This window comes from Lissotriton vulgaris, chromosome 7, assembly GCF_964263255.1.
Source record: "Lissotriton vulgaris chromosome 7, aLisVul1.2, whole genome shotgun sequence".
In the NCBI taxonomy this organism is placed as follows: Eukaryota; Metazoa; Chordata; class Amphibia; order Caudata; family Salamandridae; genus Lissotriton; species Lissotriton vulgaris.
This window is the reverse complement of record NC_141695.1, coordinates 1,065,021,997-1,065,166,175: the sequence shown is the minus strand read 5'-3', so window position 1 is coordinate 1,065,166,175 and position 144,179 is coordinate 1,065,021,997. Positions and strand designations below refer to the sequence as shown.

Below are 144,179 nucleotides of genomic sequence, written 5' to 3'. Positions count from 1 at the left end.
GGAATGCTGACAATGGAAACATTCTCCACCAGTCAAAAGATCCGGGTTAAATCCATTGTTCTTTTGCCCACTACGCCTCCCCAGTGTGGACCCAGCCAAATGCAAATCAGTCCTGACCCTGTGCCCCATGGAATCAGTCCTGACCGAACTGCCAGGCCAGGACCGGTTTCAGGGTATGTCACCCTTCATCAGCCAAGCTAGCTTGAATCCAGTGGCACAGTGAGCAAAATACCCACGTCGGGTCATACCCATCCCACTTATGGCAAAAGTGCTACAGCAAACAAATGATGGACGGAATGCTGACAATGCAAACATTCTCCACCAGTCAAAAGATCTGGGAGGGGTATGTCCAGATGTGGGTCCCGTGCTCACTACACCACTGGATTCAAGCTAGACTGGCTGATGAAGGGTGATGTATCAACAACAAGCAAGAGTCCCTGATTACAGCAATACTAGGAAGAGGAAGCAGGGAGCAAATTCGGACAAAAATACAAAACCTCTCCTAGATAGCACACTTAATCTAAAGGTAATACCTCCATAGAATAATATATATCAACATTGTCCCACACAAGAACATTTATTTAAAAAACATATTTCTTATTTATTTCCTATAAACATAAAAACAATTTCATAGAAATATTCAAAATAAGTTACCAATATAAATATACAGCACAACCCCCAATCAACCTGAAGCAACCAAACATCCTCACAATCAACCAAGCAATCATACACAATGACACAACAATACACAAAATTACAACATGGCAAAAACAATACAAAAGAAGAAGAAAAAACAACCATACAGAGATAATCAATTAATCACAAACAACCAAGCAAAAAGCGCCGACACGCATTTCGGAAAGGACAACTATCCACAGTTCCTTTGTCAGGGCACAAACACTTGATATACAATTTCTTCTGAAGTGTAGATTTCTTCACATTTGATATAGTTGATCAACAATTCAGGAAGTAACCAAACAAGGGGGCTCAATCTTGAAATCAATCTATACAGTTTGCATAATCTCTGTAGGGACAAAGGAAGAAAAATTAGCGTATATATACATAATTCAAAAAATGATCAATAGATTCAGCTGCTGGAGAGACCTCTACCAGAGTATAGAACCAGAGAAACCTCTGTGTATAAAAAATAGGAAAAAGTGCCAGCAATAAACAGAAAAAGATAAGATCATAAGATGCAAGGACCAAGAGATGGAAGAGAGAATTATAGTCAGTAATATCACCACCCGTGCAGGAATAAAGAGAAGAAAGCAACGTGTATAGAAATTAGACCCGTATCCAGGGAATCAAATTAGAACCTACCTGATGTCCAAAGCAGGCACTAAGTCCACAAAAGGCTCACAAATCCTTTAAGAAGGTGGCCCACCACACTTTCCGGGGCTCAAGAGTCTAATATAAAGAAGCAAATACAGATACACACTGCATAAAAGGACCCTAGATAAGCAGAAGACACATCCATGTCAAAATCGCGGTCGCTGTATTTCTGGGGCTAACTCCTAGACCAGATGGCCAAGTGGGCACATAGAGTGCAAGAGACAAGGGATACACATCCAAAGTCGGGGCCAAAGTAAATGGTAAACCCATCCGACTAAATATTACCTCCACTATATCAAATGCCACCTAAACTAGGCTTCACACTATGGAGGTGGTAGATACAATAAACTGTAGGAGTTTTAGTAGTAGAATGAATCCAAAGGTGACTTACCCTCCAAGAATATATCCCACGAGTCCGCTAGATACTTGGGGTGATAACTTCACTTTAGTGAAATTCAAATGTACTGCACAAAAATTAAAACAAACAAAGGAAAAAAATAACATAATCCCATATAATAATGGGGAATAGAAATGAAAAAATAAACAAAAAGCAAAATAGACATACCTATAAAAGATATTTGTAAAAATGGTATCCATCGCAGCAAAGTTCAAGATAGACAATCAAGGGAGTCCAGGAAATGCCAAAATATATAAGGACTCTCCCGCACGAAACGGGGATTGGAAAGAAATACAAAAAAAGCATGGAACCGACAGGGTCAGTACATAGAGCTAGACTAGCACGCTATCACCCATATAGTCAAGACCTCCCACCAAACAGCCGGGACTCCGGCTAAGGATTACAAGCTCCGGCTTTCATACCTGGGGCCAAGTAAACACGTCCTCTATGTAAACGGTTTCTCCCAAAGAACGCCAGAGGGATCAAAAGACGACTCCAGTTGGCCTCCATATAAATTCCCGCCGGTAACAGGCGAATGAGTGACACCTGTATAAGTCAAGGAATCACTAACATAGAGGGGGGACTGGTGGGACTGTGTCAGCAATGCCCAGACGCCATATTAGAAGAGGATCACTCGAATAGAATGGAGACTGATCCAAATAAGTCTGTCATCCATAGGCGCCATGAGAACGAATCACTAACATAGAAAGGGGACTGGCGGAATTTTGTCAGCATTACCCAGGCGCCATCTTAAAAGAGGATCACTCGACTGGAAAGAAAACTGATCACACTAAGTCAATACTACATGGGCGCCATGAGAAGGAAGGCAGTCAAGTAAAATATTACCTGGTGGCAAAAGGCATAAGAACAAGACACTTGCTGCCAAAAGATGATTCTATGCTCCAACACAAACAAAATATAAACAAATAGGAAAACATAAAGCTACACGGTAGTCGCATCTAAATGTAATACAAGCCGTAATTAAGCATACACCAATGCAAGAATAACCAGCCGAAGCCCGAAATACAAATTATCGAAGGGTGATGCCCTGAAACCGGTCCCAGGATGCTTGTTTCTGGTCCAGGGAGGACTTGGCTTGGCAGTTTGGGCTGGACTGTTCCCACAAGGAAGAGGGTCAATACTGATTTGCATATGGCAGGGTCCAAACTGGGGTGGTGTAGTGAGCAAAAGAATGATGGAATAAACCCAGATCCGTGTGACTGGGGGTGAATGTTTGCATTGTGCAGCATTCTGTCCATCAATTGTTTCTTTTGTTTATTCTGTTGCAGCACAAACAAGACAGTTCCCAGTGCTGGTAGCAAATAAAGATACAAGCTGCTGCCACACTCACCTAAGCTTGCTTCTGTGTGTACACTGTGCTCTGTTAAACAATACCGTTACAGATAAAGGGTTAACCCAATGGCACTGGGACCTGGGTAGATCAGTGTTACAAGGAGAGGGGGTCCCAGACACAAAACATACAATGCTAAAATGACAGATTGTTGAATCAGACCACAACAAATGAAAATGATCTCACAGAGGAATGTTATTTAATCACACCCTCTTCATATATTGGTTATGCATACAATTTCACATATTCTTATCACATTTTTTGCCAAAAAATAGGGGGCGTGGGTGAAAGGAAATGGGTGAAAAAGAAGGGGTAAGTGGTTTGTGAGGTTCAAGATAGTGAAAGGAAAGGTTTACCATGAATCACATGTGAACATCATGATATTTTAACAGTTGGACAACACATGGGCATGGTAACAATACCAAGTAGCAATTCTATACAAATGATCTTCTATCCCAAATGATGAGTTCACAGTCACAAATGTTCTGTTGAGCTTGGGTAGGATGTGCAAGGGAAAATAAGTCGACGTTTCGACCCCTGATGGTGTAGGTCCACTTGCACCTTACTGTGGGGTCTTCCTCAGGACAGGTGCTGGGGGTGGGTGTGGACCAGGGTAGGGCACCTATAATTGGAAACATTCAGTAAGCTAGTGTGGGGAAACCTAGAAACAATCTAATTGCAAAAGGGAAAAACGTGTTTACCAGAATCGCCACTACACTGGGTGTGGCAACGTGTAGGAGAAGAATCTAAGGAAGGGCCCAAGGGCTCAAGTCAGGCGAGCGAGCAATAGCCTAACGGTTGGTAAAAGAACAGGAATGGACTAGTAAGGTATGGTCACATCATAACTAGTTCAAAATATACAACATTTACATAATCCACTAATACCCAGCCGGGTTAAAAACAATCCTGCTATCATACAAATGAAACAACAGAGAGAACTGAATAAACCAGTCATACTGGGGAACAACCGGCACAAAGAGGTCCGTAAATCGATGTCACCCACCAAGGTTTGCCAAAAGTCAGGTAAATGAATGCTCATCGTTCATATACAGTGTGTACCATTACTTTTATAAACAAAAGTACTAAGGAATAAGTGTCCGGTTGTAGTCGTACCTGGGAGACAATATCAGACATACAGTGTATTACTCAAATCTCTTTCAATGCGGAAACTAAACCTATGACATGCTTCGGGAATGGCAGAGGTGCCTCAGGATTATGTTGCAGCCTCCCCGGACAGAGCTAAAAAAACAATAGGAGCCTAATTGTCTGGCTACAGTGTATCGTATTTGTATCTAGATGAAGTTAACTAGGGGCCCAAGCGGATCATATGTTAATCTCCAGAACAAATGGGCGAGCGCTCGAAAGCTCAACATATCTGCATTAATAAAACATTCTAAAGACGCTGGTACCAATCGCAGTCTGGTCTACGGAAAAACAATCAGCAATTGGGTACTTACAGCCTGATTCATGAAGCAAAATTGCGCTCGCAATAGCTGCGAAAATGCTATTGAGAGCGCAATTTTCTAAATCGGTATTCACCACGAAAATTGCGAAATCGCGAACACAGAATAGCGAAATCGCTAAAAGATTTGCAGAATGCCGGCAGTAGACCATTAGCGAATCGGAATTTGTGATAAACCACGGATTCTGCAAATAAAATAGCGATTTCGCAATACAATCGCAATCGGTAATCATGAAAAATTGCAAATAGCGAAAAAACCCAAAATCGCTGTTTGCGAGGCGCAATTTAAGGACAACCCAAAGCAGGTGGTAACCATCAAAGCCATTGTAAAAAAAAAATTGAAAATCCGTTTCCCAATCAGTAACAGGTGCAGGCCTGACCAAACACACTTAAGGAGATGCAGCATCAGCATAAGGAGTCGCAGAATGCCAGGACTCTACATGGTGGTCAGGCGGCGAAGGCTACAGCGAGCAGCACGAAGGAGACGCAGAATCCAGGACAGGATATTCCGCCAGCGGGTCACCCTGCTGGGCCAAACCAGAGAGCAAATATACACAAAGTACCGCCTGAATGGGCCAATGATCATCAAGCTAATTCAGGACCTTGACCCCCTGATGCAGCACCCAACAAGGCGGACCAATGCCATTCCCACACATGTCCAGGTATTGTGTAGCCTGCACCTCCTGGCCTCCGGGAGCTTCCAGGGGATAGTTGCGGATGCTGGGAGGATATCCCAGCCCACCATGTCCCGCTGCCTAGGGAGTTTCCTTGACGCAATGCTGACCCAGCTACACCACCACATTAAATTTCCCACCAGCCAACAGGATTTGGATGAGACCAAGCATCAATTCTACAATGTTGCGCATTTCCCACATGTGATAGGATGCATTGACTGTACCCACATCCACATCTGCCCACCAGCTGCAACGGAGTACATGTACTGCAATCGCAAGTCCTACCACTCCCTCAACATCCATATGGTCTGCAATGCTAAGACATACATCACGGACATAGTGGCACAGTACCCGGGGAGTACACATGACTCCTTCGTATTCCGGCACTGCGGCCTCCACACACGACTGGCCAGGGGAGACTTTGGTGAAGGACACCTACTTGGTAAGTACACTTTGCCCACAATGTTACACTGCGATGAAGTAGCTGCACTGCACAGGCACTCACCCTCTGCTCCTCTCATTCAGGTGACAGTGGCTACGCCCTCCGTGAATACCTCCTCACCCCATACCTCAACCCTGCTAACCCACAGCAACGGTGTTACAATGTAGCACACATACACACAAGGAATTGCATTGAGAGGACATTTGGGCTACTGAAGAGCAGATTCCGCATACTGCACAAGACTGGTGGGGCCATGTACTACAGTCCTGATGAGTGCTGCCGCATTGTGGCTGTGTGTGCAATACTACACAACATTGCTACCAAGCGCCGGATACCTGTTGAGATCTCTGGCAGTGAGTCGGAAGGGGACGACCGGCCACCTGCACATGTGCGTCATGCACGCGGGGAGAACCCAGCTGAAGGACACAGACGCCGCAACCACATCACAATGAACAGTTTCTAGTGCACCCACTCCCCTCACCAAACAAATCACAATTGCATGCCAATGTAAATATTGACAGGAGGCCGATGTATGATGCTAGAATAAATATTATTGTTCAAGGCACAATAATAATGTTATGTTTCTATTCTTTAAATGCAAGCAGTATTGCGCCATACTGCTCCAAACAAAACACAGGACATGCTTGTATCATCAGCATGTCCCAGCCAATGTACATGAAACTCAAGTGCGCCTCCGGCGCGAAGCACCCAATCGCCTCTCTGGCTCTTCCTCTGGGACGGCACGTGACCCTGCAGTGGGCCTGGTGCTGCGGCATAACACGCCAACCTGTGAGGCAGACAGGCTGCTGACACTGGAGGTGGCCTCACTGGTGTCGTCCCCCCCGACATTGCCTGGCCCAGTAGGATGGAGTGCGAGTACGGCAGTGGTGACCCTCTCCAACACTCGTGCCACATCCTCGCAGCATTGGACCATCTGCTGCTGCTGCGCCAGGGACCGTCGTGAAAGCTGAGAGGTGGCATTCCCAATTACATAGTTTGAGCGGGTGTAGGCTGACAGCTGCGTAAGTAGCTGCCGGTGGCGGCGGCGGGCGGTGTTGCGCTGCGATATGAGCGCAGCAGTGTTGGCCTCCATGGCTGTCGTCATGCGCTCTATCCTGTCGGCCACATTTGCCACATTGCGGCCACTGTTGTGGAGCTGCAGTTGGATCGCCCCTTGCCATCGTGCCTGTAGTTGGTGGATGCGTAGCATCCGGCGCTCTATGCTCAGGCCTGGCACGCGCACAGCCATCCCCCTCCTGCCGCTGCGTGCTGTGTTCTGCTGGCGAGCCCTGCCATGCCTGCTGTGCTGGCTGGCCACAGTGGGTGTGCGCACTGTCACCGCAGTAGCTGCACCAGATGTAGAGGTACAGCTGGTGGTGGAGTTGTGGTTGTCATAGGTGCAGCGCCTGATGGTGCTGGCGCAGATGGTGTTGCCCTGGCTACGGGGATAGGTGCTGCGCCTGATGGTGCTGGCGCAGATGGTGTTGCCCTGGCTGCGGGGATAGGTGCTGCGCCTGATGGTGCTGGCGCAGATGGTGTTGCCTTGGCTGCAGGGATAGGTGCAGCACCTGATGGTGCAGGATGTGTCGCTGTTGGCACCTCCTCTGCATCCTCTGGTGCCTCGTCAATGAGCAGCCTGTCGCTGTCGCTGCTGTTGTCAGCGCCACCTGTGAGGGGAAGTGGACGTACATTAATTGCATGTATCTGTCACACGTGCAGTTGCTACATGCATGCTGGATGACATTCCCTGACTGGCTGTAGCATTGCGTACTTTGGGACATGTCTGGCTGCATTGGGGTTCTTGTACATTGTGGGCAGACTACATGTCCCACAATGCTTTTGAGCATGACCTAATGTGCATGGATTGCATGACTTGGGATGATTATGGGAGGCTATAGGGTCATGGCCATTGTTAGGGGACAGGGTCGCAGTCGCATGCCACTTACCTTGGCTGTCTTGGGTGGGGCGGGATGAGTCCAGATTGATGACCCCTATGCACGTCTCTGGCTCAAGAGTGTCCTCCACGCGGTCCTCCAAGGGGGTGTTGGGAGCGACTGTAGGATGTACGCCTCCAGTAGCCAGGGTCTCACCCAGCCTCTCTGCCGCCCTCTCCTTGGCACGACCTCGGAGGTCGTACCACCTCTTTTTCAGCTCCTCCAGCGACCAGTGTGCCACGCCCACAGAGTTGACTTTTGCGGCTATCCCAAGCCAGATTCGGCATTTCTCAGCCTCAGGCACCCTCCTGGAGTCCTTTCCAAAAAGTTTTGGGTGGTTATCAACCACTCCGTCAATCAGGTGCTCCAACTCCTGCTCAGAGAATTTGAGCTTCCGCTTGCGCCCGGTGTCGCTGGGCCCTGGTGCAGCATCCTCTGCCATTGCTGCAGTAACAAAAGTAAAGGATTTTCAAGTTTGGAGGTGTCCTGGAAGGAGCTCAGTGAGATGCAGCCTCGAGATCAGCCTCACTGTTCTGAATGGGGGGGGGAACTGGCTGCTTCCTGGTTGTGATGTCATCACTGTGCTCGAAATGCGACTTCCCGTTTTTGCGATCTCGCGATTGAATTAGCGATATCGCAATTAGCGATATTGCAATTCCTACACGGATGTTGACGGAAATAGCGATTTTTTTGCGATTTTTGAAAATCGCAAACGCTTTTTGCAGCCGCGTGCGAATTGCTTTATTTTCTCGCTAATTTTGATGAATGCCGATCTGCGATTTCTACATTGCGATTCGCTGTGAATCGCAATTTAAAAATCGCAGAATTCGGTTTTCATGAATCAGGCTGCAAGTCTGAATAACATGTGGCTAAAAATGCGTGCGTACCTGCGGGCCAGACGTGATCTCCCAGATTGGGAATATTAGTTTTTCAAAGCAGTCTGCGTGGTTGAGGCATTACGTGCTTCAATCTAAAATAAAGTATTAAAAATGAAAATCTGAGCGGACACGCCTAAAGCGGCAATCTGAATACCAAAAGCGCGCTAGGGCTCTTACCTCCGGACGCGACTCTTCCTCCGCAGTTTGTCGGGGAATGAGCGCAGTCAAACTAGAACACTGAAAACAGACTGAGTTAACGCACACCTACTCTAGTGTAAGAGTCTGATGGAAAATGTAGAACAGGGATCATGTATGCCTATATAGCAAAGGGCTGGGTGTCGAAATAATAACCTTTCAGGCCACCAATATTATCCCACTATATTATTTCGACACCCAGCCCTTTGCTATATAGGCATACATGATCCCTGTTCTACATTTTCCAGCAGACTTCACCTATTACCATGTTCTTACACTTGAGCAGGTGTGCGTTAACTCAGTCTGTTTTCAGTTTCCATTTTTTTTCCTGCCGGTTTCTACCGGAAAGGCATGATACAGGCATTTAGCCATTTAGCTGATGCCCTGACACGCGTCACTTTAGAAATACTTCTAGTTTGACTGCGCTCATTCCCCGACAAACTGCGGAGGAAGAGAGTCGCTGATTGTTTTTCCGTAGACCAGACTGTGATTGGTACCAGCGTCTTTAGAACGTTTTATTAATGCAAATATGTTGAGCTTTCGAGCGCTCGCCCATTTGTTCTTGAGATTAACGTATGATCCCTTGGGCCCCTAGTTAACTTCATCTAGATACAAACACGGTACACTGTAGCCAGACAATTAAGATCCTATTGTTTTTTCAGCTCTGTCCGGGGAGGCTGCAACATAATCCTGAGGCACCTCTGCCATTCCCGAAGCATGTCATAGGTTTAGTTTCCGCATTGAAAGAGATTTGAGTAATACACTGTATGTCTGATATTGTCTCCCAGGTACGACTACAACCGGACACTTATTCCTTAGTACTTTTGTTTATTAAAGTAATGGTACACACTGTATATGAACAATGACCATTCACTTACCTGACTTTTGGACAAACCTTGGTGGGTGACATTGATTTACGGACCTCTTTGTGCAGGTTGTTCCCCAGTATGACTGGTTTTTTCAGGTCTCTCAGTTGTTTCATCTGTACGATAGCAGAATTGTTTTTAACCCGGATGGATATTAGTGGATTATATAAATGTTGTATATTTTTAACTAGTTATGATGTGACCATACCTTACTAGTCCATTCCTGTTATTTTATCCACCGATATGCTATTGCTCACTTGCCTGACTGGAGCTCTTGGGCCCTTCCTTAGATTCTTCTCCCTCACGTTGCCACACCCAGTGTAGTGGCGATTCTGGTAAACACGTTTTTCACTTTTGCAATGAGATTGTTGCTAGGTTTCCCCACACTAGCTTACTTGATGTTTCCAATTCTAGGTGCTCTACCCTGGTCCCCACCCACCCCCACCACCTGTCCTGAGGAAGACCCCACAGTAAGTTGCAAATGGACCTACACCATCAGGTCGACTTACTTTCCCTTGCACATCCTACCCAAGCTCAACAGAACATTTGTGACTGTGAACTCATCATTTGGGATAGGAGATCATTTGTATAGAACTGCTACCTGGTATTGTTACCATGCCCATGCGTTGTCCAACTTTTAAAATATCATGGTGACCACATGTGATTCACGTTAAACCTTTCCTTTCACTATCTTGAACCTCACAAACCACTTACCCCTTCTTTTTCCTCCATTTCCTTTCACCCACACCCCCTATTCTTGGGCAAAAAAATGTGATAAGAATATGTGAAATTGTATGCATAACCAATCTATGTAGAGGTTGTGATTAAATAACATTCCTCTGTGAGATCCTTTTCATTTGTTGTGGTCTGATTCAACAATCTGTCATTTTAGCATTGTATGTCTTGTGTCTGGGACCCCTTCTACATGTAACACTGTTAAACACTAAAGCGCATGTACAGTAATCTCCGTTATTCATTTCATACATTTGTCGGGCTGATGCTTCACACTGCCCTGAGACCTGTGATGTCATCAGCAGGGCACATCCATTGATTTGTGGGTTGAATTTCACCCCCTAAATACGATGTAATACTGTTAGCCCTGGGCATATAAGCCTGAAGCCCTGCATCTCCAGGGGCTTCACATCAATCAGAGGGTGGAGTCTCAGCCACACCCAGACTACCCTTTCACAGGGTGGGGTTAATGCAGTGAGGCTAGCTGACCACACCCTATGACAAATTGTGAAAGGGTGGGGTTTGCGGATGCAAATAGGACGGTGAGCACTGGACAACGGGTAGCATGCCAGTGCATGCTTTGATTTACTCACTGTGCTGAGATTCCTATTCGTGAGCATGCTGCCATTGCCAGAATGGATATATGCTGCAGGAGTGCAAACAGTGGAGTAAAGCAGAGCAGGTGAGATATGTTTACTGTGATGTCAGACACTCAAGTATTCTACTTTTTTGTTATGGGGAATTCAAGCTCTGAATTCAAAGTGCTCTGTTTTCTTTTCCACAGCTTCTGTCTTTTACAGCATGGGAGTGCACCTGCTGTCACGCTGTGTCGTGTGAAAATGCACGTTTTGGTATAGGCACAGTTTATATTAAAAAGGGGAAAAATGTGGGCACCAGAATAAATAACGTTCATATTTAACTAAGAAATGATTGATATAATGGCCCATAGGAATGAATTGGAAGCCATTCCCTATTTGCAACTCGCAATTTGCGAGTCGCAAATAAGGAATGGGTAGGAATCACAATTTATTTTGTGAAACCTATGATCCAGGGCCGTTAACAAATATTGATCAGGGATCAATGCCCAATAATCATCATACTACAATGGCCCATACCCATACAACCAGAATCCCTGATGCGCTGGGGTCAATTTATATGTACATTCAATTCTTTTATTATCATAGGTTAAATTAGACATCATAAATAACTTTACATCAACTTTCCTTCCCCTTGGTCAATGGACCAATTAGTTGAATAGTTGATGGCAATAATAACTACTAACTTACCAACCATTTAGTCAATTTAAATAATCACAGACTCTCGGTAAAGTTAATAATGATTTTATCTAAAATGTTATGGATTATGCCCAACTGCATTAGGTCACAAAATACAAACACTGAATCTCACGAAATGAGAAATTATTTATGAAAATTTAAATGGATACATACTCATCCAACAAAACATTTACTTTATGTAATGAAGGCATAGATAGAGTAAGAGACAAAAGTTTCAGAAAAAATATATGTGAAGCATTATACACCTAACGGAGGGGATAGATGAAGAGACAATAGTTTCATGTAAATAATACATATCAATGATATCATTGACACAGTGGATAGGTGGAGAGACAAAAGTTTCAGAGACAAAATACATCAATAGTTAAATTCTGGGAACAAATTAGGCTAAAAAAACAAACCTATCGGTCGGTAGGAAAACCACACCCTCAGACTGGGAGATGGTGGGGGTTCCCCAAAATAGGATCAGGGAACAAAAGATAAAAAGGGACAGGAATAGCTAGGCCTCTCTGCAAACCGACCGACAGCAACGCATCTTACCTCTTTCTCTCCTGCCAGCCAACGGTCCACCACACTCCTAACGGCGCCCCAATTATACCCTAAATTTGACATGTCCATCCCACAATTGTTGCAAACTATCCAAACTCGCAAAGGGATGGTTGGACTTGTGAGGTGGCGTTGTCACACCACTGTGACTTCACCTTTAATTCAACAATTCATTGTTTTATAATGGTTCCCAGGGTTTTGGGTTTTAGTTTGTTCTCATGGCCCTTTCATGTGATACAAATGTTAACATTTTCTATTCATTCTTTAGCTTCATCCTCAGAATGCGTCTCCGGTCTCATGACTTGGACATCATTTGACAGTCATTCATCATTCTGGCCTTCAACCTTTTCAAGTTATCTGCGGTGCACAGCACATTCTGTCTCGCTTCTGACATATCGGACTCACCCCTCGAAACTTCCCCCTCCAACAGTAGTCAATTTAGTGAAGATGACGGATTCATCCAGCACACTAAAGTAAATGAAAATGAACATTTATTAATTATGTGACAATGAAACCCTTACTGTTTACCACCCACCTTCCACTATTCCCCATTAATGTTATCTTGCATAAGCTTAGTACAAAAGCAGCAATAATTATTACTTTAAAGCAAGATGCAACATGCAAAATACCAATGCACATGCAGCCTATTCATGCAACTTCTTCGTTTTTCTTTCAAAGCACAAATTTTATTACAATATTTTTTTATTTACGAGTCAGTTCAGGCATGCGCAAAGCAATTTCCCTTGTTTTCATGTTGGGTGTGCGTTAGTTTTACTACAACTACTTACTGTTAGTACGTATTATGGTGGTATCAATTTAGCAGGTTTCATTTTTGCGAAACCCTGCTCTATCAATTCCCCCCTATGATGGCTTTTAGGAGCCATCATAAAAAATACCTACCTTACCAATTGCCATCTTCATTCATTTTAAAATTCTGTATTCTTCTCTCTTTTTATGGCACCCATATCTAAGTCTTTCATCAAGTCATAGCACTCTCCCTTCAGTTCCTCTAATTCTATCTCTTCTCTTTTTCTCTTTCTTGCTCCTTGTTGATTTTGTAGTTCGGTCACTTCTTTTCTTTCACTTTTACACTTACAACACTTATATGTTGTTATTATTACTAAGACCACTATGGCTACTTGAAACTATTGGCATTATTATTTTTTCTAATAAACTACTTCCAAAGGTAGAAAACAATTTACCTATAGAGGAGAAACTGTTACCAAGTCTCTCCCAAACACTGTCAACCTCCAGTTGGGTCAAATCTTTATGTAATTTCATAATATTCTTTATATATCTCTCAATACTATTACTCTTATCAGGGAAATATGTACAGCAGTGTTTGACTTTCAACATACCACAGACTCTACCCTCTTTTGCTTATAGAATATCAAGGGCAAGTCGATTTTGCAAAACCATTGATCTGATTGCAACCATTTCCCGGTTAATCATCAAGAACCCACCAGCAGTATTTGTGGATAAACTATCAACCAATGAGACATTACAAATTTTGTGTGAATTCAGAAGGGCTCCAACAGAGATTATCAGTGCACCAAAAATATCATCTACTATTTCTGGGAAAGTTGTCTTTTGTTATGTGTTAGTCATGGCTTTACTTCATTCAGTTTGTGGCTGCTTCTATCCATGGGTATACTTTCGGAAAGACAATGGCAAAATCAGTCAGTCAGTCAAAATATCTTTATTCGATTTAGTTAAAAATCATACAAAGAGATAAAAACATTTCGGACATTATAAAATATATACAATACAATTATTTACAAATCATTTACAACAGACAAATCAGAGTATGTGTGGGGTTAATAAAACATAATTCATTTAGTAAAACACCGGGGACTCACATCTTAATTTACACTTTTTACAAGGGTCATTAATCTAATGAATATGTTTCTTAATTCTAGTTGCAGCCACCAAGAAATTGGCCATGCAGAAGGTGGTACGTGGGTTGGTCAATAATTGTAAGTAGAGTAGGGCTGGTCTCACTTGAGTGAAACCGGCCTCCTTCAATACCGGTACCAGGTATTTTTTTCTCGGCTCTAAATAAAAACCACAAAACATAACAAAGTGCATGGTGTCTTGGGTAGAGAAGTGATCACAATTACAAGGAGGGGCTAGTTCAGGTTTTTCCCATGTTTTAAAATTCCCCAAATAAAAATGTAACAAATTAAACCTGAACTTAGTTAAAAGGAACCTGTGGAAAGGGATGGTGACGAAACCAAGGTAAGGTGCCAATACAGGTGAATTAACAAGTAGGTAGTGTCTCCTCACAGCTGGCTTCGCTAGTTCCCTTTCCTCACGACATGCTCTTGCCCTCCCCATAAATTGCTTTTTAACAATGTCGATATCTTGAGTCCTAATATCTTCAGGAGAGGTGAAGAGCTCTGGTCGTCCTATGTCTGCGAATACCTTCATCAGATAGGCCAGCCATGGAATCCTTTTAAAGTGATCAAGGGCCAGAACGTCAGCCATGATCTTGTGGTTGAGTGGCAGATCTTCGTTAAGCCAAGTCTTCAAGCAGAAGATCAGGGGTGCCATGTTCAGCCCATCGGTGATGAAGTCTAAACCCACCTCCATATGAATGGAATAAGTCGGTGTGGACTGGGGAACAAATAGTAGTGTCCGTATAAATCTGTTCTCTGCTTCCTGGATTGGCTCCAGATTTACATAACCCCAAAAGGGTGAGCCATATGAGGCCAGGGCAACTGGTTTACTTTTATAGATTTTCAGGAGTGCTTCCATGGGCCTAGCGCCTTACCGGCCCACAAAGCCCATAAAAGCTGCCGATGACCTAGTCACCGCCAACCTTTTTGCCCTCACTTGGGGTCCCCAGGAACCCTTCTGATCAAAAATAACCCCCAGGTAGGGAAAAGTGGAGACTCTAGAAACAATCTCACCCTTGCATTCAAATGTGTTGGATTTTCTCTTGCTACTTTGTCGACCCACGACCATAGTGTGTGATTTGTTGGTATTAATTTTTAAGTCTAACTGGTCCATAAATGTCCCAAAAGCGTTAAGTAAACATTGAAGGCAGACGCCAGTGCGTGCTATCAGCACAGCATCATCCGCGTACAGGAGCGCAGGTATCTTGACCGCTCCTGCACGCGGGACGTCTCCCTCAACCTCCTCCAGGTAAGCACCCAGTCCATTGATGTAGATGGTAAAAAGCAGGGGGGCTAATATACAGCCCTGCCTAACCCCCCGCAAGGACTTGAAGAGGGATGTGCACCTTCCTTCGTTGGTGACCCGTACCGCGGCAAAAAGCTCTTGGTGCAAAGACGCTATGAATTTGACCAGTGCTTCGTCTATCCCCATCTTTAGCAGGGTCAGCCATAACTTAGACCTGTTGACCAGGTCGAAGGCCGAGGAGAGGTCCATAAATGTCAAAAACAAGGACCCCTCCTTGGCCACCGTATATTTGGCGATCAACAGGTGTAAGTTAGAGCATTGCTCAATTGTTCCTTTTTCCTGTCTGAACCCATACTGAACCTCCGCCAACCCTCCGCAGCTCTCTACATTATCCCTTAATTAAGACAAAAGGACTCTACCCAGGATTTTTACTGTAGAGTCCAGAAGGGATATGGGCCTATAACACCCAGGGTCGTCCCGCTGGCCCTTCTTGAAAATGGGGGCGATGTTAGAGATGGCCCAAGAGGAGGGTGTGGGGTTGCCATTGACGGCAGAGAATACATTGGCCAGAACCCCCGCCCATAGCTTGGGGGAATGTATGAAGAAATCGGCCGGCACCCCATCAAGTCCCGGGGCCTTGTGTTTGGTTGTAGCATGGATAGCTTTCTCCACCTCTGAGCTATGAAAAAAGATTTGGGTAGCGTCCAGGGTCGCCAAAGGTACTAAGGGGCCTGCATCATCATTGTCCCCATACACATTTTTGAAATGGTCCAGCCATTTATTGTCTGGGATGACACAGTCCATGGCCTCATTTCTTTAGTCATAGAAAAAAGGTTGTTTAACAATTTCCCAGAATTTCCGGCTATCCTTCAGGACGGCCACGGAAAGGAGGCTCTCCCAGGCTTCCCGTTTGATGTTTTCCTGTCTGGTTTTTATAGCTAATTTATAATCTTTCCTCAGTCTGACTATTTCATCCCTAATCCTGGGTTTTCTTCAGGGCAGACATCAGAGACCTGTGTGCATTTGAGCAGGCAGCATCAAACCAACGATGCTTGATTGCTGCTCCCTTCTTAGGTTTAACTAGAAGATCCTGTGATATCTGCCCACAAATTGACTCGAAAGCCCCAATGATTTCACAGTCCTGGGCATGTATATCTAAACACACTGCCACCTGTGCCTCCATTTTCGGTAGAACTTCCGCATGGAAGTTCTCCCGGATCACCTTGGCCCATTTGAGTTTTCTGCCCTGATCAGAGGTGCGCAAAGTGCACTTCGGCCTGGCTGGTCCAGGGGTTGGCCCCATAAAGTCTCCCCAGGCTACCTCAAGTAATACAGGGTTGTGGTCGCTATAATGAGATGAAACTGTGCAATAAGCAATGACTAACCCTGGGCGTAGTGGGCATAGTGGGGCTTCGCGGAGCTACGCGAAGTGGGCGAGAAACTACGCCCACCTCCGCACTCCACGTAGCCCCACTACGCAAACACCACTGGCCGCCACCCGCCTCCCTCCCGCCCTCCCTAAATACTTTAAATGAAAAGAGTAAAATAACTAAAACGCACTTACCTTGCCCGCCGCTGCCCGCCGCGTCCCCGGGGCTCGCTATCTTCATTCTTCCGTCTTCTTTACTAATGCGCATGCGCGGGCGGCCGCGCATGCGCATTTTCTCGTGAGAAATGCGCATGCGCGGCCGCCCGCGCATGCGCATTAGTAAAGAAGAAGGAAGAATGCAGATAGCGAGCCCCGGGGACGCGGCGGGCAGCGGCGGGCAAGGTAAGTGCGTTTTAATTATTTTACTCTTTTCATTTAAAGTATTTAGGGAGGGCGGGAGGGAGGCGGGTGGCGGCCAGCTACGCTCCGTCTGCGGAGCGTGCGTAGTGCCGCCTGGCTCCGCCCGCTCCGCAAAATGCGGAGTAGGCTGCACTACGCACACTCCGTGCACGGAGCGTAGCTGGCCGCCCACCCTTAGAAATGACCCTGTTTTGGATACCAAAAATATAATCAATTATGGTTCCGGGGTTGGTGCCTGTGAAGGTAGCTGTTCTTAGGCCTCCCTCCGGTTCATATAAATTAAAATTTGCAAGAATGTCTTCCAGTTCTTCTCCTCGTGTGGTGTGTTCAAAGTGTGGACCTTCGGCTCCTTCGCCCCCTTCCCTATGATTTATACCACACATTAACTTACAGGGGTGAATGTTAAAATCACCCAACAATATATACTCTGCATCGAAATAAGTGTTCTGACTGACTAATGTTAAAACAGTATCTAAACTGGCGACATTGTTGTCACAATTGTCCCTATTACAAGAATTATAAAAATTAATATATAGAGTCCTCCTAGAGGGGCTTATTTCCCTTTCTACAATCAGGATATTAGGCGAAACAGTATTGATCAGTCTAAGAGAACCCTTCAGGTCTAGGGAAAATAAGGTTAACAGACCCCCCTTAGCTCTTCCTGCACAACTAGGGATGGCTGCTTTGGCAAAGCTGGTAAACCCATCTAACCAGAAACTAGCAGATGATTCCCAGGTTTCCTGGAGGGCGATAATATTATGCCCCGAAACTAAACTTATCCATCCCTTATCATCATGTTTAGAGTTGAGTCCTGCCGCATTCCAACTTAGTATCTTACATGCATCGCTTGTTCTACTCCCAACCTCTTCTGTCTCATAAGTGGGGTCATCCGATAGTCAGCCTATGTCCTCCAACCCTGACAGGGGAGCAAAGCGGTTAGCAATAGCCAAAGCGGGCCCTCAAGAACATTCTGGTGAACACAGGGTTGATTACTCAAAGGAATATTTGGGAGCCTCGGGGAACACAGGGGTACATGTAATTTCGGCATACCCTCACTCAGAGATGCACGCCCTCCCCCCCTGGTAACCCCGGGCCCTCTAGCATGCAACATGCGCCCTGGCGGTGAGTAAAAAAACCCCAAAGGGACCGGTCTTAATTTGTCCGTTAGAGATATATCAGAGCCATCCCAAAAGAGCCTATCCGCTAGGTCAGCCCTGCTAAAGTTGACGACCACACAATCACCTTGGATGGATTTCCGTTGTTTGCCTACCAAGCCCACCCTCCTTGAGAATATGATTTCATCGGAGATGTTCATGCCACAACATTTGTCTGTGCACCATTTTTTAGATTTAACCATAAGGTCCCTGGAGGATTCTACCTCCCCTTCCCTTAAGGGGGGGACCCCAACAAATACAGCAACCAAAGGGGACGCTTCAGGTGGTAGGTTAAGCTTGTATTTGCTGAAACAGGACCTCACAGGGTTGGGGATACATGGTGGAAGTTGTGTATGTGGCTGCCCCTCTAACGACAGGGGGCGACACCTCCAAAGCTGGGGGTAGTGTGTTAATGACCCCTCCACCAATCAGGGGATGTGAGCCCGGGCTGGGTGCCTGTACCTGCACCGGCTCCACCATACCCACCTCCATCCTCTGAACCTCACTCTCGTGGGACTTTGAGTTAACATGGGGGCCTTGTTAGTTATAGTATTAGCTATAAGTCTGTCAATTAATGTACATTTCTTAAGCAGACCTTCTAAACAAGTGTTCAAAGTGTCCACAATATCCTTTGCTATCCCAACCAGTAGAGGTTCAATTCTGGAAACAAAAAGCTCCTCCAGTTTGTTACCCAATAAGTCATTTGTTATATTTAGTAAGCATAGGCTTGCTGCGTTGTTATCCTGTGCACCCTTAGTTATGGGTGTAGTGGTCTGCTGACTCAGTTCAGGCAAGCTTCCTGAAGGGAATTGGTTGGAAATCTCAGCTGTGGGGCATGTAGGTGGGAGGGTGGCAATAGTCACAATGGGATAGAGTGACACCGGGGGGGTACATGTCACAGATGGATTGCCCACCGCTGGGGGGGAAGGTACAACAGTAGCTGATGGGGAGGTGCCTGTCAGCCCCAGCTCAAGTTCAGCATTGGCAATGTCCTTAGATAGAACTCCCACCACTGATGTTAGGTAGGTCATAATTCATTTGGAATTGTTTGGGACCTTGGCCTTCTTCCCGCCCTCCTCCATATTTGTAGCCTTCTTTCGCTTACCCATTGTTGCTTGCAGATGTCAGTGGGGTGGCCCAGCCCGGCCTCCTTTGGCCCCGGACGGCCACAGACGGCCCCGCCCTTGTCCCGGGCTTCTTCCGGCGCACGCGGGACGGGGTACTGGTGCTGCCTTTATGCGCCTCCTGTCGCTGGTGAGGGCGTCACCGGAGTGGGAGGGGCCCCGGCGGAGCCAAGCCCGGCCGGGAACCTGGCGGTGCAAAGCCCGGCCCTTTGCTGGTGGTGCTGCGGCGCTTTGGGAACTGCGCCCGTCCGTGATGCTGCAGGTAGCGTCTGTGTCCCCCAACAAGAGTTTGCTGCTGTGCTGCCTTTATGCGCCTCCTGGCGCTGGTGAGGGCGTCACTGGAGTGGGAGGGGCCCCGGCGGAGCCAAGCCCAGCCGGTAACCTGGCGGAGCAAAGCCCGGCCCTTTGCTGGTGGTGCTGCGGCGCTTTGGGAACTGCGCCTGTCCGTGATGCTGCAGGTAGCGTCTGTGTCCCCCAACCCAAGACAATGGCAAAATAACAACGTCCATACCAATGTGCAGGCAACCTATAGAAGCCTTTCTTACCATACACATAATAGACTCCTGGAAAGACAGGCTCTGTTCCACCCTTCAATCCCGAACCTCCAGTAATTTGGAAAGTATGCTCATATTCACTAGAACCAATGAAATATTTATTATAGCTCATTTTCGTTCTAAGCAAAAAAAAATTCCCCTTCTGTGACTAGTCCAGGGACATTGCAGCATATTTCTCGTCTTTTTCATAATTTCCTTCTCTAAAATCCCATGGTGGTACCTGTGACTTCTGTTCAGCAGCTTTCTTTTGAAAATTCTCCCTTCTATCTTCTACCATTTCTATAATAATGTTCTCTTCAACCTGCAAACTACATGTTAGGTTGTTTTTATAAGCATATTCTATGTCTAAAGTTTTAGTAATATGGAAAAATTCTCCCATATATCGTGCATTCTTACTACTTAATACTTTATTTAGTACTTTAAAAACAGGAATTTCTGAAAATACTAAATGTATATTGGAGAAGTGGTACTCGAGCTTCACCGTCACGTAAAATAGACTTGTAAGTATACTGCAAGACACACCATAGGTTAAAGGAAGGTGGTGATAGGTCACCAGTTCTGAGACGGATAAAGGTAATTGCATGCACACATAACAATCACTCACATTCATTGTATTAATATATTCATATAGTAATTTAGTAAAGACATTCAACAAGAAATCACTAATTGATTTATCATGATGGTGAACGCTTCCATCAAATTGTACTATATTAGTATTTGGAGTTTCATTAGTCATTCTTTCACTTGTTACATCATTAGTATTGTTTCTTTTCGCAGTTACCATTAGAATAGGTACAAGGACAGTTAATAACAACCACATAAATGTTAACAACAAGACACTACATAAGCAAGCTTTAATACATCTACGTTTTAGACTAGAATTTGGAAGTTAAGTCACTTCTGCTTCAGCCATTTTGATATTCAAAAAATAAAAATGTATTTAATCCTTCAAATTCTAAGCTATTCGAAAATCCTTAAAATAGTAGGGTAATCCTACACTTCAGGGTTTTCTTCTTTACCCCTTTCTTTTATTTGTCTTCTTCAGTCTGCTCTGAATCTTTATTTCGTTTTCTTTCAATCAGCAAGGTTGCACCTTAATTTGTCACAGTTCTTTTAAGGGGGTCCTATTTTGCTTTCATCAACTTGCTCAGTATCAGAATAGTCTTTTTCTTCACTTTGATCTGAGCTTTCAATTTCTTCCAAAATGAGGTATGTCCATTTAGCTGCTCTGTATTTCCTGCTTGGAATTCTTAGTCTTCTTGTTTTCGTACTATTTCTTTTCCTGACTCTTCATGTTCTGTTTTTTTTTTCTCCTTAAAAATTTTTTTGTCCTCATATATGTCACCAGATGGTATGACTCTAGATGGGAACTCTCAAATCCGCCGGCACAAAACCTTTCTGTGCGCCCTGGAGTTTAATGCTTAGCAGTTAAAAGATCTCCCAGAGGTAGGCTGTCTACTAGTCCAACTCCCCTATTCGATGTCGATGTAACTTGTCCCGGGGAGGACCAGACCACAAATCCCTGGCATAATCATTGGACTTTTTATTCTCTAACTGTCCGAACATTTTATCAACGGAGCCCAGATCTTCGCCGCACCCTCTACCCTACACAACAGATCTGCTTTACTTATAGCCATGATGTTTTTTAGGCAGTCTGCAAACCTTGGGGGGTTGGAGATTTCCATTCACTGCAGACCTCCCTCCTAGCGATGACAATCACGTAAAATATAAACTGAGTGATACTGTCTCTAATATCGTAATCTTCTTGTAGACCCAAAAGAATCAGTCTAGGGCTGCAAATAACTGGTCTTGACAGTACCTCCTCTAAGAAAGTGCAAACCTGTTGCCAATAGTTTTTAATTTCTGGACAGTCTGCAAAAATGTGTAAGTCATCTGCCGCTTAAAGCTTACATCTAGGACAAAAATATGATTCTCCAGATATTTTTGTCAATTTTGAGGGAGTCCAGTAAACCCTGTGTGGCGTGTAAAGATGGTTCCTTCTGAGATTGTCAGGTTTTATTGTTTTTTGAGATATTATGAATGAATCTATCCAAACCTCCAGTTGCTTTTCCGTGCTATCTACCAATAAGTCCGCCCAATGTTTCGAGATTTCTTCCTCCTGTCTGTCTTTTGCCCCTAATAATAAAATATACCATAAAGAAACCTCACCCTTCCATCCTTCTTGTCTACTGGCTAATTCTAAGAATTCACTTCCCTCTGCTTCTGACGCCCAATTTTGACTTCCCCACCAAGATGTTAATTGATAATATTTAAACTTGTGAGGGATCTTCCTGTCCTATTAGATAAGGATGTCCAGCCTAGGAGATCTAGATTGTCCTATAAGTCTCCCCATCGTACAAAGCCTGCCTCTCTCAAGGGGGAACAAAGGCGATCTAATAGACATTCCGGTGTTCCGGGGGAATCCCAGATTGGTGCCAGGGAGTTGTAGTAGGGAATTTTCCAGATTTTACAAACTGCTTGCCACAGTTTAAGGGCTGTAAGTAGGATTTTTAAGCGGACTTTTTTGCAAATTTTTTTAAACAAAAAAAATTCAAGACCCTTAGGAAGGTCAGATAGCATTGCTTGGAACAAACGGCCATGTGAAGATGAATCCAACTTATTAGCCTGGAGTCTGACATTTTTTAACTGAAACACATAATAGTAGAAAAGTAAATCGGGGAGGGCCAGGTCACCTATTTTTAACCCCCTTCTCAACTTCCTCTAAGCAATTCTTGGTGACTTGCAGCCTGATTCATGAAAACCGGAATCTGCGATTCTCAATTAGTGATTAACTGCGAATCGCAATTGAGAAATCGCAGAACGGAATTCATGATGTTTTGCGATAAAAAAAAGCGATTCGCACGCGGCCGTAAAAGCCGTTTGCGATTATCAATAATCGCAGAAAAATCGCTCCGGCTACATCCGTGTCGGAATTGCGATATTGCAAATAGCGATATCGCTAACTGCGAGATCACAAAAAGCGAGATCGCAAAATCGCGTGATCGGGAAAACGGGAAGTCGCATTTCGAGCAAAGTCATGACATCACAACCAGGAAGCAGCCAGTTCCCACCCCCATTCACCACAGTGAGGCAGACCTCGAGTCAGCAACTGGGAGAGCTCCTGCAATTCTGCTTGTATTTCAACTGTGATACTACACTGCAGCAATGTCTGAGGATGCAGTTCCTGGGCCCAGCAACACCACAGGGCGGAAGAGAAAGTTGAAGTTCTCCGAGCAGGAGCTGGAGCAGGAGCACTAAATAGAAGGGGTGGTGGCCAACCACTCCAAACTGTTTGGGAAGGACTCTAGGAGGGTGCCCGATCAGGAAAAAGGCAGGATCTGGCAGGGTATAGCGTCCACGGTGAACTCAGTGGGTGTGGCCGATAGGTCACTGGACGAACTAAAGAAACGCTGGTACGACCTCCGAGGTCGTGCCAAAGAGAAGGTCGCTGAGAGGCTTGGAGAGTCCCTGGGCACTGGAGGGGGAGGACCTACAGTCCCTCCAAACACCCCCTTGGAGGATCAAGTAGAAGACACGCTGGAGACTGAGGCGTGCATCGGAGTGACTCGTCTGGACTCATCCCGCCCCACCCAAGACATCCAAGGTAAGTGGCATGCGACTGCGACCCTGTCCCCTATGAATGGCCATGACCATATAGCCTCCCATAATGTTCCATAGTCATTCCATCGTTGCACATCAGGTAATGCCCTAAAGCATTGTGGGACATGTAGTGTGGCCACAATGTAGAAGTACCACAATGCAGCCAGACAGGTTCCAAAGTCCGCAAAGCCATAGGCAGTCAGGAAATGTCACCCAGCATGCATGTAGCAACTGCACCATGCAACTAATGAACGTTCACTTCCCCTCACAGGTGGCGCAGACAGCAGCGACAGCGAGAGGCTGCAAATAGATGAGGAAGCACAAGATGAGGAGGAGGTGCCGCCACATACACAGCCTCCAGCCCCTGCCGCAGCAACAACTCCTGCAGCCAGGTCCACCACCAGTGTGCCTCCTGCGTCTGTCGCAGCAACTACTCCCGCAGCCAGGCCCACTACTAGTGTGCCCCCAGCCTCTGCCGCTGCAACTACTCCTGCAGCCAGGCCCACAACTAGTGTGCCCCCAGCCTCTGCCGCAGCAACTACTGCCGCAGCCAGGCCCAATACCAGTGTGCCTCCAGCCCCTGCCGCACCAGCAACACCTACCGTGACACCACCAGCAGCTGGTGCCTCCACATCAGGGCCCGCGACAGTGCCAACACAGCGGCCACCCACTGTGTCAGGCCAGCAGAGCAGGCGTGGCAGGTCTCGCCTGCAGACCAATGCAGCTATCACCAGGAGGGGGAATGGACAGCGGCTGGCGAGAATGAGCGTGGAACGACGCATGCTGCGTATACATCAGCTGCAGGCACGCCGGCAAGGTGCCATACAGCTAAAACATTGGCCGCAATGTGGCCGGAGTGGGGGACCAGATGGACCGCATGACGGCAGCAATGGCAGGTGTGGGGGAGGGAATGGCCCGCATGACTGCAGCCATGGAGGCCAACACTGCTGCAATGACATCGCAGTGCAACGCAGCCCGCCGCCGCCACCGTCAGCTATTGACCAGGCTGACGGCCTACACCAGGTCCAATTATGTAATAGGCAATGCCACCTCACAGTTATCACGCCGGTCCCTTGCGCAGCAGCAGCAGCTCATCCAGTGCTGAGAGGATGTGGCCAGGGTCCTTGAGCACCTGACCACTGCCGTGACAGCACTTCACCCTGCACTACCTGCCACTGTTGGGGGTGATGATGCCAGTGAGGGGACATCGAGTGTGAGCAGCCACTCTGCCTCACACGTAGGGGCACTCAGACGCAGCACCAGGCCCACTGCAGGAACACGTGCCTTGGATGAGGATGAGCCGCAGAGGCACTTGGGTGGTACGCGCAGGAGGCGCACATAACTTCATAGGACTTGTACAGGCACAGGCTGAGTATAAGCCTGCCCTGTCCTTTCACACAGCAGTATGCTGAAATACTGTTAGCAATGACAAGATTTATACTGGTACCATTATTGTGAATGAAACAATAATATTTAATTTAGCATCACACATTGGCGTTGTGTCATTATTACATTTTGCATGCATTTGTGATTTGTGGGGTGAGGGTAGAGGGTGCACTAGAAACTGTTCAGTGTGATGTGGTTGCGACGTCTGTGGCCTTCAGCTGGGTTCTCCCCGCGTGCATGGCGCGCATGTGCAGGTGGCCGGTCGTCCCCTTCCGATTCACTGCCAGAGATGTCGACAGGTATCCGGCGCTTGGTAGCAATGTTGTGTAGGATAGCACACACAGCCACAATGCAGCAGGACACTTCAGGACTGTAGTACATGGCCCCACCTGTCTTGTGAAGTATGCGGAATCTGCTCTTCAGTAGGCCAAAAGTTCTCTCTATGCAATTCCTTGTGCGTATGTGTGATACGTTGTAACGCCGTTGCTGTGGTGTAGCAGGGTTGAGGTTTGGGGTGAGGAGGTATTCACGCAGGGCGTACCCACTGTCACCTGAATCAGAGGAGCAGAAGGTGAGTGCCTGTGCAGCGCAGCTAGTTATTCGCAATGTGACATTGTGGGCAAAGTGTACTTACCAAGTAGGTGTCCTTCCCCGAAGTCTCCCCTGACCAGTCGTGTGTGGAGGCCACTGTGCCGGAATATGAATGAGTCATGTGTACTCCCCGGGTACTGTGCCACTATGTCGGTGATGTATGTCTTTGCATTGCAGACCATCTGGATGTTGAGGGAGTGGTAGGACTTGCGATTGCGGTACATGTACTCCATTGCAGCAGGTGGGCAAATGTGGACGTGGGTACAGTCAATGCATCCTATCACGTGTGGGAAACGGGCAACATTGTAGAATTGTAGCTCGGTCTCATCCAATTCCTGTTGGCTGGTGGGAAATTTGATGTGGTGGTGTAGCTGGGTCAGCATTGCGTCAAGGAAACTACGTAGGCAGCGGGACATGGTGGGCTGGGATATCCCCCAGCTACCGCAACTATCCCCTGGAAGCTCCCAGAGGCCAGGAGGTGCAGGCTACACAATACCTGGACATGTGTTGGGACGGCATTGGTCCGCCTTGTTGGGTGCTGCATCAGGGGGTCAAGGTCCTATATTAGCTTGATGATCATAGCCCCAGTCAGCCGGTACTTTGCGTATATTTGCTCTCTGGTCTGGCCCAGCAGGGTGACCCGCTGGCGGAATATCCTGTCCTGGATTCTGCGTCTCCTCCTTGCTGTTCGCTGTAGCCTTCGCCGCCTGACCACCATGTACATTCCTGGCATTGTGAGACTCCTTCTGCTGATGCTGCTTCCCCTTAAGTGTGTTTGGTCAGGCCTGCACCAGTTACTGATTGGCCAACGGTTTTTCAGATTTTTTTTATATATGGGTTTGATGTTTACCACCTGCTTTGGGTTGTCCTTAAATTGCGCCTCGCAAAATGCAATTTTGGGCTTTTTCGCTATTTGCGATTTTTCATGAATACCGATTGCGAGTAATGTGCGATTTCGCAATTTTTTTCGCAGAATCTGTGATTTCTCGCTATTTCCGATTTGCAAATGGTCTCCTGGCGGCATTCTGCGAATATTATTGCGATTTCGCACATCTGTGTTTGCGAATTCGCAAATTTCATGGTGAATTCCGATTATGGGAATTGCGCCCGCGATAGCATTTTCGCAGCTATTGCGGGCGCAATTTGGCTTCATGAATCAGGCTGTTGGTGGCCCAAATAAATGAGCCTATCTTACCCTGAAGGCTGGAGATGTCTTTATTTTGAAATGTCAGTGGAATACTATTAAATAGGAAAGTCACTTTAGGCAGTACTACCATTTTAAATAAATTAACTTTACCGTATATACTAAGAGGTAAACCAGCCCATCTTTGTAAAAGTTTAGTTATATCTTTAACCACTGTTTGACAGCTTATTTTGGGTATATCCATCAGTTTTTGCGTAATATAGATACCTAAATACCTGATCTTGTTTTTCACGCCTAGTACAGGGACAGGACTATTCCAACTCATTATGTCTGTTTTGCTCTTATTGATACTGTATCCCGAGACTGCTCCATATTCCTCTGCTAGTTTAAATAGCTTCGGAATAGCCTCCAGTGGATTGATGGTATACAGCAACAAGTCATCAGCATATAATGTGGTCTTTAACTCCAGCCCACCCATTTTAAAAGGAATGATTGTTGGATCTGATCTTAACATTGTAACAAAAGGCTCGATGTACAGATCAAAAAGGAGAGGAGACAGGGGACAACCCTGTCTCGTCCCTCTTGATAGCAAACCAGTCCGTCAGGCAACCATTAATTAGGACTTTTGCCCGTGGGTTCCCATATAGTCTTTTAACAGTCTGAATAAAGGGTGGTGGGAAGCCAAACCTGGTCAGGATGTCCCAAAGGAACATCCAATTGACTTGATCAAAGGCCTTCGCGGCATCTATTGCCACGATGGCCAGTGGCAGTCCCTTTTCTTCCGCAAAATCAATTGCTCCGATGACCTGAAAAGTCAACTCATTTAATTGTCGACCTGGGACAAACCCCCTTTGATCAGGATGGATAATGGTTTTAATAACTTTAGATAGTCTCTCAGCCAGAATCCCCGAGAATATTTTAAGGTAGGATTTCAGAAGAGAGATAGGTCTATAAGACTCTATTTTCATGCGGTCTTTATTAGGTTTAGCTATTAGAGTAATAGTGGTCTCTAACCATGAGGGTGGGATACCCCCTCCTTGCTGGTATATGTTGTTAAAGAGAGACAACAGGTATGGAAGAATCTCTTCCTCATTATCTTTATAGATCTCCGTTGGTAGGCCGTCTGGGCCTGGGGCCTTATTCCTGCTCATCTTTTTTAGCTGTACCCTGATTTCCCCTTCAGTGATCTCCCCCGATAGGGTCTTTTTATCTGCCTCGCTCAATTGAGGTAGTACCCTTTGGCTCCACCACTTCTCCAAATCTTCTGTTCCAATGTTTATGTTTTCCTGGTATAGCTCTTCCATGAAACCCCTGGCTTCAGCCCTAATCTCTTCGTCCTTAGTCAGCTATTCTCCCGAATTTCGTTGGGACAGGGTATTAATGTTGTTCCTGGTCCTGTCTGATCTGGCCTTCCACACTAGAAGTGCTCCACACTTCTCCCCATATTCGAAGTTTTTTAGTTTGCTGGTCTCCCATCTGTCGTGGATCAGCTTATCTGCTTTGGCTTTGAGACTCAGCTGCAGCTCTAGAAGTTCCTTTTCTAGTTCTGGGATCTTCTCTCTTTCCTCTAGAGCTGCCCGCTGAAGTTCCTGCTCTTTCTTCTTAATAGAGTCCAAATCTTTAGTTTCTCTACCTTTTATCTCTTTTCTTTTTTGTCTCATCTGATGTCCCAAAAAGCCTCTGAGAAAGGCCTTGAATGACTCCCAGACAGTTTGTTCAGTAGCCAAACCCACATTGAATATAAAATACTCCGTTATGCTACTCTTAATTTTAACTCCAATATTGTCATCTAGTAGAATAGTTCTATCTAGGGTCCATCTACGTTCAGAGACAATATTCTTGAAATTAATGCTTAGTTGTACCACTGAGTGATCCGAAAGGCCCACTGGGATATGAGTAACTGAGGTCTGAACTGACTCGAAGGAGTGGTTTACCAGGAATAAATCAATTCTTGAGAATTGTTTGTACTTTTTACTGTAAAAAGAGTATTCTCTTACATTACCATTCTTAGTTCTCCAGGCGTCCAACAAGTTGAAGTCTTTTATTACGTTCTTAAGAACTGAAAGAGACCTTTTGGGCGAAACATATTTTGCTCTAGAGGTACGATCTAACTGGCTATCTAAAATAAGAATAAAGTCCCCCCCAAGAATAAGAGGTGCTTTGCTCGAGATTAAAACCCTCTCAAGATTACGAAGAAGGGTTTCATTATCCTAGTTTGGGCCGTAAAACACTGCAAATGTTTACGGTGAACTAGCGATCAGGAGCTCCGCTACCAACCACCTCCCTGACTGGTCAGTGTCCCAGCTCTGTACACTAATACCCTTGTTTGCCCTGGTGATTATTGCCACTCCCCTAGACATTCCCTTTTGCCTGGAGCATAAAACGTCCTGTACCCAACGTCTTTTCTCAAAGATCTTCTTACACTCTTTTGCCTCAAGATGGGTCTCCTGCAATAAATATATGCTAGCCTCTAGGTTCTTTAAAAAAATCACAAACCCTCTGTTCTTTCCCGAAGCTTCCTATTCCTTTAAGATTCCAGGAAATGATCTTACTACTTGAATATGAGTTTACCGCCATAACCAAATGTTACCCTACCAACTACTCTCCGGGATAAATGCATCATCTGAGTATCTGTATGTGTATGTTTGTATTTGTTTGTGTATATTTGTATTTCTGTGGTCAAATTTGGACTTTTTATTCTTTTTTCCACTCCCTCCCCTGAGGAACCCTCCCTTCATCTTGGGCGATGTCTCGCCCCTGTGAAACTCTCCGTCTTTCAGCACCCTATCTGTCCTATCCCTTACCCTTATCACCTATTATCGGTGTGAATTGGTGTATTTGTAAGGTTTTTTTTTTCTCCTTTCCCTTTTTCTTAAGTGCGATGTGCAAACCCCCTTTTTTTTTGTTTACTCAAAGAGAATTGATCAGTATCTCTGATTACTATGTTCATTTATTTTCATATAAGCAATAAATGCTAGTGAAAGTTAGGTTTAAGTATGACCAGTACTGAGAGCTAGATATTTCCAACTAAACTACTCCCTCGTGTTCCGTAACAGTTCATCTACTTCTTCTGGCTGATTACGGGTGTACATTTTATTATTCCACATGACTTTAAGCATGGCTGGAAACTTCATCTGTACTCTCACTCCCAATGATCTAAGTTCAGGCATTCTTGAACCTAGTTGAAAGAAATGAAATTAGGAACTAGTTTTAAATGTAGGACATGGACGGACAAGAGACAGCAAAGACTAAGGGGAAACAAAGTGCATGGTACAAAATTAAGGATTTTATTTTATTAGATTATCATTATAGTAAAAAACATCATTAATTTATTACAAATTTTTGTCGTGTGCATGCCTCCACTATACATGTAATTATTGATCTACATATATATACATATTATTGCATCCTTAGTTTAATTCAGTGCATTTCAAATAATGATCTTGACTTGAAAGCTGTGTGGAAGCTTGTTTTAACACACTGTACATAAAAACATGGCTAAGTATGACATCTACGCGCGTTTCCTTTTTACATATATATTCTTGAACCTAGTTCCCATTGTCTCTGAGCCGTTCTTCCTCCTATGTCAGACCTAATTTGGTATGGATTGGCCCGATAATGGAGAGAGGCGTTGCTAAGGCTCTACTAAGTATCAACTCCTTAACATTGTAGGTCTGGAAATAAACCAGAATTTTCCTGGGTCCCTTACGATCCGGGTGTAGTCTAAAAGGATCTCTATGTACTCTCTGTATTTCTGCTTCTAGATCTATATCTAAGCGATCTTTCAAAACACCCTCTCTAAGGAGTCTGCAGACAAAGGCTTTAATATCTCCTACCTCTTCTCCCTCTGGTATCTTCAGTATGCGAAGAATATTCCGTCATGAGTGAGTCTCCAACCGTTTCATGTTTATCATTAGAGCCCTATTTTGATTTTTTAAGGCGCAGAGGTCCTCAGAATTCTCTGCCGTAGTGACTGAGAGGGTAGAGACCTTCTTTTCCAGTGTAGCCATCCGGGCCTCTATCCCTTCCAATTTGGTTTCCAAAAGATCAAACCTATCATGCAATCTTTTTTGATTTGCCTCGGAGATTTCAAACTTTTCAAGCAAATCACCCCTCAATGAATGAAATAGGAGCCCAATCTTATCAAGCTCCTGGGGGGAAGTGGAAAACTGAGCAGCATCCTTTTCAGATCTAGCATGGGTTTGAGAAGTTAAGGTAATAGTGGTATTAGTGGTATCCGGGTGGTTACACACTGCGCCTTCTGATATCTGTGTGATCGTAGAATCTTGATGGGTTAGAGGGTTTTCAGTCAGGCTATTACTGCCACTCATCAGAATGTCTTTAACTAGGTTAGCTGGACTCTCTGGATCCTCTAACACCTCCTCGGCTTGTATTTCCGCGATAGGGGAGTACCTGTTCTCCAAGGCCAGAGCAGATAGAGAGGGGATCTGAGTAATCTGGGTAGACTGCCGATCCCTTTCTACATTTACTCCCTCTTTTAAGGAACTCATTTTCTCAATCACTTTAAAATAGCTTTTAAGAGAGGGAGGTTTTTTTGTGTTGAGATCTGCTGAGGGAGTTTACTACTGACACTCTTCTTAGTACACCACTTCCTCTTACTTTTGTGTGGTGTAATTGGTGAGGGTCTCACTTTCTCGCCCAATTCAGCTAAGTCCAAAACCCCCTGCTGCTTTAATTCTTGCTTTGATCTCAGTTGGTATCTATTTTTTACCACCTCTCTTCTACTTTTAGTTTGCTTACTACCGGTCCATTATTTTACCTCCAGTCTCTGAAGCCTCTGTTGCCGAGTTTGGGAAAACCCACGCTGGACCCTTTAAAACCAGAGAATTTTAGACCTATTTCTCTCCTCCCGTGGGCGGCGAAGATTGCGGAGGCTCAAGTGAATAATGTGTTATCCCAATACATGAGCCGCCATAATATTCTGGATCCATCTCAAAGTGGCTTTAGACCTGGCCATAGTACCGAATCCGCCCTATTAGCTACATCTGAACATCTGCGATTGATTTTGGATGCCGTTCAGAGTGCAACGCTGATCCTGCTGGATCTCAGCGCTGCCTTTGACATGGTATCACATGCCATTCTTCTACATCGCTTAGAGGCAATAGGGATTACTGGATCTGCTTTGGAATGGTTCAGGTAATTTCTGAGGGGCAGATCCTTTCGGGTATCGGCACCGCCTTTTCTCTGTCAAATCCATCCCATAGGCCAGGGAGTTCCGCAAGGCTCAGCACTGAGCCCGTCTCTGTTCAACCTATATGTTCAGCCACTGTCGGCTGTAGCAAAGAACTGTGACCTAACGATGGAATCATATGCCGACAATACCCAGCTTGTTATCACTCTAGCTGAGGGGCCATCTACATCGGCTACTAGGTTCATAGACGGGCTGAAAGCTGTGGCCCAATTGATGGCAGATAACTGTCTTCAGCTTAATGCGACCAAGACTGAGGTCTTGCTGTTTGGAAAAAATACCACCCTTTGGAATGTGCACTGGTGGCCGGACTCCCTAGGGACTATGCCTATACCTAAGACCTTAGCGAAGAACCTAGGAGTCTGGATGGACTCCTCGCTTAGCTTTCAGAATCATACAAAGCGAGTGGCTGCCACATGTATGGGCTTGTTAAGAGGGCTTAACCCTCTTTTGAAGTTTTTTGAACCAGCAGTGCGACAGCTCATTGTTTAATCTACTATCCTGTCTCGACTGGACTACGCTAGTGTGTTACTCCTAGGGGCCAACAAAGCTGAGATTCAACAACTCCAACGAGTCCAGAATCTGGCGTCTAGGATGCTGGTGGGGCTTCCCTGCAGATGTTCGGTCCGATCTACCATCAAGGGACTACATTGGCTTCCAATTTCTGCCCGGATTCACTTTAAGGCTCTGTGCCTGGGGTTTAAGATCATCAAATTTGGCAGCCCAGAACTTCTATGCACCCTTCTGACACCATATATCCCTCACCGAAACCTACGTTCTCTTGGGCAACATCTGGTGACGGTACCACGGGTAAAACTCAGCCGCATCGGTGGCCGTTCATTTAGATATATGATGGCTAAGTTATGGAATTCCCTGCTGGCCCATATCCGGGGAATGGAAGATGTGCTAGTTTTTAGGAAAGCAATTAAAACCCTCCTCTTACCTTCAGTATTGCCCTGGTTGCTGTCTGATGAGCCCTGTGGGGAGTTTTGTTCCAGTTAGATCTGTTAGCGCCGGGACGCCTCTTTGCTGGGGCAGCTGTGCGCTTTAGAAAACATATAACATAACATAACATACTGGTGCCAAGATATCAGAGCTTGCTTGACTCTGACAAAACAAAACTGGTGCTCCTATAGGCAAGGCTGCCTCCATACGAACACTTCCTTTTACTGGGGTTAAGTATCTAGAAGCAGAAAAGTGCCCCCAGCACACAGGGCCTCTGTAATAGTGTAAAAACCCACCTTTTATGCACTTCCATGCTTCCCACTTCCAATTAACACACCCAGAGCTCCAAACCACAGTCCCTGATTTCAAACTTATCTTCTTTGTCAGCTTTGATGAAACACCCGTCACCACCTCCTCGGCTGCTGCTCCCGGGGCCGTTTCCAGACCGTCGTCTCTCCTAACTTGCAACAGCCCCGCCTCGTCCTCCTGGCATGCGTTCAGGTTTACCATTTCCCCCTGGGTCCTAGCACCGTTTCCGTTGTCCGCCGTCACTACTCTGCTCGTTTTGACCAAAAGAGAAAAAGAAACTCGTTTTTAGCTCGTAACTACATTGCAATTTCCTTGCCACCCATTCTCACCGTAAATTTCCGTGCGGGAACATCCAAGCTGTTTTCCCGGTGCGCTCGGGCGGAGAGCTCCGCGACAGCCATTAGCCTGCCGCTGCCATGTCCCTCTCTCTTCATGTTCTGTTTGACTTGTGACCTCATTACTTTGTTCTGGTCTTTTTCTTAAACTTCTTTTCACAAGAATGTACTTTTTTATTTTCATTCCACTTGGCCAATTATCACCCTTTCTTGGTTTCTTTGCTTTGACCACTTTTTCACCTTCCACATCTGGTTCACAGGTTATTTTGCTTGCCCTTTCTTCTGACTGTTCTTCTTCTTGATTTTCCGTTTCTTCGGGTTCTTGTGATTCAACAATAACTTCTCTTGTGACTGGGAACTCACTTCGTTCTGGTTCAAAAACAGTCTCATCTGTATCAGGTTCAGCTGGGAGTTCACTTTCCTATGAATAAGCAGTGAACTTACTTCTTTCTGCCTTGACGGCAGTCTCTTAAATCCTAGAATCTTGTGCCTACTTGACTTGTGCATGGCTGTTCACCATCTGTTTGTTCGTCAGAATCTGTCACTTTAGATTCATCAGATTCACACACTTCAGCCACTGGTTATTGTTTTTGATGTACCAGCTGTTGCTCTTTTGGTATTTCAGGTAGATCTAGGGTCCGTTTGGTATGGCTCGCGTGAATCCAATTTGGCAGACCAGCACACTTCACTGCCGTTGTCGTCACCAGTATGATTTGATAAGGTCCATGCCACCTGGGTTCTAAACACGATTTTCTTACGTGCTTCTTGATGAAAACCCATTCACCAGGACTCAGATCATGAGCTTTGTTCTGATGAATTGTTGTGGCATCTTCTCCAACCTGGTGAGACACAGAACGGACCAGTTCAGCCAATCCTCTGCAATAGTCAAGCACCAGATCATCAGATATACTCATCAGTTTGTTTGCTGGTATACATGCCTGCCTCATTGCTCTTCCCTTGAGAATTTCATGGGGACTCAATCCAGTCTTTTTGTCAGGAATACCTCCTAGACTCATCAGCACAAGCGGGTATGTGTCAGACTAATTCAGTGATGTGGATGCACACACTTTCCCTGACCTGGATTTTATAATGCCATTTTCTTGCTCATCCAGTCCATTTGCTTCGGTCAATAGGCACAATGCAGCTTTTGCTCAATCTTAAATGCTGCACAAATCAGCCGAATTATCTCATTATTAAAATGGGTTCCTCTAGCTGTCTCTAAAATGACTGGAATTCTGAATCTAGGAATCAGTTCCCTCAACAGCAGTTTAGCTACGGTTAGGCTGTCATTTCTTCTCATTGGATAGGCTTCCACCCAACGAGAGACCAAGCCAACAATGACTAGTACATATTTCAGCCTGTTGCAAGTGGGAATCTCGATAAAATCAAGCTGAAGTTGGGTAAAATGGACCTCCTGCTCTCCTAATCCATCCCCAACTAACAACTGTCTTTCTGCCTGGATTCTGCTGCTGACAGATAATGCACCTCTGGCAAAGGCTCTCTGCAATGACCCTAAACTTCGGATTATACCATGATTACTTGAAGAGTCTGATCATTGCATCTCTTCCAATGTGTGCAAATCCATGGTAAACCCTGGCCATGTGGTAAAGTAAAGAGTCTGGCAAAACTGGTCTTCCATATAGATAAACCCACAATTCATCTTCTGCTCTCTTTCTACAGCCTGAACTTCTTTAAATCTCCTTTTCCTCATCACTTGCCTCTTCTTGCATCTGCCTAACTTCATCCCAAGTTTCAAATGTGGTTGTGAACATAAGATGGCATTCGGTATTTCCCCTTTCAATTGCAGCCGCGGCTCGTGGAGGGAGTTCCGGTGGGGCAGGCAGGCGGGGCGGGGGAGGGGCAGGGTGGGGGGTGATAAATACCGGAATATGGATGATTGCAGGTGAGTAAACAATTAAATAAATAAAACGAATTTCGTAGCGTGCCCTGCATTGCACTTTGCGATGCAGGGCATGGAACTAAATTAGTTTTCTTAATTTTATTGCATACCTTGCTCACCATGCAACACACACGCCTCCTGTGCACAGACTCACACTGTGTCACCACAGGCATCGGAATACAACACTCTCCCTGTTTACAGAGAGCCATAGCACTGCACAAGACTCGTAGAACACATGTGCACACTCACACTCAAAACATTCACGCCTTCCTGTGTCAAGGCTCACACTGTAAACCACGAGCACCCGAATACAATGCTCTCACTGTTTAAAAGGCGCCCATCCCATCTCATTGCACAGGACGCAGTCCATGCTGCACCAAGCACACACACACGCTCTACTCCACACCAGCAGACCTCAGAGTGCACCCCGACCCTCGCTCACAAGCCTCACTCACTGTGCACAGCTCACAATGTTCACCCCCCTTTCCCCCTCACTAGCCAGCGCTGCACTCCCCCTTGTTTACATCACCCCCTCTCCCCAGCTGTGCGCCGCGCGCTGCTCACTGTTTTCACGGCTCAGTGCGCACAGCACAGGCACGCTGCTCCCGCGTTGTGCACTGCACACCCATGCACACTGTGCACGAAGCTCTGCCAGGACCGGTTTTCCCCCCCATTGACCCCCGGACGCCTGCGGCTGGTGGAGGGGTCAGGAAAGTTCCCGGAGCAGCATTTCCAGACCCGCTCGAACCGCGGGAGGGCAGCGCGGGCTACGGGAGCCTTTATTGTGCAGGAGCACCGCAAAGGGATTAACAAATTTGGAAAGCTTTCTTGGGCACTAAAACCCCATATGACTTTTAAAAATGCAAGACATTACTTACAAAAGTATTGTATTTTGGTTCTCAGCTTGTATTTTTATTGTTACCATACCTGATATCTGATAAATGGTTTCCTGGCATCTGATAATCCTTGGACCGTTTGTCCTCAGGGGTCCCGGTCTGCTTTTCTTTCGGGATGCTCCCCGGCCTCGGGCAGCAGCTCCGCTTCCTGGATGAGCGAGGAGGAGCCCTCAGAGGCTGGGACCAATCCCAGCATGGCTCCACGATGATGTGATGGGATTCCCTGCAGGCGGGAAACAATCCCAGCGCGGCAAGCCGATGACGCTGCCGCAATCCCCCGGGACAGGAACCAACCACAGCGCTGGACACCGATGATGTAAGCCCCGTCCTTTTCAGACTGGGGGGCGTGTTTTTTTGGAGTGACTGAAGACGTCATGGAGATAAAGACAGCAAAAAACACGCCCCTCAATCCGAAACAGACGGGGCTTTAAGTGATGGACACAGCTCTTCTCCAATGGCTGGCCACCGTTTAGGAAACGAGCCACTGGAGAAGAGCTAGCTCGTTTACCGCCCTACTAGAAGACATAAGATCTCGCTAGCGAGACTGCGCATGCGCAGCCTAGGCTAGCCGAGATCAAAAAATGGTGATTAGCAAAAAAGTATAGACTTAAGCCTAGGTGCCAGAGTAGACTTACACATGAATTAATGTATTCATATAAATGTATCTTGGTAAATTACCTAAACCACTGGAACTTGTGCCAGAGTATTTTGTTCTATGATAACATATATAACTAGTTTAACACATGTAGAAAGGAAAAAGTCTAGAATGAGAATGGCTGGCATGCAGCTTTACAAATTACTCGTTAGCTTAATGGTAGTTTAATTAAAATCTCACGTTGCATGAACAATAATAAGGTGATGGCTTAATTGCATGTGTGATGGGAGTACATCTTTTTAAATTATAGTACATTTTTTTAAATAATTCAGGGTTTGCTACTGTTGCATATTTTTTAAATCAGCTGTTATGACTACTGTCTGACTCTGAGGTAACTGTAAAGAGGAGCTCCCCAAAATGTAATTAAAGAGGGAGTCTGTTGACTTCATTGATTAAAAAGGAAATTGACATTTTTGGTGTCAAATGCGTAGAATATCAGTGATGGGTAAATCTTAATAATAATATCAGCTTCAGCAGCTTGCACGCTAAGGCAGAGGAGCGTTGCCACACTGCTCATAGAGCAGTGAAAAAATGAAAGGATAATAATGGGGTTATTATCGTTTTCTTTTTGGTTGCTGCGGGCTGGGTATGGGTGGCACAGGCTAGGGGTTCAGGGTGGGAGGAGGAGAGGGCTGTGCACACTAAGTGCGCATGACTGCTTTGCCAGTTAGGAATATGCAGAGGTACCCTGTCGCGATCTGAGGGCTGATTCACGGCACTCAGACCAATCACTACGCTGCATTGCTCAGGGGAGCCTATGTGCCAGGTGCTTCCAGCAGCTTCTTCCAGAGCAGAGAAGCAGAGGAGAGACGTGGACATCATAAAAGGTGCATTTGTTTTGTTTTTATAATCCCCTCCTGCACCCCCAAACCCGTTCCCTACCAGCGGCCACTGAATATCAGCTTTCTTGGGCCAACATAATACCAACGCTGCATTTCATTATTAGAACATGTTTGACACTTAAAAAGGATGTGATTTTTTGTTCTCAGTCATTTAGTGGGGTAAGGCAGCATGAAAAACTATAAATCACATTTTATTTTGCTTTATCTAGTTTTCCACCAGACAACCAAGAGGCAACGTACCTAGTTTGTGGAATACTCTATTGTTCATTTAATTGACTAAAAACTGACGTCCCATGTTAGTTTTAACCATTAAAGGAAACCTGGAAATGGTTGTTTAAGAGGCCTGAGAGCAGAGCTAATCACATATATTGATTTCCTTATATACCTGTCTTGTGGTGTACATGTATAAAGGTTGTCTCAATTTTCTGACAGTTAAATGGTGTGTTCTGTACCCATGAGACAACTCTGATAATGATTGGCCGGAATTTCAAGCAGTGGAGAAATTACCACTCCTTGTGTAGTGTAGTTCCTATATTCCCAATAGGCTCTGCGCATTGGAATAATATATCATATAGATTAGACGTAGGACTGAGGTCGACTAGGTCTCGATCGAATATATTAAACTTAATAGTGAGTGCCAGCTAGCTCAGAGGTCACTAGAAACTTTCTCGAATTCACAAGAAGGGATTCATTTCTGACAACCGCATAAACATGACAACTTTTTTTCCCCAAGAATAAAAAAGTATTTTCAGAGTCGTTTAAATAATAGATAAGTATTTCAGTCACTCTCTCGTGCATGCTTCGTTTCTACAGAGGTGCAGAGAAATAGAGAGACAGGCGTTTTCAATAAAAAATATTTTATTGAAAAGGCTTCTTTCTCATGCAAGTAAAGTGAACTGCTACAATCGTAATGCAGACTGCAAAGTATAATGTGCACAGTGAGAGCTATATTATTAAATAATACTGTAAGACCATTGTATTGCTTCTAAACCATATATAAATACATATATAAATAAAAATGGCTAAAAGTACTCAACTGGTGCTTCTAAAATGTAACCTACCCCAATGTACCTAACCTAAGTCTAGTACGCGGAAAGGAGTAAGTATTGTGTAGCATAGGTTAGGTTTTTCTTTGCCAAGAATCTATCCAAGGTTTTTCTGGGTTCTAATCAGCTCAATACCATAGTTTAGAATGAAGGAGGTCTGGTATCTCAGTCTTGGGACTCAATTTCCCAACATCCCGCAGGGGGCCTTGGAAACACTGGAGCTGAATTCTCGGTGAGAGAAATGCAGCCTCTCGATCAGTGCGTCATCTGGAGGGTTGGCTTCCTTCATTACTTGCTGTAGCGAGCTGCGTCGGGCAAGTAGATAGTCGAACTGCTCCAAACCACCGTGTCTTGCTAGATCAAGTGAAGGCATATTTATACCTTGAAGGTGCCTAGTTTGACGTAAAGTCAGGCATAATAACGTCAGTAAAGAACCCCAAGGGAAGAGTAGTTCTTTGTAAAGTACATGAGTTCTTGGACAAATCAATATTCAAGCAAGGGGAGGTCCCTGACTCCTTAAGCCTATTTTTCAAGAAATCTTTGTGACGTTTTGGTACGGGTGGAAGTAGCCATGCCAGTATTTGGACTGCATGGGTTATGTCTAAATAAGGGAATGATTTCTATTCCTATATTAGGGCAATGTGAATTGTACCTATTTAAGGGCATGAATCGGGAAAATTCACTTCGGATTCTAAAACGCCATACAACACCCATTCCACTTTATTATGTACGACATTACTAAGTTCTAAGCTCATAAAACAAATCTAAAACATGATTATGTTAAAACCCCGACCCTTAATACATAAAAATGCATTCAAAATGGTTGTACATGAAAAGATCATTTGTGCTGTATGCATTTAAAAGCAATGTTTCATTCAAAGCATATAGTTGACATTTAAAAAACGCTATCCGAATGAATCATGAAATTTCATTTATGAAATGGCTCTTAAATACAGAGGAAAAATGGTCAAGACCATCCCATGACATAATAAAAATAAAATTGGGTTATGGACATGGTCAAATATTGTCTCTTGGAAGTATTCAAAGAATTCTTGTTCTCTAGGAATATTTCTACTTTAAGCAGATAACTTGGAGCCAAAAAAAATTTCAATTTTGGAAAAAAGTAAAATCATAGAAAAATAGAGTTCTAAAGTTAGAAGTTTGTTTTAGAAAGTGAAGGTCGAATTCAGAGTCCCACAGAACACTGTGTGCTAGCTTCAAAAGTCAGTCTCATTGGAGAAAACATCAAATCTTCTAAGCTGGTGAAGAATTTGTCTACTACTGTTGGTGAAAGTTGGACTACCTCGTTAAGTGGATCGATTGCACAAAGATGAGCAGCATCGCCGTCAGCAGCTTTAGCAATGTTCGAAGGAGATGGTACCTGTGTGCCTGTTGCTCCACGTATCTTACCATCTGCAGTTTGCGTCTGTGAGATCTCAATGAATGCCGTCATCTGGATTGGTAGCTGCTGGGAATAACACAGTGCATGAGCCGTTACCAGTCCGAGCAAAGTATCAACATCCATTGGCAGGACTGATGGGAGTGTCAGACAAATGTCTAGCATACATTCTTCTCCACATAGCAGGGATCATAGAACAGGTAAGATGCAATCTTGCCAGATTGGTCGGAATGATAGAAACCATGTGGTATTTAGATCTCTTAAACAAGCCAAGCCCAGAATCTGTATCATGCGCTCACGACACTTCATTGCCAGGAGAGTGTTCTCTAAGGTAATCAGGGTGTCACTGGTGACTTGACTTGCCATATCGGAGCAGAATGAATAAAAATAGTATTCCTGCTACGGGACCCAAAACGAGAGGCAGGCCGCCAAACACAGAGTGCACAAAGTTTGGAAATATGCTGAGGACTGCTTCAAAAGGTGCTAACAGTCTCGAAAAAATCATCTTAAATACCTGTACAATACCACTGGTATCAGACATGTTTAAGATACAACATACATTTCCGAGAAATGTTTGGGGCAGTTTGTTGTAAAAGCGCATGTATCTCAGCAGAAGTCCTTACAACTTGCAGATCATACGTCTCTATGGCCGAGGTCAGTGGCACAGTTTTTTGAAAAAGAATGGCTTTCAGTCTGCTTAAAGTATCAATTCAAATAAAAGAGATGTTCAGTGAAGGCCATAATGCCGACTTCCTGTCTGTGTTAGTTTCTGGAAAGAATACTTGCATACAGCAAGTGACCCTGGCTGACACGCTTACGAGATAAGGGATTCCTGGCAACATGCCACAACAGCTGTGATCATTCAACATAATATAACTTCCATTAGAAAGCTGCCTAAAAATTGCATCTATCACTGCAGCTGGAGAAACTTGCAGGTGGCAGGATAAGTTTTTCGAGGAACCATCGCAGGCCCTGTGTAAGTTAATACCCTGACATAAGTGTGTATCACTTAGTGAGCTTTCGCAATTTGTACTACGAAGAAACACTTATTTTCCCCCACTCAAACATTTGTGTGTACAAGGTAAATCCCAGGCTGTCTTGATGTATTCTTTACCCAACCTTTCATATATGCCCGCTGGTATATGTTTTAAACAATACTGAAAATGGAAAATCGTCAGAGTGATTGTCCCATGTATTATCCATTCTGTTGCTGGCTTTTCAGAAACAGTTAATGGTAATCTTTCCAGTTTTATAATGCTCAGCACTGTATAGTCTGCTCCTCTCTGTGCCAAAACAATTTGTTTATCTGTAAGGTTAAATTCAGAAAACAATGACGTGGTGTTGATTACACGCCACATAGCTGGAATGAACATTTTGCAACATTCAGCCCAAAAGCATTATAGAACGCAATTGTGACTGGCCATGCTGTAACATGACTAAACAACAAAACAACAAAATAACTGTGGGTCAAAAGGAATGTGTCTTTTATGAAGTGTGTCTGGGTGACAAAGTATCGCACTAGATGGGAAGATATCCATCAGGTTGTCGTCCTTTGCCGCCCTGTCATCATTTGAAACCTTTCCCAGTATAGAGAAGTGCCTTCTACCTGTTGCCTTGTAAAGAGAAACAAGGCTCTTCCCTTGGGCGAGAGCTTTCCTGCTATTGTTCTCGATATGGGCTGTGTCACTTAAAATACTCGTGACAACCTTTCCAAGGAAAGTGTAGGATTTGACTACTTCTAGTCTTTCACCCCCAACAGACCAGTGGAAATTGTCATATTTGGATTTTTTCCTTCCCCTGAAACACAATTTTTTAAAGTGGACACTTTTCAGGTTCTTTTTAACCCCGGAGAGCCATGGGATATCCATCCCTTTCCCACCGCAGAGACAGTCCCCTATTATCTCCCTAGTAAGTAATGCTGCAGGGTTTTTCATAATGACTAGCCAAAGCAATGTGGGACATTACCTTATAAGTGCAAACTAGTTTTGAATTGCCAACGGAAATTGAGCTTAGGGGGTATTTTCTTGGCTCACAGAACATTATGAACGATTTCCTGAAGTTAGTACATAGGTCAAGGCCAGTCATAAAACCCGTAAATCCCCCTACTAAAGTGAGTAGTGCATTTGGTTATGTTAGTAAAAACGTTTAACAACAAAGGGGCCCAAAAGTCTGGTTTGTATTTAGGGAGGTCAATGAGTAGTCCATCTGAACCAGGGCCTTTATTGCCCATGCTCTGAGATATGGCCTCCTCAACCTCTGTTATCAAAATTAGAGCCCTCGATGTAGTCCTATTCTTAAAGGGGTCGAGTTCCAGAGCAGAAGCTAAACAGACTTGTGAAAAAGTGGCTTTCCCAGGTTGCACTGGTTATGTTGTAGCTATGGAAGTCAATGGCTGCCCCATTGTTCTTAGATTTTTAACAGCAGTCCAAAATATATTCCCATGTTTTAAACTAGAAGCATTAATAAGCGCATCCCAGTGTTCATTTAATAATGCTTCCTTCCTTTTCGCAGTGGTGGACTTATACCTCTGCCATGACAACTTAACCAAAGAATTGCTCCTTGGGCTCTGTAGCAGGGCCTTGCGTAGCTGGCTATTGGCCTCTGAGCACTCGTGGTTCAACCATCCAGGTTCACATTGCGCTATAATAATAGGTTTGGACAACAGGGATTTGAAAGCTCCACAGAGTATAGAAAAGGCATTAATTACATCAGGATGAGGGTCCAGGTCCCGCAAGCAAAAATTTGTGATGCTCAAATTTTCCCTGGCCATTGTGCTGAATAGATCGCAAATCTTAACACCCCGATAATCTTAGATTTTCCGCAGAGGGTAATACATTCCTAGCTACACATTTTATGTTAGGTGTTGGGCAAGGGAATATTCTTAGCACTATTTGGATTGGGTTGTGATCCCCAAAAGTAGAGGCAATGGTTTCCGCTTTCAAAAGGCTGTCCTCTAGGACAGGGGAGATAAAAACATAATCATTGGTGGATGAGAAATCCCTCCCTCAAAATGTCGGCTTCGGGGGAGCATTATCTGTTGTTATGGCTGCAATCTCCATAGCATTAATTAAGCTATGATTGTTTAAGTGGTTCACTAATTCCTACCCACTATGGCAGTTACTTATATCCACCACTGCATGGATGTTTACCTGGCCAGAGTTGTGGTAGTTTAACATTAAAATCGCCTACTAGGCAAATACCAGTCGTCTTCAAACAGTCTTTGGATTTTTCGATAGACACAATAAAATTGAATAGATTTATAAAATTCCCATTAGAAATGGAATGAAAATCATTATTATAAAAATGGATTAAGAAGAAGGAAATCCCCCTTTTAAACAATGTGGCTTGAAAGTTATTGTTATTAGTGCATATGGTTTTAATGCAGCCACTTGAGGCAATCTTAATCCGAATCGATAACTCCCCAGCGGGTCACCCATGTTTAGAACTTTAGATGTTGTTGCTAAGATTTTATGACATTCGAATTCATTAGTGAATATATTTTGAGTAGCCCAGGTTCCTTGAAACAGGAGAATATACGGCTCTCTTGTGGAATTTTAACCAATCCGGTTGGTGTAACTTTGAAGGCAGCCCGCAACATTCAACTTAGGATACGAAGATCTGAGTCGGCTACAGCCTTAGGTGGTATGACTGGACTAATGAGCTCAGCTGCTAATGGAGGAGATGGTGGTCCAGCATCTAGGCCAGGAAGTTTTGCAGGTGTTGATAGTTGATTCTAGGCATCCAACCCGGAGAAAGCCAAGAACCTATTTGTAGTTGTGAGTGGGAGATCTCTTTGGGGTGGGGCCCATGATTTGGCTTGTAAAAATAGCCTAATGGTAATAAACAGATGTTAGTTTTGTGAAAAGTTGTAGACTCACATGCTCTTAATAAATGTCCCACCAAGGAAGGTCTGCAAAAATTAATCACAATACAGTCCCCTTCAATATTCTTTGAGGAAGAACCAACCCACCCAACTCTGCATGCCACAATAATGTCATTCATATCGGATGGGTGAAACCTCCTATTCCTTGATAGCCAATTTACACATTTGTTGTGTAATTGGTCCCATGACTCATTCTGATCTCTTTTTAGGGTCGGTACACCGGCTAAAACTAACACATAGGGACAGGCAGCAGGTGGCAAGTTCAGGCCATTCCTATTTGCTTTCGGGAGACTTCTACTCTGAGTGGCTAGAGCAGTGCTGCTCAATTTTCCAGCCAATAGGTTCTGGTCTGAGCCATTGGGTCTGTTAACACTGCCCAAGATGGAATTGGGCTGTGAATAGATGACCAAGTCTACGTTAGATATATTACCATGACCATTAAGAGACAGTTGGGAAGATCCCCTGGTTTTTCCACAGTTGGTGCTCAAAATACTTGCAGCAACTCTATCGAAGGGGGACTGGTTGTCACTAATTAAAACACTTGGCAAGAGACCTTCCCCTTCTCCCACTCCCTTTGTCTATGGCAATTTGTGAGGTCCCTATTGATTGACAAGGTTGACCAGAACCCCCTATGAGTGAAACAAAACTCTCTAAACATTCCTGTAGTAGGGCACATTTTATATCTAAAAGTTAATTGATTTGTTTAGTCACCCTCTCAGCATTAGCATTAACAATAGAGTCCCCAAGGTTCTCACGGTCCAATGTCACATCAGTCTGTGTGCTGATTGAGCAACTCAAATTCGCATTAGGAGCTGTCACAGGGGGCTCGAGGATTCCAGAGGTGCCAGTACTTGGGGGTGGCTATATCCAAGCAGAAAGGCAGGTGCAAGAGGGACCAGTGCGAGTGTGCTGTTTCCTTTTGTTGCAAATAGGCTTCCCACTTTTACTCTTTTGTTTGAAAGCTGGGATTACCACAGGTGTGACAATATCTAAATTAGTCTGATCATGTGCCCGTGCCTCAGCAGTATCGGGCCCACTTACGTTCCTGCTTTCAGTTGTGGGTGCCAGATCCCTGAGGCTGTGGCTACGGTGAGTCTTAGGCACATATATTAGAAGCACCTCTGAATTCAACAATATCGGCTCGCCCCTCAATGCCTAATGACATTCGCTGTTCGTAAGTTCAATTTCTCCCGAGACAATATTAACCACCCTCTTGAGCATGCTAATGATACTGTCAGATATCGGGCATGCAGGTGGTATCGTGGTATACTTTTCCATTATGGCAACTTAAGAATCAGTTTCAAAAATGGGAAATACCGAGCTAGCCTGTGGGCTTTTCAGGGGGGAATACAACAACACTCATCCTGCATTCTTGCTGAATCCCGAGTTCCGCTTTAAACTTGACAGGTGGTGGCCCGGCCCAGCCTCATCCGGGCTTTAATGGGTACAGACGGGCTTACCCTTAGCCCGGGCACGGCCTAGGCATGGCCCAGGCATGCCCGCGTGTGACCCCACGCTGTGGGAGCACAAGCCCCCTTTTGAGCGCCTCCTGGCACGAAAGAATTAGTTGGAGCCCCCGGCGCTTGGAACTATGTGGATTGAAGTCCCCTGATGGCAGCTTCAGGGTGGTGGCCACTGGCAGCAAGATAGACAGTACAGGCTCCCTGGTATATGTATCACTTTGATGCCCCTGTACTCCCCGTGTCTCATGATCAAGTCTCAGGTCCTTAGGGTATAAGTACCACTATATATTCTTCTGCCAGTACAAATATGACCTCAGACAAATTTAATGGCAAAAGTTCATAGGACTTAGGAGACCAGCTTCCCCTTTTACCTCAGTCTTCTGGTCATACAATGTGAGCGCTTTGCCCAGCTGCAGACAGGTCGGCTTGCTACATATCCCAGGCTCCTGCTGTGGTAAGAGTAACGTGAGCCGTCATGCTTGCTTAGTCTAGAGCCAAGAGAGTGGGCTCAGCCCAGACTCCTCCGGGTTCTGACGGGTGCAGACGGGACAGCCATTGGCCCGGGGTTTGCCCCTTGCACGTCCATGCACGTCCCATGGGAGCCCCAAGCCAATCTTAAGCGCCTCTTGGCTGGTCCAGGGTCGCGGGTGATGGTGGCTCCTGCCTCGATCCTGGATGGGGATTGGAGTCCCCCAACAAAAGTACCTGTGCCTGGTCCTGCTGAAGTGATGGGCTTAATCAACTCTCTCACAAGCATTTTTAATCATCTCAGTTTTAACAGCTTGAATCCCTTGTCGTACATCATCTTCCTGGCATTTTATCACAACTTTTTTCTTTGTGTCAAATCAAATCCACATCTTTCTGACACTCTCTCCAGTTTCACATATACTTTTTATGCCGCCTTCGCGGCTTCCTTATTCATGAAAAGCAATTCGCTCTCATTGTAGTGTCCTAGAAAATCCAACCCTACATTACCTTTAACAATTCCTTCAAATTCAGCCTTCATTTGGGCAACATTAAGTATTTGCGGGGTCTGTTCCTTACTTTGTGGGTAAACTAGAAACAACAGTAACAACAATCAAATGGTGCATTGCAACATCATTTAAAATTTTTGGTAAGTATAGCACCTAAAAGCACAAAGCACTACTGATGGCTGTTAGGTTGTGAGGTGGGTCAGATACAGGAGCAAGGCTAGTCCTGATGAAAGAGTTACCTTCAAAAGTCTTGTGTGAAGAGTCCAGTTTGCAGTGGAGGAAGCCACGAGGGGCAAGGAAAGTATCGCTCATGGTCCACGCAGAAGCAGGAAGAGCAGGCCAGGCAATGTGGACAGTTGCCGCTGTATCGCAAAGATCCTGTGGAAGGTTGCAGACGGTCATTGCTGGGTATTAGTATTTGCAGCCAGCATGAGCTGTTGATGCTGTAGCATGAAGTGCAGACCTCACATTGCGGGTTCACCGGAGCTTCACTTTGACGGTTGGCAGTTAGCACAGGTGGCAAGAATGTGGTGTTAACAGGCCCGGTCACGAAGACCCCAGGACATCAGGATTTCTCCTTTCCTTAGATAAGGAGTTCAACTGATGGCCCATCAAGAGTACAGGACCTCAGGGGCACCTCTTGGGGATTAGGAACTCATTCCAGCAGAAGCCCGCTTAACTCAGACAGGTCCAGTTGCAGGTCCAGACAGCAAGCCAGCTGGGCAGAGGCCTCTGGAGCTTGTTATGTCCCTGTAATAGGAGGTCATTCAGCTGACCCTTGTAGTCACTTCAACCTGGATTCACAGGTCTAGGAGTACACTGAGGGTCCAATATATTTACCTGGTGCAATGCTTTGAAGTAGGAGAAACTTCAAGAGGTTTCTAGAGGTTCTTGGAATATTCTGCTTCCTTGCCCTGCTCGAAGCTTGTCTGGTGGCACACTAGACTGGAGTGAAACCCTTTGTAAGTGTGCTGAGACAGAGTCTTTGTGATGCGCAAGTGTGGTAGGTTACAGCTCCGCTCCCTATCAAGTCAGAGATGATCCATCCTGCCAACGCCTATTCCCTCTTTGTCTTATGTCTGGAAGCAATACACAAATATCCCCTACCTTAGTCATGTGATCGAGGATACAGGCTGCGCGCACCAAATAGTTGAGACAAGTAAATGCCAACTTTCTAAAAGTAGAAAAATACACAAAGTGCCCACACCACACACGTTTTCAAACTCTTATTTTAGGAACCAAACCAAAAAGAGTTAATTTTAGTTTTTCCGGGTACTTTTATTTATACCCTTATGACTTTTGCAATTCTTTTTATAAACTTTTTTGTCAAATTTGTGAATGAAAAAAGAAACAAATATACATTCAAACAGTTAGGTATGTTAGTAATATTTTACTTTATGTTTACAAAAACCCTATAAATTCACTGAAAAGACAAAGGTTTATTGACGGTATAGTTAGGGGAGGTAGTAAATTATTACTTATGCGGTAAGACATTACTCCCATAATGATAATGCCAACGTCATATATCACTACAGCAGAGGCTAACGTCTAATATTGTGCTAAGGCCGGAGTCCCTCTATAAAACGTTGCTGTCCTTGGCTGTATCAGCCCACAATAAGGAGAATCTCAGTTGAGAATAACATTAAAAATAGCATTTATATTGATGGTCCAAGCTTGTATTTCTGACCTCTTGTTGTGAGGATAACGTGTGTAGAATTTAGGTAAGCCCAGGATAGATGGTCTATGTATAAACCTATTTAATCACGGCAATACTGAAAAAGGTCTGGCCTTGTGTTCATGTGTCTTGTTCGTTGAGGTCCTTGCAGTCCTGAAGCATGAAGCTGCCAAGAATGTAAACACACTAAGGGGCATATTTACAAGCCTCTTTCACCACCACTACATCACTTTCCATAACGTGGCAATAGGGGCTTCGCCTTATTTACAAGGCCTTGTTAAGCTACTTAACGTGGCTTAACGCCGCCTTGTGAATAAGGCACCCTTGTGCGCTATATTTAGTGTGAAAGAGGAGGGCAATGGGTGCTGCTGTGGGCATTCCACTGCAACACCCATGGATTTTGATGCTTCCCCATATTTATGGGGTGGTGTAAATATGGGGCAGCGCCAAAATTGAGACTAGGGAAAACCTTGCCTTAAAAGATCGCAACGAGGAGAAATGTTTAATTTCCCCTCATTTTTGCTGTTTCCATGTGTGCTGCGTTGTGCAGCACACATTGAAACAGCAAAAGGCAATTGATTGTGTGCAGGAAGGTGTCCCTTTCTCCAGATAAAAAATATTTTTAAAACAATTACGTTTTGCAACTTCTATGTGCACACATAGAAGTTACAAAACGTCATTTAAAGATTGTTTATGTGCACCTTACTGTACACAAACAATCACTCCCCTCAATGCAGGCAGTATTGTACTATGGTGCAAGGGTGCCTGTGTTGGCGCTAGGCAGCTAACTTCAGTGCCAGTGCAGAGGGAAATGCAGGGCTGCACCACATTCTTGTAAATATGGTGCAGCCTTGCATTTGTAAAGTGACGGCGCATGTTGTTAGCCTTCTTGACCTAACGTCACCCTTTGCCATTTTCCTGTAAATATGCCCCTAAAGTAAGAGAAACATTATGGGTAGAAGGCTTGCATGAATCCCCGCCACTGGTAATTACTCAAGACTGCATTCTGGTTCATGATTCGTTTCACCCACTGTGCCCCCTCAGATTAGACCAAGCCAGATGCAAATCAGTCTTGGTCCTGCCCACAGTCCAACCTCAATTACCATTCCAGGTCCTCTCTGAACCAGGAGGCCAGCGACCCAAGAAAGGTTGCACCATAGTTGGGGATCTTCAGTCAGGTGCAGCTTTGTTTTAGTGGCACGTGAGCACAGGACCCACACCAGAACTTTCCCATTATTCCTAAGAGGTCTCATGAAATAAACAAAAGAAATGATGGGTGGAATGCTTGAATTAATCCCAGCCACTGGTAATTAATCGGGCTGCATCCCAGTCCATCATTTTGTGCACATAACGCCACCTTAGATTAGATCCAGCCACATGCAAATCAGCCTTTGTCCTGGTCCAGTGGAAAAGTCGATCCCGAACTGCCAAGCCAGGCCCTCTCTGATCTAGAACAGTGAGCACAGAACCCACGCCTGAGCATACCTACAATACTTATCATGTCACACTGATATAAAAGTGATGGGTGGAATGCTGGAATTGATCTCAGTCATTGGTTATTTACACGAGCTACATCCCAGTCCATACTGCTTTATCCACCCTGCCACAAACACCTGCAGCCCCTACGGTGTCCACTGCTGGTGGACAAGGACGGCAGTCTGTTGTGCTGCAGGGCAGTTTATTCTGACCCTAATCGAGCACGCTTAGGTGTAGCTCACCTAAACTCTACCTTCTACTAGAAATTCTCTCCATGCTGTTGCTAACCTTCCAGACTCAAATCTTTTCCACAATTAAAGGGCAGGAAAAGACCAACGCCTAGAAATAGTATCTCTCTGCTCCAGGCTTGAGAAATATTTTTACACAGAGATTTACTCTTGTGAAATGAGACTATTGCTTTCAGTTAAAGCAGTTGGCACGCTAAGTAATCCATACCTTGATTTGCATCCCCTCGGGCCTTCCTAAAAACTATCCCACTCACAGCCAAGCAGTGTGCAATGTTAAAGCAATTTAATTACATGAACGCTTTGCTAGATCACAGAATCCCACAGCGGTCTTCCCGCACAGCTCCTCTGACGGCAGCCAGCCTCCAATTTTCAAGCTCAGTGCGGTTTTGTCTCTGATCAACAGGCTGAGACAGAGACGTCCATGAGCTGCAGGGAAGGTGAAGTGAATGTCTGAAGGGCAATTACATCATCTCGCGTCTTTGATGCCTCACGCTGATGTCTTAATTATTTTATATACAACCTGAAACTTTGCGGTACGATCTCAATGTACCCTTGATCCGCACGTGCTCGCTAGCTGCTTGAGGCAACTGTATGTGTGTTCCCTGTGGAAAAGGCTTTCCAACACTCGCCCATTTGACAGAACTCCTGAAACGAGTGCAGAGAAAATACTAAAAAAATGATCGGGCGAGTGAGCAAATGTGAGTGGGTAAAAACTGCACAACTTTTGAATTCAAAAGAACTGCAGGCAACATTGTTAGCTTTATATCTAACTATCTGCTGGAGTGAATTTGAGGATAAGATTATTTGCAAAATCCGTTTAACCAGGAGATGAGAACAAATTGTGCATGTGTGGCAAGTATAAGCAGGTTCTAGCAGGTGGTAATTGCTCATACTACTTAGGTCACTAGGGGCAACAAAGCACGCAGAACAGGTATAATTACTGTCTTAGTCCATGTGATTCTACACCTGGATCCAAATCAGTCACGAACATCACTGGCACTCCAGAGCAATTGCTATTTGTGCTAACTGCCACAACCCCAAGGTGATGGATGAAATGCTTAAACTAATCCTAGCCACTGGTAATTACTCGGGCCACATTCCAGTCATTCATTTTTCATCCACAAAGTCGCCTCAGTCTGAAGCCAGCTACATACAAATCAGTATTGACCCTGCTCCAATGGGAACAGTTCAGCCCAAAAAGCCAGGCCAAGTCCTCCCTGAACTGGAATACAAGCAACCCAGGACCGGTGTCACCCTGGTTAGGGATCATCAGCGATGTATAGCTTGGTTCCATTGGCTCAGTGAATAACGGACCCATGTCTGGGTATATTTGTCGAACTTAGAGTCTCATATGTAAAAACAACAGGGAGATGGACTGAAAGCTTTCAAATAATCTCAGCCGCTGACAATTGTTCAGGGCTACATCCCAGTCCATAATTTATCGATCACTATGCTACCTCATTTCGGACCCAGCAATATGCAAATCATTCTTTAAACTGCTACAATTAGAACAGCCCAGTCCGAACTAAGTGGCCAAGTCATCCTTGAACCTGAACATTAGAAACCCAGAACCAATTTCACCCTGATTAGGGCTCATTGGTTGATTGGTTCAAGTGGCAGAGTGACACAGGACCCACATCTGAGCATACCCGCCACACTTTCTTTGCAGCAGCAATTTACACCTAACCATAATGACCCCAATATCCGAATATCCTAAACACCATGCCACAAGCACCTGCAGCCTCTGGGGTGAAATACATATTTGCGCTTAGTATCGGTAAAATACATGCTACAAGAGTTCGGTCATGTTTTGTTGTGCTTAGTCTAGATGTGGTGGGGACTGTTACCTTACATCTATTTTGCCCATCTTAATGGGGGTGACCTGACCTCAGGACACCCCCACGCCCGCGGCCCTCCAGCTGCAGGCGATTCTGTGCCCCAGCACCTCAGGTCCGCCCTGACCTCGATGCCCCCTCGCTGCTGCTGCTCGCTCTTCCTTTCATTTCATTTTGCCCTCCTGTGCCTCCTTTGTATTTTCCTTCTTCTTGTATGATATTTCACTGTATTTCCCCTGCTGCTCGCTCTTCCCTTCGTTTCGTTTTGCCCTCCTGTGCCTCTGTTGTATTTTCCTTCTTCTTGTCTGATAATTCACTGTATTTCCCCTGCTGCTCGCTCTTCCTTTCGCTTCATTTTGCCCTCCTGTGCCTCTTTTGTATTTTCCTTCTGCTTGTTTGGTATTTCACTGTATTTCGCCTTATTTTGTGTGCAGTGTTAGCGATTCTGCCGCTGACTCCCCTGGTGTGACCCCCCCCCCGCTCCCCGCTCCCCGCCTCCCGCCGCTGCTCCATCGTGGCCCGCCCCCTTTTTTCCTGTGTCCCCACTGGCCGCCCCGCTCCCGCCTCCCAGCTGATCCTCCCTCCGACTTGGCCTTAAATAGAGAACTCGCGGCGCAGGTGAGTGTGACCTGACCTCAGGACACCCCCACGCCGCGCGGCCCTCCAGCTGCAGGCGATTCTGTGCCCCAGCACCTCAGGTCCGCCCTGACCTCGGTGCCCCCTCGCTGCTGTTGCTTGCTCTTCCTTCCGTTTCGTTTTGCCCTCCTGTGCCTCCTTTGTATTTTCCTTCTGCTTGTCTGGTATTTCACTGTATTTCCCCTGCTGTTCGCTCTTCCCTTCGTTTCGTTTTGCCCTCCTGTGCCTCCTTTGTATTTTCCTTCTGCTTGTCTGGTATTTCACTGTATTTCCCCTGCTGCTCGCTCTTCCTTTCGCTTCGTTTTGCCTTCCTGTGCCTCTTTTTTATTTTCCTTCTGCTTGTTTGGTATTTCACTGTATTTCCCCTTATTTTGTGTGCAGGATTAGCGATTCTGCCGCTGACTCCCATGGTGTGACCCCCCTCCGCTCCCCGCCTCCCGCCGCTGCTCCATCGCGGCCCGCCCCCTTTTTTACTGTGTCTCCACTGGCCGCCCCGCCTCCCAGCTGATCCTCCCTCCCACTTGGCCTTAAATGGAGACCGCGCGGCGCAGGTGAGTGTGACCTGACCTCAGGACACCCCCACGCCGCGCGGCCCTCCAGCTGCTGGCTATTCTGTGCCCCTGCACCTCAGGTCCCCCCTGACCTCGGTGCCCCCTCGCTGCTGCTGCTCGCTCTTCCTTTCGTTTTGTTTTGGCCTCCTGTGCTTCCTTTGTATTTTCCTTCTGCTTGTCTGGTATTTCACTGTATTTCCCCTGCTGCTCGCTCTTCCCTTCGTTTACTTTTGCCCTCCGGTGCCTCTTTTGTATTTTCCTTCTGCTTGTCTGATATTTCACTGTATTTCCCCTGCTGCTCGCTCTTCCTTTCGCTTTGTTTTGCCCTCCTGTGCCCCTTTTGTATTTTCCTTCTGCTTGTTTGGTATTTCACTGTATTTCCCCTTATTTTGTGTGCAGGGTTAGCTATTCTGCAGCTGACTTCCATAGTGTAACCCCCCTCCGCTCCCCGCCTCCCGCCGCTGCTCCATCGCGGCCCGCCCCCTTTTTTCCTGTGTTCCCACTGGCCGCCCCGCTCCCGCCTCCCAGCTGATCCTCCATCCCACTTGGCCTTAAATGGAGACCGCGCGGCGCAGGTGAGTGTGACCTGACCTCAGGACACCCCCACGCTGCGCGGCCCTCCAGCTGCAGGCAATTCTGTGCCCCAGCACCTCAGGTCCGCCCTGACCTCGGTGCCCCCTCGCTGCTGCTGCTCGCTCTTCCTTTCGTTTCGTTTTGCCCTCCTGTGCCTCCTTTGTATTTTCCTTCTGCTTGTCTGGTATTTCACTGTATTTCCCCTGCTGCTCGAACTTCCCTTCGTTTCGTTTTGCCCTCCTGTGCCTCTTTTGTATTTTGCTTCTGCTTGTCTGATATTTCACTGTATTTCCCCTGCTGCTCGCTCTTCCTTTCGCTTCATTTTGCCCTCCTGTGCCTCTTTTGTATTTTCCTTCTGCTTGTTTGGTATTTCACTGTATTTCCCCTTATTTTGTGTGCAGGGTTAGAGATTCTGCCGCTGACTCCCCTGGTGTGACCCCCCTCCGCTCCCCGCCTCCGGCTGCTGCTCCATCGCGGCCCACCCCCTTTTTTCCTGTGTCCCCACTGGCCGCCCCGCTCCCATCTGATCCTCCCTCCTACCTGGCCTTAAATGGAGACTGCGCGGCACAGGTGAGTGTGACCTGACCTCAGGACACCCCCACGCCGCAAGGCCCTCCAGCTGCAGGCGATTCTGTGCCCCAGCACCTCAGGTCCGACTGACCTCGGTGCCCCCCGCTGCTGCTGCTCGCTCTTTCTTTCGTTTCATTTTTTCCTCCTGTGCCTCCTTTGTATTTTCCTTCTGCTTGTCTGGTATTTCACTGTATTTCTCCTGCTGCTCGCTCTTCCCTTCGTTTCGATTTGCCCTCCTGTGCCTCTTTTGTATTTTCCTTCTGCTTGTCTGATATTTCACTGTATTTCCCCTGCTGCTCGCTCTTCCTTTTGCTTCGTTTTGCCCTCCTGTGCCTCTTTTGTATTTTCCTTCTGCTTGTTTGGTATTTCACTGTATTTCCCCTTATTTTGTGTGCAGGGTTAGCGATTCTGCCGCTGACTTCCCTGGTGTGACCCCCCTCCGCATCCGCCTGCCGCCGCTGCTCCATCGCGGCACCACCCACCACCTTTTTTCCTGTGTCCCCACTGGCCGCCCCGCTCCCGCCTCCCAGCTGATCCTCCCTCCCACTTGGCCTTAAATGGAGACCGCGCAGACGTGCAACGGACACACGCAGCAGGCGCGCCGATTGTAAGCCAAAGGCGCGCCAAAGGCGCGCCAAAGGCAAGCCTGTCCGCGCCTGGACCGCAACCAGCGCCAGGACTCCTGGCCCCCACCGCGGCCAGCCCACCCGACGGACCTACGACGCCACCAACCTCTACGCACTCAATAGCGGCCGCGCAGCGTGGGGGTGTCCTGACCTCAGGACACCCCCACGCCGCGCGGCCCTCCAGCTGCAGGCGATTCTGTGCCCCTGCACCTCAGGTCCGCCCTGACCTCAGTACCCCCTCGCTGCTGCTGCTCGCTCTTCCTTTCGTTTTGTTTTGGCCTCCTGTGCCTCCTTTGTATTTTCCTTCTGCTTGTCGGGTATTTCACTGTATTTCCCCTGCTGCTCTCTCTTCCCTTCGTTTACTTTTGCCCTCCGGTGCCTCTTTTGTATTCTCCTTCTGCTTGTCTATATTTCACTGTATTTCCCCTGCTGCTCACTCTTCCTTTCGCTTCGTTTTGCCCTCCTGTGCCCCTTTTGTATTTTCCTTCTGCTTGTTTGGTATTTCACTGTATTTCCCCTTATTTTGAGTGCAGGGTTAGCGATTCTGCAGCTGACTTCCATAGTGTAACCCCCCTCCACTCCCCGCCTCCCACCGCTGCTCCATCGCGGCCCCGCCCCCTTCTTTCCTGTGTTCCCACTGGCCGCCCCGCTCCCGCCTCCCAGCTGATCCTCCCTCCCACTTGGCCTTAAATGGAGACCGCGCGACGCAGGTGAATGTGACCTGATCTCAGGACACCCCCACGCCGCGCGGCCATCCAGCTGCAGGCGATTCTGTGCCCCAGCACCTCAGGTCCACCCTGACCTTGGTGCCCCCTCGCTGCTGCTGCTCGCTCTTCCTTTCGTTTCGTTTTGCCCTCCTGTGCCTCCATTGTATTTTCCTTCTGCTTGTCTGGTATTTCACTGTATTTCCCCTGCTGCTCGCTCTTCCCTTCGGTTAGTTTTGCCCTCCTGTGCCTTTTTTGTATTTTCCTTCTGCTTGTCTGATTTTTCACTGTATTTCCCCTGCTGCTCGCTCTTCCTTTCGCTTCGTTTTGCCCTCCTGTGCCTCTTTTGTATTTTCCTTCTGCTTGTTTGGTATTTCACTGTATTTCCCCTTATTTTGTGTGCAGGGTTAGCGATTCTGCCGCTGACTCCCCTGGTGTGACCCCCTCCGTTCCCCGCCTCCCGCTGCTGCTCCATCGCGGACCGCCCCCTTTTTTCCTGTGTCCCCACTGGCCGCCCCGCTCCCAGCTGATCCTCCCTCCCACTTGGCCTTAAATGAAGACTGAGCGGCGCAGGTGAGTGTGACCTGACCTCAGGCCCCCCCCACGCCGCGAGGCCCTCCAGCTGCAGGCGATTCTGTGCCCAAGCACCTCAGGTCCGCCCTGACCTCGGTGACCCCCGCTGCTGCTGCTCGCTCTTCCTTTCGTTTCGTTTTGTCCCCCTGTGCCTCCTTTGTATTTTCCTTCTGCTTGTCTGGTATTTCACTGTATTTCTCCTGCTGCTCGCTCTTCCGTTCGTTTCGTTTTGCCCTCCTGTGCCTCTTTTGTATTTTCCTTCTGCTTGTCTGATATTTCACTGTATTTCCCCTGCTGCTCGCTCTTCCTTTTGCTTCGTTTTGCCCTCCTGTGCCTCTTTTGTATTTTCCTTCTGCTTGTTTGGTATTTCACTGTATTTCCCCTTATTTTCTGTGCAGGGTTAGCGTTTCTGCCGCTGACTCCCCTGGTGTGACCCCCCTCCGCATCGGCCTGCCGCCGCTGCTCCATCGCGGCCCCACCCACCCCCTTTTTTCCTGTGTCCCCACTGGCCGCCCCGCTCCCGCCTCCCAGCTGATCCTCCCTCCCACTTGGCCTTAAATGGAGACCGCGCGGACGTGCAACGGACACACGCAGCAGGCGCGCCGATTGTGCGCCAAAGGCAAGCCTGTCCGCGCCTGGACCGCAACCAGCGCCAGGACCCCTGGCCCCCACCGCGGCCAGCCCACCCGACGGACCTACGACGCCACCAACCTCTACGCACTCAATACAGGCCGCGCGGCATGGGGGTGTCCTGACCTCAAGACACCCCCACGCCGCGCGGCCCTCCAGCTGCAGGCGATTCTGTGCCCCTGCACCTCAGGTCCGCCCTGACCTCGGTGCCCCCTCGCTGCTGCTGCTCGCTCTTCCTTTCATTTTGTTTTGGCCTCCTGTGCCTCCTTTGTATTTTCCTTCTGCTTGTCTGGTATTTCACTGTATTTCCCCTGCTGCTCTCTCTTCCCTTCGTTTACTTTTGCCCTCCGGTGCCTCTTTTGTATTCTCCTTCTGCTTGTCTGATATTTCACTGTATTTCCCCTGCTGCTCGCTCTTCCTTTCGCTTCGTTTTGCCCTCCTGTGCCCCTTTTGTATTTTCCTTCTGCTTGTTTGGTATTTCACTGTATTTCCCCATATTTTGAGTGCAGGGTTAGCGATTCTGCAGCTGACTTCCATAGTGTAACCCCCCTCCGCTCCCCGCCTCTCACCGCTGCTCCATCGCGGCCCGCCCCCTTTTTTCCTGTGTTCCCACTGGCCGCCCCGCTCCCGCCTTCCAGCTGATCCTCCCTCCCCCTTGGCCTTAAATGGAGACCGCGCGGCGCAGGTGAGTGTGACCTGACCTCAGGACACCCCCACGCCGCGAGGCCTTCCAGCTGCAGGCGATTCTGTGCCCCAGCACCTCAGGTCCACCCTGACCTCGGTGCCCCCTCACTGCTGCTGCTCGCTCTTCCTTTCGTTTCGTTTTGCCCTCCTGTACCTCCTTTGTATTTTACTTCTGCTTGTCTGGTATTTCACTGAATTTCCCCTGCTGCTCGCTCTTCCCTTCGTTTCGTTTTGCCCTCCTGTGCCTCTTTTGTATTTTCCTTCTGCTTGTCTGATTTTTCACTGTATTTCCCCTGCTGCTCGCTCTTCCTTTCGCTTCGTTTTGCCCTCCTGTGCCTCTTTTGTATTTTCCTTCTGCTTGTTTGGTATTTCACTGTATATCCCCTTATTTTGTGTGCAGGGTTAGCGATTCTGCCGCTGACTCCCCTGGTGTGACCCCCCTCCGCTCCCCGCCTCCAGCTGCTGCTCCATCGCGGCCCGCCCCCTTTTTTCCTGTGTCCCCACTGGCCGCCCGCTCCCAGCTGATCCTCCCTCCCACTTGGCCTTAAATGGAGACTGCGCGGCGCAGGTGAGTGTGACCTGACCTCAGGACACCCCCACGCCGCGAGGCCCTCCAGCTGCAGGTGATTCTGTGCCCCAGCACCTCAGGTCCACCCTGACCTCGGTGACCCCCGCTGCTGCTGCTCGCTCTTCCTTTCGTTTCGTTTTGTCCCCCTGTGCCTCCTTTGTATTTTCCTTCTGCTTGTCTGGTATTTCACTGTATTTCTCCTTGCTGCTCGCTCTTCCCTTCGTTTCGTTTTGCCCTCCTGTGCCTCTTTTGTATTTTCCTTCTGCTTGTCTGATATTTCACTGTATTTCCCCTGCTGTTCGCTCTTCCTTTTGCTTCGTTTTGCCCTCCTGTGCCTCTTTTGTATTTTCCTTCTGCTTGTTTGGTATTTCACTGTATTTCCCCTATTTTGTGTGCAGGGTTAGCGATTCTGCCGCTGACTCCCCTGGTGTGACCCTCCTCCGCATCCGCCTCCCGCCGCTGCTCCGTCGCGACCCCAACCCCTTTTTTCCTGTGTCCCCACTGGCCGCCCCGCTCCCGCCTCCCAGCTGATCCTCCCTCCCACTTGGCCTTAAATGGAGACCGCGCTGACGTGCAGCGGACACACGCAGCAGGCGTGCCGATTGTGCGCCAAAGGCAAGCCCGTCCGTGCCTGGACCGCACCCAGCGCCAGGACCCCTAGCCCCCACCGCGGCCAGCCCACATGACGGACCTACGACGCCACCAACCTCTACGCACTCAATACCGGCCGGAACCCCGCCTGCTACCAAGCCAGCCCGAAACACACCCACGGACCCTTCACCTGCCAAGCCTGCCGATTCACCTGCCTCCGGACCTGCACCGCTCCCGCCAAGCCAAGCAGCAGCAGCAACCACCTCAAGTGCATCCTGCTCAACACCCGCTCCATCCACAGACACGCCGTGGAACTCTGGAACCTGCTCGACACAACATCACCGGACGTTGCCTTCCTCACGGAAACCTGGATGAATGCCTCCTCAGCGCCCGACATCGCCATAGCCATCCCGGATGGCTACAAGATCGCCCGGAGGGACCGCGTCAACCAGACTGGAGTAGGCATCGCCATCGTACACAAGAACACCAGCCGCATCACGACCTACTCCGACGACACCCTCACCGCCGCCAAACACCTCCACTTCCAGGTACACACCAACCCCAAGACCACACTCAGAGGCACCCTCATCTACAGACCCCCGGGACCACGCACATAATTCAGCGAAGACATCGCAGACTTCATCAGGCCGCACGCCCTCCCCTCCGCCAACTACATCCTCCTAGGGGACCTCAACTTCCACCTGTAGAACAACAAGGACAGCAACACCACCACCCTGCTAGACAACCTCGCCAACCTCGGACTCAACCAAGTGGTGGACACCCCCATCCACTACGCCGGCCACACGCTCGACCTCGTCTTCTCCTCCAGCAAATACATCTCCTTCAGCCACTCTACCGGACTTCATTGGACTGACCACAGCTGCGTCCACTTCAGCTTTAGAAGAACCACGACCCACCATCACCCGCAACAGGTCCCTCGCAGAAGCTGGAACAAGATCACCGCTGACCAGCTCACCCCCTCCCTCAGCCAGAACCCTCCCGCCAGCACAACGGACCCCAACGAAGCAGCCAGCAACCTCACACAGTGGATCACCAACTGCGCAGATGACCTCGCACCACTGAAGACCCCCCAGCAGACCCGGCAGCAAGAAAGCCTCCTGGTTCACCAACAAACTTAAGAACTCCAAGAATAACTGCTGCACCCTCGAGAAAGCCTGGCGCAACGACCAACCCGCAGACAACATGACTGCCCTCAAGCACGCCACCCGCAAACATCACCAGCTGATCCGCACCACCAAGAAGACAACATTCAAAGAACAACTGGACAACAACGCCCACAACAGCAAGGAACTCTTCAGCATCGTCAAAGAGCTCTCTAACCCCAGCGCCGGAAACAACAACATCATTCCCTCGCAAGACCTCTGCGACTCACTCGCCTCGTTCTTTCACAGCAATATCGGCGACATACACAACAGCTTCGGTGCACAGACCACACACCCAACCACCGTACCAACGCCCCCCACCACCACCATCCGCGCCTGGACCCCGGTCAGCACCGAAGACACCACCCGCACGATGACCACCATCCACTCCGGATCACCAACCGACCCCTGCCCCAACCACGTCTTCAACAAAGCCGACTCCAACATCGCACCCCAACTTCGAGGCATCATCAACACCTCCTTCTACACCGCCACCTTCCCGGAGAGCTGGAAGCACGCAGAGATCAGCGCCCTCCTGAAGAAACCAACAGCGGACCCCACCAACCTCAAGAACTATCTCCCCATCTCGCTCCTTCCTTTTCCTGCCAAAGTCATCGAGAAGATCGTCAACAGACAGCTTGCCGCCTTCCTCGAGACGAACGGATCCCTCGACCACTCGCAGTCTGGTTTACGAGCCAACCACAGCACCGAGACCGCCCTCATCGCAGCCACTGACGACATCCGATCCCTTCTCGACAACAGGGAAACAGCGGCCCTCATCCTCCTGGACCTCTCCGCAGCGTTCGACACTGTCTGCCACCGCACCCTAGTACAGCGCCTCAGCAACATCGGAATCCAAGAGAAGGCACTGGATTGGATCATCTCATTCCTCGCCGGAAGAACCCAGAGAGTCCGCCTCCGCCCATTCAGATGTGAGGCCACTGAAGTCATCTGCAAACAAAACAGGTGATGGACCGAATGTGGATCAATGTCACACATTCACCCCAGTCCAAAGATCTGGGCCCAAATCCATCGTTTTTTTGCACTCCACACCACCCTGGGTTAGACAATGGCGATATGCAAATCAGCTCTGACCCTGTGCCCCATGGGAACAGTCTAGTCCGAACTACAAAAGCCATGTCCTTCCCAGAACGGAATCAAGCATCCGAGGACCGGACCGGTTTTGAGGTAACACCTCTCATCAGCCCGGCTAGCTTGACTCCAGTGGTGTGGAGTGCCTGGGACCCAGGTCTGGGCATCCCCAGCGCACTTAGGGCGGCAATTGCAAACAAAACAGGTGATGGACCGAATGTGGATCAATGTCACACATTCACCCCAGTCCAAAGATCTGGGCCCAAATCCATCGTTTTTTTGCACTCCACACCACCCTGGGTTAGACAATGGCGATATGCAAATCAGCTCTGACCCTGTGCCCCATGGGAACAGTCCAGTCCGAACTACAAAAGCCATGTCCTTCCCAGAACGGAATCAAGCATCCGAGGACCGGACCGGTTTCGAGGTAACACCTCTCATCAGCCCGGCTAGCTTGACTCCAGTGGTGTGGAGTGCCTGGGACCCACATCTGGGCATCCCCAGCGCACTTAGGGCGGCAATTGCAAACAAAACAGGTGATGGACCGAATGTGGATCAATGTCACACATTCACCCCAGTCCAAAGATCTGGGCCCAAATCCATCGTTTTTTGCACTCCACACCACCCTGGGTTAGACAATGGCGATATGCAAATCAGCTCTGACCGGGTGCCCCATGGGAACAGTCCAGTCCGAACTACAAAAGCCATGTCCTTCCCAGAACGGAATCAAGCATCCGAGGACCGGACCGGTTTCGAGGTAACACCTCTCATCAGCCCGGCTAGCAAATTGTTTTTTGTAATTTTCTCCCTGAGTGTACTGGGGTAGCTCAGACGTGGATCCCAGAGCCTCCACACCACTGGAGTCAAGCTAGCCGGGCTGATGAGAGGTGTTACCTCGAAACCGGTCCGGTCCTCGGATGCTTGATTCCGGTCTGGGAAAGATATGGCTGTTGTAGTTCGGACTGGACTGTTCCCATGGTGCACAGGGTCAGAGCTGATTTGCATAAAGCCATTATCTGACCCAGGGTGGTGTGGAGTGCAAAAAACGATGGATTTAGGCCCAGATCCTTGTACTGGGGTGAATGTAAGACATTGATCTACATTCTGTCCATCAAATTGTTTTTTGTAATTTTCTCCCTGAGTGTACTGGGGTAGCTCAGACGTGGGTCCCAGAGCCTCCACACCACTGGAGTCAAGCTAGCCGGGCTGATGAGAGGTGTTACCTCGAAACCGGTCCGGTCCTCGGATGCTTGATTCCGGTCTGGGAAAGATATGGCTGTTGTAGTTCGGACTGGACTTTTCCCATGGGGCACAGGGTCAGAGCTGATTTGCATAAAGCCATTATCTGACCCAGGGTGGTGTGGAGTGCAAAAAACGATGGATTTAGGCCCAGATCCTTGTACTGGGGTGAATGTAAGACATTGATCTACATTCTGTCCATCAAATTGTTTTTTGTAATTTTCTCACTGAAGTCATCTGCGGCGTACCACAGGGATCATCACTCAGCCCCACCCTCTTCAACGTCTACATGAGCCCCCTCGCAGCCATCGCACGCCAACACAACGTCAACATCATCTCCTATGCTGACAACACCCAGTTGATCCTCTCCCTCACCAACGACCCCGTCGCCGCCAGAACCAGCCTAAACGAAGGGTTGAAAGACGTTGCCGAGTGGATGAAGAACAGCCGCCTGAAACTGAACTCAGATAAGACGGAAGTCCTCATCCTGGGATCATCGCCCTCCGCCTGGGACGACTCCTGATGGCCCCCTGCCCTGGGCACCACTCCCAAGCCTACAGACCACGCACGCAACCTGGGCTTCATCCTGGACTCCTCCCTCTCGATGACCAGACAAGTCAACGGCGTCTCATCATCATGCTTCAACACCCTGCGCATGCTCCGAAAGATCCCCACCGAAACCAGGAAGACGGTCACCCAGGCCCTCGTCACCAGCCGTCTGTACTACGGGAACACCCTCTACGCCTGAACCACAGCCAAACTCCAGAAAAGACTCCTGCGCATCCAGAACGCCTCAGCCCGACTCATCCTGGACATCCCGCGCCGCAGCCACATCTCTGCCCACCTGAAAGACCTGCACTGGCTCCCCATCAACAAGAGGATCACGTTCAGACTCCTCACCCACGCACACAAGACTCTCCACGACATGGGCCCGAAGTACCTCAACAGCCGCTTCACTTTCTACACACCCACCCGCCAGCTCTGGTCCGCCAGCCTCGCCCTGGCCTCCGTCCCAAGAATTCGGAAATCCACCATCGGAGGAAGATCCTTCTCCTACCTGGCAGCCAAGACATGGAACTCCCTCCCCACTCACCTTCAGCTGACCCAGGATCACCTCTCCTTCAGGAAACAACTCAAGACCTGGATGTTCGAGCAGTAGCGACCCCCCCCCCCCCCCCAGCGCATTGAGACCCTACGGGTGAGTAGCTCGCTATACAAATTCTGTGATTGATTGATTGATTGATTGATTGATCTTCCAGCTACTGAGCAGGCTGCCTGTAATAAAGACAGCTTATAAATGTAGGCTTCTTTAAAGTCTATTTGAAATGTCCAGGTGATATTGTTGTAGCCTTCATTATTGCCTTTGTTGCTAAAAAATAAGATAATTGTATACGTTTTTATTACATGAACTCTTTAATTTTTTGGACTGTATTTTATTACCCCTCAGCAGCCCTCAATGATTTCCATCTCTGAAACACTTAAATTCCATGAAAACTCCAAACTATCTGTGAGAAACTGGGTTGTTGGTTGACTGGGGTGTGAGCCCTGGTCAAACAGCAACCACAATCACTGTCAGGGTATGGCACAATCAAACCCCAAATTAACCTGTGCTCACCCCCTGGTAGCTTAGTACAGAGCAGTCAGACTTAACTTAAGGGTAATGTGTAAAGTATTTGTGCTAAAAAACAGCGTTCACAAGGAACTCACTCAGAACTTAGAATAATGGATATGGCAATATAATTAATTACCCTGTCTAATAACAAACTATGTACTGATAATTTCTACTGTATATTACTATGATTCAATCATTAAGTTTCCTACTGACAAGCTTCTTAAACAACCCAATGGTTATAGCCTATTTCTGAGAATAGGCCCTTTATTTTTACAAAAGTCAACAATTTATATACATTACATATAAAAACATTGATATAGACTTTGAAACCAATTTCGAAAAAAACATTTACATAACCCCAAGTGTAGTGACCGTAACTATATTTACAGTGAAAATTTGTGACATATTCAAAAAACGGTTATCAATACAAGCAACAGAAGAAAAGGACACTATATACAATGAAGCAATTTTGTTTGTTGTGTGTATCCTTAGTCTATTTCGTCGACGGCGTTTCGACCCTCTCTAGATACCGGGTCTCATCAGGGCTGTTTATCTGGGGACTAAATAAAATAACCATAACTAAGTTTGTTTATTTTTACGAATTTAAAATGAGCTTGTCAATAGACCAAAGGTGGGGGCTTACCAGTACTTGCACGTGAAACAAGGCATCCAACCTGTAATTTATGGATATTTAATTTAGTATAACGATATACATTGGATAAGGCTGTTTTTATAGTGCTCACCCTGTGCACATTATTTGAAACCAAAATTTATTTGACTCACGATTATGGGGCTTGTATTTTATCTGAAGCCCATGGAAATAATTACCCTCAGTTCAGACGGATACTCAATCTGAAACAAATAATCACTTGTAATTCACTTTAATTTATAGTGTGATTTAATTATTTCTTCCTTTGAAGGGACTTACTTGATGTTCGGTCTATTTGTGAGATGCAATTTCCTTCTTGCTAATCCAAGAAAGACGGGGAGAATACTCGATTTCACTCTGTTTCCAATCAAAAAACACTCGACCACCTGGAAACAAGTGTCCGATTAAAACACTTTCTCTACAACATTTTGGTTCTCGTTATTGTGAGATGTACGGGGCCGGTAAACAACTTGGAGTTCAACCAAACTGAAGAATATCTTGTAACAATGGACATAAATTCGTTATATACGAATATTCCTCAACAAGAGAGTATACAGGTTATCAAAAGAATCCTAGATGAGAGAACATTTCCGGCCAAAGTGCCCACTGAATTTATAATTGAGCTATTACAAATTGCTCTAACAAAAAACTATTTCAGATTTAATTCTGTGTACTACCAACAATGTTCGGGTACATCAATGGGGGCTATTTTTGCCCCCAATCTGGCGAACCTATATGTAGCAGACCTGGAGGATAAATATGTCATCAATGAGAACAATCCCTTCTATATGAACATTAAAAGTTGGAGACGGTACATAGATGACATTTTCTTTATTTGGAGTGGCACAAATGAGAACTTGGAAAACTTTGTAACCTATCTACACACATGCCAAGCAGCATTGACATTCACCTATCAAAAGGCCAAGGAAATGATACCATTTCTGGATTTAAAAATCAGATGTCACAATAGCCATCTTAATGTTACTCTATACCGAAAACCGACAGATAGAAATACGTTATTGGAATACAACAGCTTCCATCCAAGGGCCTTGAAAGACGGACTACCATATGGCCAATTCTTGAGAATACGGCGTAATTGCTCAGAGAAAGAAGATTTTTTAGAGAAGCAAACATATTAAGTGCTAGACTTCTGGATCGGGGATATCCAAAAAGACTAGTGAAAACCTCTATGAAAAGAGCCTGGTTTAGTCCGAGGGAATGTCTTTTAAATCCAACAACAAAAAAAGACAACATAAAAAAAAATGTGTGTGTAACTACGTTTTGCCCATTAAGCACTCAAGTACAAAAAATCATAAAAAGACATTGGTCTACCCTACACACACTTAAAATATGTCCTGAAACACCGATGTTTGCCTTTAAAAAGGGCAAAAACATAGGAGACCATTTGGTGCACTCTGATACCAGTAAGTACATTACAAACACTACAATCCAGGCCCTGTGGGACTTACCTCCCATTCTGGGGCACTATAAATGTTCAAACTGTGTTGCATGTGAGTCAACGGTTGAGACCAAAGAATTCAAGCATGGGAACATTCAAATCAAACTTTGAGATTTCACAAATTGTTCCACACAAAATGTGATATATTGTATATGGTGCCCATGTAATTTAATCTATATTGGCCAGACAAGTCAACCAGTAAAATCCCGAATTAGTCAACATAAAAGCCGGATTAAATGTGATGTGGATAACGCACCGTTAGTGTAACACTACAGAGAGAAAGGTCATTCTGCTAATGAGATCAAATGGCAAGTTATCGAAAAAGCCAGACTACCTCCAAGAGGAGGGGATATGTCTGTCATTCTGCAGTCCCTAGAATGTAAATGGATAGACAGATGTGATTCTATCCGTGAGGGACTGAATAACTTAGAAGAGTGGCGAAAATTAATTAGCCTCCACTGATCTAACCCTTGGAATAAGGCAAGATATGTCATATCTAGCAGGTCCTGTTCCATAGTGACACTGTAGAACATTATCCTACTAATATCTATCTAAGGCTACATATATACAGTAGATCACATCGGTCCCCTGTGTTAAAAATGTTTGACCAATTACCCCCTTCATTTTCAACCAATATGTGAGTAAAATAACGAAATACAAGTGTATAAAATTGATAACACAGAGAGGTATGTGATACTAGGGTTTTTTATAAAACTGTTTTTTATAAAACTGATTGGTCAATATTCTGTATTAAGAACTATATTGAAATGTGCAAATGTTTTAAGAGTCTAATCAGTCTGAAAATATATATAGTTGCCATGTACTAACTCATCATTCTGTATGTCACAGTCTAATTTGACATTCCAAGATGGATGCCAAATCGCAAGTTAAATAACAGCAGTTGTTTTGGTAATACATACAAGCTAATCTAGTTGTTCCCGATGTAATTCAAATAGTCTGTTGTTTTAATAAACATAGATTCGGATTAAGGCTGAATGTAACTATTAGGTTATTGAATTAAAATCGTTTCCTTGATAGAAATGATAACAAAAATCAAGTTGGATATATGCCGTAATTCAGATCGAACTTAAATAACAGATGAGTGAAAACACGCTATTACTAATTTATAAGTACAATGGGAATAATGTCCCGATTTCGAATAGTATTGCTATCTAACTAGACACTACAAGATGGCGCCCATTCGTATAGTCAATCAAGAGTGACATAAATAAGCTAATTCCGCTTCCGCCGTGCATGCAAACTAACTGTTGCTGCAGAAGATCGGCAAAAACGCTGCCTGTTCTACCTCACCATTGAGTAAGTTGTTTACCGGCCCCGTACATCTCACAATAACGAGAACCAAAATGTTGTAGAGAAAGTATTTTAATCGGACACTTGTTTCCAGGTGGTCGAGTGTTTTTTGATTGGAAACAGAGTGAAATCGAGTATTCTCCCCGTCTTTCTTGGATTAGCAAGAAGAAAATTGCATCTCACAAATACACCGAACATCAAGTAAGTCCCTTCAAAGGAAGAAATAATTAAATCACACTATAAATTAAAGTGAATTACAAGTGATTATTTGTTTCAGATTGAGTATCCATCTGAACTGAGGGTAATTATTTCCATGGGCTTCAGATAAAATACAAGCCCCATAATCGTGAGTCAAATAAATTTTGGTTTCAAATAATGTGCACAGGGTGAGCACTATAAAAACAGCCTTATCCAATGTATATCGTTATACTAAATTAAATATCCATAAATTACAGGTTGGATGCCTTGCTTCACGTCCAAGTACTGGTAAGCCCCCACCTTTGGTCTTTTGACAAGCTCATTTTAAATTCGTAAAAATAAACAAACTTAGTTATGGTTATTTTATTTAGTCCCCAGATAAACAGTCCTGATGAGACCCGGTATCTAGAGAGGGTCGAAACGCCGTCGACGAAATAGACTAAGGATACACACAACAAACAAAATTGCTTCATTGTATATAGTGTCCTTTTCTTCTGTTGCTTGTATTGATAACCGTTTTTTGAATATGTCACAAATTTTCACTGTAAATATGGTTACGGTCACTACACCTGGGGTTATGTAAATGTTTTTTTCGAAATTGGTTTCAAAGTCTATATCAATGTTTTTATATGTAATGTATATAAATTGTTGACTTTTGTAAAAATAAAGGGCCTATTCTCAGAAATAGGCTATAACCATTGGGTTGTTTAAGTAAGCTTGTCAGTAGGAAACTTAATGATTGAATCATATTAATATACAGTAGAAATTATCAGTACATAGTTTGTTATTAGACAGGGCAATTAATTATATTGCCATATCCATTATTCTAAGTTCTGAGTGAGTTCCTTGTGAACGCTGTTTTTTAGTACAACTGTACTTACCCAGTTTGCAAGGACATATGGGTTGCTCTTGTTTTTGGTAAATAAAGTATTTGTGCAACACTTCAAACAGTAAAACAGAGGAAACACCACAAACGAAGTATGCCACACCAGGTGAGAACAACAAAGAAGAATTCAATGATAAATAAAACAAGACCAAAACAACAAAAATCCAATCAATAGTATCGGAGTTAAGAATAAAGTGTAAAATAGCACTTAAAAGCATAAAGTGACAACTGTGGCGATCTGGTCATGCTGGTCTAGTTCAAAGTCAAAAGTTCAGGCTGATTGCAATGGATCATGGTTCAGATACAGTCCCAGATTAGTCCCACTGAAGTTTTTCCTTCTCAAATCAAATTTTGTCCCAAGAGTCCTGTTCATATTGGAGAGGGCGGCAAGGAGCAACGAGGACATCATGGGAGGCTGTCAGCCTGGCGCAACGTACAGGCTGGGCATCATGGATCGATGCAGCGATGTTAATAAATGGACTGATTGTGGCTTGTGCTAATTTTTGGTGCAAGCAGTGTGGCCTCGGTGCAAATGGGCATTTGTGGTCGTGAGGAGCCCAAAATCCTGATTTGGGAGTCTGTGAGCCCTACCAAGGGTCTGGGACCTGAGAGGCAAAACTTGGGGGTCAGGACCTCACTGCAGCTGTATCCTGGAGCTGTTTGATGAGCCTTTTATGTCCTTGGGGCAGAAACCAGGAGGCCAGCATCCTAGCACTTGGAGTCACTTCTGGGTTCAAGATGAAGTTGCAGGTTGAGTTCTTCCCCCCTCGACTAGAGGGGAGTAGCTCCTTCAGAATAGCAGTCCAGCATAGTGACAATCCTTTCAGCAGCACAACAGTCCTTCTTCCTAGCAGCGGATACACAGGTCCAGACATGCCCTGAAGTGGTGGTGTCTGAGTATATATACACACAGTTGTATCTTCAAAAAGGGGAGAAACTTCTAGAGGCAGGCCTTTGAAGTACACAGATGCCCTGTTTTTCTGGCTATGGCTCCAGACTAACTGCAGGGGGTGTGCAGCCCTTTGTGTGGATACAGGACACAGTATATTTAAGTGTAAATGGCTGGGGCCAGCTCCTCCCACCCATACAGCCAGAGATGACCCATCCAGTCACATCTAATCTCCCCATTGTGTGTGGCTGTTTAGGAGGAATACACAACCCCAACTGTCAGCTACACCCAGTTATGTGACCTAGAGACAGACTGCAGGCACCAAGGCAAGAAAATGTCAACTTTCTGAAAATTGCATTTTCAGAATTATAATCTAAAATCCGACATAAATTAGGATTTTAAATTAGGTTCCAAAGATACTAAGCATGAACAGGTTATTTATGGACGGGAGGAGTCAAGATGGCGGGCTGAAGCCGCCAGGTGAAGGCTGCAACATGGAACTGCTCCGCCGCGACTCGGATACGATATGCTGAAACTCACTCAATTTGGCTGAATACGATAGCCGTTGAAGGGAGAAGGCGCACTGGGATCAGCGGAGCCACTTCGAAATCGCCACCGCAAACTTGCTTGCTGAATTGGGCTTTTTCATCTCACGGCAAGATCTAATGTTCCTGACTGTGCTTCGCCAAAGCAGGGGTTTTCTGCGCTCCTGGACACTCGCCGGAGCTTGCTTCACTCGAACGCCGACGAGGCTGCTCAGTGGGGCGGGTCTCGGATCCTGTTCATTTCCCCTGCAGCTGTGTGCACGCCAGACGCCGCGTTCTGTGCTCCAGGCACCGAACAGCTCGGAGCTCACGGAGCCGATGTCATCGAGGCAGACACGCTCTACAAGAAGCCGGAAAGTTGGTAAAACGGCAAAACAAGAAAATACAGGTACGATGGCAGCATTGGCGTCAGGCGGTTCTAAAACGCCACTAGTAGAGCGCTCGGGGAAGCTTAAATCAACTACGTGTGTTAGTAATATTGGTAAAAATTCACCTAAAAATAAAAATGAAAAACAAAAAAACTCTGACATGCTAGATCAAGAAATTAACAGAGAACTTGAAACAACGCTTGTGCATGACAAGAGTGGAGGAACAACTCTAACGGGACAAAAAGCGCATAAAGTGTCCGAGATAGAGGTGGAGGTGGAGGTAGTAGAGCAGGCAGATATAAACAAAAACTCAGCTAATAGCACGAATGACGCTCAGATGGCAGCCGCTATAACAGAGAAAGTGGAAAATAGGAGCAGAAACAAGGGCTCTGATAAACTTTCCAGAGTGAATAAAGTAGTACTTTCTTTAGAAAGTCAATCAAATATAGAAGATGTTACAACAAACGAAATTCAAACCGGTAAGGAGACGACATGCGAAGAAGGGACTTCTGCCGAACACATTAGCCCAAAAAAGACGCAAGATAACAGGTCTAAAAAAGGAGGGGATATAGTGGAACTAAACACTAAACCCTATTTACAAACGGATAAGTGTAAAGCGGGGGGAAAAAAAGTAGGAGATGGCTCAATTCAAGAAAATATTGAGCTAGCAGACGAGGACTCCAACCTTGAATACGAGAAATATCAGATGAGGAAGAAACAGACGGCACCCCTAATACTAAAACTAATCTTGGCAAACAATTGGATCAAGGAAAACTAAAATGAAGGCTAAAAACAAACAAAAAAATATTACCCACAAACCACTAACCAAAGAACTGGCCGGAAACAAGAAAAGTCGCTTAATTGATGATAGTCCACTGAGAAGATGGATCGAAGCAAAGGGTGGAGTAAAGAATATGGCTTTAAGACTTTCTGGCACAAGCCCCGAAGAAGAGCACAACTCTCAGGGGTGTAATAAAGTACGCATAACGGAATCCAAAAAGAAACCAACATTTGCGAACCACGAATTAATAACTCCCCCATGCGAAGCTAGCACTAACACAAATAATGAAAATAGAGATGGTGCTTCCTCGACGATTAGCTCCACCTCTTCTGATAATATGGAATTAGACGAATCTGTGGACATCAACCCTCAAGATACAACTCCCAACTCTAATACGACTGGGGGGGACCCGGATCGTCTACTATCAAAACCAACATCAACTAAAACAATACCAGTGGTTAACTCAGTGGGACAACTTGACATGGTAAACAATGCGACTGAGGAAACAGACATGAGTACCTCTTCTTTGGATGTTAATAAATCTCTGGCAAAGATAACCCATATGGACCTTCTCAATCCAACACCACCTCAGGGTCAAACACAAGCACAAGACACAGCACCATTACCAGACCTCTCAAAAACTATATCAAATCCATGGAATCAATTATGCAAACTCTTCTTGCACAAAGAACGGAGAGCCAACAACAATATTTACAACTAAGAGAAGACAATACCCAGATACAAGTCTGTATGAGAGAAATTTGTCAAAGTCTTGGTGGGGTTACAAAAGAAATAGAGGACTTAAAACAACGTATAGTAGAAGTGGAAGAAGGTGCCAGTAGATCAGAATCAACTGCAAAACAGAACACCTCACGGGTCTCTAAACTGGAAGCTAAAGTAGAGGATTTGGAGAATCATGCTCGAAGACAAAATCTTAGACTTTTTGGTATCCCTGAAGGTATGGAGGGGGCCGACCCGAGATCTTTTTTAGTGAAACTATTCCAAAGAGCCTTTAGCGATCTATCCGATTGGGACTGGGATTCCCAACTTCAGAGAGTGCATAGACTGCCTTTGTTTCAAAAAAACAAAAATAATAAATTCCCTAGACCATTTTTGATTTACTTTGGGAATTTTTTACTGAGGCAAGCAGTCTCACTCAAAGCCAGACCCAATAACCCAGTAACTATTGACAACTTGACCTTTTTTGTGAAGTCAGATCTAAGCAAAGGCACAATGGATAGACGATGAGAACTGCAGAAAATGATTGATTCTTTCAAAGATTTAGGGTGCATGGCCTATCTTCAAGAACCTGCTCGTCTCAAAGTTATACGTAATGGCCAAGCTGTATTCTTCACTGAACCCGAAGAGGCAGTACAGGCTCTAGAAAAAATCACTTTGGAAAAGAAAAAATAAGACAATTGAACTAGAACTTAAAATGTATTAATAGCGAGATTTTCTCTCTTGCTCGGCCGCATTGCTGATATAATACTTAAGAACCCTTGGCCTATCTTACTTTCCCATTTCTTTTATTTACATTTCTCCTTTCTCTTTTGGTGTCTGTTTATACTTTTTTACTTTGTGGCCAAACATAGATACACTTATGAAGCGGTAGGGGCAGTTTACATGTAAGCTCCTTCACTATGCTGCCTACACAGCGGCAGCAAGAGATAGAGGGGTGCTCCCCCCTAAGGGACGTGAGGGTGCGAGGGTGGTGGTGGGGTGTTGACATGGGTGGGGGTGGGAAAGGGCGGGGTTAAAAAGGAGGAAAAAGCTTATTGCAAGAAATCAAATTGTTTTAAAGAACACCAGAAAATATGTGTTTAAAAAAAGGTACCAACAGAGGGAAACTAATCACACAGGAGAGATTATAAAATATAAAAATGCTTAAATTAAGATTATTAAGTTGGAATGTAGATGGTCTAAATAGTAAAATAAAAAGGAGATTAGTACAAGAAGAGATTAAAATGTATAATCCAGATTTTGTGCTACTTTCAGAAACTCATATTAAGTACCAGGACAGGAAACTGCTGTCCCAGATGGGTTACCAATTGGTTGTTTGCTCTACATTAAATGCGACTATTAGAGGGGTCGCCATTTTAAAACAAAGAGGAAGTCGGTTTAAAACTATTAAAACAGCTTCAGACGCTCGGGGTAGGTGGGCAATTGCCCAGATATAATGCGATAACAAAAAATTTGTACTATGTGTGATATATGGACCCAATATCAATGATCCCAAAGTATTTGAAGAGTTAAGTATAGAGCTATTAGAATGGGAGGGAGAATGTATAATTATGGGGGATTTTAATTGTGTCATTAATTATAAAATAGATTCTACTGGGAAAGGTAACCCTAATAGGATGCACAAAGTTAGATCAGCAATACTAGAACTAGCAAGATTAAACAACCTGAAAGATATATGGCGTTCTAAATATCCTCTGATAGCAGGTTACACTTACTACTCTGCGCCACATAGATCTTGCTCTAGAATAGATATGATATGGGCATCAGACCAGATAGCAGATAAATGTGAATTGGAAATATGCCCAAAAATTACATCAGATCACAACCCTCTGCTACTTGAATTTGTAATAAGAGACCAAAAGAAAGAAAAACAAAACTTTACATTCCCAAGGTACTTATTGGCTGATGCTAGGTTTATAACATTATTGAAAAAACATATACAAGAGTTCATATTACTTAATATTAACACTGCTAATATAAATACAGTATGGGATACTTGTAAATGTAGCATCAGGGGGTTCGCCCAACAATATATACTGACATCAAATGCTGAGAACCGCCGAGCTAGCAAGAGAATCACCTCTAACATATTACAAATTGAACAACAACTTGCCGAAGCTACGCGACACTCAAAAACTGATATTGATGAGATTAGAATAAAGCTAGTTGAATTACAATCTTGTATTAAAAAAACTTTAAGAGAAAGATATAGCGCAAAAATCCATAAATATAAACTAGCTCAATATGAAGGTGGCGATCGTATAGGCAAAGTACTTGCATATAAGACTGCGGATAAAAAAGCTAGAACTAAAATCAAGGCAATAATAGGGTTAGATCAATGCATCTATGAACAAGCAGACCAAATATTAAATCAGTTTGCTAACTATTACCAAAACCTATACACTCCAGATAATTTACCTACCAAAAGCACAATAATACAATACCTCAATAAATATTTAGCAACACAAAGGGATCTAAATATAGAAGTTTTTCAACAATTAAACTCAAAAATAACACTAATTGAAATAAAATGAGCAATCAACGCTTTACCGCTAGGAAAAGCAGTTGGTGAGGACTGTTTGCCTTTGGAGATATATAAAACCTGTGCCCAAGAACTACTACCACTTTTGGAAAATATGATCAACTCAATACTCATATCTAAGAAAGCACCACCATCTTGGAAAATTGCTAAAATAATTTTTTTCCTCAAAAAAGGCAAACCCGAAAAAGAGTGCGGTTCGTACCGGCCAATCTCTTTGCTCAACTCAGACGTTAAGATTTTCTCTAAGATTTTAGCCAATCGCCTTGCTCCTATTATGCCTGAAATGGTTAATTTACAACAACACGGCTTCGTAACGGGTAGAGACACTACCACCCACGTAAATATGGCAATCACAGCTTTTGATGTTGCTGAGACTGTTCACACTCCACTCGGTATGATCATGTTAGATGCGGAAAAGGCATTCGACAGAGTGGGGTGGGAATACCTGTGGGAAGTACTAAAGAAAATGGGTATATCCGGACCATACCTGGATTGGGTTTGCTCATTATTTGATAACCCACTGGCCAAGATTAGTTATGGGGGTAAAGACTCAGCTAACTTTAAGATAGGAAGAGGAACAAGGCAAGGTTGCCCTCTCTCCCCATTACTTTTTGCTTTATCTCTTGAACCTTTTTTAAATGCACTAAATGAGCAGGCTAATATCATTACGGTAAACCACGGTGAAAAAACCCTCAAATTAACATCTTTTGCTGATGATATTGCAATTTATACAACAGACATAAATAAAGCAATGCCTGAGATAATTGGTGAAGCGACAAAATTTGGTAATTTATCTGGATATAAACTAAATGTGAGCAAAACACAAATCATTGCTAATGATACCCCAGAAGAACCTATATATGATATATGCCAAAATGCTATATATTTAGGAATTAAATTAGCTGCGAACGTGGAGAACATATTAAACATGAATTATGAAGCTTTACTAAAAGAAACTGCTTTAAGTCTTAAAAAATGGCACAAGATACCACTTAGTTTAATAGGACGACCCAATTTGATAAAAATGAAGATATTACCCAAAATACTTTACTTATTTAGGGCTATACTATTACAACCTAATAAACTTTTTTTTTTAAAACTAGATGGCATATGTAGCAGTTTTTATGGGGGTATAAAAAAGCACGAAGGGCTATCAAGTTTCTGGAATTGCCAATATCAAAAGGTGGTCTCACATTTCCTGATTTTAATTTGTACTTTCTAGCAACCTTTTTTCGTCGAATACGGAGCTTAATGAAGAATGAAAATCCATTATTTTTCCATCACTACATGCTAGGGCCTGATAGTAAACAATTCTTATTTCGTGCACACGACCCGAACTTTTTCAAATGTGTTAAATTTAAGACGGCTAAACATATTAAAAAAATTTGGGACCAAATTCTTGTCTGTGACAAAAGCTCATTTTTTAATGCTGAACTTAGACTCTGGAACAATCCAGGTCTTCCTGGTATCTTTTCTGATGGGACGGGAAGCCGATGGATTAGACATGGTATTAATACACTGGGAGACCTCTATGGATCAAAAGGAATCTTAGATTTTGAAAGATTGAAATTAACAAATGGTCTAACAAACGATATGTATTTTAAATACATACAAATAAGAGACTTCTTTTTTTGCAAAATGTAAATAACTGAATTAACCCAATCGGATGTACTAGATTGTTTATACTCTGAAAAAACAAAATCATTAATAAGCTTGGGCTATCAACATCTAGCTAAAGGCAAGGGTGACGACACGATCAAAATTGCAACAAAATGGTCTGGTAGACTTAACATGGACACAGATTGCAGCGGCACTATCCCATTTCAATAGTATAGTACATTCTTCCAATCTTAGATTACAATCCTACAGAACAATTATACAACTCTATTAGACCCCACAAAGAATATCTACTTGGACACAGGGGAATTCAATAACAGATACAAATAAATGTCCAAAATGTGACACATATGCAGCTGGAATAGAACACATGTTGTTTTCTTGTCCTAAATTATCTATATATTGGAATGAAATAATGGAAGTCTTAAAACAAAAACAGATAATAACTCCGGTGCTTTCTGCACACTTAGTCCTTTTAGATATACAAGAAACTAACTGTCTTAACAAGGACCTCATAACTATACTCTTTGCGTGTACAAGATTAGTTATAGCTAGAACATGGATATCTAAGGATCCCCCTAATGTTTCAGAATGGTGTGCTTTGGTCAGCGAAATAAGAATTATGGAACTCACATTAGCAAAACATAGAGGCCCAAAAGCCTTTAAAAAAAAAAAAAGATTTGGAAACACTTTTTTGAACATTAAAAACTGGAATTTCTTACTTGTGACTATCTACTATTAGTTGGGCACTGTATATAATTATCTAGAATGTACTCTATAACTTTTCCTTTTGTTTTCCCATTTCTCTGTTATTCTTTTTACAGCTAAAAATGTTATTCAAGCTAATATTATGTCACTTTACTGTTAAATGAACCGATGTATTTTTCTTTTTTCTTATCTTGCAATAATAAATATATTTAAAAAAAAAAAAAAGAACAATTAATTATTTCCATTTGGAGATTTGTTAGTAACAGGGTAGCTTGGCACAGAGCGGGTGGGTTAAACTCCGGAGCAATGTGTAAAGCATCTGCGCAGCCTACACTCACATTCAACACACTAGGCACACTAAACAAGAGTCTCCGCACCAGGATGTGTAAAATAACTTGTGTATGAGGTAAAACACATTGTAGAACCATCAGAGGTGCCTATACATTGTGCCAACCGGCACCAGGTAGCAATTTACAGGGGGATTATGTACAAGGCAGGGCCAATCGGGCTGCTGCCAGAACCATCACAGGGATAAATGTAAGTCCATCAGCAATAAATGTGTGACAGCAAGTATCTACTGGCAATACCATGCACTTAGTAACATCACATTAGCATAAGACAGGAACATAAAGCATCATAACTTGGGGTTAGGCATGAACCTGGGGGTATAACCTCATTAGCATGGATCACACTATACATAAACATGTGAGCATCGAGGCATCATCAGCAAAAACATTAGGTGTAGACCACATTAGATTAGACATAAGCCACCTTAGATCAGGTATGAGCACATTATGCTGGAAACCAACAATGTAAGCATTAGGGGAAAAACATTAGGCATCAACCTTAGGCATATAAATGCATTAGACATCATAGCAGCATAAGTCACATTGGGCATAAACACATTAGATTATGGCATCTCGTTAGCATGAAAACATTAGGCATGAGGTACATCAGCAACTGTGCATCCTACTTAACATCAGCAGGGCAAACATGGTAACCCCTAGGACATCACCACCTGACGTTAGCCATCCTTATAAGCATAAAAAGACATTATGCATAACCACATTCAGATGGAGCACAAACCAGGAGTATAAATCACATTATGCATAGGCTTAATCATATTAGCGTAGGGCATATTCAGATGAGCATGTGGGCATCATCATGAGTAAGCAGAAAAACATCATGCCTAACATCGGCATAGTAGTGCACTGATAATAACACCTAAAATCATTGCCCAATACGCTACAAATTGGTCTCTGGCACCACTGCGCCTAGGGAGCCGCTCTTCTGAGACTCTAAACAACAGAATGGGCCACACGCGGCAGCGGCCCACTGTCCAGCGGGGCCGTCATGAATAATAAAGTCAGTTCTGGGGCTGTTGTAGCCCCCCTTTGGGGACTCTAAGTTAAGGAAATGCCCCAAATTCCTCACCAAAAGGATGACGTCTGCCCTCTACCACTCGGAGCAGCCAGCCGTATCGCGAGTCATGGAGGACAGGCGGGGCTGCTCCGGCCTTCATGGAATTGGCCCCGGTACCCTCGACGCTGCCAGTAGCCCCCACTCACTGGCTCTCGGGGCAGGCTCCGGACATCTCTGCGGGCAGGGAAGGCACTGACAATGTGCCTAGGCAGTCCCTACCCCACCAGAACCTCTCCCGACCTCTCGAGGCAGCGGGTGTCTCGGTGGTCTCTCTTCACCCGGGCCCCCTCTCCATGGGACCCAGGACTTCTGGTTCTTCACTTGTGGAGGTGGGGTGGGCTTCCGCCTGGATTCTCTTTCCAATGCATCGAGGTCGCATCGAGTCTCTGACGTTTTCTCCATCCAAGGTGGACTTTCAGCAGGGCCTGTGTGAGTCCTGCAGCTGTGCTGCCCTCTTTCGGTGTCAGCCTGAGCATTGGATTTACCCCAGTCTAGCACTACCAGATGTCCCCGATTGGCACATTTTGACGCTGTGCTCTATAATTTGATTTAATCTATGAAAATTAATAATTTTAGCACTACTTATTGGACTTTTGACATTTTTGTCTTGCTTTACTCATAAAACTATTTTTCTAACCCTGTGTGGAGTATTTTTGTGATATTTTCATTGTGTTTCTTTTGTGTGTGTGTGTGTTGCACAAATACTTCTCACATTGTCTCTTTAGATAAGCCTGATTGCTCTGTGCCGAGCTACAAGACAGTACGCTCAGGTTATCTTTTAATATGTGTGTCTTGCTTCCCCTGACTAGAGTGGTAGTTCCTGCTTGCACCAGGTGCATACTCTGACAACCTGAAGCCCCATTTCAAACATTGTGCAAATGGCTTTGAAAGCTGTCACTTGGTTTTGGTATGCTAGGCACATCACGGAACCACCCTGACATTTCTTGACATATCTCGGCACCACCGTAAATAACACGGTGGTGATAAATAAAATATTGTTACTGTTTTTTTTTATAAATCATGCAATATGAGTAGTGTTTTTTTAACTTCCAGTGTTGGTATCAATGTTGGAGGTTATCTGAGATCACTTCCTAAGGCCACTGCCTGATCACTTCCTGAGATGTCACAAAGGATACAGAGGTTATGTGATATAACTTTCTGTGATGCCATCGAAGTGCTCACAAACATGTGATGCCACTTCCCTTCTTCCTGGCACTTTGGTGGATCAAAGCCTTGCAAGTGTATTTGTTTACTCACTGATGGCCTCATTTATGAGGCTTCTTGCACCGCTGGAATGTCACTTTTTGTGACGTTCGCTGGCGCAGAATTCTCTGTGATATTTATCAGGCAGCACTAAGTCACTTTTCTGGCTTATTGCTGCCTGGTAAATATCGGTTACTTTAACTCAGTTTTCTGCTTTAAAGGGGCACGCAATGGGTGTTGCTGGGGGTGTTCCTAGCAACATCCATGGCTGAAAGAGAAAGGGGAAAAAGCCTCATGTGATTATTTTTGTACAGGAAGGTTACCATGGTGCAAAGATGCCTGCGTTGGCGCACGGCAGCCCATTGAGCACTGAATCAGGGGAAAAGGGCAGGAATGCGCTGTATCTGTATCCTGCCCTTTTCTTTCCCCGTAGCGCAGTGCAGCAGGAAGGCCTGATGTGCTGCCCAATGGCAAAACCTCACAAATAAGGCCCTGAATATCTTGCTCTCGAGAAGCTGATATGGAGGAAAATCGCCTTTTGCATTTTCTCCATGCATGATAAGAAAGTTATCTTATGTACAAGATAGGTTTAGGTGAAAACGGTGGATTGTATTTGATTAGCTAAATTGTAGCTGGTTGCTCTTCCTTGTATGAAAGTAAATAAAGATAAAAATAAGAAAAATAAGTAATGGCAAACTAAAGGGCGCAGAGCTTGACAGTTAAAAGCTAAATAGTCAACATGCTAAAACATCCGACAGGATATCAAACAGTTCATCGTGCAGCAAACGCTTTAATACTATTTGCTTCGAAATGAATAAGCACGAATTAACCGTCTTTTGATGTTGTGCCAAAACATGGATTGAATATAAAACGAGGTTTGCATGGTTTAAGCGGCCTTGTGAAAATAATGTGCTTTTCAGGGCAGTTTGGATAAGGAGTCAACATTTATCAGACGTTTAATGCATGTTTCACAAATATCCAAGTCAGTATGAGGATTTTAGTTGCATCTGATTGTACGCAGCCTATACCAAATATTGGGCTTTCCATCACTGTGTGTAAGGAAGCCTCTTAGACATCTTTAATTGAAAAAAAGACCTGCATTTTGGGAAACATGGTCGTTACAAAATAAGATTGAATCAATAAAATACACTACAAAAGGGTGTAGTATATCTTAATTTGTTCACCCATTTTCTCAGAGGCTGATTTTACTCCTGTTATTTAGCAGAACAAATCTACAAATTAACAAAAGGTCAAATACAGTTTTGGAGTCAAGTTCAAATTATACATAGCTTATCCTTGGTGTTGTACGTATTTCATGCTGTCCTTGTGCTCCTGTGAAATTTCCCCTACATCAATACTGCTGTAAAAAGTAGTAAATCAAGGAACCTCTGTGCCTCAACTTATTTTCTTAACAAATGCAATACATCAAAAAGAACACAATTTATTCAAGTTTGTAGAAAGCACCGTATTAGGAAAAAATGGTTTACTTCCCTAAAATACACGAACATAGTAAAGTGTTTATTTTATTGCGTAATGTATGTGAATAGGAGCTAGCGACACTGAAGACTTCCATCAAAAAATGTAATCAGTGGCGAAAGGTCAAAGAGTCATGCAATTTCCATCCGTGAATTTTTTCTGCGTTGGTAATAATCTGCAAGTGTCAATCAAAAAGCAATTTAAACATTCAGCTGAAAAATCACAGGGAAGATATTTTATGTGAGTGTTACAACTGGAGATGTTTTCACTTATATCACAGGGAAGCACTGTCCATTTTTTCATCAGAACCGTGTTGACTCTTTGGCAAGAATCACGTTTTCCCAGGTCGAATTTCGAATTTGAATTGGAATCTGAGTTAACCTCTTCAAACAATCTTAAAACCAATTAATTATCTATTTATGCGAAGGTGGTCACCTAACTCTAAAACAGTGGTATAGGGTAGAAAATAAAAAAAAGTTAGTTTATGTAATAATTAACATTTTTGTTTCTAAATAATTTCTAATGAAAAATATTTATGTTTGAAAATGATTTTTTATTGTATTTAATATAATATTTGTAGGTGTGTGTCACATGCATTTAACATTATAATATGTTTTTTATAAATTTGTAATATTAAATATATGTATTGACATTTTTACCATATTTATATATTTTCTATTGATTTTGTTTTTTAAATATTTTTGTTGTTAATATTTTGTGTATTTTTTATTTTGAACTGACTGAAGTGAGAATATTAATTGATACGCCTCGGCAATCCAAAATTTTCCCTACTGTTGCACTGATTGGAGTGGGAATAGTACATTTTTGCCTGTCACTATCCAACACTTTCCCTATTGTTGCACTCACTGGAGTTGGAATAGTAATTTTTACCCCTCCGCTATCCAACACTTTCCCTACCGTCACAAATATTGGAGAGGGAATAGTAAATTGTATCTCTCCACAATCCAGCAATTTCTCTAGTGTTGACCTCACTGGAGTGGGAATAGTAATGTTTACTCCTCTGCTATCCAACACTTTCCCGACTGTTGCACTCATTGGAGTGGTAATAGTAATTTTTACCCCTCCGCTATTTAACACTTTCCCTATTGTTGCACTCACTAGAGTGGGAATAGTAATTTTTACCCCTCTGCTATCTAACACTTTCCCTACTGTTGCACAGACTGGAGTGGGAATAGTAAATTTTATTCCTCCTCTATCCAACACTTTCCCTCCTGTTGCACTCACTGGAGTGGGAATAGTAAGTTTTACCCCTCCGCTATCCAAACATTTCCCTACTGTTGCACTCATTGGAGTGGTCATAGTAATTTTTACCTGTCTGCTATCCAGCACTTTCCCTATTGTTACACTCACTGGAGTGGGAATAGTAATTTTTACCCCTCCGCTAATCAACACTTTCTCTACTGTTGCACTGACTGTAGTTGTAAATTTAAGTTGAAAGATTTTTAAATAGTTTAATGTTTTAATTTATAATAGATTGTTTTTTAATAGATTTGATGTTATTGGTGCATATATATACATATACATAGTATGGCCTTTCCTTTGTCCCAACATCAAAGTTTGACTATACACAATGTCGTATTGATCTTTTTCAGTTTACCAGAAAATTGAAATTAAAGAAATGGTTTGCCACTAAAGTCAGCGATCAATCACCAACGAACATAGACATACCAAGTAATTTATCCGTCAATGACACTGAACGTATACATACATTTCATGACCTTGGTGGCAACCCATTGATCAATGAAAATCCTACTCTTAATTTATTTAATGAGAATATTAGATGAGACCTGAACAACAAGAGTGGGTTCAAGCCGAAATCTATGTTCCTACCGCAAATTTCAAATGAAGCAATCAATGTTTTTGAAAAAGGTGTCAAAAAAGAATTATTGAAAGTGTCTAAATGAGCATGTTTTGGGATTTTTTGTTTTACCAAATAACAGTAGGTAGCCCTTAAGGGCACTACAGAAAGATGAAAGCATTGTGATTTGGAAATCAGATAAGGGAGGGAACGTGGTGGTTATGGCAAAGGAAATGTACATTAAGGAAGGTCTCTTCCAAGTAACTGACAGTAGTAAATATGAAAAAAGCAGTAAACTGATATATGACAAAGCTAACTACAAATTTCAAATCCAGTTAGAGGACTGGAAAGATAAGTGTCTCCTTGAGCAAGAAGAGTATGCATTTCTAAAATGTAAGTTTCCCAAACTGCCAGTAATGTACCTTCTACCAAAGCTACACAAGAACCAAACAAATCCACCAGGGAGACCTATAGTGTCCTCCAGGGGTAGCTGCCTGGAGAACACATCAAGATATGTAATTTTTTTCCTGCAACCCCTAGTTCAGTCCCTCCCCTCCTATGTGAAGGACTCGGGAGATTTCATTAGACGCATTGAAACAATTAAGTGGAAACCTGAATACTTACTAATGACATTAGATGTCAACAGTCTGTACACGAGTATACCGCATGACAAAGGAATAGAAGCATGCAGACATTTTTTAGGCACAAGGTCACTTTCATACCTTTTTCACACAGAAATGATTTTAGATATGATTTACACCTGTCTTACACACAATTTTTTTCTGTTTGAGGGCACCATTTCCAGACAAACGCTTGGCACGGCGATGGGCAATTGCTTTGCCCCCAGTTTTGCGGGACTCTACCTAGGCTGGTGGGAGGAGCAAGTTGTCCTCAACCTCCAAAAATACAAGATCCATGTGAAGTCATGGGCCCGTTACATTGATGATATTTTTGTGTATGGGAAGGTAGCCCTGAAGAAGCTGACAAAATTTGTTGAAAATCTTAACAGGAATGATTTGAACCTCACATTCACAAGTCACACAGACAAAAAAGAAATTGAATTCTTAGACCTCTTAGTCAAAGTGACAGAAGACAGAGTTATCACATCACTATTTAGGAAAAAGACAGCTGGGAATAGTCTCCTACACGCACACAGTTGTCACCCGCAAAGCTTGATCAAGAGTATTCCGATGGGAGAACTCTTGCGAGCAAAAAGAAATTGCACAACAGAAGAAGATTTTAAAACAGAAAGCAATGTTATGTGTGTGAAATTTAAAGAAAGGGGCTATGATCACAAATGTATCAAAGAAGCACTCCTAAAGGTAGATCTCAGAGAAAGAAGAGAATTGATTAAAGTCAAAGACAAACAGAAAGACTCAGAAACGCAAAATACTGTGAGGTGTATATCAGATTTCAACAAACAATCCAAAAATGTGAGGGATGCCCTGAATAAGTTCTGGGGGGTCCTAAAATGATAAAGATATTGCAGATTCAGTTGAAATCCCACAGATTACCTATCGGAAAGCTACAAGTCTGAAAGATACACTCTGCAGGGCACTTACCCCGAATAATACGAAAAAAAAGCAATATACAGGGCTTTTTCACATGTAACAATTGCAAAGCCTGTAAAAACAGTAAAAATGTGAAAGAAGTGAGACTATCGTAACACTGCAAACCTTTCAAAATTTCAAACCATTACTCTTGTAATACGGAGTTTGTAGTATATGCCCTAAAATGCCTGTGTGACAAGTACTACATAGGCAGTATGCTACAAAAAGCCAAGAAAAGAGTGCTAGAACATCTAAGAGCGATCAAAAATAATGACAAACAGTACCCGGTGGCCAGGCATTTTGCTTCAAACCACAAGAGTAACAATTCTTTATTGACATTCTGTGTATTAGACCAGATACTGCCCAGAATCAGAGGAGGAGATAGGCTACAAGAGCTAAGGAGACTTCAATCAAGAATGATAATCAAGTACCAAACAATGCAACCATACGGACATAACTGTGATGAGGGGTTGGCATGTCACTTAGGCTGAAAACCAATGAGATAACTGTTGAATACCAAGTTCCTTAAAACATTTTTACCTCGTTTCTCTGTAAATATTGTATAGTGTATGAGAATATGTAAGTTTTTTAGAATTTTCACCATGTATTTTATGTTCACCTTCACAGATTGAAAGGCAGAGTTAAAAAGGAGAGTAGAAGGCACGAATGGAATTAAAATCAGCACAAAAAGCACATGAAGTATGACCGAATTCACAGCACCTTAATTAAGCATGCGTCTGTAACGAAGACACCAGCAAGTATGCCCTTGAAGAATAAGTTGATTTATATTTTCAGAAACGATTGTGGACACCAGCCCACTGGGGCAAGACTCCTTAACATGTATTGGTATGAAATTACACTGTCAGACAAATGGGCTAAATGATTGTGAGACCTATTTGGATTACCTGTGCCAAGACAGTGCTGAATCTAATCAAGTGTATAAATTAGTCGTTTGTTTAAAAGTAACTGAGCTCACTACGGGGACATAAGGTCTTTGAAAAACACATGCGAAGAGCGATGTTGGTGGCAAACCTCATAGCACAATAATTATAAATGAAATGAAGTCTGTTCACGGTGTGAACAATAAAATTTTATTGCCGATTTTTGCAGAAACATATGTTATATGTTAGTAATTCATAACATGACTGTGCTTTCAACCATAATTATATATTGCATTTATATTGCTGATTAAAAGCATTATTTGTGTTAATCTAGCTCCTATAACCATGAAATGCCCGGATAGAGTATTTCTTCACTGTTTATGACCAGGAAGTGAATGTACGTCGAATGTATAAACACGTACCTTTTCAATACACTTGTACTCGTGACGAAGGAGCGCGGCTCCGAAACGCTTCGAGTGATTTTGGCCTGTTGAAAAAATAAACACACTGTTTAAAGAATTCTGCGGCATCGTTCTTTCCCGGGAGGAGCAAGAAAACGATTGTACTGGAGACATATGGTTCGGGACCCCGCCACAGCCCACTGCGGAAAGAGGCTCGGGCATTTAACATATATATATATATTATCTGCTCACCTCAATATTTCAAGATATGCCGCCTAAATCCCTAAAAGTTTTCACACTTTGCACTTTACATTTGACTATTTTGCACATGCTTTTGTACTATTATTGAGATTACACGTAAAGGATGACTATACAAGGTATCGATGGCACACAAAGTATTACGCAGTAATTAACGACTATGTGCAGTTCTGCCAATTTAAATGATTTTAATATATATGTATTTGCACTATATATTTGGCTTGACAAAAATTACTTTTTATAGAACTGTCTTGGACTATGAATCGAAAATAACATGTAATACATGCTCCATTAGAAAATAGTCTGTCCTCTATTGCCATTGTCAATGCTGTAGTCCTTTGTTGATATCCATTACAAAAAGTGTATCCTCATATGATTGGTGGAAGGTGATTTAAATTGTAACGTAATCACGAGCACTAATTACCAGCGAGCAAGGCGACAGGGACGGCTGAAACGCGTGTGGTAGACACAGCTTTGCACTTTATAAAATGACTTAAATAAATACCTGCTTTTGGAAGACATTTGAAGAGTCTGTTTCACTCGTTTCTGTTGCTGATCGGCGGGTGAGTGTGGAAACCATATATATATATATATATATATATATATATATATATACTACTATAATAAAGGAGAAACTTGCAGGCTTTGAGGCAAGTAAACGCGGGAACCACTGTGCCAATCTACACACCTGATACACCGTAGAAATCGGCAGGGTGTGTAGATGGTTATAGGCTATATAAACTTAAAAAAAAAACCTTATTTAAAAAAATTAATTAAAAAAAAAAAGTAGTCCCCCCAAAGTAGCGCCGGCCATACCGTGCGTGCTCACATCGAGGAGCGGCGTCAGAGCGGCGTCAGAGGGCCTGGCGGACATGTTAAACTGATAATACTCTTCGCAAGAGAATTGAAGGTGCAATATATATGTATACTTATAATTTTTGACACAATGCGAAAATGTGATTAATTTATGTATTTATACAGTTATTAATTCACCTCTGTATGGGTAATATGAGTAAGTACAGGCAAATGTATTTATACATATAGTATTTTATCTATGTCCATCATTTTGACATGTGACTGCACGCTATCACTTTAAAAAGGGCAAAAATAATTTGTATCGCCATGTGACCAAGGCCGCTGGGACGGCCGAAACGCGTCATGACTCTCTGGTTAATGGCTGAATAAATAAGAATGCTGAGAAAAGCTGGTCCTTGCCTCGTGTTTCTTTGAAAAACGCTGCTGCGAGGTATTTGCAGATAATTATCGGCATAGGATTGCTGCCGATTCTGGACCCCCTCCTCGGAAAGCCGGCTTCACTGCAAGCAGTCCTTCGTCGCCCGGCGACCCTCTGAGCTCTTTCCGCGTGGAGGAGATTTGGCGGGGACCCCGGGGGCACTTTTGAACGTCCCATTCAAGGGAAGGAGTGGAGCCATCCGATTATGCACCGTGCGCACAACGGAAACGCCGAAGAACGCTAAAGAATCTCTCACCCTGAGGCTGCATCAGAACGGGCGCAGTTGGGAGATCATCGTGCTTTGTGGCGCCGTGCGGCGCCGATTTACAAAACAGGCAGCTGGTCCCGACATGCGTCCTTGAAGGAAGTTCAGCCAGAGGCACGTAGTGGAGAAAAGCACACACGGTGACAATCGGAGTGAGGAGGTACGTGGCTTACCGCTAGAGTCAGCTGTTGCTGACATAGACTATTGAAGCGCGATAAAGCGGTTTGCTTAACACGTTATTCAGCACTTGATCAAGTAATAGCCATTAGCCAGAACATGTCAGGCGATGTACGGAGGGCCCGTGAGCTCGCTGCGCAAGCAATGTTTTCAGACGACATTGAGCAGGAGGTGATTGCTGAAAAGGAAGTGGGGACAGGGGGGCCTGAAGGTGCTGCCACCAGTACCGCCAGAGACTTGTTCAGGGAATTGGAAAAACTAAAAAGAAATGAACAGTCTAAGTGGTGGGAAGCTCGCTCCCTCAAAAGATATCTGGATGTAGGGAGAGTCCCCAGAGGACTTCGCATCATGCTGGCCCCCAGCTACGAAAACCCTAACCCCTTAATGATGGAGGAATGGGGTCAGTGCAACCTTGAATCCTCACGGAAATTAATGCAGATCCTAGTGAAGTTTGCTGAAATTGATGGTGAGGAACTTCAAACAAAGATAGACACTCTTGAGGAGAAGATAAAAGCACTGCAGGGTGAGAAGGAAAACCCACAGACCACCAAAATGAGGAGTGAAATGTTAACTAGACTATCTAAGGAGGAGGAAAAAATCAAGACAAGAAAAATATATAAATTCAAAAGAGACCGGGACTACTACGCAAATGGCCAAATATTCACATTTGCACATCGCTACGATAATTTAAGAAGAGCCACAGCAAGTAAGAGAGGAGTAGCTAGCACAGGGGCAGTGCCGGCAGAATCTGAGGAGATATCTATATATAGCTCTGCCGCAGAAAGCGGCTCAGACAATGAAGGGGCAAGAGGCAATGTTGTTTTGACGATGGGGGAAGAGTTGGCGGTCTTGAAAGATGGCAGAAAGGCAACCCTAAGATCGCACTTCCAGGGAAAAATGTCCCAACCAAGTCCCAACGCAGGAGGGGCAGAAGAAAAGCTGCCAAACAAAGGCGAGCCAACCAAGCGGGGACGAGGCCGTGGACGGGGAAGGAGCAAGAAACCCCAGGCCTAGTCAAAGACAACACCATGGATTCTTCCAAAATTGTAAGCTGTGATGGAGATCAATCCAGCAGGGAGAAACAAGCCAAATCCATAATTAACCTAAGCTCAATACAACTATCAGCTGCAGAAGAGCAACTTTTAAGCTTAGGTCTAAGCTTTTGCCCTGAGTCCAACTTCTCGTATACCACCACGAGGACAGACATATACAGATTCATAAGGAAATTGAAACTTAAAAAACAATTCCTAAATAAGACAGCCAGCACAGAAAATGCTCCAACAAGATCAACAACTAGCACCTCTGAATTGGTAGTCAGTGACCTAAGCTTGTATCGTGACATGTGCCAGCTGGGGATTGATGAGTCTATGGGGACACAGGAGATAGTGGCATCCAGTGGTCAAATGAAACCGATTACCCCATTTAAGCCCCAGTCCAAATACATTCCTCTGGCGGCACGTGATGGTCTTGACTCATTCAGCGATGCTGTGGTGCAACAAGTGAAAAAGATGGCCTTAAAGACTGACAATAATAAGCGACAATTCACGAACCAAGAAAGGAAATTAAATCAATTGTCCACTAAGTTGAAAAATGCTGAAGTTATTGTTCGGAATTCAGACAAAGGCGGGAACATTGTTTTATGGCCTACCACGGAATACCTTGAGGAGGCTCACAGGCAACTAGACGACCCACAATGCTATACTAAGAGCAACCCCCAGAAATACAGGGGAATGTTGGAGGCCTTATGTAAAAACCTGGTGGCATGGAAGGGCCTTGGTATGTTAAGTGGAGACGAGTTTAAGTATGTTAAAAAAGATCATCCACTCACTCCATATATTTATTTCATACCAAAGGTCCATAAGAATATCTCCAAACCTCCAGGCAGACCTCCAGGCAGACCAATAATCGCAGCGTGTGGTGGCCCTTTGGAAAACCTTTCAAGGTACATTGACTATTTTTTGCAGCCACACATGAAGTCTTTAAAGTCATATGTACAAGATTCCAGTGACTTTCTGCGAAAATTGGAGGAGGTAGCATGGAGCCCCGACCTGTTGTTGGTAACGTTGGACGTCAGTTCATTATACACATGTATAAAGCACAAAGATGGCCTGCGGGCATGTGAGTACTACCTTAGCCGCAGGCCTATTGAACTGGCCCAACATACCAAAATGCTTTTAGAAATGCTAACTTTCTGCCTCAACAATAACTTTTTCATTTTTAACGGTCAAATGTACCAACAAGTCCAAGGTGTAGCAATGGGAGCCAGTTTCTCCCCTAGTTATGCGTGCCTTTTCATGGGGTGGTGGGAGGAACTGGTCCTTATGCGCAAATTTGAGGAATACTGCACCACTAACATCACTTGTTGGCTCAGGTTTATCGATGACTTATTTATTGTATGGCGTGGTTCCGAGGAAAGTGTTTTAAATTTCATACATGAAATCAATGACAATGATCTTAATCTGCATTTTACCTCTGATGTAAGCAGGGAATCGGTGACATTTTTCGATGTACAGGTTTTTATATCCAATAATATCATTACCAGTACTCTTTTTAGAAAACCGACGGCAGGTAACACTCTTTTACATGCCACGAGTGCTCATCCCCAACATCTAATCAAATCGATACCCTACGGTGAGATGCTACGCATCCGCCGTATTTGCAGCAATCATGAAGACATGATTGTCAAACAACAGGAAAGTTTTCAAAGATTTGTAGATAGGGGCTATACTGCTAAAATATTGAACACTGTTATAAAGAAATCCAGGGCTAAAGAAAGAGGTGATTTGTTGACTGAGAGAGTGAAACAATGTGACAAAACCAATGAAGTTAGACTCATTCTGACCTACTCCAAACAAGAGAAGGAAATTAGGAGTATCGTCAGAAGAAATTGGCACTTTGTAAAAGATGATCCCATGATTGGCGATGTGATGCCCCCTAATCCATCTATTACTTTTCGCAAAAGTTTTAGTATGGGCTCCATCCTCTCAAAAAACAGTCAAGACTACATAGGTAAGGAGCCATGGCGACCCACTAGCAGGGGCTTCTATAAATGCCTGGCATGTAAGGCTTGCCAACATGGTGTCAACACCAAAAAATACACAACAGTAATCCCAAGAACTACAAGGGAAATAAAACAACATTTAACCTGTAGAACGGAATACTGCGTGTATATACTGGAATGCGACTGCAAACTCAAATATATTGGTAGCAGTAAATTGCAAATTCATAAGCGTATTCTACAACATCTGCGCGCCATTGTAAACAAGGACCAGAGTTATCCAGTGGCCAGACACTTTGAGGCGTGCCACAATAGTAAGCCTCAGTGTCTCAAATATTTCGCCATTGAGTCCATCCCGCTTACCAGAAGAGGAGGCGATAGGGAGGCGTGTATGCGCAGACTTGAAACCAAATATATTTTGGAGTTTAATTCAAAGTGGCCGGGAGGTCTTAACACCACAGAGGACCTCCACACATACTTATGACCACTTCATGATAATGTTACTTCTACGTGTGATACCAAAGGTGTTATCTATGGGATTAAATGCCCATGTGGTAAGTTATACGTTGGACAGACGGAGCGAAAAGTCAAGGTAAGAATAACCGAGCACAAGAGCAATATTCGGTTAAAAAACTTGAAATCAACAGTGGCAGCACATTGGACAGAGATAGGACATAATATTGCCCAGTTACGCTTTACCATACTAGAAGTGGTAAAAGCGCGCTCAGATGTTGATACACACAAAATGAGACTAAGATCCGAATACTTTTGGATAAAAAAAATGGGGAGTCTTCAGCCAGACGGGCTCAATGATAGATTGGAACTAGCATGCTTCCTATAAACTTTGGACTATAACACTGGATTTGTCCTGACAGGGCTGAGGTGATCAGTACTTGTTGTGGTAACGCCTTGCAATTACTACACAATGTAACACGGACTGTGTTTGAAAGCATAAAGGTTACGGTTGTTCTTAATTTTCCTTAAATTTGTTAATTTAAATTTGATATATGTACACACGTTTTTTACTCACTTGGCTTCTTATTAACCTGAGGTACACGCAAACACTGTAAATGAGAGCATACATTTACCATTAGACTTTTGCCCCTCTCAAAATGGCCGACATTTTAGCCACTAGGTCGTTATCGATTTGAAAGCAATAAGATTATACCACTCCAACACCGTTGTTTAATTATGTCATGCTTACTGCGTACATTCGGAGAATTTTGACATTCAGTCCCGCAGACATTGATTTATCATGTGGGTCATACATGAAAGCTTTGTGCATGTGATGTAATATTATTTTTGCGGAAGTTTACTCTGTCATTTGCGCAAGGATCGTAATGGAGTGAATAGATACGTAATATAGATTGTTTATTTAAGATTCAATCGAATCAGATATAGTCAGAACATTCGTAAGAGGTAACGATCACGTGACCGCACTCTCAACCAATCAGAGTAGCTATAAGTCTAGAATCCGCAGTGAACTTAATGCGGCAGGGATTGGACTAGACGGCAGGAGGCTTTGACGCCAAACATTTCAGTAAGTACGGGCGTGTAACGCCAAGCAAACGTGGGCACAATTTTGTTAGCAAAGCAATTAGATCGTGTTACTTATGATTAACACGCAAGTTCATTCAGATTTTTCATTTTTGTAACTTTAGAATGTCACGAACACGCTTGTGTATATCTAATAGAAAACAGGCAGTGATATCAATCATGTTTATTTTATGCGATACATTTGTGATTGGCTGAAGACTATTTAAGCGATAATGAGATGTGTTACTTAGATAGTATGAACATAGCTTTGGGCTCATTATGTATTCTTTGTTCTTTTCATAGAGACCCCCGACGAAGGGTCCATTTGTACCCGAAATGCATTGGGTGAATGTGAAATGTTGAAATAATGGAACCTGCTAATATTTGAAGCAAAACGCATTTAATGAGAAATCATCATTAAAAACCATACCAAAAAAAAAATGGTATAAAGGATAATGCATCTAAGGATTCTTTATTTAAGTATGATAATGTAACAAGAGGACTGACATTGGTCTGTGATAAAGAGTGTGCACACCTTGAACCTGACGGCAGTACCCCTGCTCTCACCTATCTCAAATTTACGGGACAGTGTTCTTAGACAAAACACTCACAAGGGAGTCGCACAGAGTTAAGCAATCAAAGGAAGATTGATGAAAATTTAACAATATAAAGAGTGCAACTGCTGGCTAAAAAAAGAATGTTACTTCTTAGCCATATAGTTAACACCATGATACAACCATACATTGAACTATCAGAGGAGTTGGTTCGCACCGTGCACTTTGTTTATATATTTGTATTTATACTGTAATATACTATGTATAATTTATACATTGAGTGTACAGTTTGGGTGTGTGTAAATATATGAATTGATTGATTTTAGCCGTCGTTTTAAATATTAGGGTAGCTTGTTTTATCCTGATTTTTGATGTGATAGCTGATTTTAGTCATGTCACCGATTTCCCTCTTTTTTAGATTGTTCTTATGGTGTGATATATTTTTTTCTATATGTGCAACATTGATAATGTATGATAATATCCTGTCTTGATCATTGAAGTAAAACTCTGTCTGAATAGAATTTAGACTTCCCCTCCCCCTACTACCTCATTACAGTATAAACCTCCAGCACCAGCCACTTTATCTGTATTTGCACTTTGATTGCACGATGTCACTTTAATGGAAAAAATTACATTTAATTTTTTCTAATTGACACGAAGTCACTTTAAATACAGGTGCAATAATAGGGTAGAAGGTAAGAATGTAATAATGGAACCAAAAAATAGCTAAAGGCATTATATTCCCTTCTTCCGAGTTTTAATTGGCTGGTACGATGTTTGTCATGAATTCATTTCTTCTCTATTCTTTTAAAAGGTCCTTATAGATTAAGTTAATTTTCCTTTTTTTTTGATCTTTTTTTACTACTATCATGTAATAGTAGTGATCATTATTATAATTTTGTATTTGTATTATAATTTAATACACACGGGTGAGCACCAACTATGCACAACATTTTCTAATAGATTTGATGGACTAAACAGGTATATTTTTTCTCACTACCATCTTGAAGAGTTATAGGCATTTATGCAGTTATATATTTAAAATTGTTAAACTGATAATACTCTTCGCAAGGGAATTGAAGGTGCAATATATATGTATACTTATAATTTTTGACACAATGCGAAAATGTGATTAATTTATGTATTTATACAGTTATTAATTCACCTCTGTATGGGTAATATGAGTAAGTACAGGCAAATGTATTTATACATATAGTATTTTATCTATGTCCATCATTTTGACATGTGACTGCACGCTATCACTTTAAAAAGGGCAAAAATAATTTGTATCGCCATGTGACCAAGGCCGCTGGGACGGCCGAAACGCGTCATGACTCTCTGGTTAATGGCTGAATAAATAGGAATGCTGAGAAAAGCTGGTCCTTGCCTTGTGTTTCTTTGAAAAACGCTGCTGCGAGGTATTTGCAGATATATATATATATATATATATATATATATATATATATATATACTACTATAATAAAGGAGAAACTTGCAGGCTTTGAGGCAAGTAAACGCGGGAACCACTGTGCCAATCTACACACCTGATACACCGTAGAAATCGGCAGGGTGTGTAGATGGTTATAGGCTATATAAACTTTAAAAAAAAACCTTATTTAAAAAAATTAATTAAAAAAAAAAGTAGTCCCCCCAAAGTAGCGCCGGCCATACCGTGCGTGCTCACATCGAGGAGCGGCGTCAGAGCGGCGTCAGAGGGCCTGGCGGACATGGCGTGGGGGAGGAGTGGTCACGTGAGTAGCAGCGGAGAGACCAGCGGAGAGGCAGGCATGGCGCGGGGGAGGAGCGGCGGCGAACAGGCGGTGAGGAGCAGAGCGGCGAGGACCTGTCAACTCAGGAGCGGACAATGAGGTAAGCAGGCGGGTGTCGGCCCAGGCGGGAGACGGGGAGTTACTAAAAAAGGTGAATGTGTGTCTTTCTGAAATATCAATATGTTTTATATATGTATTTGTAAAGGTCAATGGACGAATAAATGTTTAAATAAGCGTGTAAATGGATGTTTATTTTTAATAAAATATTGATTGGTTAACTGGCTTATAAAGTGTATCTTAGTGAATACATATATTAGTGAGTAATTTTTAAATATTTTAAATATATGTATTAGTGTTTCACTTTGTGTATACGTGGCTGCATGGGTTGGTGACTGACTCACTGTTTGTATGTGTTTTTAAGACAGCGTATGTGCAGGACTGTATGGGTGGATGAGTGTGAATATGTGTGTGTTAGTGAGTGAATGCCTGCCTCACTAGTGTTTTTATGAGTAACTACATATGTTTTAATCTAGTATATGTGAGTATAGATGTATATAAGTGAGTATATGTGAGAGTGAGCGATTGAAAGAGTTCCTGTTTAAATAAGTATGTGTTTCTATAAGTGATTGTTTAAGAGAGTAAGTATGTGTAAGTTTCCTTAGAAGTAATGTACTAGTGTGTGTATAGCTGTATATGCAAATAAATGGATGTTCAATAGTTTATTTGCATGTGTGAGTATGTGTGTGAGTAACTTTTGGATAACTGTCGGTGTGTAACAGGATGTATATGTGTATCACTACATATGATGAGTGAGTATATGTATTAGTGACTATATAGAACTGTTGCTGAATGAGAGGATGTGTATATAGAAGGTGGAATTACTGAATTGGTTGTTGTAACTGGTATGGGTATCTCAATTTTTTTTGAAAATGTTAGTTTCTATTTTTGAATATGTGTTTCAAGGGTTACATTACACCCGAAGGAGGTCTGTCAGTCTGTCACAAGGATGGTGTCATCAGTGATGTCATGAGTGATGTCACTGACCATGTCATGAGTGATGTAATATGTGACGTCATCAGCAGTGCATTGCAGGCGCGCAAGTTATAGTGAGTCCAACTAACTATAACGTGAGAATTTCAATGGTTTTATGTCAGTAAAATTTCCAGCTAACTATATCTGGTGTGAAACCTATGGTTTTTTCAGTGAATTTAATAGGGTTTTTAAATGCTAATTCCTAACTATAACTGGTGCGAAACCTATGGTTTTTTCATTGAATATATATATATAATATATATATATATATATATATATATATATATATATATATATATATATATATATATATATATATATATTCACAGAAAAAAACATAGGTTATAGACCATATATAGTTAGGAATTTGCATTTACAAAACCTTGAAAATTCACTGAAAAAACCATAGGTTATAGACCATATATAGTTAGGGATTAGCATTTAAAAAACCTTATTTTACTCGCACAAAACCATTGAAATTCCATATATAGTTAGTTGCACTAACTATATATTGCGGACCCGCAATCCACTGCTAATGATGTCACATATTACATCATTCATGACATGGTCAGTGACATCACTGATGACATCACTGATGACATCTCAAATGACATCACTGATGACATCACTGATGACAACACCCAGTGACTGTATGTTTCTGTAAAGTTAAAATATGTCTTACATATTGAAGAATGAGTGGATGTATAAGTGTCTGGATGAAGGATTTAGTAGGTGCATGACTGACTGTATGAGAGAATGATTAAATGTGTCTCACTGAGTGCATGGGTTAGTGATTAAAGTGTCTTAATTTGGCAATCATTATTTATGTTCTTCTGTAAACTGCTGCATGTTTAAATCAGTAGCTATATCAGTAACTATATGGGTTATTGAATGGTTGCCCAAGTATTTGTAGGGGAGACTGAGTATGTGTGTGGGTGGCTGGGAGGTGTATAACTCTGTGCATAGATGTGTGAGCAGTTGATTCCCTAGGTGTATGGGTTCAAAAGTGCATGTAGAAACAGCTGTATGGACAGTTGACTGTGTGCATGAGTATATTCGTGAGTGAATGGATATCTCAGTTCTACATGTCAAAGTAAGTACATATGTAAAACACACTCCATGTGAGAGTTGACATATATAAATAACTGAACATAAGAGCCAGTGAATGTGAGAGTGGCTGTATGAATCATTGTGAACTTGTATCAAGGATTGTATAAGAGAGTAAATATGTATTAGTATATGTTTGAATAAGTAAGGTGTGTATAACTGTATAGTTGAGGAAATGGAGGTGTGATTGATTCTTTGCATGACTGACTAGGTGTGTGAGTAACTCCATGGATGTGTGACAGTCTGTGAGTGCCTGTTTACACTGAGTGTATCTAAGGTTATATTAGAGTCTGAAGATGTATTATCACATAAATGATATCATCAGTGATGTAATCAGTAATGTCAAATGAGATGTCAGTGATGTCATCAGTGATGTCATTTGAGATGTCATCAGTGAGGTCATCAGTGATGTCATTTGAGATGTCATCAGTGATGTCATCAGTGATGTCACTGACCATGTCATGAATGATGTAATATGTGACATCATTAGCAGTGGATTGCGGGTCCGCGATATATAGTTAGTGCAACTAACTATATATGGAATTTCAATGGTTTTGTGCGAGTAAAATAAGGTTTTTTAAATGCTAATCCCTAACTATATATGGTCTATAACCTATGGTTTTTTCAGTGAATTTCCAAGGTTTTGTAAATGCAAATTCCTAACTATATATGGTCTATAACCTATGGTTTTTTCTGTGAATTTCATTGGTTTTTTAAAAGCTAACATCTGTAGCTGTAAAATGTATTCTTCTTTAAAACCCAAAATATATTTTAGATGTTTATTGATAATTTTTTTTTAAATATTTTTTTTCTTCGCTTCCGGTAAGCGAACCGGGAAGCTTTCCGTTAGCTCATCTTGATGCCGCGATCTAGTACGCGAACCGGTAAACGTTTCGTTAGCGGAACTGTGACGCGTCGCGGAAGCGCGACGTATCACGTTGTCGCGTAATGCGTCTTATGACGCGCCGCGTTAGCGCTCCCGGAAGTGCTCCGGACCGCGAACCGGAAACGATCCGGGACGCGGCGCGCACCGCGTAACGTAAGCGGAACAGGTCATGTGACTTGTTTATCAAACTTTTCATTGGTTCATTTCACTTTTGGTTTCCAACTGATGTATGACTAGGTCATGTGACCTAAAAATAACACTTTTCATTGGTTCAGAACTTTTGCTTTTCCCAAATCATGTAAACCCCTCCTTCTTTCCTCACTCTGACTTTCATCTTGGTGAGAGAAAGACCATTTTCCAATATTATTGCAATGGCTTCTATCCTTGCTTCAGCTGGTGGACCCCCACCACCACCTCAACCTCCTCATGACAAGAGAGGACCACCATCACAATTCATTTCCAACAGAGAGGAGGAAGAGGAGGACCTAGAAGAAGAGGACACAGATGAACCTCAATTTATTCAGGAGTTGCCCCGTGTTTCCCGAAGGAAAACAAGTTTTATATGGCAGTTTTTCTCAATCCCTCGAGGGGAGAAGAAGGTTAATGCCAAGTATGCCACCTGCCTAATCTGCAAATGCAGATTATCTCGAGGCACTGACAAAAAGTATAGTATGGGCAACTATACTATGCATCGCCATATGGCCAGGTGGCATCCATTAAATTACAGCCGGGCAGAGTTATGGGACCTTCAAGATAATCCCCCGACAACTCCTGTGGCCAGATCAACATCAAGTATATCTTTGACTGGAAGAGAGGCACAGGAAACTGTGCCAAACATACAGCCAAACTTCAAGCACATGAAGTTAACGTGCATATATGTGGTGCTCTGCTCTCATGTGGGAACATGAGCGTGAACTTAATCAACTTGGTGTTTGAAAACCATAAGTGCCCTAACCCACCCAAGCAGTAATTTTTTTTTGCTCCTGTTGAGCCCTTTTCAATGCCTGTTTTTTGTTGTTTCCCCTCCATGAAAAACACAAAAAAACATAAAACTGTTCTAAAAATACAAAAAAAACAAAAAATGTTCAGAAAAAAATAAATAAATAAAACAACAAAAACATTAAAAAAAGTTCTTTTCAGAACTACCTCCCCTTTCAAATAAAATTGCTAGAATGTTTAGCACTCTGGCAAGCTCTATTTCTTTTGGTTCGCTTTCCAGTTCGCTGCCCGGTTCGCGAACTTGAAGCGAACCAAAAAAATATTTTTTTAAAAAAAAGAAGAGTTAGTATAAGGGAAGTAAACAGAGAGTAATGTTAAAAGAAAGACAGCTATAGGGAGTAAACCAGAGATACTGTTTAATAGATCTATTTATTAATTCAGGATGACGATAAGGTGTGATCTCTCCTGAGGTTTGTTTAAGGTGAGACCTACTCAGGGTTACAGATCAATTTTACACTTGTTGAAGAATACAGAGCAGATAAAGCATGTGAAGGCCTACCAATGAAGTAAGTCATGTCCTCTTATTACATCATTCATGACATGGTCAGTGACATCATCAGCAGTGCATTGCGGGTAAAAAGAGTAGAAAACATTTACCTTATAATTCTTGTTACCTTTTTAAAATATTTTTTCATACTTTCAATCTGTAAAAGAGAGAACAAACATTTCCAAAAATATTACAACATGTATTTAAAAATTAGAAAAGAAAAGGGAAAAGGTTCAAGAAGAAACAGTTTTTCAACAACTTTGACATTTACAGAAGCCTCTGCTTCTCTACGTCCCCTACACAATCCTAAAGATATATATTTTAAACAAACAGTATCTTCATGCTGATGAACTGAGGCCTATTTTGGAACATGGTGCTTCTTTTGCACTGCTGATGTCTCACAATAGTGATGCAATAGCAGCGCAAAAAAGATGTAAAGCCATCATAAAATTGTGTCTAACATTTTAAATGATTGTTTCAGGATGCAAATAAGATGTGTGCTTTCAAGAGCTTTCTTTGAGGTGAGGCCTATTCCTTTTTTTTAAAAAAACAGTACCCAGAAGTACAGCACTGTAAGCATTAAAATTGACACTTACAGAAGACTTAGTTTCTCCATATCTACCTCACATTTCTAAATGTATATCATAAGTACAAAAAGCAGAACATTAATTATACATGTTAAATGGTTTATTTTTGCTGTTCTCAGAATGTATCAAATTTCACTTAAATCAGTGACTTGAAGGTATTCATCATGTAACAGCGGGGAAAAAAAACACAATCAAAATGATTGTGTTTAAAAAACCCATTCAACCTAAGAAATCTGAATTCAAAACTCCTTAAAATTAACTTACTTTCAATAACGTCGAAGGATGTCCTATGAACAGCGTCCACTCTGTTGTGCTATAAATATTGTCAGCCCGCCACTTTCTGAAAGAAAACCTCCATCGTTTTGAAAAATATGTTACATACAAGAAAAGACTTCTCACATTCTACCACATGTTTCCACTAGGCCAAATCATGTTGCAGCGATTCACAAGTCTTGTAATTCTTCCAATCAAATCCCGTCTTTTTCTATTTTCGCAACTTTCAAAAAGAAAACATTTAAGATTATTTTCACAATCCTGGACTACTAATATCTTACCCTTCTTTGTCACTCATGTTCTCCTTTTCCTATGACACTGATACTGCTTACTATGAAGCAGATTTACTTGCATCAGGTTTATATAGTTGGATTTTAAAAATTGACATTATAATTAAAAGTTTTGGACCAATAATCTAGACAGCATTGCAAACTTACATTCCCTCTACTTGATGAACCTTTTGCAATTCCTCACAGGAAATCCCGAGATTCTTTCTTTAAAATTTTGGTTTTAAAAACACCAGGTAAGAATTTTCAAGGTCAAACGGCAATTTTTTTTTGAAAGTTACAACGGAATCATTGCAGAATGACCAGCCGTTTCGAGACTTTAAATAAGCTGTATAATGTCCTGATGTTGTTGAAGGACCATCGTGATAGATAATTGCTACAGTTACAAAAGTCCTTCCTGATATTGAAAGCTGAGAAGCCACAAAATTTTTTATTAAAGTTGACAATTTTGATCCATCAGGCCTACATCGTTGGATCATTAAAATGACATACTGTCCATATGTACGTATAAATAATGTTGAAATAATTTCAGATTTACATTGGCTACACTCCATGTTGTGATCCGCTGCATTTACTAGCTTATTAAAGGAGACTGATTTACTGTCTGGCAAAGTTAAATATATAAATCTTTCTGAGTCTACACTAGTAGTACTTGATACCCTACAATTCTCGCAGTCATGCTGCCATTGATAAGAAAGCCCAAACAGGTGATCTACATCTACACCCTCATCTTGCAATACATCAAGCATATACATTAAAAACTCCTGACAATCTTGCTGATTATTTTCAGAGAAGTCTGTTTGACCTGAACATTCATCTAACAGATAACGAACTTCAGACACACTTTCTACTTTTGTTCGATCAGTGCTACATTTCTCGAAAACAGAATTCAACAAACAGCATAAAATTTGTTCTGAATTCAACAGAATCTGTTCTTTTAAACTCTCTAGTGAAAAGAGAACATTAACCACTACATTTGCATAGCAGTTGACACCAGAACTGTTTTCAAATTGAAAACCGACAACATCTTCAACAGAATCCACTTTCTTTCTGCTAACAATTTTCGGTTCATTGACTTTTAGTCTTTTTGCTACAACCTCCCTACTATTACTGATATTTCTACATTTCCGGCCTACCACACGTTTCTCAAACAAAGGATATTGAGGCAAATGTGGCGCATACTCTCTTCTTAACCTATTGTATTCCTTAACACAATCTAGATCCGCACAAATGTTTGTGACATCACAGTCAATCAAGTACAATCCTGATAAAGTTCTAACTCGTGACAATGCCACATATGCCATACCCTCCTTGAACACAGAACTGCCAATATTCACCAATGCACTGTCTACACTTAAACCTTGCGATTTATGGATTGTCACCGCATATGCCAAGCAAACAGGAAACTGTTTACGGCGAACATATAAGTCTTTAACAAGTAAAAACCTAGCAGAACAACGACCAATTAGCTGTACTTCCTCAATGCCATCAAATTTAATTTTTAAAAATTCTATTCCATCTCTATTTCTGTATTTCTCAAAATCAACAACATTACCCATTGATCCATTTACCAGACCTCTTTCAACGTGTAAATTCCTTCTCAAAATGATTCGGCAATTTAAACACACATTCAAAGTCTTTTCAAAACCCGCTGTTTTAGATATAGTCTTCTCTAATGAATCCAATTTTGATTTCAAATTCTCTGACAAAATAATTGTTGATCCCATATGCTCTATTTTGTCAATAGCTTCAAGTTTCACAATCTCTTGCTTTTCTAAATTCAACATTTTGTTGTTGAAGAAGGCACATTCTGCAAGAGTTGGCATCAAACATATTCCGGATTTCTTTTCAGTAATTTTCTGAAAAATATTCTTAGGCACAATCTCTTGTTCGGGATATAAATTTGAAAGTAATCGTGCATTTAAAGCTTCTTTTCCATGCTCGGTCACTTTTCCAATTCTAATATCTTGTAGAATTTTCCTGTAATCTTCATCCTTCGCCTGACGCATATTTTCATGCAGTTCAGCATAATTGAAGTTTAACCATATATTGACGTTGCCAATGCTCCCTAGGCACTTCCTGGTATCTTCATGCGTGAGTATTTTGAACACAGGTTGACCTTTTACTGGTGTCAGCTGCAGAAGATCTCCGAAAACAATGATGTGTTTGCCACCAAATAACACATCATATTCAGTTTTAAGTACTTGTTGCATTCTCAAATGCACAAAGGCAAGCATGACATTGGAAACCATGCTTACTTCGTCAATGATAAGTAGTTTCATTTTCCTCAAGACTCTTGAAACTTCACAGCAAGCATCCCCAGATAACTTGTGGTATTGTAATTTGTTGTCATGCTCCACTGGCAGCATCAGTAGATGATGCAAAGTAATACCTTTAATGTTATGTGCTGCCAGTCCAGTAGGAGCGGTGACAACACAAGACAGCGATGACTCAGTCCTTTCCTGCAAATAACAAGAAATTGCTTTAATGAGGAAACTTTTTCCAGTTCCCGCTTCTCCACTCACGTACAGTCGGACAGGCTTCAACGATGTACATGAGCACTCTTTCTTCTCATGACTTAATCCATGCTGAATTTGCTTGGTAACTTCATCATATATTTTCCTCTGCTCAACGTTGAGTTGTTTTTCCAAGTCTTCTAAGTTAACGGAATCCTCCTGAGCATGTGCCATGGTTTTTTCCACTTCATTCATAGCTGTGGCAGCTTCATTTTCGATAATAGGTCCTCCAAGTGGATCTTGACTCAATGAAACAGAACTCTGACTGTCCTGAGAACTGTCTCTGGCAATCTCGGCTGCAATCGTTGCTTCCTGCTCAATTTCCAAAGTTAGCATTTCTTGATATTGGGGAAAAGCAGGACATTCTATGGTCTCCTTAGCAGCAGTGAAAGAGTCTTCGTAACAGAGGAAATCTCCAAGCAGTTCCTCTTCTGCACGCCAAGGCTTGAAAAGTTGCAAAAGTGCTAAATAGAAGAACTCCTTTTTTCTGGAGATTCGCCACTCAATTTTCGATGGTTTACTAATTGGCATTTTCTTTGCTTGACCAGGCATCAGAAAACTTCCAATTACAGCATACACTCCTTTCTCAATATCTTCTTTGATGTTCCTCTTGAATATATAATTTTGTAGAACCTCATATAGACAAACATTCTCAAGGTGACTGCTTCGATTTGGATAATATGTATCCAACATGTTGGTCTTCAAAATGTCGGTACTGTTTGGTTCCTTTTCTGCCAAATACTCAATTTCCCGGACAGGTTTTAGAACTCGATTTCGCGTTGCAGCAAGACCAAGACTCGCCCAAACGATACTCCTGGATTTGGCATAGAGACTTGCTGAAGACAATCGATCAGAACATTCGTAAGCTCCGATTTCTCGATGCGACAACATCTTCAGACTGAAACTGTACAACTTCTTGCTGAGGCTCTTTTCATGGGAAATGTCCTCCCACATATCCTTCAGTTCTGTCTTTTCTTTTTTGGTGATGTAAGATGTCACATACCGAGCCACAGCCATACAGTTGTCAGCCACAAACTGTATATCCATGTTAGCATTCCACATGGACAAAATAACTGGGTTGTAGTCGTTGATGTACTTGGACTCTTCGTTCCTTTTCAAATTGTAAGTATTTTTGGGTGATTTCCTCGTCACATTATGTCGCAGAGAAGACATCAAACTGTTCACTCTTCCTTTAGAAATCACCGGTCGTGGAAAGTTGAAACGACATTTGGTGTAGAACTTGTCCTTGTTTCTGAATTTACGACGACAGTACTTTCCACAACGATGGCTTTGGAAACGTAGAACTTGTTCTCTTAGGCTTTTCTTCTCCGTTGCGTTTGGAACAGCACACGTAGAATACTGTTCTATGAAATTCATCACTTAGTCATCCGGATCTGTTCCAAATTTAGGTGCATCCTTGATCCACAACAACATATGTATATGAGGAGCACCTCTTGCTTGGTACTCCTTTCTCCAGAAGAAATCCAACACCTCTCCAAGAGGTGGATTCTTCTTATTCATGATGAAAGACATCATAGCTTCAAATCTATGATTGAAGTACCTGCATACATTCACTGGATCCAAAGAACACAGTTCTCCAGGTGTCTTGAATTCAATGTTTTCAATATTTCCATTTGCCTCTCGTAGAAATTCAAGTAAGTCTTCCCAGCCATACTCGGCACAGCTCAGAGTGAGGAACCATGTCGGAGTTCCTAAGTTCCTCAGCATACATTATAAATCACCATGACGACGGTACCAGTACTCATTAGTACCACGCTGACACGCCATGAGATTAATTAAGTGAGAATCCAAAATACTGTCTTGGACATTGACTTTATGCATAAAATCACTTGCCGAGATGTTTCGCATCTGTATACCACTTTTTAAGATGTGGTTCACTGCATATGACAGTCCAGACAGATCGCTTTCAAACAGGAGATGAAACAAATAGGCAATGCATTGACGAAACCTAGGATCTTCTGCATACAATCGTAAAGTCCGGTATTCAGACGCAGGAATTTTATGAGGTCGCTCATCATATCTTCCTCCTCGACCTGTGGGAAATAGCTGTGGGAAACACCGAGCTTCCAAACTTTCCTCCCAAACACTAATGGGACTCCCTTTGGCTTGTTTCATTTGAAACAACTCAATAGCATTCCCCATGACTTCCTTGGAATGCAAAGGATGAACACTATAATGTTCATATATTTCTTCACTTTTAGAGGCCTCTACTTTCTCAATTTGGCCAGCACACAAATCGCTATCCTCTTCATCACTTACTTCCTCTTCTGCAACATATACATTCTTATAGTACTTATTATTTTTCTTCAAATACAATGTTGCCTTTTTGACTTTCCTAACATCCACTAAATCTTGCCATATTTTCTTATTCTTTTTCGGAACCCCATTAACCAAGATAACCAGAGGTTCCTCTTCCACTTTTTCTACTCCAATTGTGTTAATGTTTTTGTTCAAATCTAGAGGCAAATAAACAACTCTTCCCTTTAATCCTCTCTGTAAATCTGCTGGAGGCAACTTCCCTGTCTTTGGCTCCATTCTTACAATAGCCTGAATGGGATGGATACTTTGAATCAAAATAGATTCATAAGTGTTTAAATCCTTCAATTCAGAAGGAATCTCAACCAATTCCAGATTATTATGAACTGCCCTAGCAGGCATCTGGTTTTGGTTTAATTTATTACAACAATAAGTACACACACGTTGATCCGATCCCAAATCTAAATAATTTTCTACCATCAAGTATGTGGCAAAATCCTTCCATTCACTATTATTTTCCCTTTCACTTTTTGCATATAAATCCACTAACTTAGTCTGATTCTTATAATAAGTGCGTCGACAACATACACAAGTGAAATTAGGCCTCTCACTTGATTTAATCTGAAACGTGGCAATTTCCTTCTGAAAATTATCTGTACTGGAAACCTGTACATTATCTTCAACATTACCCTCTACTTCTGGGTCAATTTGAACATTCTCATCTTTACTACCAAAGTAACAAAACTCAATTTCTTCACAAATATTCTTCACATCTATTTCAGAACCATGCAAAAGAGCAGCACATAATTGTTTAAGCATAATTGCTGGACTCTTAGCATAATACAACATTCTCACTAATTTTCTCACTTTATTATGATGCACTGCTAGCATCCTGAAATGATGAAAAACACTCTGGCATACTCTCCTGGAAAGACAAGCCAGTGAATGACCACGTAAACCTGTTATTTGTCTCACTCTGCAAGGATCTAAATCTTGCACCAACTTCATTTTCTGCTTCAAACTTTTCTTATTAAATGTCCGTATAAAATCACAAAGCAAATTGATGGAAACCTGTCGCACACTGCAAATAGAACTACACTTCCAAATGTACACAGGACCCTTAGGACGTCTTCCTAAAACCTCATCACTTAGCGCCTCTTCTGTCTCTGTTGTCACAAGTTTTTCTTTTTCAACTGGACAACCATCCTTCACTTCATAAGCTCGACCACTGGTGTCAACTGCAAACACCAAATCATTATCCTGAAAATAACTCTCCTCATTAAAAAATGCCTCACAACTTGAACTATGCATCCATTCTCCAGAAAAAACTTCACAAAAGTTACTACGATTTACTACTCTCTTCCATCTACTTTTTGTTTTGAAATCAGAAATTACCTTGCTTAGTTTCCTAATTCTATTGATTACCAAAATAAACAACTTTCGCTTAATTTCAAAAGCATGATCAATAATTTTCTCTACATTTTTCTTCTTCTTATAAAATGCCGCTTTCTGTTGGCCTTTCTTAATATTTTTTAATAAATTAACTATTATCCTATTACGGAACATTCGTTTTCGAATGTCCCTAAACTGTTGTTTCCTTCTACTATCATGCACAGAGTTATCTCTTCCTCTACCAGTAACATTTTTGATGGGTCTTTCCTTTCCATTTAAATTGCTTTTCTTTTTCTGAACTGAAACATTTTTAGAATAAATACTTTTTTTACTAAAAATATTTCTTAAGAATGATTTTGTGCTCTTACCCGGAGCTTTCTTGGTGTTTTGAAAAGTATTTGGGGAAGAGGACTGCTGCAATAAAAGATCATCCTGCTGTCTTTGACGTTTTCTAGCCTTTCTAATTCGATTTTTCGTTGGCATTTTTCAAATTAAGAAAAGATCTGCAGTTGAATCTGTGGAAAAATATAATAAAAAATGTTATTAACCACTATTACCAAACAGTAAATGAATAACAGTCATCAAAAACTTAATGCCCTACTTATTATTTAACATAGCAAATCTTTTGCATCAGCACTGCATCACAAAAATGACACACAGTGGTACAAAACAGGCATACAACAATCATAAATCTCTCCCTAATATTTTAAATGAACAATTCAGGATGACGATAAGGTGTGGCCTATCTAAAGGTTTGTTTAGGCCCAGATCTTTGAACTGGGGTGAATGTGTGTCATTGATCCACATTCGGTCCATCACCTGTTTTGTTTGTTTGAGGTGAGGCCAACACATGGTTGCAGATAAGATTTTCACTGAAGAAAACAAAGGAGATAATACATGTGAAGGCCTACCAATGAAGTAAGTCATTATTTGAAATCAATTACATTTCTGGATATGTCCTGCTTGAGCTTCATAGGTTGTTTTGGGTCATATTTATAAGGCATTTGAGTGTCTTTGATGATATTTTTTCCTTTTTAAATGGAAAGCGTACCTCATGGGGCAAGTGTCTTGTAAATACGCTCCCACCTGTGCTTGGCAAATTTAGATTTTGATTATGGGAGTTACATAGCCATGTTAATAATGTCCAAAAAATGGTGCTACGGCATTCCAGAAAACGCTTTCATGTGTCTCAAGGACATTTTCAGTCATTTCCTCTTGAATGCAGATATACAATTGATTTATATGCTGTGTTTAAAAACGATTTTTTGAAATCAATTACATTTCTGGATATGTACTGCTAGAGCTTCATAGGTTGTTTTGGGTCATATTTATAAGGCATATGAGTGTCTATGATGTTATTTTTCCTTTTTAAATGAAAAGCGTACCTTATGGGGCAAGTTTCTTGTAAATACGCTCCCACCTGTGGTTGGCAAATTTAGATTTTGATTATGCCCTTACACCATTTTTGGGACATTATTAACATGGCTATGTAACTCCCATAATCAAAATCTAAATTTGCCAAGCACAGGTAGGAGCGTATTTACAAGACACTTGCCCCATGAGGTACGCTTTCCATTTGAAAAGGGTAAAATAACATAATAGACACTCAAATGCCTTATAAATATGACCCAAAACAACCTATGAAGCTCTAGCAGTACATATCCAGAAATGTAATTGATTTCAAAAAATCGTTTTTAAACACAGCATATAAATCAATTGTATACCTGCATTCAAGAGGAAATGACTGAAAATCTCCTTGAGAGACATGAAAGCGTTTTCTGGAATGCCCTAGCACCATTTTTTGGACATTATTAACATGGCTATGTAACTCCCATAATCAAAATTTAAATTTGCCAAGCACTTATGGGACCGTATTTACAAGACACTTGCACCATGAAGAACGCTTTCCATTTAAAAAGGAAAAATAACATCATAGACACTCATATGCCTTATAAATATGACCCAAAACAACCTATGAAGCTCTAGCAGTACATATCCAGAAATGTAATTGATTTCAAAAAATCGTTTTTACACACAGCATATAAATCAATTGTATATCTGCATTCAAGAGGAAATGACTGAAAATGTCCTTGAGACACATGAAAGCGTTTTCTGGAATGCCCTAGCACCATTTTTTGGACATTATTAACATGGCTATGTAACTCCCATAATCAAAATCTAAATTTGCCAAGCGCAGGTGGGAGCGTATTTACAAGACACTTGCCCCATGAGGAATGCTTTCCATTTGAAAAGGAAAAAATAACATCAAAGACACTCAAATGCCTTATAAATATGACCCAAAACAACCTATGAAGCTCTAGCAGTACATATCCAGAAATGTAAGTGATTTCAAAAATCGTTTTTAAAAACAACATATCTGTTTCAGCTTACATAAGAGACCATGGAATGGGCTCCATGTACAACAAAAACTTGTGTTACTGCATGCCAGAATGCTACACCGAATATGCAATTACAATTTCTCAAAGAAACAAAATCTATTTGTATATCACTAGAGACAAAGCCACATTTTAAAAACACAGCTTTCTTCATCATTTTCTCCTTAAATCATACTATTCTCTATCTAAATTAAATAAATCTTTTCTCACCTTAGCAAATACTTTTTGAGTTTTGAAAACAGTCTCAGAAATACACCAAATTGTCTTCAGCAGAAGAAAAAGGATGCACTCCAGAGGCTGCAGCTATTGAAAGCACAGAAATACAGATATTCATTTCACATATCTCTCATATTAGCCAATCATAACTCTTCCCTCACTTTTTTCAAATCAAAACCCTTCCCCCCTCTGCCCTCTCTGCCTTTTTTCCATAGCAACCACCTCCTGGAAGACCTCTCATGTTTGCAAATTCACACAACAATGTTTCAATTGAACTCTGTACTCTCAGTGCACCTGCGTATCCAGTGCAATCTTTCATGAAATGTTTCTTCCTTGACCATTCAAATTACATCTTTCAAAGAACACATCCATGCACCCTAACTTTCTGTTTTAAGAAATGGAAATGCACCAATCACTGCTGATGAATCATTAGCATTGGAAATCCTCAGTTTTTTTTCTTTACAAACTCCTACTGTTTCAACTGCCCTTTCATTACCACACTTCATCTGACTGCAGCACAACCTTCTCCAACCATGTTTAAGGTCTGGATTGTTGGACATAGTTACATCCACTGGGCTCAAAGGTATGCTGAGAACAGAAATTTACCTAACCTCAATTTACAAGATGTGGAAATTAAGTGGTTGGGCCAAAGAGGATTAAAATGTCACCAATTGTTACCATTGGTGAAAACCTTTATGCATTTGCCAAAACCTGACCTGTTAATTGTGCACTGTGGAGGTAATGATTTGGGCACTTTGACAGGGGTAGGTCTGGAAATGCTTTTAAAGGACACCTTTGAGCAATTAATGGCACTTTTACCTCAAACTGCCTTGGTATATTCCAATATATGCCAAAGACAGAAATGGAGGTGGTCCAACCAATTTTCTCCACAAATTGAGAAAGCGAGGAAGCATGTAAACAAATCTGTTTCAGCTTTCATGAGAGACCATGGAATGGGCTCCCTGTACAACAATAACTTGCGTTACTACATGCAAGATATCTACAGAGGAGATGGAGTTCACTTCTCAGATGAGGGCAACAGAATTTTCATTCTGAATTTAAGACTGTGCATTGGTACCTACTTATAAGTACCTAAATGTACCATAAACCCAAAAGCTCTTCTCAGAGCTACCCTACATCTGATCACTCACAATTATTATTTTTCTCTAACTTTTTTCACTAATTTTCCACAAAAGACGCTCCCCGGAGCGCTACCCGGTTCGCTAACCGAAAGCTAACCTCGCGGATTTTTTTTTTTAAATGTTTTTTTTCCGCACATATAAGCCTCCTCAGCCACCCTCAGAAAACCTAGGGGGTCAAGATAAGTCTACCATTACCCCTTCTACCCATTCTAAACATTATTTGCCCTCCATCTTGTATCTTAATGTGACCGAAAGACAAAATGGTGGACTCCCGTGACGCTTAAGGTTCGCTAACCGGGCCGCTTTCCGGAAAGCGGTCCTAAAAAAAGGTGGGAAAGTAATTTACAGAAAAACGACTAGAGACACTCTCACCAAATATAGATTAGCTCATACTACATAACAATCCCTTTCATTCTCACAAATTTGATTGAAATTTCATTTAGCCATTAAGCCTGTAGACCTCTCTAAGTACCGTGAGGTAAATTACTTCACAAAACACACCTGAAGTGTTGGAATTGACAACCAATGAAAATGTTCCTTTCATTTTCTACTTTTATTACCTGACATTTGATTGGTTATATACCTGTATATATATAAAGGAGGAGAAGAAAACACAGCCATTTTGACTGCTACTTCTTGTTGTACGTGTACATCACATTTGAATAGCTATCAAACACTTCAACTTGTTTGTGAAGGTAAGTTGTTATTTTTAAAACTGAAGTATATTGTGCACTATAACTTAATATGGTAGACTTTTTCTGATAGATATATACTATCCCTCTATAGTAGTTATAGATTTAGATAGACTTCTCTATTATAGTTATGAATGAAGTTAGGCTTGTCTTGGTTAAATCACATACACTTTTTTATAGTCCTATTTCCACTCTGATACTATACACTGCCAAAAGATAAATTCACTGATAAAAACTGCCTATCTAAAATTAATCCCAACAGTGCCCTATCTCTACTAATATATATTTTTTTAATCAAAATTTCAGGCAAAATGGAAGGCGAGCAACAAGTTAAATTTACAATTGTACTGGAGGAGAGCAGCCAAGAAAAAATTGATGATTTTATGGATCAAAGTAGAGACCAGGAACTACTACAATGTGTTGAAGCAGTGGATAACCTGCTTCAAAATGAGGACAATTTACACCCTATATTCAATTTTGAAATTTCTGACACTGAAATGTTAGAAAATTTAATGAATTATGAAACACAATCAAAATAAAAAAAAATACTTTAAAAATAAACAAAACAAAAAAAAACAACAAAAACAACAAACAATTAACATACAGTATTAGAAAAGTCTATCATTCTTTTATCGTTATAGTACGCTGCCCAGAACGCTTTCCGGTTCGCGAACTTGGCGCTTACCACGCCAAAAAAAAAAAAAATTTTTTTTTGACCCTCCTGGGCCCTTTTAAAACCTCCACATAAAACCTAGGGGATCAACGAGGATCTACTATGCCCCCTTATGGTAATTTCCCCCTTTGTTTTGGCCTCCTCTTGTCTCTCGATCCTACCGAGAGACAAGATGGCGGCCGCTCCGGACTGTTTAGAATGTTGACAGACACCGGAGAGCCAATCAGCTTCACTTCGCAAAGTTCCGATACGCGAAAAGTTTGCTAACCGGATCGCTGCCCGGAGCGCTGTTACAGATATATATCTTGTTTTAAACGTTAATTTCTCAAAATCCACTCAAGCACATATATTAAGACCTAGCAAAGGCACATCAGGCTAACAGTCCCTACAATTTTGCCAAGTTTGGTGGAAATCCATTCAGCCGTTCGGGCTAAAAGTGAGGCCAACCGCCCTATGGAAATTAACATGGGAAAAACGCGTTTTGGGACCCCCCCTTTTATCTCAGCCCCCCCTTGCCGAACACCCCCCAAATTTCCAGGAGCTGCTCAGAAACAAAATGTGCCATTTTCCAGAAAATTTCAGCCAATTCCGTCCACAAACGCCAAAGTTATTAGACATAGAATTTTCAGAAATCCCATAGGGAAAAAATCCTAACTATATATACCTACTGGCGACCGCCAGTAGGTAATATATATATATATATATCTCACTTGTACTCGTCTTACACCAACGGAATTCTTTTCCCAAGAGACGAAGCAAACCCAATTTCGTGCTGAATATTTCTTTATTCTTTTTCACCAGCACCACCGCCATGACGTATTTCGGTCCTCCTTGGACCTTGATCACATGACCCTATATATTACCTACTGGCACTAGCCAGTAGGTAGTTATAGTTAGGACCTAGTTTCCATAGGAAATCCGCAACATTCTATTTGTAATAATATTGGCGCCGGTCGACGAATCTTCGCGGAATTCTCCAAGAAAATGGCCTGCTCCTCTCCACTCTTTCCCTGAAAGTTTTGGGGTGATTCATCAAGCGGGGCGAGAAAAATGGGGGGTCCCAAAACGTGTTTTCCCTATGCAATTTTTTACAGGGACCTTTAAGACGGGCTACAGCCCGAACTGCTGAACGGAATTACACCAAATTTGGCAAAAAGGTAGAGTTTGGTTCGAAGATTACACTGTTTGTTAAATGGTGTCAATCAGTTCAGTAGTTTCTTAGAAAATCAAAAGTAAAATCATAGATATATCTATAGACGAAGTACCCTACGTGCACCTTCCCGAGCACAAGCTTTTTGCTAATTGGCTGTCAACATTCTAAACCAAGAAGTGTTGGCAGCCATCTTGTGCCTTGGTAGAACCGAGGCACAAGAAAGCAGCAAAAGAAACATGAAAAACACGCAAAGGGGGCAGGGTAGAAACTCCCTGACCCCCTAGGCCTGCTCAGGGGATCCCACAAGGACCCCCAAGGCCAAAAAAAAAATATATATATTTTTTTCAATCACAGGACATGCGAGGTATGCGTACCCCGTGAAAAAAAAAACTCTGCTTTTTTCCAATTAGCCCCCGGGGGGACCAAATCTCAGGGGCTTTATAAAAATAGTGTGGGGGGCCCAAACCCCCCCACACTGCCCCGGGGACCGCCACCCCCCGGGGAAAAGTAAGTATTCAAGGGGAATAACTTCTCCCTCTGCAAACGCACCAGGGGGCGCATTTGCAAAGTGGTGCAGGGAGGGGGTGGGGCTTGAGGGGACGGATTGCACCATTCTGCAAACGCGCCCCCTGGTGCATTTGCAGAGGAGGAACTGATTCCCCTTGAATACTGGGGGTCCCTTGGGCCCAACTAGCCCACCAGGAACCTCCAGTATGCACCGGGGGCTGCATTGCAGAAACGTGTAAAGAGGCCATGCCCCTTTTACACCTCTCCGCAACACAGCCCCTTGGCACATACTGTAGGTTTCTAGTGGGCTAGTTGGCCCCCTGGGACCTCCAGTATTCAAGGGGACTTAATCCCCCAACTTAGAACACCCCACTGGGCACGTTTGCACAGTGGTGAAGGTAGGGGGCTGGGCTTGAGGTGATATGTGTGCAAACACGCCCTGTGGCGCGTTTTAAGTAGGGGAATGGTGGGGAGCATGTTGGAGCGAGATGCAGGAACGAGATCAGGCCAGTGTACTACTGATGTTCTGATTTGTTACCTTTGCCTCAAATTGTAAAGTGCTCTGATATCCTTCGGGATCACGTGTGCACTCAGGTTAGCTTATATTGAGCTGTTATGTTTGAACTAGTTGATTTAATGCCCATTGGATTCCCCATGTTAGACTAATGTTCTGGGGGATCAAGTTCGCGCTATATAAAACTTTATAAATAAAAATAAAAAATAAAACATATCACTCCAGGCCACTCCCCCTTCATTCATCAGTGTGCAAACGCACCCCGTGATGTGTTTTAAGTTGGGGAATGATCTCTCTTTCAATACTGAGGTCCCTGATGGCCAAATAGCCCAACAGGTATCTCCAGTATTTGCCAGGGAGCTGCATTGCAGGCAGGTGTTCAGAGGCCATGCCCCTTTTTACACCTCTCTGCAACGCAGCTCTGTGATGCTTACTGGAGGTACCTGGTGAGCTAGTTTGACTCTAGGGATCCTTAGGATTGAAGGGGACTTAATCTCTCAACTTAGAACGATGACAGGGCGCGTTTACACAGTGGTGAAGGGAGGGGACGGGGCCTGATGTGATGTGTGCAAACACGCCATGTGGCGTGTTTTAAGTTGGGGAAAAAATTCAACTTCAAACCTGAGGGACCATGGAGGTCAAGTAGTCCAGCAGGTGCTTCCAGGAAGCGCCACTACGCTGCGTTGCAGAGAGGTGGTGGATGCCGTGCCCCTTTTTACATCTCTCTGCTACGCAGCTCTGTGGCGCTTACTGGATGTAGTACAAATTCCGATTTACTCACCTGTTATCAGGAGAGACCTCAGTGCTGCATCTTTGAGCCAATACTGATCCTCAAAAGTAATTCTAACCATACTTACCAGTAACTTGAAGTTCCTTCCATAGGCTAACATTGACTTGTTTCACTTGGAAATTCTTCTAAGTGTGGAGTTTTGGAACTTTAAAAAATTCCTCTAAAATCAGCTGAGCTATGAATTCCGATTTACTCACCTGTTATCAGGAGAGACCTCAGTGCTGCATCTTTCAGCCCTCTACTGATCCTGAAAAGTAATTCTAACCATACTTTCAGTAACTTGAATTTCCTTCCATAGGCTAACATTGACTGGTGTCACTTGGAAAAAAAATTTTGTGTGGAGTTTTGGAACTTAAAAAATTCCTCAAAAATCAGCCGAACTACGAATTCTGGTTTACTCACCTGTTAACAGGAGAGACCTCAGTGCTGCATCTTTCAGACTACTACTGATCCTAAAAAGTAATTCTAATCGCAGTTACAGTAACTTGAATTTCCTTCCATAGGCTAACAATGACTAGTTTCACTTGGAAATTCTTCTAAGTGTGGAGTTTTTGAACTTTAAAAAATTCCTCTAAAATCAGTCGAACTATGAATTCCGATTTACTCACCTGTTATCTGGAGAGACCTCAGTGCTACATCTTTCAGCTCACTACTGTTCCTGACAAGTACATTTACCTGTACTTACCAGTAACTTGAATTTCCTTCTGTAGGATATCATTGCCTGCTATATAAAATATATATACATTAAAAAAATATAAAATAAAAAAATATATATATTACAATTTCAATATTTTTAAAAGCATTTTTTTCCAATTTATATTAAAAATATGTAATGTAATTAAAATTAAATATCTAAAAATAAAAACTTTAAAACAATGTAGTAAATTAGTATAAAAAATATAACAATTAATACATTTAAAAATTATCATTTACAAACCTTTGAAATTCACTGAAAAACCATAGGTTTCAGCCACCTTATAGTTAGGAATTAGCATTTAAAAAACCTTAGAAATTCACTGAAAAAACCATAGGTTTCACACATGTTATAGTTAGCTGGACATTTCACTCATACAAAACCATTGAAATTCCCCCGTTATAGTTAGTTCAGCTAACTATAACTCGCGCACCTGCAATGCACTGCTGATGACGTCACATATTACATCACTCATGACATGGTCAGTGACATCCCTCATGACATCACTGATGACATCTCAAATGACATCACTGATGACATCATCATCGTGAAAGAGAGGCAGACCTCCTCTCAGCGTAATATAAGCTTTGATACACACATTCAAAAATAGAAACTAAAATTTTCAAAACAATGGAGATACTAATATCAGTTACAACAACCTATTCAGTCATTCAAAAATCTACATACACATCCGCTCATTCACCAACAGTTCTGTATAGTCACTCATACATGTACTCACTCATCATATGTACTCATACACCTATACATCCTGTTACACACCGATACTCATCCATAGAGTTACTCACACATATACTCACACATGCAAATAAACTATCAAATATCCATTTGCTTGCATATACAGCTATGCACACACCACTACACTTACTACTACAGAAACGTACACATACTTACTCTCTTAAACAATCACTCATAGAAACACATACTTATTTATATAGGAACTCTTCCAATCTCTCACTCTCACATATACTCACTTATATACATCAATACTCACATATACTAGTTTAAAACATATGCACTTGCTCATAAAGACACTATTGAGGCAGTCATTCACTCATTAACACACCCATACACACACCCATCCACTCATACAGTCCTGCATACATGCTGTCTTCACAAAACATACAAACAGTGAGTCACTCATTCATGCATCTATACGATAAGTAATATCCCCACCGAACCATACAGACACTCATACTGATACTCAAAAAAACAAACTAATAACCCATATACACACTCATGTAGCTACTCACCAACCCACGCAGCCACTTATACACAAAGAGAGACACTGATACAGATATTTAAATATTTAAACATTACTCGTTAATATGTGTATTCACTAAGATACACTTAATAAGTAAGTTATACAATCAATTTTACAAAAAAACATCCATTTAGACACTTATTTACCCATTTATTCTTCCGTCGACCTTTAGATATACATATATAAAAAATATTTATTTTTCAGAAAGACACACATTCACAAGGATGATGTCATCAGTGATGTCATTTGAGATGTCATCAGTGATGTCATGAGTGATGTCACTGACCATGTCATGAGTGATGTAATATGTGACGTCATCAGCAGTGCATTGCGGGCGTGCGAGTTATAGTTAGCTGAACTAACTATAACAGGGGAATTTCAATGGTTTTGTATGAGTGAAATGTCCAGCTAACTATAACTTGTGTGAAACCTATGGTTTTTCAGTGAATTTCTAAGGTTTTTAAAATGCTAATTCCTAACTATAACGTGACTGAAACCTATGGTTTTTTCAGTGAATACATATATATATATATATATATATATATATATATATATATATATATATATATATATATATATATATATATATATATATATATATATATATATATATATATACATATATAGATATATATATATATATAATTTCAGAACAACGCTCCTTCCGACTTCCTGCTGCACCGAGGGAATTGGTGTACACCACTGGCGGAGCACGCTGGTAAATAATTCTTCTCGTAAAAGCACTTCAGTACGCTCTCAGTAAATGTCCACACATCAGCTCACGTACTGAAGTGCTTTTACAAGAAGAATATATATATATATATATATATATATATATATATATATATATATATATATATATATTCACGAGCAAATGTCCCAAGCGGGGGGAGCAGCTACTTAGCTGGTGCTGGCGACTCGGTCTGGGACTGCCACACATTAATGTTTCTCAACAATACCTTCGGAAGGAAGATGCTGCACACCACTTAAAGATTGTTCTTAGGTTTTAATTCTCCTGTAGGTTCCCCACCTACGCGTTTTGGACGTACACTGTCCCTGGTCAGGGTAACAAAAAAACAAAATAACAGGGACAGTGTATGTCTGAAACGCGTAGGTGGGGAACCTACAGGAGAATTAAAACCTAAGAACAATCTTTAAGTGGTTTGCGGCGTCTTTCTTCAGAAGTTATTGTTGAGAAATATATATATATATTCTTGGTCCCATTTTACCAGCCATTCCCGATATAACCTTCAGGAGGGCACCTTCAATGCGTGATGCATTGGACAAACCATCACCTGAGGTCTTTCCGAAAAAACCTTGGTTTCATAAGACAGGATTTTTCAAGTGCACCTCTAGCCGTGCTGCACGTTTGCAAAGAATAGTACCCACTACAAGACTGCCTTTGGTGAGGTACTTGTACCTATTCGAGAACATCTAACTTGCAGATCAGAATATGTAATTTACAAACTTAAATGTACCTGCAATCTCGAATATGTAGGTAGCACGAAGCTTCCCGTGCATAAACGCATCTTGCAGCACATACGAGCTATTATCAATAGTGACGAGAACTATCCTGTAGCAAGGCACTTTCGATCTGTACATAATAAATTGCTGAAAGATCTGGAATACACTGTGCTATATTCAGTGCCCCAGCCCGGACGGGGTGGGAATCGGGACAAGCTACTAAGGCAAAAAGAATCGCACTTTATTCTTGCTCTAGATACCAAGGCCCCTAATGGGTTAAATTTAACGGAAGACTTAAATAACTTTCTATAGATCTGATTGGTTGTACTGTGATGTCTTAAAACATCTGTTCAAAACGTTTGAAAATCTTACGTTTATTTATTTTTTCTTCAGGAACGATCTACATGATTTAGGTCATCGGCCGATGACCATTACAATTACATTAATGTCATGTTTCTAAAGAACATCGTCTTTATAAAACACTGTAAAGTTTAAAAACTTAAAGTAACTGTCTTTTCTGCTTACTCGGCTGTGAGCAACATTTATTTTTAATCACATTCAATATGGGTTTTAATTTATTATTTATGTTTTTCGGTAACAAAACTGCACATTTTGAGCACTTTTTGGCAAACCATAAAGTTAAAATAGATCAATACAAAAATTAATTATTATGCTTGTCTGTAACACTCTAGACAGATATTTTGGTGGTCCACTTAATGCAAAACTGGTATAATGAATTATGATATTTGAACCTTTATCAAGTGACAATCATCAAATGACTTTATATGTATCTGCAATTGTGAAATTTTATTAAGACACTATGTCGTAATTATAATGATGTTCATCATTTGCAATTATGGTCATTAATCATTGATTATATATTATTCATGTATTAATTGTTTTTGTTTTGCATTTAACCACAGAATGCTTTTTCCAATTTTTATACATCAAATTGACAAGAATGTATTCTAATATTGGTTAACATTGCCATTTAATAATGGCGCCTGTTTGCATTTCACTATATGCCTTTACATTTTGGTCTGTCATTTGCTTTTATCACTTTCACTGTGAGGCGGTGCACACTTTTTGGAATTGTCCCACTATTATGTTCATTATAAATTTGTCTGTTCTACCTGAGCGCGTTATGTGAGCAAGCTCCCTTGAGGAGTGAAACGCGTCGTCGGTTGGACATTTGTCCTTTATTTTTCTGAATAAAGCACTCTACTCTGCTATCTATTCGAGGAGTTTGATCTTCTTTGAAACGATTTATGCTGCAAAAAGTGAGGCTGGATTGAGGTCTGCACCTGGAGTGACTCCGCCCTCCATTGGCGGAACAGGACTGTTGGTTCCATATATATTTATATATATATATATTCCTGTGACTGAGACACTACTGTCAGTTGGCAGTCCAAGATTCCTTGGAGAGATATAGGCACTGTCCTTCAGTCTCCAGCCTCAGCTCCTGCGGGTGGGTAGGCTGGAAGTAGGGGGCCAGAGGTCATTTAATTCCTGTATTTTGCCGAGCCTGCTTCCTACACCACTGGATTTACCATCATACTGCATTCTGGGACTAGCCAATCTGACATTTGGACTGCGGTAACGTTCTGCAAGGAAGGTGTGGTTCAGGTGTGCCCTTCATCATTGGACAAGGAGGGGTCTACGTAAGATATAAAAATATATATATGTATATATGTATAAATCAATATTTTGTGGAACTACATGTTTAACATCGATATTTTTTTCTGATATTTTTGTACTCAACTGTTTAAGTCAATTTGTTTTGCATTGTATATTTTTTCCTCTGTATTTTGTCAGTGAACCTTTAATACTGGTCGTGATACTTTACTCTGTGTCCAGGAATCCCATTTATTCACTTACAAATAACAATCAAAGATATCTATGATGCTGTAGGGCATTCACTTTTGTGTGTGTCGATGCACATTGTATAACGACAGCCCTTCTGACCACAATGATACTTTTTCTGATGCAATAGCAGCGCAGCCTGCCTGTCCATATTTGCAAAGCCATGCAAGTTCACCCTGCATGACTTTTCATAGCCAAGTAAATATGGGTGCCTTTCATGCATTTTTTTGCGTGAAAGGGCGTTCCATGGGTGTTGCTGTGGGCCTTCCCATGCAACATCCATGGAACCTGACACATTCCCAGATTTACAAAGTTTTGTAAAGCTGGGAATGCATCAGGATCAGTGACCCAACTAGGAGAAATACTTTTATTTCTCCTCGTTTTTAACTCTTTCTATGCATAGAAAGAGGGAAATGCCATCAATGATTGATGTTTTACAGGAAGGTGTCCCTTCCTACACAAAAATAATCATCCCCGCAATACACAGCCACCCTTGCAACATGACACAATAATGCCTGCGCTGGCACATGGCAGCCAATTGTACATCAGCGCAGCGGATGCACACAGATGTGTTGTATTGTTAATAATACGCTGCATCGTGGTGCTTTTAAAATAACACAGCTCGGCACAGCAATATGGCTTGCGGCGTGGCACTGCGTCACTTTTTTTGTAAGTGAGGAGCAGAATGTGCTTGGGTGACCTGTGTTGAAGCACCAGACAAAACAAAAAGCAGCAGTCCTATATAGAACCTACAGGAATATCTACAGAGGAATAGATAAAAGAATGCTATATCATGTGATCACTCTGGAAGGAGCTGAAGCAAAATATCTAAAAAAACTGAAATAATAATACCCTTCTCATCTCCCACTAAAACAGTGTCATGGCATAGAGTAAGGAATGTACTCTCTTTCATACGTGCCAAGTGTGGGACACTTTAGCTAGTTCTGTCACGTGAGACACTTTAGATAGTACTGTTTTTTCAGTCAACAGCACGTTGCGTACCTCATACATAAAGGTTACACGATAAGTCTCAAAGACCAATTATAAGTTAGCTAAAGAGCAAAGAATTGCTTAAGATGTCACACATAGCATGGCATGAATTGGCACTTAAGTATTTTCATATGCATGCTGCGGATGTACAGGCCATCAAAACTCTTGTCAGATATCCTTAATATGTATTAAAGACAATTTAAGGGGACTGAAAGCATGAATCAACATAACTACAAAGATAATTAATTAGCAAGAAAAACATAACTTGAGTTGTGGAAGGAACTATATAATGGAATGCAGATTACATTTTTAGTCAATCCACCTCTGACATTCTCTAAATCGCGGACATTATCTAGATGCACTGGTCATGTGGCTGCAAAATGTTTCTACAGCAAAAAGAGAATATTTTCCACTGGTGCACTAGCCTACTTGGATATGAAATCAAAAGTCATACTTGTGGCTGTTGACATGTCAATCAGTGACAGCTCAAAAAGAGTCCTTTAACATTTGCTCTGTGTCTGACTTCAGAGAGAAGAGAGTCAGGAGATGAGGGTGTCTATGTTTTGTTCTGGACTGGCCTTAAGGGAATATGCTGCAGTTCTAGGCTGCTGCTCTCGTTCCATCCTGCTCCACCTGGGCCCAGGGTCCCACCCTGGTATAGGTGGGTTGCATCTGCTTCTTGGCCCACCACTCAGAGATGTCTCATCTTGATTAGCTTTGACCTCATCCAACCCTTTAATATATGGCTAAAGATTTAAGAAATCTGGCATGCTGCTTCGGCTGGCATTCTCATCCGGGCTGAAATGTGTCCCATATCCATTCAGTGAACTCTTTTAAAATTACACCTGGACCAGAGATAGTGGATATGCCATGTTGAATTCTTCCTCCCTCCGAATGTCCTGACATCCTGTGTGTATGTTGAGTGTGTGTACCTGTGTACTATGCGTGTAGGACAGGTGCATTAGTAAGATTCTTTGTGTGTATGTGTCTAAATACTGAAGCCATTTGGATCCATTTTGGATTCCCCATGTTAAGCATGGTGCAAAATGGATGATGAGGACAGTTTCTTCAGCCACTATAGCTGGAGGTATTAGATCTATACACTGAATTGAACAGGATGAAAACAGGGCTTCTTTCATAGGTTTCATTATACTTTGCTAGCAAATTTTCAACCAAAGAGCAGTTCTTCCCATGCATTGCCATTTGGTTGATGGTAGGAGTGTGGGGTGGGACTGTAATTTCTGTTGCACAGTGAGGAAATTGCTGAGTCAGGCTCACTTAATTGTCTGTCTACGATTAAGGCTTCTGAAAGTCTGATGGCAGTCAGGTGCAGACAAATCACAATTCATTGTGCCCAGGTGCTCCTGCTGTGAAATTCTTCAGTTTACACCAAGGCTGTGTCTGGGGAGCATATGGAGAAGGACAGTTGAAAAGAATTAACCCAAACCCAAACCAGTTCAGAAGGTAGAAACAGTGGTTCCAAATCCCCTGTCTGGAGAAGGTGTATACAATTGGGATCCCAACAACCACACTTTGTTTCTGTTCCACACTGTGTATGACCAAGTAAAGGAGGTTCCACAAAGTAGTTGTGTGGACAGGGCTACAGTTTGATTGACTGTGTTATAAATAAAAGACAAGGTCATGTAGTGATGTCAGTTTAGTTAGGTAGTTTATTTAAGTTAAGGGGTAGAAAAACCCGACCAGCAAGACCGGGACCAAACGGGCAATAACGGCCGTTAGGACCGAACACTGGCCACGTAGTGGAAGCAGGCAGCTCGAGCTCAGCACGAGATGCATGCTGAGGACAGGGAGAATATAACACATCTCCTTTCCTTAAACAGTGGAAAAGGAAGATGTACTAAAGCAAATTAAGCAAGAATGCACAGCAGAACACAAAATGAAGACATTGCTTAGAACACGCAGTTTTCACTTTTAAGAACGAAGTACCAAGTAACACAAGACCACGTAAATGGCATTGCTTAGAACATAAGCTTTTCATGTAACACAGGACCATGTAACCCCACACCCTTCCTTGGACAAGCGAAAATTTACACAAAATCTTTCAAATAAGCAGGAGCAACTCTTTTGCGAATTGGTCTGCACACTTCTTCAACAACAACCTTTTTGGTGACAGGCACATGAGTGGTTGGCTTGGCCTTTTTCTGGTAAAGTGCTACCCTGCGGAGATTCCAAGTTTGCCCATTCTGCAGCCTAATGTAGTTACCAACCACAGACTTCACCTGGTAAGGTCCTCTAAACTTGTTGAACATATTCTGATTCCCGCCTGGTTTCACCTTCACTAAATCCCCTTCAGCTATGTTAGTGGGGGGCGATTTACTGTGACCACTCCTCTCTGCTTTCCCATGTAGCCAAGTGGGAATCAGCTTCGTACCCGCAGGCCTCCCTCGCATGAGTTCAAAAGGTGTAACAGACATGTTACTGTGAACAGTTGTGCGGTATGCCCACAACATTTCTTTAATCTCCTTCTGCACTGACCGACCAGAGGCTAAGGCAAGTTGCATAGTGCCCTTTACAAGTCTGTTCACCCTCTCGCACAGTCCGTTCCCTTGAGGATTGTAAAGCGACGTGCGCAGGTGCTTTAAGCCCCAAAACACAAAATAGTTCTCCATGATTGCCGAGGTGAGTTGTGTGCCATTATCTGTCAAAACTATTGAAGGAATCCCCTCACGCCTAAAAATCTCATCCAGAACCTTGACAGTGGATTCAGCAGTGATGCTCTTCATAAAGGCAACCTCCACCCACCTAGAAGCCGAGTCCACTAACACCAAAGCATACTTCTCTGAATCCAGCAGGTCATGAAAAGGACCTATGAAGTCAATACAGACCTTCTGCCACGCACCATCGTCAGAAACAATTTGTCCCCTATTATCCTTACTAGCACGAACCTGTAACCTCTTTTCTGACTCTTTGCACGACTGACACTGCTCAACCCAACTCTTTACCAGCGCATCAACTCCCGGCCACCAAAAGTCAGCTTTGACGCGTTTGCCAGTAAGGGTTTGTCCTAGGTGGCCCTCATGCGCCAAAGCAATGATACGGGGTCTAAGGGAAACAGGTGGTATGTATTTCTCACCCCGCACAAGGATGGACTCAGTCAGTAAAGAAATTTCATCCTGTAGCTGGACGTAAGGCCTAAGAGCAGGTGAGACCGTACTTTTCCTTGACACCCCTTCCTTGCACATCTTAATCAACCCTTCCATTACAAGATCCTTTTTCATTTCCTCCATCCATTCCTCCTTGGATATAGAAGATGGTAAATCACTCTCCAGGTTATCTAAAAACGCAACTACACTCTCAGTTACCAACTCTTTAGGCAGCACTTTAGTGTCAGGCAACCTCGACAAGCAGTCAGCAACACTGTTGCACCAGCCAGGTAGGTATTCCACATTGCACGTAAACTCTTGGACGCTGACAGCTAGTCTTGCTAACCGCCCAGAGCAATTCCTAATACCCCCCGGAGCTAGAACCTTCAACAGTGGCTTGTGGTCAGTTCTGAGTGTGAATGTGATCCCCCACAAATACACACGGAAATACCGAGTAGCCCAAGCAGCCGCCAATGCTTCACGCTCTATGACCGAGTAATTCCTTTCAGTCTCAGTCAAGGAACGTGAAGCAAACGCAACCGTGTTCTGTTTACCACCACCTTTTTGTGTAAGAACTGCTCCGATCCCAACAGAGCTGGCGTCTACAGTGAGAATGGTGTGAAATGACTGTACAAAACTTGAGAGGATGTTAGCATCCAAGATATTTTGTTTGATCATTAAAAAGGCATTTCTTTGGTCAGTTCCCCATGTAAAACCTTTCCCTTTTCTCATGATGGCACTCAAGGGTTCTACTTTCTCTGCAAAATTCTTGACGAACTTTGCATAGTACTCTACCATGCCCATAAAAGACCTTAGTTTGTCTTTGTCATCAGGTTCAGGCACATTGCATATTGCACTTACTAGATCCTTCTTTGGCTGAATCCCAAGGCCTGACACATGATACCCCAAATAGTCTACTTCCCCAACAGCAAAAACACATTTTTCCTTACGCAGGGTCAAACCAGCCCTTGAAAGAGCGGTGAGAACTTTGTCAAGAATAGCATTATGATCAACAACATTTAAACCATAAATCAGGATATCGTCTTGGAAAAATACCATTCTTTCTATGTCTTTAAGGACGTCAGTGATGATTCTTTGAAATGCGCTTGCCGCAGAGCAAAGGCCAAAAGGAAGTCTTTTGAACTGATATGTCCCTTCCGGAGTGATGAACGATGTAAACTGCCTTGAGTCCGGGTGAAGTTTTACCTGGGGGTATGCGCTGCGAAAATCCAACTTCGAAAAAACTTTTCCTCCGCCCAAACTCAGAACAATTTCGTTTATGTTGGGGAGTGGAAAATTGTCCATTATCACAGCCTTGTTTAGACTTCTCATGTCCACACAGAAACGCAAAGAATTGTCCGGTTTCTGTGTGATAACTACAGGACTTAACCATTGTGTGGCCTCTACAGGTTCAATTATGTTATCATCCAACAACTGTTTGATAATCTTTCTAACCTCATCTCTGGCGGACAAAGGTATTTTCCTTGCAGTGTGTTTTACAGGTGCAACACACCTCTTAGTTTTAATAACATGTTGATAACCAACAGCTTCCCCCAATTTCTCACTGAAGATGTTCTCATGCCTTTTAAGAATGGTCTCTAAGTCTCCATGAATACTATTGCATTCGTTTTCACTATCTATACACAACACAGGTGGATCTGCTCTCGGGTTCACCCTTATGTTTAGCTCGTACTGATGTAACCATCCCAAAATGGCAGGGCCGTGTGGTGACACATAAACCTTCCCTCGAGTAATCCTTCCTTTAAACTTAATATTGGCCTCAAAGAACCCAAGAACACCAATGCTCACCCCTTGATAACCTCTCAGGGTGATATCAGATTTGATAAGAGTCGACTCTTTGCATGAGGAATTAAACAAACTCTTTGGAATGATTGTATATAATGACCCAGTATCCACCATTAGGTTTACTACACACCCATTCAATTCAAAATCTGCTTTTGGGCGAGACAAAATAACATCTTCCGTTAACTCTTGACTACCAGCAGATGTAATCATCATTACCTCCGCCTCATCATCAGTGGTTTCACTCTCAACTAATGGCAATCTTTTTGGAACTACTTGTTCTACACATACGTGCATAATGTCCTTTCTTTCCACACTTTAAACAATCTCTAGACAAAGCTGTACAATTCTTTGAATCAGCTAGGTGAAAAGGACTACCACACCTGTTGCAGGAACGTGTGATTTGTCTGAATCTGTTTGGTTGCCCACTCCCGGTCTTAATAAACGAGGTTGTGGCCTTCCCCCCTCTATTTGTCTGTCTCCCTTGTATTGGATTAACACCCTCTGAACTATCTGTTTGCAACACTGCAACTTCTTGCCCGCTGGCGTGCACATGTTGTATTCTCTTAAGCTCTTTCATGCATCTGTCACTTTCTTCAGCAACCTTAGCAATTGTGATTGCTTCTGTGAGAGTGGGGTTTTTAGCTGCCCACAGCTTCTCTTGTGTTTTTTTGCTAAGACATTGCGGATCATCACGGATCATTTCATCCTGAATATTACCAAATTGGCACTTCACAGAAAGTTCCCTTAGCCTAGACACGAACTCATCAATTGTCTCATTCTCTCTTTGGGGAGCAGTGTAAAATTTATGTCTGCGCATTACAACATTTTCTTGTTTAGCAAACCTCGTATACAATCTAAACAAAGCATCTTTATATACATCATCAATATCTAAGGGTGGGCTCGGTAAATATTTAAAGACTCTCTGTCCCTCTTTCCCTAAAGCACCCAGTAATAAAGCCTTTTTCCTGATAGCAGAAAACTTTGTGCCATCTAAGGCTACGATGTAGTTCTCGAATGCCTCACACCAGTCATCCCATTCCATGGATGGCTCACCCGGGGCACTCAAGAAAGGGACAGGGGCTTGGATAGTATTGTTTACATTCATGGCGTAAACACTGAGCTAAAGTCACAGCAAGATAAACAATTTAAATATTTAACCGAGATGCCACCTTCCGTATAAGTGTGTGTGTCACTGCAGTTTTGATTTGTAATTGTATGACACACTGTATTTTAAAGTGAGTGTGTCACTGTTGTCTGCATATCGTGTGACCCTCCGTATAAGTGTGTGTGTCACTGTTGTTTTAATTTTCAATAGTATGACACACTGTATTTTAAAGTGAGTGTGTCACTGTTGTCTGTATTTCGAAAATTCCCCGCTGGTTTTAAATACACTTTACGTCGAGTGCGCTATCTTTTCAATTCACCAAAGGTGCCTCAATCCCTTGAGCGCGTTGCTCTTTTAATTAGTGTTTCCCAGTGGTGGGGCTCACCAATGCTGCCTTTCGGTTCAGAGAGAGATTTCCCTTTTAACCACGATGGCACCGAGGCGCTGTTGCCTGCGTTGACGGGCTGGGAGCTTACAGTTACTGCTCCGTCACGCTTCACCCAGAGTTAATCCTTCCCCGGTGAGTTATTTTAAACGTACCTTCTGAAGAGGCTTACGATATTTTAATTTCATTAAGCGATCCTTCTCGCCAGATCGCAAGAGCTCTCCTTTGGTCGGGTCTTTCACTTTTCCCCCTTCGACGTGTTCTTCGTCAATTTCCGCTTTTCTCTGTCTTCGGCTACACTCCGCCTTCGTCCTTGACAGCAAGTCGCCAAAATGTTATAAATAAAAGACGAGGTCATGTAGTGATGTCAGTTTAGTTAGGTAGTTTATTTAAGTTAAGGGGTAGAAAAACCCGACCAGCAAGACCGGGACCAAACGGGCAATAACGGCCGTTAGGACCGAACACTGGCCACGTAGTGGAAGCAGGCAGCTCGAGCTCAGCACGAGATGCACGCTGAGGACAGGGAGAATATAACAGACTGCCTATCTTCTGGAGGTGAGAGGGCATCAACTACATACAACACTTTCCGCTGGAGAAACTACGAGTCTGCATAGTGCATAGGAGCCGGATTGCCTGCTGAGAGAAGGAAAGAGGCTCCCAGGCCCTGCCAGAGGGGAGACTACCCATGCGAAGCCCACTGTGCTTCTGGCAGGAAGAACATCCAGAGAAAGCAGACTGCCTGAGATAGTGAAGCCTGGAGTGACCTGTCCTGCAAGTGGGTTTCCTGGTATCTCTCTGCAATTCTCATCCAGAACTGCAACTTAAAGGCTGCTAAAATATCCATCATCCATGTGCTCGTTCACCAGTTGCTGTTGTGGGCCTTTATTTGGTACTGCCAACAGGGAAGAAGCTTTGATGTTGGTGAGGAGGCGCCATTTGACCCTGGAAGGCTGCACTTTCCAGAAGAACTCACACACATTATTCCATCAGTCCAGTGGGGATTGCAACGTGTTTGTGGTAGGATTCATCCTAGGAATACAACTTCTGCTGCAAGTGCTACAGAATAAACATGTGAGTACAGCGGAACTCCTACTGCATTTGGAATAGAGATTCTGCAGTGCCCTGAGGCAGGAACAAGCACTTAAGACTGTTTCTGCTCACAATAATATTGAGGTACAAACCAAGTGAATGATTGGGTATTTGAACCAGTGGAGATCATAATCTGCACCTGACCCTAACTCATGACTTTGTCAAAGACTCCTGGGAGAATAGCAAACTGGGTTGCTCAGTTGGGAGAGCGTACTTACAGAGAGAAGTAGTATAGCCCGTACAGCGTTGATTGTTATTGGGGTATGACCCCGTAATTGCAGACTTGATGATTTAGTATTTAGCTCTGCTGTGTGATTAAAATGACTTTCTTTTCCAAAAAGATAAGCACTGGGCTGAACATTAAATGCTCGTGTCTATTCGTTGATTGTTGAGTTCTGAGCACTTGTTTGCCACACTACCTCCCTGAGAAGCCTGTGACTGCTTGCTCATGCTGCCCTGAAAGTTAAGTGCAAAAACAGTTTACTTGGCCTACTTTGCACAGATATAGTACATCAGTCATAATGGACCTCAGCCATCATGGTTTGGGACCCAGCAGCGTCATGTATGTCTTGTGGCTCCCCAACCTTGTCTGATGAACGGAGAAAAATAAAGTCTGTTGCAGGGGCAGCTCCTCGGAGCATCGCCCCACTGAGCATGTCAAAAAGGGAAAGAAACATGAAAATAACTCAATATCCCAGTGGAATTCCCTCCCTACGGCGCTCCGCAACTAAACTATTTACGATAACTTTCGTAAATGTTTAAAAACTCGGTTCTTCAATCAATAAACCTCCGCTCTTCTTCCATCTCCTTCAGGCTGGCGCTGGGAAACCTTTGTTGGATAGCTGTGCGCCTTACAAAACTAATTTAACATAACATAACCTAACATTATTATCATCATTTTATTTTCCTGTTGTTGCTCAGCTGGGTTGGGGTGGGTGGGGCTGGGCTCTCATAGAGGAGCTGGAGAAGGAGTGGTTTGCACTATCTTAAGTGCACATGACGGTTTGGCCGGCCGTACCTGGGCGGCCAAACCGTCATGCACATGTTGCATGTTCTCAACCTAGGCTGCATTACAGCCTGGGTGCAGAACATGCCCAGGCTCCCTGTCCCCGCCTGAGCGCCGAATGACAGCTTCCAGACCGATCACAATGCTGCATTGGATGTTTCCTGTTCTTGCTTCCTGTCCTGGAAGTGGGCAAAGAGAGGTGACGGAGGCACACAAGTCAGGGGCATATTATCAAGGGGGGCGATAGGAAAGTATTGCTGCTTTAGCGGCTGTTTTTGGCCGCTAAGCGGCGATAATTCTATCGCCCTATTAGCAAGATGTTGCTAATAGCAGTTAGCGACAGCTTGTAGGTGATAGCGAGTGGTTTGGGGCCCGCTTTGCATGTCAGCGATATTTATCGCTAATGACATGCAAAGTGGGCGTACCCAACCTGTTAGCGACTGAAAGAAGTCGCTAGCATCACTATCGCCTATTACCAACACAGGCGTAGCGATGGAAATATTTGCGCTAAGGGCGAATATCTCCAAAACCTAACGCCTGCTCAGACCAGTTCTTAGCCATTATATCCAATGGGAGGTGGATATAATGGCTAAGACCCTGTTAGAGATAATGCGTGAATATCTCTGTATTCTCAGCGATATTCACGGATTTTGCTGCTATCGCCGGAAATTATATCGCTTTTGAGATAAGCGTTGCTAATAGCACGTTATCTCAGCCTTAAAATCCAGTGATGCGTGGCGATAAAAAAATTGATATGCCCCAAAGATTTTAGTTTTTTTTTCATTCCCCGTGACCCGACACCCAACTGGCGTTAAATAGCAGCTGCCACTGTTCTGTTGGGAAGAACGTGCAAACACCCTAGCTATAGTGTGACGATGACACAGTGAAAGAGAGGGGTGATTGATAGAGGAAGAAAGCAGTGACACAGATAGGTTACAATGGACACTAATGCAAGCAAGAAAAATGGGTACCCGTACCTACTGGAGAGTAGGAAACAAAAATATCAGTACAGCGAGCCTCTCATACCACTGGGCTCTGGTGCCACTGAGGGACCATTAGACAGAGGGGTACACATCAAAAAGACAAGAGGTTCAGTGATACTGAAACAAGCAGGGGATAGCCAGAGGATGGGACAGTCAGGAAAAGTGTCGAAAATGGTGAGAAATGAGAGTGATAAATAAACAATAACGAAAATAAAAGGTGATGGGGAGCCGAGAAGTGGTTTCATATTTGAGGAGAATGGCACAGAGAAAATGCCACATCTGAGGTGAGTGGAAAGGGAAAAGATAGAGCAGGGAGAGAGTACAAAAAGAGACAGAAGTATGAGAAAAAAGAAGAGAAGAGGATCCTAGAAGGGGTGGAGGATAAAGAGGGCATGAGAAGGTGACTTTGAGCAAGCAAGAAAAGAAGGGCCAATGCCAGAGAGAGAAGAGTCACTGCAATGGGAAGAAGTGCAGGAATTGATACTGAGGAAAGGAAAAGTGAGGGAAGAGAAACAAAAGCAGGACATACATTATAGGAGGACTGTTGAAGACATGAAGGAGAATGGAGATTGAAGACACGGAGGCAGGAAGGGGAAGAACAAGAGAGAGAAGGGGATACAAAAAGTGACAGTTATGCAAAGGTGAAGGGTGAATAGAGGGAGGGAGAACTCAGTAGGCGCCTTGACGCCTCCGGGCAAAGTTTTATTTCATTCATTCATTCATTCATTCATTCATTCATTCATTCAGTATTATCAGATGAGGGAACACATTACCACTGGTGCCCACTGTCTGCTGTCTGGCTTTGCTCTTGCTGTCAGCCAGGCAGAGGGAGCCACACTCTGAGTAAGTGCCTCTGTCCAGCTCTGCATAGAGTAGCATCTGGTGGTCAAGGTTATCAGTGCTGCGGTTCAGATTACACAGACTGCTGGAGTATTCCAGGAGTGTCACAGCTATAGCCAGAGTAAGGTGAGACTTTGAATCTCTGATGACCCAGATACACAGATACACAGATTACACAGATTGCTGGAGTAAGCCAGGAGTGTCCCAGCTGTAGCCAGAGTAAGGTGAGACTTTGAATCACTGATGACCCAAGCAGCACCCACATGTTGTTAACACTGTTGTGTGGATTAAATAAACTATAGCTGACATCAGCCTGAGGTTGTGTCCTGACTATGCAATAATCAGTGCATTAAATCCGAGGCTCATCTTTTAATAGGGAGCAACTGTGCAGTGTTATCTCCTCCTTCTGGCACTGATTGAGAGATAATTTGTTCTACATTAACCTCTCAATACACAAGAAGCAACATGTGATGCTGATCAGCAATATCTCAAAACCTCTGATATTCAATTGATGGAGTTAAAAGAGGTTGGAAATTAATATTTAGGAATTAAGTAATCTTTGACGGATCAAGATATTATTGAATTGATGCCGCTAAATGTATTTGGGAAGTCAACACTCCATTTAAACCAGTGTCAACTTTTCTCCCAATAACATCAAGAGATTCTATTCATAGGTTTATTGCTCTGAATATTGAAGTGTTAAAAAAACTACATAGTGAAACAAGCAAAGTACAGATGAGACTAAATTCCAGTCAAAAACAGTACATCAATCAACTGATGAGGAAGAAAAAGATCTGGTCATTAGAACATGGGGGTTATATGGTTTTCTGGCCAATGGATATGTACAATGTTGAAACTTATGAAAAATTGTAGAACACAGCACGGTACGCCAAATGTAACCGAAGTGAGGTTGGGAAAGCTAGGATCTTATACCATAGCGAAATGATTGAGTGGTGAATTGCTGGCTTGTCATTCAGGATCAATACAAAAAAAAACCTGCAGCCTCCAGAAGACCTATTATTTCTGCAAGAGATAGCATGTTGGAAAACATGGCCAAATATATTGATGTTGTTTTCCAAGACTATGCGAGTAGGTTATCTTTATTCATAAAGGACACTTGGGATTTCCTCAAGAGAATATATGACATCCTGTGGAAAGATGATTATGTATTATTGACTTTTTATGTGACTATGCTATATATAAGCATAAGCCATAAAGGGGGGTTACATGCAGTGGGACATTTTCCCAAGAGGCTACCTCTTATTTTATACAAACACACACAAATGTTATTATCAATGATTCAGTAATGCCTAACAAATACTTATTCCACCAGTTAAGGGGAATGGCAATGGGCACCTGCTTGCACCCAGCTATGCTTGTCTGCAAATTGGCTGGTAGGAGGACAAGGTGATTCTCTGCAATCACAAAGTGTATTTGAATAAGTATGCATGACTTTGGACACAATTTATTGATGATTTATTTGTTATTTGGAGGGGCTCAGTGTAAAGTGCAAATTTATTTGTAAAAATTATTACCAGTAATGCTTTGAATCTACCATTCATGAGCCAGATATGCAGTGATGGCTCGCATAGGGCATGCGGTGGGGCGGTGGGACGGGGCAGGGAAGAGGCAGGGTTGGGGGGTAGTAAACTCGGACATACAGCAGAACAGAGGAAAGTAATTATTACATTCTTCCATTCCGTCGTATGTCTGAGTTTACGACCTCCCACCCTGCCCCTCCCTGACCCACTCCACTTCCCTGAAGTACACCCTAAGCAAACCGTCACTGCAGATAAGTCAAACCAGAGTGACCGTCTTATATAGACATTTTCATTTAGGGAGGAAAAACGGAAACAAGGTTATTTAGAAAGGAGACTGCAGGAGTGCAAACTGACATGGGACAAGTTCACACCCCAAACATCTGAAGGCTAGCATTCCATTTGGGAAGAGGGTATGAATTAGGTGAAATTGCAGCCACGAGCAAGAAATGTCATTGTGTCAAGAGGAAATGACAACTTGATTCAGACAGTGGGGTTATTCACAAGTTCTGTTAGAAATAGCAAGCGAATCAGTTAACACGGAATAAAGAGATTTCCTGATGTTCTCACATAAAAGGAAGAACAGAGAAAATTCAGTCATCATACCAATCACTCCTTCCTGTAGCTGCTGCCCCTGACTTTTGCTGGTCTGAGTTCGACTCCCTCCTCCACCCGCTGGCACCCGCCTGCGCCTCATCCCTGTTAGTCCAGTGGGGACCTTCTCTGCTCTGCCACTGCTCTGCCCTATGCCTTTCTGATTTCTATTTTCGTCCTTTATTTTGTTCTCTGCTTTTATCAATTTTTCACCCTAACTTTACTGTTTCTTCTCTCTTGCCTCTTGCCACTTTTTGCGCCTTTTTCCCTCTGTGTCCCAGCCACTGTTCCACCTTGTGACCCTACCCCCCTGAAGCGCTGCTTCCCACTTTCCTGCCTCCCAGCTGTCCTTCCCTCCTCTCCACACTACTTATGGCAGGCACTGTGCAGTGAATGGAGCAATCTCACTGACATTGTCAGTGAACTGCTTCCCTTCCTGCACAGTTCTGCCTGTAGCTGCTGCCCCTACCCCCTGTTAGTATGAGTTTGAGGCCCTCCTCCACACACAGGCTCATCAACCTGGTGGTCTAGTGGGGAGGTTCTCTGCTCTGCCGCTGCTCTGCCCTTTGTCTCCTTGCCTTCTGCCTTTCTGAACTCTTTTTCCTTCCTTTATTTTTTCTGTGCTTTTTCACTTTTTTACTCAATTCAATTCAATTCAAAGATCTTTATTCGGTGATTAAAAAACACCATAAAAGCACACACATATTTACATAAATAAAAAGTCATTAAACATTTTCAAGATCCTTATACAAAGTGTTAGTATATACATAAAACACAGGGAGTAAAAATTATATAACACTTTAAGGAGATAAAATCAAAAACATTTCATTCATCTCCCCTGGTTAACCTTAAACGGACCGCTACCTTGATGAAATTCATAATACAGCACAATGTTAAGGGGTCCGAAGCTTTTTGTAAAAAGACTAGTGCCTCCCTAGCGTGTTCCAGTTTGGCTTTTTTTAGGAGATTTACAAGAAATCTCCGCTTAGGCATTGAGAAAAAAGGACAAAGCAAAACAAAGTGAAGGGAGTCCTGCGGAGACCTGTTGTCGCAGCCGCAGGGTCCCTTCTGTTCAATTGATGTTACAAATCCTGCTGGTGATGCCAACATAAATGGGAGTAAATTCAGTCTAAAACGGCACATCAAGAACCTATCCTGTGCGTTATACATAAGGTACAAATATGGCTCCATTCCCTCCACGCTCTTCACCAGGTTATGGGCCTTCACTGTCTTTTTACACCCTTCAGCCTCAGCTCTGCATCGGTTTTTCCGCTCTAGAAAAATTTTCCCTACTTGCATCTTATGCTGGGCTACAATTGTTGCGGGGTTGGTGAAGAGGTTCCCAAAGCCTAGTTCCTCTAGGGTATTATTTACGTAATGGAGCCAGGGAATGCGCATACATTTGACCCTCTTTAAGCAGTCCAATAAAATTTCTCTACTAAGAGACGCATCAGGATTAACCCAGATTTTTAACCAGGCCACAATTGGCCTAAGTTTTACCAAATCCTCTAGGTATGGCCTCCCTAACTCCCTATGTGCGACAAAACCAGCAGTACTTTGGGGTGCCCTCAGGATGGATTTCAAATATTTGCTTTCTTCCTGTTGGATTCTAATGGTATTAGCAAAGCCCCATACTTCTGCCCCATAAATTACTTTAGAGCATGAAACAGAGCTGTACAGGTTCATCACCTGTTCCGGGCACCATCTACCTAGCCTCCTGCCATAGCTAGCTATCGCCCCATTGGAGGCAATCATTTTACCACAGCGCTCCTCCACCAGGGAATTGAACTGTAGGGTGCCATCAAAAGTTACACCAAGATAAGGGAACGTTTTGACCTCTTCTACTATGTGGCTTCCTATTGTGTAAGTGAATTTAGCGGAGATATTTTTACCAGCCAAAAGCACATAGGATTTTCCCAGGTTAACTGAGAGATCTAAGGCACCCATGAACTTGACAAATCCGTCAATCAAGATTTGTAAGCTCCTGGGTGTGCGTGCAATCAGGACCGCGTCATCTGCGTAAAGCAGAACCGGGATATGACGCGTCCTCACCCTTGGGCAATCTTCCTTTAACCCTAACAGAAACTGCTCCAGATTGTTAATATAAAGGGAGAACAAAAAAGGGGCAAGAATGCAGCCTTGCCGGACACCACTCATACAGGGAAAAGAGTCAGTCAGGCCCCCCTCCCTGTTGTATCTAACCCTAGCCGTGGTGTCACTATGCAATTCCCTCAAGATGTTAATTAAGCCACTCTCTACTCCCATACTGGACATCATAACCCACAATTTCTCCCTGTTGACGTGATCAAATGCCGCTGCCAAATCCATGAATCCCAAATAGATCGATTCATCGCTAGCCTTGGTATATTTGGCAGTCAGCATGTAAAGGTTAAGGCATTGATCGCTAGTAGACCTCCCTGTCCTAAATCCATATTGAGTGTCCGAGAAGATGTTGTTTTCTTCGGACCACTCGGACAGTCTATTGAGAATCGCCCTACCCAGGAGTTTGGCCGATACGTCAATCAGGGAGATAGGGCGATAGCACTTGGGATTGTCCCTATTGCCCTTCTTAAAAATCGGCACAATTATCGCTTTGGACCAGGATGGTGGCAAACCACAGGTGATGGCAGTGTTTATAACCCTGGTCATTAAAGGGGCCCAGAGTTCTACGTTGCTCAGAAACAGGTCGGGGGGTATTCCGTCAGGGCCAGGGGCTTTGTTTTGAGTCAAGCCCTCTATCCCAGCAGTGATCTCCTTGATGGTAAAAACAACCATTGAGACCTGAGTTGGGGTAACAGGCAACTCTACAAGAGTACCGGGCTCATGGTTGTACAAACCCCTATAATGGGTAACCCACTGTTCTGGGAGGATGTTAGACCCTATCTCCCGAGTGTCGTTTTCCTGGAAGGTTGGATTGTTAATAATTCTCCAGAAACCCGCTAAATCCTTTCTCTCCCCTGCTTCTCAGAGGTCTGCCCATGCTTCTGCCTGCAAGGCGAGTTTCCTCCTCTTGGTCTCTTTTTTATAGTTTCCCCTACACACCTTGATTTTATGGGGGTCCCTTGATTTAAGTTTAAGGCAGCTTTTCAGCTCCCTCAATGCTTTGGAGCAATCTTTATCAAACCATCGAGGGTTACCGTGGTTCCTAATGGGCGCACTAGTTTTTAATAAGCCATCAATCAGGTTAGCAATCTGATCAAATGCTTCCAGTAACCTCGGACCGTGGACTTCTGTATCTAAACAGTCATTAATGGCAGATTTGCCAGCGTCCACCAAGGCCTTATAGAACTTTTCCCCGTCTATTTTAGACCACTTTAATCTCCTGCCTTGGTCTGTTACCCTCTCCATGATTGAACGATGGTCTCTATTTCTTGGGCCCACCCTATACATCAGGTCCAAGACAAGTGGGTTGTGGTCACTAAAACTGCTCCATTCAATCCCTACACTGGCTATCTTGTTTAACAGGGATCTTGAGACCAGGATGTAATCTATGAAGGATGAGCATCCTCTGCCCTTGAATGTGGGTGGCAGTGTACCATCCTTCTGAGTGCCTATCATGTTAATAGTATGCTCAAGATCATACTTGAGTGGAGCATACTAAAAGCTGACCCTGTCGGTGTATGGGAAAAATGCGGCCCCTTCTCCGTAGGACATTGGGACCAGTCTGTGTTTGTTTGGACCAATGCCGGGCACAGGTGGCAGTTAAAGTCTCCCATGACTAGCAGCGCACATGACTTCCCCTTTTTTTGAACAGTTATTTCCTGACCCAACCTGTGATCCAGTTCCGCTACAAAAGAAGTATGGCTTCCCGCTATCTCATTATTATATATGTTAAAGACTACAAAACTTAGCCCCTTCCCGGAGAACCGAACAGCCTGAATCCCATGGGAATTCCAATCTGGGGAAGACCAACTGCCCGGGAGGTCTAAATCTATATAAATCGATAGTCCTCCCATGGCCCTCCCTGATCTTGATTTTTGCGCGGGTACAAAGAAACACTTATACCCCTGCAAGTGTAAGTTCTTTTCCGTGGCCCATGTCTCCTGCAAGCTAATTACATGAAATTTTCTAATGTGCTCAAGCCACTCTTTGTTGTTGAATTTACCTGCCAGGCCGGCTACGTTCCAAGAAATCATTCTTAGTGCCTCACCACTCAGCGCTAATCCCCCCTGGGGCCCCGTTTGCGTCTCAGACTCTAACTCTTGTATGTCCAGCCCGTGTCCCCCTCCTATGCCTTCAATATCTGCAGCCCTAGGTCCGGCTGCTACAGACTTCCCGACACAACTCGATGCAGTTTGCTGTACCAGGGGACTATGCTCCTCCATCTCCTCTGCCAGAACCCCTTTTTCCCCATCTCCCAGAGGGACAATATCTTTTTGTCAATCCACCCCCTCGAGGCCGTTCAAACAGTTGAACCGGTTAAAAGTATGAAAGGGTGGCTCTGGGCGGCTAAATAGTGGCCTGGGGTGGAATACGAAATGTCTGTCCCTCCGACCAACCCTCTCCCAGTTATCATAAGTTTGATGCTTATATACAGGGGCAGGGATAGGGACAGGGATCCGGCCAACCCTCTCCCAATTAGCATAGGTTTGATGCTTATGTACAGGGGCAGGGATAGGGGGAAGAAGAAGGACACCTGAAGGGTTTGAATGGTTGATTCTCAAGATCTATTCTTTCCTTGGCTTATGTGAGAGACAGTTCCAGCATCCCTGAAGCTCACCAATATGCAGTCCCCTATTATGGATTTGTGTGTTCTACCCACCCATGGCACCCTTCTGACCAATAATATTTCGTTGTTTAGATGTACAGGGAGGGGTCTATTCATGTTCAGCCACTTAATTACCCTGCTTTTTAAGGAGAAAAAATCCTCAACTTCATCCACTTCAAGTGGGGGGACACCCGCCATAACTACAGTGAAATCATTTGCCTCTGGTGGTAAATTAGGCCTACGTGGCCTGGGGGGAGGCTTCATAAAAGGTGTTGGTGCAACACTGTCTATGGGTTGTGTCAAAGGGACAGGGACTATGGGGTAAGTGGTCCTATTGGGATTAGGTGACTTAGTTGGTACAGGGTTAGACCTCTGGGGTTGAGAAGGGGCCACCGCGTGCGCAGCCTGTGAAGGGGCTAAGCTCGTTGCGCAATTTGGGGGCTGCTGAGGGGCCTTTGGAGTGGGAATGAGCTCGGGGGGCCTTCCCTGGTGGCCAGCCGAGATTTTCATGCTACTTATTGTGGCCTCCAGGATGGTAAGTCTAATTTCGACCTTTTTGATGCACTCGCTGATTGGTAATAGTAGTGACCTGAGCAGGAATTCCAGGTTACCTAGTGGGGCAACAGAAAGGGGGACATTAGCCATGTTATTTCCTATGTCTTTGGTCAAAACGGGGGCTAAACCGTCCTGTGCAATAGGTTTAGGATGTGATTCATCCACTACTGTCACAGTCGGTATAGAGGGTTTTGATGACCTCCCAAACTCAGAGTGAGGGGTTTTAGGTTTGTTTTTGCCCTGGACAGTCCTCGACTTCCTCCTACGCTTGTTTGGGGGGGGGCCCAAACACTCCTTGTACAGCGGCTGGCTTTGGTTTAGCTTTTCTGGCTTTTGAGGCTGGGGGGGTTGTGAAATTAAGTCAATAGTCACCCTGCTAGGGCTCAAGCAGGTCGCTGGGGTTAGGCTCGTAGGTGGGACTGGGGAGGTGTTCGTACAATCCCTCAACAGGAGTGGGACATCGTCTATAGAGGTCGACTCCCCGCTAGGAGTCGAGGATAAATCTCCAAGTGGTCTGTTTTTCAGGTTATCTATAGAGCGTCTCCGCTCTGCCCTGAGCCTAATTAGAGTACTCTCCTTGTCCCCGTCTCCCGCGGCCCTGGGAAAGTAGTTCTCTAGGGTCCTGTTTTTAACTCCTCCCTGCTTCAAGGGGGTGCCCTCCTTTGCCGGGGACGGCATGTCATCTAAGGGTAAATGAGGGCTAGGGGACACAATATCAGAGAGTTGGAACGGGACGCAAATACCCAAAACCACAAACAAGAAGGTAGGCCCAGCCCAGCCTACTCCGGCCTATGACGGCCTAAGACGGTCCCGCCCTTGTCCCGGGCTTCTCCCGGCGCGCTCCCGCGAAGCGGAAGCACTGGTCACCTTTTATGACAGTAGCAACGGGCTCATAGGCTGTTGAGCAGGGGGCGTGGCCAACGGGGAGAGCAGCCCAGGTGTTGCAGAATGGGCGCGCAGGGACTCCTGGACACTGGAGTCCCTGCCTCTTTACTCGCAGCCCCGCCGACACACTTGCCTGCCCCGCGCTTCCCTGGTTGATGTTCCCAGCAATCAGCAGTCCTCTCTCCTCTAGCGCTGCGGGACCCGCGAAGCGGGTCCGGCGAGGCGCTGGACGGGTCCTCAGCAGCGGCACACAGAAATCCGGCAGGAAGCCAAAGGTTAGTTCCACGATCCCAAGGAGGGTCTCTTTCTTCACTGTTTCTTCTCTCTTGCCTCCTTTTGTGCATTTATTTCTCCATGTCCCAGTCGTTGCTTATCCCCTACAGCCTTCACCTCCTGCACCGTTTCTCGCTTTCCTGCCTTTCAACTGTCCAGACCTCCCCCCCCCTACTTAGGGTCACTGCTGCATGATGAAAGGAGCAATCTCACTGACCTTGTCTTGTGATGTTTCCGCACATCTCCGCCTGGTAGCTGCTGCACCTGATCAGGGTCTGGGTTCGGGGCCATCCTCCACCCACAGGCATCCCCCTGCACTTAATCCCTGGTGGTCTAATGGAGAGTTTCTCTGCTCTGCCGCTGCTTTGCCCTCTGTCTCTCTGCCTTTTGCCTTTCTGATCTTTTTCTTTCCTTTATTTATTTATTTATTTTTTCACTCACTCTTTCGCCACTTTATGTTCCTATTTCCCTCTGTGTCCTAGCCGCTGCTTGTCCCCTGAGGCCCAGCTCCCCTTCAGCAATGCTTGCCGCTATGCCACCACCCAGCTGCCCAGCCCTCCCCTCACACTACTTATGGTGGCTGCATGGTGGGCATGCCATTGGTGTGCGCCAAAGGCAAGTCCGTCCATGCCTGGATCGAACCCAACACCACGGACCCAGGCTCTTAGACCATCCACCACTACAATGCCAGCACCCTCCAGACCCTCAACACCAGTCACCATACCGCCTGCGCCCAGGTATCACCGAAGGATACTCCGGGCCCTTTTTTCTGTCAGACCTTCAGATGCACCTTTGTTTGCCACGGCATACCAGCCCCATCCACAGCATTGACCGACAAATACCAGAACTGATTGTCTCAACTGCATCCTTATCAACACAACTTCCCTCCACAAACACAATGTGGAGGTGTGGGACTTGCTCGACTCCATCGACCCCGACGTCTTTCTCACAGACAACTGGACATCACCACCGCCATCCCATATGGCAACAAGATTTTTCACAAGGCCCAAAAACCAGGGGGAGGCATCGCCTTCATACACAAAAGCACCTTCCACCTCACCACCCACGCAGACGACTACTCGACCAATATTGGGCACCTCCACTTCCAGGTTCAGACCAACCCGAGCACCACCCTCCATGGCACCCTCATCTACAGATCCCCGGACCCCATCCACCCTTCAGTGATTCCATCATCAACTTCATCTCCTCCAAGAACTACATCTTTCTCAGCAACCTCAACTTTCACCTGGACAACTTCAATGACAAAAACATGTTGTCCCTGCTGGAGAACCTCACCACCACTGAACTCAAACAACGATTCACCTCCCAAACCCACTCAGCAGGACACACACCTGACCCCATCTTTTCCACCAGCAACAGCATCACCTTCAGCCACACCACAAGCTCCTGTGGACCGACCACCACGGCATCTACTTCTCCATCACCAAACCCACCATACACCACCACATCCACTGCTACTCTCACAGACGTTGGAACAAGGTCACCAAAGAACAGCTCACCCCCTCCCTTGGTCAAACTCCTCCTCCGACATCCACAGACACTAATTTTCTCAGCACACAAGCTCCACTGTTGGATCTCTGACTAAGCTGACACGCTGGCTCCTGTGAAGAAATCCCCAAGCAAACAACACTCCAAGAAAACCAGCTGGTTCTCTCCGGCCCTTTATAAGTACAGACGCACCTGTAGACGGCTCGAGAAGGGATGGAGGAGCGACAGGACCCCAGAAGACCACTAAGCCTTCAAGACCACTTACCGCGTACCACCACCTCATCAAAGCAACAAAGAAAGTCACCCTACAAAAAATATTCAACACCAATGCGCTCAATAGTAAAGAACTTTTAGCCATGGTCAAATAATTCATCAGACCCAGCACAGAGACAGCAGTCATCACACCCTTCCAAGACCTCCTAAACAACCTCGGCTCCCACTTCCACTGCAAGATTTAGGAACTATGCAACTGCTTCAACAGCCTCAATACCCAAGACCCTCCCACTGCACCTGCAGCCACTGCACCCTACGGTACCGGACCACAACAGACCTTTCTCAGCTGGACTCCTGTCACCGCTGCCGGCACCCTCAAGATCATGAAGAACATCCACTCTGGAGCACCCTTTGGACCCCTGCCTGCATCATGTCTTCAACAGAGCCAGCACCACCATTGCCCCTGAACTCTGTTGCACCATCAACTGCTCCATGAACTCCACCACCTTCCCGGAAGAGTGAAAACACACAGAGATCAACCCCTTGCAGAAGAAACCCTCTGCTGACCTGACAGATCTCAAAACCTTCAGACCCATCTCTCTTCTCCCTGTCACAATGCAAAACAGATTGACCCACCTCTAGATCCTGACACAGCGGGAGCGATGCAAGTGCTAATTTCCTTCTCCCCTAGGAGCGGTGCCCAAAGCGAGCAATATAGATAACGCTCTCCTGAGAGAACCCCACCCAGGGAAGGGGAAAAGTGGAGAAACAAAATATAAAGATGAGGCAGCCAGAAATCATCTACAGCACTGGAGGACAGGTGAAGACCTTGCATAGATCTGTATTCAGTGAGCCTGCAGAAAGATATAAAGAACACTATGAATACACCCCCTGTCCTGTCCAAGTAGATATTACACATATAGGAATATATAAGAGGAATCACTCACTGGTAGAAGCTGCCTCAAATAGCCTTGCAAAAAAGGGCATCCAAAAATAGAAAAAGAATAAAGGAAAGAGTAACTTGTTTTTCAATATTCTTTGCAATGGTTCCTTGGCTATCCAAGATTGCATGTCCATGACTGCCGTCCTCTCTTCCACTTCCTTCAGGAACTCTGAGGAACATGTGATCGCGGAAGCAGAAGGTGAGAAGGTCGCCTTGTGAAGAATGATGGGCGGATCTCCAGTTTCTGTTGTTTGATACTGCATTACAGATGCAGGTCTTGAAAGGGCATCAGCTTTCCCGTTTTGAGGTCCAGGACGGTATTGAATCACAAAATCAAAATCAGAGAAAAACAGTGACCACCGTAATTGTCGTGGTGTTAAGGCTTTGGCACTTTTCAGAAACAGGAGATTCCGGTGATCTGTGTACATCTCCACCGTATGTCTGGCTCCTAACAAATGATGGCGCCATTCTTCGCACGCCCTTTTGATGGCCAGCAGTTCTTTATCTGTGATACTATAGTTGATTTCACTTGATGACAATTTCCTGGAAAAGTAGGCCACAGGATGAAGCTGGCCTGTTTCAGGGTGCCTCTGCGATATTATGCCACCTATAGCGTAATAAGAGGCATCTGTTTCCATCACAAAAGGCTGACTGGCATCTGGATGTCATAGGATGGGAGCTGTCACAAAGCGGGATTTTAAGTCTTGAAAAGCCTGTTCAGCAGCATCAGTCCCCTTAAAGACCTCTCCTTTCTTTAACAGATGAGTTAACGGCTGTATTATCCTTGAGAAGTCTTTAATGAATCGCCTATAGAAATTAGCGAATCCCATGAAACTTTGCAAGGTCTTCACCGAAGAGGGAGGTTTCCACTGAATGATCGCTTGTATCTTCTTTTGGTCCATCTTCAACCCTTTCGGACCGATGACATAACCCAGAAACTCCACTTCGGTGGCATGAAACAAACACTTCTCCAATTTAGCATACAACTCGTGACGCTGCAATCGTTCCAAGACTTCTGTTACATGCTGGATATGGCCTTCCTGTGTGGCTGAATAAATCAAAATGTCGTCAATGTAGACGATGCACGAGACATCCAATAAGCCCCTTAGCACCTCATCCATAAAAAATTGAAATGCCGCAGGGGCATTACACAAGCCGAAGGGCATAACTTGATACTCATAGAGCCCATATTTAGTGCGGAAAGCAGTCTTCCCTTCATCCCCTCTGCGGACTCTCACAAGGTGATACGCACCCCTTAAGTCCAACTTGGTGAATATTCTTGCATCCTTCAACTGATCCAGGAGGACGGGAATAAGAGGGAGAGGATACCTGTTCTTTCTGGTGACTCTATTGATGGCTCTATAGTCGATGCATTTTCTCAATCCCCCTTCCCTCTTAGGGATAAAAAACAAAGGTGATGAAGCAGGGGACTTAGACGGGCAAATGAAACCAGACTCCAACATCTTCTGAAGGTATTGTTGCAGATAGGTGTTCTCTGCCTCGGTGAGGGCGTATATTCTACTCAAGGGATACTAGCTCCAGGTTCCAGCTCTATTACACAATCGTAATCCCTATGTGGAGGTAGTTTACTGGCTTCTTTTTCGCTGAAGACGTCCCAAAACTTCTGGTAGGCCTCTGGAAGAGTAGTAATAGCATTAACCTCCAAACTTCTCCCTCCACTGGCTAGTGCACTCGCAGGCGTTTCCATTTTGATCTCCTCACACAGGTTACTTGGAGTACAATGCTCTGCACAGTATACCGAACTGAGGGTAATGGTGCGATATGCCCATCTAACAACAGGCATCCCTAAGATCAGTTTAAATTGAGGTGCATCGATTATATTGAAGGAAATATACTCATAATGATTTTGTCCTACTTGCATGACCAGTTGTCATGTATGGTAACATACAGGCCCTGACGTCAAATCCGATCCATCCAAGGCCTTCACAGCTTCAGGTGTTTCTTTCTAAATGCGAGGTACACCTATGCTTCTAGCATATTGCTGGTCGATAAAATTGCCTCTAGCTCCTGAATCCAACATGGCATGTATCATCACCGGCATCTTTTCTGGCCATTGGATGGTAACACACATATTCATGTGGGGAACGGATGGTTGCATGGTATTGGCTACAGCGTGATAGACCTCTTTTACTTTATCTTGACTCAAACAAGGGGTCTCTAACTTGTTTGAGCTCTCTCGTTTCCCGAAAGAGGAGAGGGGTAATCCGCTGCAGGTATGTTCCGAGCGTTTTTTGTTTTAGCTTTGCAATCCTTTATGAAATGCCCCGGCTTCCTGCAATACATACAGAGTTTCTGATTGCGTCTTCTGGTTCTTTCCTCCGGACTCAAGGGGCCCCTAATCCCTCATATTTGCATAGGTTCAGTTGTATCGGGAGTTGATGCGCTGTCCGTGACAGTTCTGGGCTTGGACATCAGAAATGTTACTTCGTACCGATATTTATCACCTTTCCGTTCTTGAAGTCTATGATCCAGCTGCACCGTAAGGTCTATGAGCTCTTCACATGTAGAAGGCATATTCACCACCTGGGCCAAGACGTCTTTTAATTCCCCTCTCAGTCCTTGATAAAACAAGGAGACTCTCTTTGCAGGAGGCCAATCAGTTTCGACAACAAGACGATTAAAGTTTGTTATATAGGACAAAAGATCTTGTGAGCCCTGTTTGAGTGTTATAAGT

General features: G+C 43.5%; 1 long non-coding RNA gene across 1 annotated transcript; it reads right to left on the bottom strand.

Annotated features, from left to right (window-relative positions):
* Positions 1-29,436: 29,436 nt before the first annotated feature.
* LOC147702932 (uncharacterized) lies at positions 29,437-33,292 on the bottom strand. The gene is made up of 3 exons (XR_015297259.1): positions 32,877-33,292; positions 30,139-31,415; positions 29,437-29,768 (listed from the first exon to the last, which is right to left on the bottom strand). It is a non-coding gene; the product is annotated as an uncharacterized LOC147702932 (long non-coding RNA).
* Between the last annotated feature and the right edge of the window lie 110,887 nt (positions 33,293-144,179).